Source organism: Salvelinus namaycush, chromosome 22 (assembly GCF_016432855.1).
Source record: "Salvelinus namaycush isolate Seneca chromosome 22, SaNama_1.0, whole genome shotgun sequence".
NCBI classification, from domain to species: domain Eukaryota; kingdom Metazoa; phylum Chordata; class Actinopteri; order Salmoniformes; family Salmonidae; genus Salvelinus; species Salvelinus namaycush.
In genome coordinates this window covers 12,160,204-12,277,867 of record NC_052328.1, presented here as the reverse complement: position 1 = coordinate 12,277,867, position 117,664 = coordinate 12,160,204, and the positions used below count along the sequence as shown (strand labels likewise).

Sequence of the window (117,664 nt, the reverse complement as noted above, 5' to 3'; positions counted from 1 at the left end):
ATTATTTTCTTTTGGAATGTAGTGAAGTAAAAGTAAAAGTTGTCAAAAATATAAATAGTAAAGTAAAGTACAGATACCATAGAAAACGACTTAAGTAGTACTTTCTCGTATTTTTTACTTAAGTACTTTACACCACTGCTAGGAAGAAGAAACTTCATTAGACCTTTGACTGTCAGTGAAAGAGACTGAGAAAGGTGACTTGAGGTAGAGAGATAGAGATTCTGTTACATTCTCAATGGTTCTTCAAATCCTCCTCAGCCGAAGAGTTTCCATCTTCCCCCTGCCTTGTGGTTCCTGTGGGACAGGGACAGAGACAGAGACAGGTGGCCAGTGGGAGACAGGAGAGCAGCCAAGCATAATAAATCGGGCTATCAGATACTCCCATCCACACTACCAACGCAATTAGCCCTGAGAATCCACAGTAAGCTGACAGCCACTGACTGCTGCACACCTGGTCACGTCTGTTATCACACATCAGAACCCACACACACTCACATGCACACACACACGTATGTTTATAAAAAACTATGAACTTCTGTTGATGAAAACTTCATTTCATGTGATGTTGGAGCTCCAGTCCGCCCACACTAGTCTCCGCTCAACTCCATCGTAAATCGTGGAGTTGAGTATAGTCAGCTAACTCAAACATGGCTGTTTAACCTCTGCACTCATGTCTGACCTATTATCTCATCTAGCGTATTTTATTTATTTTTATATTACCCTTATTTTACCAGGTAAGTTGACTGAGAAGACATTCTCATTTAGAGCAACGACCTGGGGAATAGTACAGGGGAGAGGAGGGGGGGGTGAATGAGTCAATTGTAAACTGGGGATGATTAGGTGACCATGATGGTGTATGAGGGCCAGATTGGGAATTTAACCAGGACACCACGGTTAACACCCCTACTCTTACGATAAGTGCCATGGGACCTTAAGTGACCACAGAGAGAGTCAGGACACCCATTTAACATCCCATCTGAAAGACGGCACCCTACACAGGGCAATGCCAATCATCACCCTGGGGCATTGGGATATTTTTTTAGACTTGAGGAAAAGGGTGGCCCTCCAACACCACTTCCAGCAGCATCTGGTCTCCCATCCAGGGACCGACCGGGACCAACTCTGCTTAGCTTCAGAAGCAAGCCAGCAGTGGGATGCTGCGTCTAGAATCCGCGGGGGGTTTGAGTAAAAAAACATTATAGCTTTATACAGTTCATTTGGAAAGTATTCAGACCCCTTGAGTTCTTCCACATTTTATTACGTTGCAGCATTATTCTCCTCGTCAATCTACACACAATACCCCATAATGACAAGGTGAAAACAGGTTTTTAGAAATGTTTGTAAATGTATTCAAAATAAAAAACAGAAATAGCTTATTTACATAAGTATTCAGACTCTTTGCTTGAGACTTTGAAATTGAGCTCAGGTGCATCCTGTTTCCATTGATCATCCTTGAGATGTTTCTACAACTTGATTGGAGTCCACCGGTGGTAAATTCAATTGATTGGACATTATTTGGAAAGGTATGCACTTGTCTATATAAGGTCCCATAGTTGACAGTGCATGTTAGAGCAATAATCTTCCAGAAGGACAACCACCTCTGCATCACTCCACCAATCACAATCAGGCCTTTATGGTAGCGTGGCAAGACGGAAGCCACTCCTCAGTAAAAGGCACATGACAGCCCGCTTGGAATTTGTTAAAAGGTTGGTAAAGGACTCTCAGACCATGAGAAACAAGATTCTCTGGTTTGATGAAACCAAGATTTGACTCTTTGGCCTGAATGCCAAGCGTCACGTCTGGAGGAAACCTGACACCATCCCTACGGTGAAGCATGGTGGTGGCAGCATCATGCTGTGGGGATGTTTTTTAGCGGCAGGGACTGGGAGACTAGTCAGGATCGAGGAATGATGAACGAAGCAAAGTACAGAGAGATCCTTGATGAAAACCTGCTCCAGAGCGGTCAGGACCTCAGACTGGGGCGAAGGTTCACCTTCCAACAGGACAACGACCCTAAGCACACAGCGTAAACATCGCATGAGTGGCTTCGAGACAAGTCTCTGAATGTCCTTGAGTGGCCCAGCCAGAGCCCGGACTTGAACCCGATCGAACATCTCTGGAGAGACCTGAAAATATATGTGCAGTGACACTCCCCATCCAACCTGAAAGCTTGAGAGGATCTGCAGAGAAGAATGGGAGAAACTTCCCAAATACAGGTGTGCCAAACTTTTAGTGTCTTACCCAAGAAGACTCGAGGCTGTAATCGCTGTCAAAGGTGCTTCAACAAAGTACTGAGTGATACTTCAGTTTTTTATTTGTATTAAATTTGCAAAAATGTCTAAAAACCTGTTTTTGCTTTGTCAATATGGGATATTGTGTGTAGATTGATGAGGGGGGAAAACATTTTAATACATTTTAGAATAAGGCTGTAACGTAACAAAATGTGTAATACTTTCCGAATGCACTGTGTGTATGTGTGTATATATACTGTATATATAAAAAAAATATTTGGGGGGGGCAAACTCAATATACTTTAAAATGACAAAAAAAAATCTAAATTGTGTAGAAATGATAATGGACCTACATTCATACAGTTTCCAGCTCGCTAATAATCACCGAAATGAAAGCTAGACAGTCAGGGAGCATAGAAAATTCAAAAAATGATGGATAGAGGACAATTTTTTGCCAATTTGGACATTTAAGACTAACTGGGCCTGATGGGATAGCAGAGCTGCTCTTTTCTGTTCATATATATGTAGTTCTCTTGGGTGGGAGAAGGATGCAAGGATCAAGGAGGGAGGGCGTGGTTAGATCAAGACATTTCTCTGCTTAAATGTGGCTTTAAATGTCATTTTAAATGTGCTCTAGGGCATTGGTTCCCAACCTTTTTCGGTTACTGTACCACCAACTGAATTTTGCTCTGCCCGGAGTACCCCTGAAGTACCCCCTCATGTGCATTTTACCCGTAGGCCCATGGTCTCATGAGTTTTCTCAAGTACCCCCTGTGGATAGGCCAAGTACCCCTAGGGGTCATAGTACCCCTGGTTGGGAACCACATGATTTTATTTTAAACAAACTTTAGAATGATAAAAGAGAACTAAGAAATTAGATAAGATAGTAGATGATTATAAAGTCAATAATATTAGACGAATAGGGAGGGGTGGGGGAGAGGACACGGACCGGATTAGGGTAACGGGCGGGGGTAGGTTTAGAGCAGGTATTCCCAAACTGGGGTACTCTCAGGGGTACGCGCAATGTCGTCGGAGGTACGTCAAATAAAAATGTGATTCACATTAAAACATGATTCACATATTATTCATATTTTTTGAATGTTTTTTTCTTCACATTTTCAAACGGTACATTTATATTTTCCAACGGGACTATACATTTGGCTGAGGTTTTTTTCTCGCCTGAGTATCCTCGTTTCACTGCCAAAAAATACAATTAAACCATCTAGTGTTCCGCAAAATAACAACACAATGTCCAATACAGGTAGCAAAGTCAAATAATTAACATCCAATCACATTAACCGTTACTCTCTCACGGGAAACCTTCACTCTTGCGCAGACATTTAGAAATGAAACATGACAATTAGAAAAATAAGCCACTGGATTTTTTTGAGTGAGAATAAAGACGACTTTCGAGTAGTAAAACATGTATAAAAGCAACAGATACCATTAATAAGAAGGGGCTAGAAGTGTCTTAAATGGTGAGCTACCGAGTGGCTAGGACAGGCAAGCCCCATACCATTGTGGAGGACATAATTCTTCCTGCTGCAGCGGATATGGCTGGGACAATGCTAGGGGAAAAGACCAAAAAACTATACAGACAATGCATTCATTAAACAACACTGTTTCAGGACGCATCCGTGACACAGCAGGAGATGTTTTGAAACAATTACTGCTTCGCATACAAGCCAGTGAATTCTATGCATTACAGCTGGATGAGTCAACATACGTGGCGGGCCTGGCACAGCTCCTGGTATATGTCCGTTATGTTTATGGGGGGTCAATTAAGGAAGACATCCTCTTCTGCAAACCACTGGAAAAGCAGGACAACATGAAAGGATATTTTGAAAGTATTGGACAGCTTTGTGACATCAAATGGACTTTGATGGTAAAATGTGTTGGTATCTGTACTGATGGCGCAAAAGCCATGACAGGGAGACGTTGTGGAGTGGTAACGCGCGTGCAAGCAGTTGCTCCCAATGCCACTTGGGTACACTGCAGCATCCACCGAGAGGCTCTTGCTGCCAAGGGAATGCCTGACAGCTTGAAAGACATTTTGGACACTACAGTGAAAATGGTTAACTTTGTTAAAGCAGGGCCCTTGAACGCTCGTGTATTTTCTGCATTATGCAGAAATGGGCAGAAACCATGTAACGCTTTTACAACTTACAGAAAGAAGTGAGCTGGTTATCAAGGGGCGAAGTATTGACACGTTTTTTTTAAATTGAGAGACGAGCTTAACGTTTTCTTTACTGACCATAATTTTCACTTGTCTGACCGCTTGCATAATGACGAGTTTCTCTCGCCTGAATGATCTGAATCTAGGATTACAGGGACTCTCCGCAACTATATTCAATGTGCGGGACAAAATTGAGGCTATGATTAAGAAGTTGGAGCTCTTTTCTGTCTGCATTAACAAGGACAACACACAGGTCTTTCCATCATTGTATGATTTTTTGTGTGCAAATGAACTCAAGCTTACGGACAATGTCAAATGTGATATAGCGAAGCACCTGAGTAAGCTGGGTGCGCAATTACGCAGGTACTTTCTCGAAACGGATGACACAAACAACTGGATTCGTTATCCCTTTCATGCCCTGCCTCCAGTCCACTTACCGATATCTGAACAAGAGAGCCTCATCGAAATTGCAACAAGCGGTTCTGTGAAAATTTAATTTAATCAGAAGTCACTGCCAGATTTCTGGATAGGGCTGCACTCAGAGTTTCTTGCCTTGGAAAATCGCGCTGTTAAGACACTAATTCCCTTTGCAAACACGTACCTATGTGAGAGTGGATTCTCGGCCCTCACTAGCATAAACTAAATACAGGCACAGACTGTGTGTGGAAAATGATTTAATACTGAGACTCTCTCCAATATAACCCAACATTGCAGAGGTATGTGCATCCTTTCAAGCACACCCTTCTCATTAACCTGTGGTGAGTTATTCACAATTTTTGATGAACAAATAAGGTTTTATATGTAAGATGGCTAAATAAAGAGAAACATTATCGATTATTATTATATTATTATTTGTGCCCTAGTCCTATAAGAGCTCTTTGTCACTTCCCACGAGCCAGGTTGTGAGAAAAATTCACAGTCATTCTTATGTTTAATAAATGTATCGTATAGTGTGTGTGTGGCAGGCTTACAATGATGGCAAAAAACAACATTTGAGAGTGTGCTGACTGGTGCTAGAGGGGGTACACAGCTGGAGGTTGAATGTTTGAAGGTGTACGGGACAATAAAAAGTTTGGGAACCACTGGTTTAGAGGATAAGAACCCGTATTAGGGTAAGGGTAGCAAATAGGGGGAATGGTTAGTTATATTAATTATCATACAGTTTAGTGCTAAAGGGATAAATAGCATGTTTAAGATATTTATAGTAGGTTGTAGGCCCTAAATACATGTAAAGTAGGGAAATTAAAGATAGGTAGTAGCCTATCTAAAATATAAGTTAAGTGAAAACTAAATATAAAGAGGAAAAGATGGTCATGTGTGGTTGGAGTCCGTTCTGTTTGGCTTGGTGGGGCTATATTAGAGATAAGGGTTTGTGTTGGTTGAAATTTTGAGTGAGGAAATATAACACATTTTCAGTGCGGCCCTCTAGACCTCGTTAAAGACCTAATGCGGCATCCTAGGGCAAAACGAGTTTGACACGCCTGATCTAGAATCTCTTTCCCAACATGTTTCACTGAATTGGAGATGTAATAAAATATAATACAATGTGTTGATTCTGAAAGCTGTGGCACTACCTTTTTTGAAAACGGTCCCACCAGAAAAAGTGGATAATGGAGTCTGTGCAATGTATACTATAATGAGCAGCTCTCTGAAACGGAATGCATGTCACTTCCATCTACAGCCATATGTATGATATTCAATCTACGAGATCATTCCTACACTACAGACTGCTACGTCTTCTATCCTGTGCCTGTGGCAATTCCATGTCTGTGTGGACTACAATGCAGCCGCAGCCCAAATCCAAGCAGTGACGCATTGCAGGTACAAACACACCAATCAGAGCTAGCTATTTCATCCAACTACGTCTTGTACTTTTTCACTGACTAGCAGAAAGTATACATGCGCACTTAGCTAGTTCAGTATGCTACAGGCACTTTTTTGTTTAGATATGGGATATAAATTAATGTCGGGAAAATATTTACAGAGTTTAGGTAATTTTACATTTCATATAATTTTTGAATGCTGATAAATGCGTGATTTTACTAATTGAGTAAATGGCGAGAAACGAAGTTGGCGGAGGGATAGCAAATGGGGGAGGAGTTAAAGAACAACCGTTAAAGGCGCGTCAAACTGTCTGCCAGACAGTGCGTTCGGTGAGGTTGCAAGTTTAGCGACTAAAAATCGTTTGCTATATCCTGCTGTTACTAGGTATATCGCAATGGTAAGTGAAGCAAATTCCGATTTTTCTCGTTTATGGTTCAGCATTTATCCTTACGTCTTTTTCTCGACAAATGAGTGGTTGCTTGACAGCCATACTGCGTTTGAATGGGCAAACCTTGTTTTGTCGACGCGGAAATTAATGAATTGTTGTCGGCACCTATTCAAAGAAATCTAATATCTTGCAGTATTATACAAACTGTTGTAGTCACTGTACACTTGATTGTTATATTAGCTAGCTAACTGGTTAGGGAAGTTTTCTGGCAAGACTTAACGGTAAACAAAAATTACCGCCAATTTGCGGTTAGTTTGGCAAATTACTGTACCTAGCTAATGCTGTCATTTACAATGTAATTTACCTTATGTATGCATCAAAACGAGAGCGACCTGGCTAAATGGGGGTACCTGGCTAACATGCGAACTAGAGATGTTAGCTACAGTAACTAGCTAACTTTAACAGTTACCGCAACTAGCTAGCTGACGTTATATGGATCACGGCCGATATAACAGCTATTGTTACGTAGCTAAAGTAACGTTAGCTAATGTTGCCGTGAACGTTAGTCTTGGCGATGCCCTCGCAAGTCAGCAAAGAAACTTGATTATTTTACCTAGTTTCCAGGATTGTTCATAGATAGTTGGCTAACTACTAACCCGGCCACTCAAGGGTTGAAGTATAGATCATACCAACGTTAATATATGGTTTAAGGTTGCTTCTGGCATTGGGTAGCAAGCTGGATGGGAAATTTTAGTTAGCTACGAGCTAGCTTCATAGCTAGCAGTAGCTATATGCATTTCTGAATGTTGGCTAATGTGACTATACATAGAACTGCAAGTTTTCGTAGATGGCCAGTTGATAATGGCTTCCCATAGAGCTAACGTTAAGGGTGACTCAGTAGTCAACTAGTCTTAGCTACTTCACATGTGGCCCAGTTTTAAATTCCCTCTCATTTCCCCCCCCCAGGCTGATCAGCTAACAGAGGAGCAGATTGCCGGTAAGACAGCATTGTATTCTTCTGGTCCCTACCCTGACACGTGGCCCACTGTGGCTCCCCCCACCTACCCTGGCATTGGATTTATATTTTTGCCTTTTAAGGCTTTCGTTGGACAAGCTGGTCATAAAACAAGAATTAGACAGGCCTTAAACCCCAGTCTACAGGACTCACTCATGGAACGTGACACACTTTGCATTTTTATGGTTACCGTGTCACAAATGATCTAATCAGAAAGTGATCGTAAGGTCCCATGCCTTGATCAACTGCCAGACTGATGGCGGCAGCCTTTGACATGGGTGTGTCCTCTCGCTGTTGAATGGAATGTGGTTAGCTAGTTAATGACAGGAATGCTGACATTCATGCCTATTTTGCCAGTAAAAATAAACTCCTACCATAAATGCCAGTATCGAGGAACTTAAACTTGTGTGTCTTCTGAGAGATTTCCCTGTAGTGGCTCCCCTCCAGGACAGTGATGAATCATGGGGATGTCATGCCTCAATTGTTGAGTAGTGGTTTTCACTTCACTAGCTGCTTAAGTTGACATGACACCTGTTTTGGGCTTCAGCTTTCAGAAAATGCTGACTGATTTATTTCATAGTGGTGTAAAGAGAAGCACATTTTTGGTAAATCTTACTGCTAACTGCTTAGACCCAAAATAAGGCTGTAGAAAATGAGTGTTTAGTCAACCTCTCCCTTTGCCTCTTCCCCTCCAGATACTATGCATGCATACAAGTACTGCACATTTTTCATTAACAGCTTAATGGAAACAGGCTGGTTATTGTTTTACAGTCACGGCTATAGTCTATTATTGAACATGCAATTTGTCAATTTCAAACACTGCCAAGATGCAACTTGTGGAGCCCTGGTGTAAACAGTGTGACTAATGCTAGCAGTTACAGATGAGTCTGCTGAAGAGGGGGAATCGCAATTATGATGGGTTTCTAATGACTAGGAAAGTTGCTATGAAAACCAATAACAGGACAGAAATGCTGGTTAGTGGCATGAGGAAGTCTGTATAAAATAGTTTCTATGGATGGATTTTCGCACGGTAAGATGCCTCATTATTTGAAGTAGAACATGTTCAGGTTTCAAATGATTCTACCGCCTCAGGCTGACACTGTAAAGTGGTGGGTGACGTGCTGATAGTTGACGGTAGGCAGGCTATAGCCTGTGCATTCGACTAGGAGGCGTGCTCTACGAGTTGACATTGAGAAGTAAAAATGGGTCCTTTATAATCGTGGCCACAAGTTAACACGTGATAGCATTTATAATTATTTGTTGTGCAATGACTGGGCTTACAAAAGCAGAGATCACCCCAGTAGGCTTTTTGAGGAGCTGCTGTCGGACAAATCAAACTAGGCTCTGTTTGCGTGTGGTAAATTAAAATGCATGACGACTAACAAATACACACGTGCCAATTTAATTCCACAATTCTGAAAAATAACCTATAGACTGATAAGCATGCCTGGTCAAATGTATTTTTCATCATTTGAAAACTGTCACTTGTAGGCAAGTGTCCCCTGAGATACTGTGTTGTACAGTGTATTTCAAAGGACTTCACTAATAACTTTTAGGCTCTGTTTCTTCTGTTTGGTGTAGTGGAGGCAATTAGGGTGTTTTTGTTTGTAGCCCCATAAGGGTTTCTTGACAGTGGCAGGAAGTATTTTTCTCACAGTACCCCTGCAACAAAGGAATTTCCTTTATTGCAAAGTACTTTCAACTGCAGGCCATGTCTTGGTTTTCAGGACTCTGACACGCTGCTGCATGCCACAACTGTTCAACAAGGCCCCTGGCTCTCCTGGCAAACAGCTTGTTATTCATTCTGCTTCCTACCCTGACTTTGCTGTTTTTTCATGCCGTCTGTCCTTTGTGTGTAAACAAACGGAGCAGTCGGTGTTGGAACACCCAAACGCTTATGGTAATGCAGCTAGCTGGTTTGTCATCTGCAATGTTTTGGGTGTTGAGCTGACAGGGGTCAGGGTGGGGTGTATTGATGCAGAGTATTGTCAAGGAGTTTATATTTATTCAGAACAAATTTTCTTCCTGGCAATATTGAGTTTAATAGTGGCACTTAAAAAAATTAAAAAATAATTGTATTTTTTTTGCAACTGGTCTTTGTGGGTTTCCTGTGTCACGTCTTCCTCTTGAACTGCCAACAGGGGATCTCACTTTTTCTTTCACTCTCTCTGCAGAGTTCAAAGAGGCTTTCTCGCTCTTTGATAAGGATGGTGACGGCACCATCACCACCAAAGAGCTGGGAACCGTGATGCGCTCTCTGGGCCAGAACCCCACAGAGGCTGAGCTGCAGGACATGATCAACGAGGTGGACGCTGATGGTGAGGAGCCAGCTCTGACGCAACACCTCTTATGGCACTACACACAAGATTCTTTAAGCCTGTTTGTTCTCTCTCCAGGTAATGGAACGATAGACTTCCCAGAGTTCCTGACCATGATGGCGAGAAAGATGAAGGACACAGACAGCGAGGAGGAGATCAGAGAAGCGTTCCGCGTCTTTGACAAGGTAACACTCCCATCTGCCTTCATCCTGATAAAGTTCGGGTGTGGGGTAATGCTCTTCAACCAACGTGTGCTCTGCTCTAGGATGGGAACGGTTACATCAGTGCTGCTGAGCTGCGCCATGTGATGACGAACCTTGGGGAGAAGCTGACCGATGAGGAAGTTGACGAGATGATCCGAGAAGCAGACATTGATGGAGATGGCCAGGTCAATTATGAAGGTTGGTACAAAATATGTATTTAACAGATTGAAGAACCTACTTTTGGACATTGGAAGAGTAACATTGGCTCTTTATTTCTCTCCCTTGCAGAGTTCGTACAAATGATGACGGCGAAGTGAAGGCCTTGTACAGATGTTGTATAAATAACTTGCCTTTTTTTTTCTGTGGAATTTATCTGTAAAATCTTAATATCCCCCCTCCCTGCTGTCCAAAGGAACTGCATGTAAACTGCATAGGCTCTTGAGTCCCCATGTCCCTTTCTTTTGCTGTCCTCGTGTTTTGGAGTGACGGGGTGGTTGTACAAACGGGTGCCTGTCGCAGCCCCAGGGGTTGGAGTGCGCTTAAGAATCGTCACGTCGGCTCCGTTCTGGATGCGTGGCAGCATTGGTGACCTGTCACTTGGGGCAGCTATGTTGCCATGGAAATGGCCTAGAGGAGTAACTCTGCATGGACTACGGACAAAGTGTATATGGAAATCTCTCAGCATTGCACTACTGCAAAGAAAATAAAAAAAACTACACAGGTGTATCTTCTAGGTACACTTAAACTCTTTTTGTATCTGCTGTTCTTTACCAGAAAACAACTTTGTTTTAATCTTACTATGCTTTTTAATGTTTTACTCACTACTTTTTTATGGCCTTTGGCCATGCTTCAAATAATCCATTCCAAGTTGTATATTTTTGTTTTCCAATAAAATTTACAATTTACCCAGATTTGAAAATTGTCTTTTCTCAACCGTAATGGATTGTTGCCTTTGTGTAATAGTTAACTTTTTGTATGAAGGAAAGCTGTTTGTTTTGATAAACATTAATTTTGCATAGGACTTGATATGAAAGATACCTGGTCATTTAAAGTGACCAGGTAAATTCCACGAGCACAGAATGTCTCAGCCAATGCCTCTTAACATTCAGCTATGCTCCGATCAAATTTGTAGTCCATTAAAAATAAATGGAGTTGGTGGCTCAAAGGATTATATTTTTAATATTACTCCATTAGATCACCAATTTACTGTCCAGGTCTTGCTAACTGGCTGCATTATCTGATCATATTGGCTTGGTACTAGGCAGAGGCTGACTGCCTCGTGTCTTTGGCACAAGTCTTCAACACGAGATGCCTGAATTAATTGCAGGTATGCATGTCGGCACACTAAGGCTGTAAATCGATCAGTGCTCATTTGTTAAATGTTGAATTTGTTAATTTGCAGAGATGCTAACTTTGAAGATGAAATAAAGCTCTTTATTGTGTAACTCACCTGTGCTTCTTGATCCTCTGTACCTGTCACCATGCATGGTGACTTACTGAAGTTCTAGCTATTAACGGTCAATCAGGAAGTACCATACAGCACTGAGTGGGCCTGGAAAGGTTGCTCTTTGCCAGTAAGGCAATAGGACTACTCACAATAACATACTTTTGAGAACCCCATGTATTATGACCAAATGGTGCACAAAAAAATGCATTTGACACGTGTTTCTCACCTTGAGAGGCTATTATATGGTGCGAATTGCTCTAACAATGATCATAAACTTGTTTTTCCTTCTCAGTAGAGTGTTGAATGTGACTTGTTATACACAGTTCAATGAGATGCAAATGGTCTTGTAACAGATTTGACAAGATCAAACATTGGATCGTGTGTTTTTTAGTCTCATATGACATTGTGCCGACCCAGAAGATTTGATCTTGCTCTCCGAGGCCAAAGTGACTTAAGTCCTAATCAGGTCAATACCCCCAAGGCCACGGACAAATGAAGGCTCCTCAGAGGAAGGAGAGGACCATCAGTGAATTTCATAAAAGAGAAACATTAAAATGAACCTTTTTAGATAATACTATACCAAATTAATCATGTCACCAAATAATTTAAACACTTTTGCAATAAAGGTCTACATTAGCCTCAGCAGCACTCTGTAGGGTAGCACCATGGTGTAGCCAGAGGACAGCTAGCTTCCTTCCTCCTCTGGTTACATTGACTTCAATACAAAACCTAGGAGGCTCATGGTTCTCACCCCCTTCCATAGACTTACATAGTAATTATGACAACTTCAGGAGGACGTTGCAGCATGAACTGACATGTTGTCCTTCTAATCAAAGGATCAGATAATTAATCTAGTACTGAAAGCATAAGCTACAGCTAGCTAGCACTACAGTGCATAAAGTGTGGTGAGTATTTAACTCAAAGAGGAAGACAGTATTTGAGCAGTTGTGAAAAATTCAAGAGAAGCTAGACAGAGCTTGGTTGTATTTTTTTTAAATCTTTCACTTAGCTAGTGAATGCAGCTATCTAGTTTAGCCTACTCAAACACCCGGCTCAAACATAATGGGATGCTGAGCTAGCTAGCTGGCTATGGATAGCCAACACTGGAACTCTTCTAAATCAAAGGAAGCTTTTGGTTTTATTAATTTATTGCCACCGGGGCCCAAAAAACTGATATACTGCTTTCTGACTGTACACCGTACTGCATGATTGTAGCGGGTTTACTAACGTGTTAGTTCTAGTTTGTTGACTATGACATGACAATCATGTAGGCTGTGTGTGGCTGTTAGCGGTCATGATATTAAAATACCAACTATTAAGGTTTGGAAAGGTTTTTTCGACTGGTTACAGACAGCTGATGTGTTGTGCACTGAAGTCCACAATCGAAGGGAAAAGGTGAGAGGAGATAGATAGTTGCATAGATAGTTGCGAATTATATATTCAACGAGCAGTGATCATGCTGTTTTTATGTGGCTCCTATGAAGGTGAACTGTGTTTGTGTGTGATCAGCGGTGTATTCACTATGCCGATTCTGTTGAAAAATGTAAATAGGATTAGGATTAATTGGGATTAATTGTTCAGCAGTCTTATGACTTGGGGGTAGAATCTGTTAAGGAGCCTTTTGGACCTAGACTTGGCACTCTGGTACCGCTTGCCGTGCGGTAGCAGAGAGAACAGTCTATGATTCATGTAGTAGCCTAAACCTATCGATTGACAGTCATCAAATATGCTGATATAGAAATAAGGCCATGCTCATAAAAAAATTAAAAATATCATCCTCCCTCATCTTAAACAGCACCGACCGCCACTGCCGCTTGCCCGATGATATTCCAGGGTGCGTTCCCAGAGCATGCGCAGAGCGGCTGGCAGGTATATTCACGAAAATGTTCAACCTCTCCTTGTCCCAGTCTGTAATCCCCACGTTTTAAGATCACCACCATCATTCCTGTCCCCAAGAACTCTAAGGCTTCATGCCACAATGACTACCGTCCTGTAGCATCCGTAAGTGCTTTGAGAGGCTGGTTATGGCACACACCAACTCCATCATTCCAGACACCCTAAACCCACTCCAAATAGCATACTGCCCCAACAGATCCATAGACAACGCCATCTCAATTGCACTCCACACTGCCCTCAACCACCTAGATAAGAGCAATACCTATATGACAATGCTGTTGCATTGGCTACATCTCAACACCATTGTCCCCTCCAAGCTCGTCGCCAAGCTTAGGACCTTGGGACTGAACACTTCCCTCTGCAAATGGATTGTGGACTTTCTGACGGGCCAACCCCAAGTGGTGAGGGTAGGCAACATCACCTCCGCCACACTGACCCTCAACACGGGGACCCCACAGGGGTGTGTACTTAGTGCCTTCCTGTACTCCCTGTTCACTCACGACTACAACACCATCATCCACATCGACGGGGCTGCAGTGGAGCTGGTCGAGAGCTTCAAGTTCCTCGGTGTCCAAATCACACACAAGTTCTGAAGTTCTACAGCTGTACCATTGAGAGCATTTTGACTGGCTGCATCGCTGTTTGGTATGGCAATAGCACCGCCCTCGATCGCATGGCGCTACAGAGGGTGGTGCGGACTGCCGAATAACATCCCTGGGGCCGAGCTCCCTGCCATCCAGGACCTCTATATCAGGTGTTGTGGAAGGAAGGCCTGGAAAATCATTAAAGACTCCAACCACCCAAGCCATAGACTGTTCTCGCTGCTACCGCACGGCAAGCGGTTACTGGCGTATCAAGTCTGACACCAACAAGCTCCTGAACAGCTTCTATCCCCATGCCATAAGACTGCTAAATAGCTAACTAAATAGCTACACGGACTATCTGAGTTGACCTTTGTATTTATTCTTGATTTTGCACTGTCTCTATGTATCAGTGTTGCTTGCGTCCCTCCCCTCGCCCCAGTGACAATAGTCACCTTCAAAGCATCGTTATCTTTCGCCCCACAAAAGCCGCGACCCTTGCAGAGCAAGGGAAACAGCTACGTCAAGGTCTCAGAGTGTGTGACACCACCGATTGAAACGCTATTAGCGCGAGTCGCTAAATAGCTAGCCATTTCACACCAATTACATCTATGCACTCACAGGGCCCTACACGCTATGCACACTGATACTCCAACACACATACAAACACTCACTCTATAATTTGCTGACACACACACATAAAACGCACATACATTTATACTGACTCTACACACACCCACTCACATACAATCATCATATAGGCTGCTGCTACTCTGTTTATCATATATCCTGATGCTTAGTCACCTTACCTCTATACATATCTACCTCTATCGATCCAGTATCCCTGCACATTGTAAATATGGTACTGGAACTGACCCTGTGTATAGTATGTTAACTTACTTTATCGTGTTCTTCTTATTTCTTATTTCTTATATTATTTCTTATTGTGTGCTTTTGTTCTACCTTGTTATTTTTAGTCTTACATTGTTATTGATTAATGCATCGTTGGGGTTAGAGCTTGCAATAAAGGCCTTTCACTGTACTTGTGCATGTGACATTAAAAACATGAAACTTGAAATGAGACTCCCTTGACAAGCAGTGTAAACATGAATTCCTGGCTACTTGAAATCATATGCTCCATGTAGCTTAGCAACGGGGCAGAACATTTTGCTACTGCTCCCACAAATATCTTAGCAGGCTCTCCAGTCAAGATTATGTTTTTTAGTTATAGTGTGTTGCACAGCACTTACACTGCATACCACTCAGCTGTATGTGCTATGAGGCGAAGAGAGTTTGGACTAGGCCACAAGTGCTTATAATATAGGGGCCCCTTACTTGAGTTATTCAACCTGGCCATAACCCTCTGAGAAGAAATCTGATATAATGTCTAATAAAAACGACTAACTTTATTTTATGAAGGGTTTTCATACATACGTGATGTGTCTATATGACCACACAAATTTGTTTGGTAGAAGTGTGCTATGCATCTAGTAATAGCTGCATACCATGTGGCTGCGTTTAGACAGGCAACCCAATTCTGATCTGTTTTTCACAAATTGGTATTTGGACCAATCACATCAGATCTTTTTCAGAGCTGATCTGATTGGTCAAAATACCGATTAGTGAAAAAAATATCAGATTTGGGCTGACTGTCTCAGCACAGCCATTCACACTTATTTAAAGATCCAGATGGGATTACAACTAACCTACCAAAAAGTAGCCTAAAGATGATTGTCGCACCATAATATATTATCCTATTGTGACATGCCACTAGAAAACCATTTATGACACATTTTTAACCTGGTCGTGCAGTAGGCCTGTGTGACGTTACAAAGGAAACACTGTCACAGTAACTATGACAATATTCATTTGTGTCATTATCAACATCTTAAACTTCGACCTGGGTCACACAGTGTCCGCTGCATCTCACAGTGTCAGCTTGTTGAAAAATGGATTGTTGGTGGGGCTGCTACTAGTAACAGTCACGGTCTGAGAAGCTGTAACTCTATCTCTGTTGAACAAACAGCAGACGGCAAAGTGCATACACACAGTACTGGGAAAACAATGACCGTAGGAAAAAATATTTCCAAAGTTAGTGACATATCCCGCGATGATGCATCATGCAGGACAGAGGAGAGGGTAAGCTTGAGACTAGTCAGTGTTATTTTGTATCTTTGTCATGAAAAAATAGGTTTGTTGAGAGCAGAAATAGGCTGTGAAAAGTGTTATCGTCTTTGCACTCAGGAGGAGTTGGCAGTCATAGGATATTATGACTGTACACTGAAGTTGGATTCAGTCTCTTGGCAAAGAAATACAGTAGCTATAGGTATTCATGACTAAAATGTCACTAAAATGTAGATGTAGAAATAAATTGAGTCGGTTATTTTGTCACGTATTCCTAAAAATACAGTCCATAAACAAGACTTTTGCCTGTATTACAAGCCTTTTTTTTACTGTGTGGCCTTTCTTGCATCTACAGGGCAATGAGAAAGGGGACCAGTGTGACAGAGGCAGATGGTGGATGGGTACTTTGAAAGTAGGTATTTTCAGTGAGGGGAAAAAAACAACAGTTGGTTTCAGTCAAGCATCTTCACACAGTTCTACTATTAAGAGTATGGAAATATGTAGAATTTATGTAATATTAAAAGATTAGATAAAACTCTCTATCCAGTGCATTTAAAGGTGATGCTGTCCAAAAAAATGCCTTCTCAATCTCCTTTTCCCGTATATGCGGGAAATCATGTGTGCAGGAGATATTTTTCAAAAAATATATTTTCCTCTCATTCGCATCCCTCCAGGATACGCCCATCCCTGGGAGTTACCACATCCGGGACTTCATTGAGGAGGCTGGCCTGAATCCGGTCCGTAGGACGTATGGCTTTAAGGGTACGGGGAGAGACACCAAGATGCAGATGCGTAAGGGGGACTTGCTGCTGCCGGGAGCCTATTGCTTCACTGACTCCACCCAGGAGGCCCTCAAATGCCAGGCCTCCTACTCCTTTAAGAGCTGCCCCCGCCCAAAAAACTACACTCTGGGTATCCGCGACAAGGTGGGGAGAGGATGGGAAGGGGACAAGAGGAGGGGGACCAGGGGAGGTGGTGTGGGGGAAAGGAGATGGGGAGGCGGGGAGAAGGGGATGTTATCAGCATTCATGTATCTTCTAATAATGCAGTTTTATTTGACATTTTAACCTGAATGTTTTATATTGTCCATCTTTGTCCAGGAAATAGACCTTTCACCATGCCACTACAATGTGACCCAGAAACCAGTGCCCAAGATACCCTGCAAGTAAGCACCTGTCCTGCACAATCTATCATTACCATTTTTACACTTTCAAATCATCCTTTGAATCACAGCAAGCAGACTGCCTCTGATTCATCTCCTTGATATATGAATCATCCCCTTGATATCTTTTTCCTGTACAAATAACCACCTGACCTCTCCTTTCCAGTACCACACAACAGGTCTGGCCTCTTCTCTACAGCACCTATTCTCCTCTCGAACCACTCTCTCTCTTCTTTCCTTGCAGACACGTGATGTTTCGTTCGGCAGTGCAGCGTGCCAGCTTTCTGCCTGTGAGTATCTAGTCTCCACTAGCTATGACTAAGCCCCTTACGTTGCCAACAAAGGCTTGCAGACCTACGTGTTTCAGTCGGTTTGGTTATGACACCCATAACAGAGTCTGTTAGAGACCTACAGTATGTTATGGAGGTTACGGTATATTATCTCTGACCGCATTCGATGCCTATTATGGCACTGTGTTGATCGATTTTACAAGTTCGGTTGCACTGTGTGTGCTGCAGTGTGCGTTAACAGAGAAGGAAATGTGTTGGGAAATCTCAAGGGTATCATTACTATGTAGTAGGGAGCTTTTCTCACCGCTAGTGGTGTGTCAGGGCTAGTCCAAAGCAACTTTATTGTCAAAGGTTAAACAGTTCAACAAGTCCCGTGGCAATCATATTTGTAGCCACAGCCATTCAGACAGCTGTCTGCTTGATGAATTGAAGCAGGTTCGCCATATATCAGGGGGTCAAGGGTCACAGAGTCTTAATGTTTTACACTGAAAATAGTCAGCCAGCGAATACCTATCAATCTCATTGAAATGAGCCACGGAGGATTTTTTATTGGATTTCTCTTTGCAGGCTCCAAATGTGAAATAGATTTTCACATATTCACAGAAATATCCCCAGGGTTTAAGGCATTGCAAACCCAACAAAGAGGGGGGTTGTTTTTTTCTCATGATTTGACTTAATTTCTTCATCCTCGGGCCTAAATGTGCCCCAGATTTGTTTGTGTGCACTGTGCAGTGTCTGTGCAGATGCAACTCCGAACAAACCATGTTTGGAGACTTTATTTCCGCTTTATTTTTATTTATTCCTATCTGGGATTATTTAAATAAAATCCTTATTGTTTGGCCATAGCCTGTGATAAAGTTTTGTGGTCGAAGAGAACAGCTCGGGGTATCTGCACTATGCACACGTGGCGTATCTATGGGAATAGAGGTGTCGAGGACCTTCGCTGCGGCATTGTCCTTCTTGACACACATAATTAATGAAAGGTCAAAGGTTCAGCAGACATTTGCGGCATGGGCCAGTTATCTGTGCCACACCGGGAGAATGTGGCGCTCGCTCCGACAGCAGCGAAAGTAGGCCAGGCGCCTTGCACAGAGGCAGATCACCAGGACAGCTCATCACGGGCAGGCAAGTGTGCTTTGGTCCTCTGTTTCCTTTCTAAAAGCTCCTGTGAAATACACCTGCCTTAACACCTTCACCGCAGATCAGCCCCCCTGAGGGCTGGCGGGCAGGCGGGGGTGAGGCAGATCAAGTGAACTTGCCCAGCGCAATCAAATGGCAAATAATGACTAGCTATAGCTAGCTAGTTTGAGCTCAGGGACATAGAAAGGCTTATTTTTCTCTTCTTTTTTCTTCTTCTCTCGTTCTTTGTGCTATGAATCACCGCATCAGGAGGGCTAGGGATGGATTACTGGCTCAGCGACATAAAAATGTTTTATGTCACGAACGGGAAAGGCTAGGATAGGCTGTGTGCTATTTTCTGCTTGTGGCCAACAGTGTGTGTTAGTGGGCAGCAGGGGAAAATGAGAGCTGGAAGCCATTGAAATAAAGTAGTTTGAAACTCACGTAATTCATATAATGTATATGCCGTGGATCAAGTATAAATAGCCATACAATATGAACTGCCTCACTGATCCAACTTCCAACTTTAGTCCTTGAATACTTATACAATCGTGATTCATGCCAGTAAATAATCTTCAAGACAACCATTCAACCTTGGTCCCTCTGAGCAGTTTTCTTTGCCTGTGTGAGTGAGTTAGCCTGTTGTAAATAGTGAATCAAATGGTTCCTGTTTGTGTTCAGAGAGAGGGCCCTGCTCCTGGACATTACAATATGAGGACGGGCCCGACCAAAGGAGTCACGTCCTGTTTCAGATCCACTGTGCCCCGTCTTCACAGTGTACGCTCGGTGAGTGACGCACGCACGCACGCACTTGCGCGCACACACACACACACACACACACACACACACACACACACACACACACACACACACACACACACACACACACACACACACACACACACACACACACACACACACACACACACACACACACACACACACAGAGTCACCTTCGCCACCATTGAGAGTAGTCGCACTCTCCTAAGCATAATGTCACTTCAGATAGTTATAAAAATGTAAACAGAAACTGTCATTTTTAAAGCTTGATATGGTATGTTATTCTCTCTCCCACAGTAATAATACGTGAAGACCTAGCTAGCTGTGCTTTTTTTAGTGACTGTTTGTTGACCTTGTTTGGCAGAGGACTCCAGGACCGGGGACCTATGAGCCGTCCTGGCAGATGGGTCACCGTCTGGGGACGGAGGCCAACATGGGCAGGGCCCACGGTCTCTTCTTCCGCAATGTCTTCTAGATCGTCCAACAAGTGTCATCCAGCCATCCCTTTTTATGACTCCCTAGTTCCCCCACTTCTACTGTCTGATAGAATGCACGTGACACTGGGTGATCATGTAGTTTATTTTCCCTCTGAGTAAAGAACCCTGATTTCGTTGTCAAATGCACTTGACTACATTTACCCACAAACGCATCTCTTATTATTACCAGACACATAGGCCTACCATTATCAAATGCATTTGTTTTGCCTTAGTCAATTTTAGAGACACTAACCAGGGAAACGAAACAATATTCATCTGCATTGCAACCCTGGTTGCCTGAGGGCTGGATTCAATCCGTAGAAGATCGGCGTTAGAGCGGGATTGAAATTTAAAGCCAGTGTTTTCACGGAGACTGTATTCACGTTAAACGATGCATATCTCGGCTCTATCGAACATTTCCTAAAAATGTCCGATCTTCGGCACTACGGATTGAATCCAGCCCTTTGTACTTCTGCCTACCCCAGTTTCTCTCCCTCTCTCTCTGCTGGCAGCCTGTCTGGCAGGCTGTTGTGCCTCCACACTATCTGCTGTGCTATGCACTCGTGAGTGAGGGGGGAAATGCAGTTCAGTCATCCATCACATGCACATAGCTGGCATGCTGCACATTCAACATTAGCGGAGCAGCCAGTGTCACACCACGAAAGGGCTATTCTTATCACTACCTATCCTTACTGTCAATGAAAAAAACTCACACGGGATCATGTTGGACTCAGGTTACACTGACATAGACCATAGCCTTGATAGGAATCAGGCCTGTGGAAGGTAGGCCAAGTAGTTGTGTTTTTAAATTATTATTTTTTTTACAATAGATCGTTTCGGTCCTGGATGCTCCGATTGTCTGAAACGACAAGAGAAAATACTCTTCTCTCTGTGCAGCTATGAGATACAAAAAAAAACGAAACAGGGAGTACTTGTTCTTGACGTCTTTTGAGACATGACTATGTATCTCACTCGTTCCATTGCCCTGTATAGATGTCAGTTCATAATGTCTGCATTCTCGCAATATTCCCAAACATATCCACAATGTCATTATCTTAGCACATCAGTTTAAACATTCCAACACTTCACGTCCTTGTCTTCAGCTAGCGACACATACGAGCGGCTCAAGTGTTTCAAGAGCAGGGCTCTTATTGACGTTGTCATTATGTAGGGGACTAAGGAGAACACTTTGAGGCTGACAGAAAGACATCCCTATTAACATGGGCTATAAGCCTGGTCCTGTAAGTGGGTAAATCCCTTTTGAATTCAATCACTTTTTGACAGAATCCCTTTGGATTTAAACAAAACTGTTGTTACATGTTTGCCAATGGAAGAAGTGCTCAGAAAGTTACTTTTTGGACATGAATGCCAAAACATTCAGGAAATAAAAGGTGCTCAAAATTGACCCATTTTGCAATCCCCACCATACCATGAGACATCCATGTCTTCATCACTGGAAAATATAAACAGTTGAGTTTGATATAATTTAAAAGCTTACAAACATTTCTGGTGGATGCATCATCGCTGTAGGCTGTGGTCAGGTGTACACTGTAGCCAGCCACTGGTAGCCTAGTGGTTAGAGAAGCGAGCCAGAGGGTTGCTGGCATTGTCCTAGTTACCATCACCCTTGTACAAGGCCCTAAACCCCCATAGTGAGGACTTAGCACGACCCCTCTTTTAGGTCCTGAGTCAATGAAAGACATTGGTTAGGCTGACCACAATGCCTAGGACCATTTATACCTGGTTCTAACATGTGTCCTGATCTTGTCCACATTCCCATTGTGCCCACATTTTCAAACATGTGTCACTTACATCATCCATCTGCTGTGTCTGCATTGTGACCAGATTTCCTGGTCCTTCCCTGTATGCACATTATTTTACAGATATTCTTTCAAAATAAGATTGATCCGGGTCAACAGCATCAATGTAACAGTATAACTTTAAACCGTCCCCTCGCCCCGACCCGGGCGCGAAACAAGGACCTTCTGCACACATCAACAACAGTCACCCACGAAGCGTCGTTACCCATCGCTCCACAAAAGCCGCGGCCCTTGCAGAGCAAGGGGAAACACTACTTCTAGGTTTCAGAGCAAGTGACGTAACTGATTGAAACGCTATTAGCGCGTACCCGCTAACTAGCTAGCCATTTCACATCCGTTACACAGGCAACCCAAACATGACCTGATTTCTGGAATAGCTAAATTAATTCAGGATAATATTGGGGTGACATGATAGTGGATGTTTTTAAAATCCTCCAATCCTTATAATTGGCACCTTTGAACAGGAAGTGACCCGACATCAAACCGAGCAGTTCAAAGAAATTGCCATACTATTTGTGTTTTCCAATGTTTGAGGTAAGGACGTCTGTCCTGAATTGGCTCATACTGTCTCTGGAGATACAACAACAAGCATCATCAGTCACTCCACGGTCCACATCACTCTAAAGATTGATGAACCCACGACGCCAAACGAGCGAAAACAGCCTTTGTTTACAATGCAATGAACCAAGATGGCCACCCCCACACAATCTACTGCTGCTTCCTCCCTTCCTTGTATTACATGACCACCGTGAAAAACTCCAGCCCTCTCACGTAGCCCAATGGTAAGACATGAAGACAGAGCTGTCATGGAGTATTGTTCACTTATGTCCTCTCCGGCAGGGTCACATCCATTCCCATCGCCACCACGGTGTTGACGGCTGGCTAAAGAATTCAGAAGGCAGCATGACACCAAGGCAGATGACCAGGTATCTCTTTACCATGTAATTGACAGGTGCGATAGGCCGGACATTACAGCTCTATTAAATGACATATTAAAGTTTAATAAGGTTGAATAGGCTGCTGTTAGTGAAACAAGGGGTCATTGTTTATCCCGTAATGACGCTGGCATGATGTTGGGCACATGGACACGGACCAAGGCTGTTTGAGGGCGATCAGGTGAGTCGGATTGGTGAAATAGAACCCGGGGGGCAAGGTTGGTGATAGCTCTGCTGCTGTACCTCATTTACACTAACTGGCTAACCTCAAAACATTATCAAGGAGAATACGTTTCAATTGGATACCTGCCGCTTCAATGGCTGCTGCCTCGTGTGTCAACATCGTTGAATGTATTGTTTGGTTGCCGGTTCCTTTACTGATTGTTAAAGAGATATAACCATGTAGGTTTATGTGAAAACCCACACCAATGACCTAACATAATTGCCCTCCAGGCCTGAAGTTCAGATTGCCACACATTACCTATTGTTAGCTTCCACTCTATTAAAGGTCCAATGCAGCCATTTTTATCCCAATATCAAATCCTTTCTGGGTAACAATTCAGTACCTTACTGTGATTGTTTTCAATTAAAATGGTCAAAAAGAAGAGAAAAAATGCTTCTTGGCAATGAACACTTTCTCAATCAATAATTTTGCTAGGACTGTCTGGAGTAGGGAGGGGAAAACTGAAAATCTGTTATTGGTCTATTAACAAATGTACAACATGATGATGTCACCAGGCAGGCCAAAACTACATCCCACCACAACAGGCTGAAATTTCAGGCAGTCATTTCAAATAGCTCCTACACTACAAGGGCATATTTTTGTTCAACCTCATAGTGTGGAAATACATATACACTACCGTTCAAAAGTTTGGGGTCACTTAGAAATTTCCCTGTTTTTGAAAGAAAAGCAAATGTTTTGTCTACACTATATTTCTGATCAATTTGATGTTATTTTAATGGACAGAAAATGTGCTTTTCTTTCAAAAACAAGGACATTTCTAAGTGACCCAAAACTTTTGAACGGTAGTGTATATATACAGTACCAGTCAAAAGTTTGGACACATCTACTCATTCAAGGGTTTTTCTTTATTTTTACTATTTTCTACATTGTAGAATAATAGTGAAGACATCAAAACTATGAAATAACACATATGGAAGCATGTAGTAACCAAAAAAGTGTTAAATAATTTATCATTGAAGTAATGATGTAATGATGGACTGTCATTTCTCTTTGCCTATTTGAGCTGTTCTTGCCATAATATGGACTTGGTCTTTTACCAAATATGGCTATGTTCTGTATACCAACCCTACCTTGTCACAACACAACTGATTGGCTTAGACGCAATAAGAAGGAAAGAAATTCCACAACTTAAATTTTAACATACAGTTGAAGTCAGAAGTTTACATACACCTTAGCCAAATACATTTCAACTCAGTTTTTCACAATTCCTGACATTTAATCCTAGTAAAAATTCCCTGTCTTAGGTCAGTTAGGATCACCACTTTATTTTAAGAATGTGAAATGTCAGAATAATAATAGAGAGAATGATTTATTTCAGCTTTTATTTCTTTCATCACATTCCCAGTGGGTCAGAAGTTTACATACACTCAATTAGTATTTGGTAGCATTGCCTTTAAAATGTTTAACTTGGATCAAACCAGACTTGCGGAGAACTACACTTTTTTTCTGAGGTCTTTGCTGATTTCTTTTGATTTTCCCATGATGTCAAGCAAAGAGGCACTGAGTTTGAAGGTAGGCCTTGAAATACATCCACAGGTACACCTCCAATTCACTAATATGATGTCAATTAGCCTATCAGAAGCTTCTAAAGCCATGACATCATTTTCTGGAATTTTCCAAGCTGTTTAAAGGCACAGTCAACTTAGTTTATGTAAACTTCTGACCCACTGGAATTGTGATACAGTGAATTATAAGTGAAATAATCTGTCTGTAAACAATTGTTGGAAAAATTACTTGTGTCATGCACAAAGTAGATGTCCTAACAAACTTGACAAAACTATAGTTTGTTAACAAGAAATGTATGGAGTGGTTGAAAAACGAGTTTTAATGACTCCAACCGAAGTGTATGTAAACTTCCAACTTCAACTGTATATACACTACCGGTCAAAAGTTTTAGAACACCTACTCATTCAAGGGTTTTTCTTTAGTTTGACTATTTTCTACATTGTAGAATAATAGTGAAGACATAAAAAAAACACCTGTTAATTGAAATGCATTCCAGGTGACTACCTTATGAAGCTGGTTGAGAGAATGCCAAGAGTGTGCAAAGCTGGCATCAAGGCAATGGGTGGCTACTATGAAGAATCTCAAATATAAAATATATTTTGATTTGTTTAACAGTTTTTTGGTTACTACATGATTCCCTATGTGTTATTTCATAGTTTTGATGTCTTCACTATTATTCTACAACCTAGAAAATAGTAAAAATAAAGAAAAACCCTTGAATGAGTAGGTGTTCAAAATTTTTGAACCGGTAGTATATATATATATATATATAAATAAAACACAGGGAAATCACATTTTTGACTGCACTGGGCCTTTAACTTCCCTCTGCCCTACAATAACCCCCTGGATGTTGGCAGTCTCATAAGGTTGCTCCCTTTTTCTCCTGAATACCACCCCACATACAGTACAGTAAAGGGCTAATCATAGAAATCGAATTACTAGAACATTGCCGTGTTCTGGCGGTCTTTAAACTTCCTAGTAATTCAATTTCTATAGGGACAAAACTCTTGGCATGCTTCATATGAAACAGTAGTACAGTTTTCTAAAATGTTGGTATCATACATTTTGGTACTGTGATACTGGTACAAAGTGCAACACTACTTTGAAATCCTGTTGTTTCCCACTGAAACAACAGGCAGGCTGTAATAGGGGTGTAACTGGGCCCGGACACCTGACCCCCCTCTCAGCCCCAACAGTGCACAAGTAGAGCGACCAGGGACCTGGCCGCCCAGCCACCCCTGAGGGTAACCAGAGTACCCTGCCAAGGCCACCTGACATCACATGAAGCTGCCACACAGCAGACACAGCCACTGGGACCCACCTATACATAGGGGAGAACAAAGACCTAGGGACAATCAGAGCTATTAAGAGACAATTACGTTGTCTCTGCAGACGTGCTGCTCACGTCTGCAGCACACATAGGTAAGTCACACACAAAACACACGTAGAATCAGATCTAAGGCTGGTATTATGCTCCAAACGGTCTCCGCAGCGAAGCATCACTGGAGCCGCGCGTTCATAAAGTTACAACCTACAACCTACAACATGCACAAAAACAATCTATGAACATAGGTGTGTGGTAAAGTCACAACGTGGTTTCGGGAGTACGTCTAGTTCAGTATAAATTGAGCCTAAGCGTCCTCTGAGGCTCCAACACAAATGACTGCTGGTGTGGGGGTTGTGCTTTGGCAAAGTGGGGTGGGGTTATATCCTTCCTGTTTGGCCCTGTCCGGGGGTATCGTCGGACGGGGCCACAGTGTCTCCCGACCCCTCCTGTCTCAGCCTCCAGTATTTATGCTGCAGTAGTTTATGTGTCGGGGGGCTAGGGTCAGTCTGTTATATCTGGTGTATTTCTCCTGTCTTATCCGGTGTCCTGTGTGAATTTAAGTATGCTCTCTCTAATTCTCTCTCTCTTTCTTTCTCTCTCTCGGAGGACCTGAGCCCTAGGACCATGCCTCAGGACTACCTGGCCTGATGACTCCTTGCTGTCCCCAGTCCACCTGGCCCGTGCTGCTGCTCCAGTTTCAACTGTTCTGCCTGCGGCTATGGAACCCTGTCCTGTTCAGCGGACGTGCTACCTGTCCCAGACCTGCCTTTTTCAACTCTGTAGAGACAGCAGGAGCGGTATAGATACTCTGAATGATCGGCTATGAAAAGCCAACTGACATTTACTCCTGAGGTGCTGACCTGTTGCACCCTCGACAACCACTGTGATTATTATTATTTGACCCTGCTGGTCATATATGAACATTTGAACATCTTGGCCATGTTCTGTTATAATCTCCATCCGGCACAGTCAAGAAGAGGACTGGCCACCCCTCATAGCCTGGTTCCTCTCTAGGTTTCTTCCTAGGTTCTGGCTTTCCTAGGGAGTTTTTCCTAGCCACCGTACTTCTACACCTGCATTGCTTGCTGTTTGGGGTTTTAGGCTGGGTTTCTGTACAGCACTTTGTGACATCAGCTGATGTAAGAAGGGCTTAATAAATACATTTGATTGATTGATTGACTGGAGAATACAGAACTCTTCTCTCTAATTGTTGCCTCCCCTAGCCTACTATACAGTACTGGGTGTGTGTAAAGTGTTTTAGAAGGCACGTAGGCTAATTATTCAGCCTGGCGATGAGCAAAACTGTCCGGAGCCCTTCGTCATCTGATGTCGTCCTGAGAGGCTTTGCGGCAGGCAGGCCTATTCATAAATACGTCTCCTTTTACCAGCCTTGTCATGGCTGTCCTGACCGCGCCACAATATAGAACATTCCACAACTGCATGGATTAGGCCAGCTGTCTCCTTGGGGATCCCCAGCCATTTCATGTGATCTATTCGAGCTAACACACCTGAATCAACTCGTCAACTAATTATCAAGTCCTTGACTGGTGAATCAGGTCCACTAGTTCAGGGCTACAACAAAATGTTGAAATATCTGGGGGTCTCCGAGGAGAGGTTAGAAAACCTCTGGATTAAGTCATTAATCTCCAACCCACCGGCCAGACGCAGTTGTCACACACGGGCTACTGAGGGGGAGGACAGAGGGAGAGAGTGGTGGAGGTCGTAGAGGCAGGGATCAGAAGAAAATGTGTCGATCGCCAACTTAAAACGGGGGCGTGCAGGTGGCTTTTGATGTGTGAGCGAAGTAGGCCTATGTGAAACAGACAGACTTAAATGCTCTTCAGTCATAACTCTATCCTGGTGCGTGAAAGGGTTAATAAATTGTGCTTGCAGAGAAGAGACTGGGATTCTTCTTCTCTAAACAGAAATCAATGTACAGAGAACAGAGAACAGCAGCCTCATACGCAGAGAGAGTTGACATCAATCAGACAGTCAGGCCCATAGAATAGCACACCAGTGGTATAATATGCCTCTGTGTATGTGTGTGTGTGTGTTGTCCAGCAGACTAGATATCTCTCCGCTTCCCCAGTTACTCAAACATGGGATGGCTGCTAGGCAACCAGGCCACATCACATCAGGCAGAGAGAGAGCGAGAACTGAGAGGGTGGATAGAAATGGAGAAAGAGGGAGGGAGAGGTAGAGACAGAGATGGTGAGGGAGAGCAGAGAGAGAGAGATGGAGATGGCGAGGGAGAGCAGAGAGAGAGCGAGAGAAAGAGAGAGAGAGGATAGAGAGGGTAGGGAGATAGCAGAGAGAGAGAGAAGAGGGAGGGGGTTGTGAGTTGAGGCAGAAACTGTGCTGGCAGCATTACAAAAGATAGCAACTCGAGTCCCACTGCCCATATTAATGTGGTTGAAGATTAGTCATAAGTGACGAGACAGATGAGGACACAATCCCACAGTGATTTTAAGTCATTGTTTATGATGACAATGATGTACAAATGAGTTTAAAACAAGACACACAATGAATCATATTATGATGAATACAGTTAGATACAATACACGCAAATCAGCGATTTCAACACCACATAATGGTGGTTTCAGTAAAACACACACACACACAGTCTGAAGGGTCTCGTTTAACAAGAAGAAAATGGAATGATACGTTAGAAAGGATCCCTGAGAGTGGATGTATATGGTCTGTATAACAGTGTCACCATAGACTTGTCTATGAATGTATCCGAGAGATTCTTATGAATGCATAGTCGTAGATGTACAGTGTGCTCCAAATGTATTGGGACAGTGACACGTTTGTTGTTGTTTTTGTCTCTGTACTCCAGCATTGATACAATGACTATGAGGTTAAAGATCAGACTGTCAGCTTTAATTTGAGGGTATTTTCATCCATTTCGGGTGAACTGTTTAGAAATTACAGCACTTCTTCTACATAGTCCCCCCAAATTCACTTACGCATTTATTAAAGTAGTCAAAAGTTGAGTATTTGGACCCATATTCCTAGCACGCAATGATTACATCAAGCTTGTGTCTCTACAAACTTGTTGGATGCATTTGCTTTTTGTTAGGGTTTCAGATTATTTTGTGCCCAATGGAAATGAATGGTAAATAATGTATTGTGTCATTTTGGAGTCACTTTTATTGTAAATAAGAATAGAATATGTTTCTAAACATTTCTACATTAATGTGGATGCTACCATGATTATGGATAATCCTGAATGAATTGTGAATAATGATGAGTGAGAAAGTTAGACGCACAAATATCATACCCCCAAGACATGATAACAATTGCAATAACAGGGAGGTTAGCATTTGTTTGGGGGGGTATGATATTTGTGCATCCGTAACTTTCTCACTCATCACATCATTATTCACGATTCCTTCAGGACTATCCGTAATCATGGTCACATCCATATTAATGTAGACGTGTTCAGAAACATATTCTATTCTTATTTACAAATAAAGTGACTCCAAAATGTCACAATACATTATTTTTCATTCATTTCTATTGGGCACAACATAATCCGAAGGACAACCAAAACAAAGTGCAAATACATTCAACAAATGTGTAGAGTCACAAGCTTGATGTATGGACCATATGGGACCAAATACTCAACTTTTGACTACTTTAATACACATATACAGTGGGGCAAAAAAGTATTTAGTCAGCCACCAATTGTGCAAGTTCTCCCACTTAAAAAGATGATAGAGGCCTGTAATTTTCATCATAGGTATACTTCAACTATGACAGACAAAATGAAGGAAAAAAATCCAGAAAATCACATTGTAGGATTTTTAATGAATTTATTTGCAAATTATGGTGGAAAATAAGTATTTGGTCAATAACAAAAGTTTATCTCAATACTTTGTTATATACCCTTTGTTGGCAATGACAGAGGTCAAACATTTTCTGTAAGTCTTCACAAGGTTTTCACACACTGTTGCTGGTATTTTAGCCCATTCCTCCATGCAGATCTCCTCTAGAGCAGTGATGTTTTGGGGCTGTTGCTGGGCAACACGGACTTTCAACTCCCTCCAAAGATTTTCTATGGGGTTGAGATCTGGAGACTGGCTAGGCCACTCCAGGACCTTGAAATGCTTCTTACGAAGCCACTCCTTCGTTGCCCGGGCGGTGTGTTTGGGATCATTGTCATGCTGAAAGACCCAGCCACGTTTCATCTTCAATGCCCTTGCTGATGGAAGGAGGTTTTCACTCAAAATCTCACGATACATGGCCCCATTCATTCTTTCCTTTACACGGATCAGTCGTCCTGGTCCCTTTGCAGAAAAACAGCCCCAAAGCATGATGTTTCCACCCCCATGCTTCACAGTAGGTATGGTGTTCTTTGGATGCAACTCAGCATTCTTTGTCCTCCAAACACGACGAGTTGAGTTTTTACCAAAAAGTTCTATTTTGGTTTCATCTGACCATATGACATTCTCCCAATCTTCTTCTGGATCATCCAAATGCTCTCTAGCAAACTTCAGACGGGCCTGGACATGTACTGGCTTAAGCAGGGGGACACGTCTGGCACTGCAGGATTTGAGTCCCTGGCGGCGTAGTGTGTCACTGATGGTAGGCTTTGTTTCTTTGGTCCCAGCTCTCTGCAGGTCATTCACTAGGTCCCCCTGTGTGGTTCTGGGATTTTTGCTCACCGTTCTTGTGATCATTTTGACCCCACGGGGTGAGATCTTGCGTGGAGCCCCAGATCGAGGGAGATTATCAGTGGTCTTGTATGTCTTCCATTTCCTAATAATTGCTCCCACAGTTGATTTCTTCAAACCAAGCTGCTTACCTATTGCAGATTCAGTCTTCCCAGCCTGGTGCAGGTCTACAATTTTGTTTCTGGTGTCTTTTGACAGCTCTTTGGTCTTGGCCATAGTTGAGTTTGGAGTGTGACTGTTTGAGGTTGTGGACAGGTGTCTTTTATACTGATAACAAGTTCAAACAGGTGCCATTAATACAGGTAACGAGTGGAGGACAGAGGAGCCTCTTAAAGAAGAAGTTACAGGTCTGTGAGAGCCAGAAATCTTGCTTGTTTGTAGGTGACCAAATACTTATTTTACACCATCATTTGCAAATAAATTCATTAAAAATCCTACAATGTGATTTTCTGGATTTTTTTTTCTCATTTTGTCTGTCATAGTTGAAGTGTACCTATGATGAAAATTACAGGCCTCTCTCATCTTTTTAAGTGGGAGAACATGCACAATTGGTGGCTGACTAAATACTTTTTTGCCCCACTGTAAGTTAACTTTTGGTCCCCTAAAACGGGGGGGGGGGGGGACTATGTACCAAAAGTTCTGTAATTTCTAAACGTTTCACCCGATATGGATGAAAATGTCCTCAAATTAAAGCTTATAGTCTGCACTTTAACCTCATGGTCATTTCATTTTATATCCAAAGTGCAGGAGTACAGAGCCAAAACAACAACAAAATGTGTCACTGTACCAATACTTTTGGAGCTCACTGTAGATATGAGGAGAGCAGAGAATGGAGGAGAGGGGCAAGAGAGAAGAGAGAGAGCAAAAAATAGTGAAAAAGGGCAAGAGAAGAAATATTGCACAAATTTGTACGTTTAAATGATCATACGTGTGTGTGTGCCTGTGCATATGTGTGTATTCATAAACATGTCATACAGTAGTAGCCTCTGTCTGCTCCTCACAGCTCGCGGGGTATGATGGTGAAGGGCCTGATGGGGCAGGAGGCCTCCAGCTCCAGGGCTGTGAGGAAGCAGTCTGGAGCCTGGCTGCTGCCCCGTGACTGCAGGGCCTCCCCCAGGCCGCTCCATGCCTCGTGTGACGTGCTCTGGGCCTGCACCGCGTCCCGCAGCACCTTCTCCCCCAGACCCAGACGCCCACACCGCACCAACAACTGGCCCTGAGGAGGGGAAAGCAAATGGAGGGGAGGGGGTGAAGAGACAAAAAGTGAGTCTGCGTGGGGGATAAGTCATTGAGAGATTCCAGAGAGAGCGATCTAGCTTTGACTTTGGATCTAGCTTTGGCAGTATCTAAACCAGATACTAGATATAGCATGTCAGAGGGACACTAAGGGGACACACCAAAACAGGGGAGGGGATGTCATGTCCAGCTTTCTGAGATGATGAGATGTTGCTAAGTTAAAGATCCTGTTTGTACCAACTCTATTTGTACTGGCGTGTTGGGTGATTGCAGCCAAAGGCACTCCCAGAAAGGATGAGGCGTGCGTGTGATGAGGATGTCTACTCCCGATGTGTGTTTGTATACTGTATGTGTGTGTGTGAGAGAGAGAAGAAGTGTATGTTTTTTGGTGTTTGGTTCAATGAGTGTATGTTTGTGTGTGTTTGTGGCCGTGTGAGAGGGCAGTAGTGGTCAGTGCAGCGTGACATGTCTCTTTGGAACTCTGTTGAGGCACTGTGTGTCTCGAGAGTCCAGCAAGCATAACAAGGCATCACGCAACCGACGTGTGTTCATGTCAACGGCATGAACACACAGAACTACACACCCACACACACAGCCTCCAGAGCAGGGCTTGCCTGAGGTCAAACAGACGAGTCTTGTTATGCAGGCTCTGCTCACAAGCCCCAGATTAATTGGGCTGAAACTCAGAGAGCTGTCTCGGGGCCCTGACGCAACCTCCAAAGAGGATGTTCTGCTCCCTCTGTCTCTCAGTCTCTCTGCTGTAACTCCATACTATCTTCACTCCTTTTCCCACATCATACCCCCCCCCCCCCCCCCCATATACTGTATATTTCCTCTCTCTGCTGCTGACAAGAACAGAAGAAAAGAGAGGAGATCTAAGATGGGGTGCAGACTCAGAGACACAGTGGAGGATATACAGTGAGGTCTGTAATTATTGGCACCATTGATAAAGATGAGCAAAAAACACTGTATAAAATAAAGAATACAAATACTGAGCTACAGTATATTGTAAAGATAGGGGTAAACATTATTGGTACCCCTGTTTTCATTACTCTTGCACCATCCCCTTGCGAGGAGACCATTCCTCTATACAGAATCTTCCCAGATCCTTGATATCCTTTGTCTACGGAAGAGTATAAGGGCCAAGCGAAGAAGAACGGTGATGTAGTGGGGTAAGTTGAGCCATTTTTACATTCAGCATCACTTCATAAAGGGTAATATAGTATTCTTTCTAACAAATATTTCTACATATATTTCAGGATGTTGTGTATCCCTGTAAATAATCAGAATGAATATAAACATTACAGTTTTGAAAACGTAGCTTGTCCAAAAAAAGTGGTCTATTGGCACAAATTACCCTGGCCATGGGGTAAGTTAAGCCGCCTACAAATGTCTGTACTGAATTAAATATTACCACTACCTTTTTAAAACCACGTCTATTTTTATTTCACAAACACAATCACTTTTTTTGTCTTTTAATAATTTAAGCATATTTTAACACAGGCTTAACATACTTTGTACTTTTTTAATACTTTTAACATAGGCCTGGCCCTGTTGTTACCTCACATCCCAGTGATTATGCCTTGCACTACACCTGGGAAGAAAACACTTACATTTGCTCAACTTGCCATTGGCTCAACCACAGAAGTGGTAAAGAGGTCAATGGAACTCGACCCAAACAATGGAAATGCCATGGAAACACGTGGGGGACAGATCCCGAATCTCTTCATTACTCTCCAGAAAATTTTACCAACATTTAGTCTATTGTATATATGTGTATTTCACACTATGTTGAGGTAAAAATCGGAGTATAATGCTGTATGGATGTCAACCCCAATACATGTTCCTGTCATCTTCACCAATAAACTGCATTACAGTTAAAAACAACTTAGACTACCACCACTGATTTCTGTATGCTAGCTATGCTACCAGCTTATACGAATGGGAGTTAGCATTTAGCAGTCACTTCTTCTAAACCTAAAAAGGAATAACTTCTAAATGTTATGCAGCAAAAATTGCCAGATATATAAAAAATTTACTTTAGCAACCAATCACATTGTGGGCCCGTTTACGATACATCAATCATGAAGGATTTGAAAAATATCCACTTTGCTCAACTTACTCCAAGTCAAACATTTTGACTATATGAGCCCACACAGCTACAAGGATGCACTTTCACGCTAGGTTCAGGACTTAATATTGACATATTTCTATAGAAATGTGTGGTATTTAGCAGATGCTCTTATCCAGAGCGACTTACAGTTGGTGCATTCATCTTAAGATTGCTAGGAGGGACAACCACATATCTAAGTCATAGAAAGTAAATATTTCCTCAATAAAGTAGTTATCAGCAAAGCCAGTGCTAGTGGTGGGTGGGGGGTGGCAAGTGTTAGTTGGGGGAGGGGTGCTGTGAGATTATTTAAAATACTCTTTGAAGAGGTAGGGTTTCAGATGTTTTTGGAAGATGGGCAGGGATTCTGCTGTCCTAGCTTCAGGGGAAAGCTGGTTCCACCATTGGGAAGAGAAGAGATATGACTGGGCTGAGTGTGAGCTGCCCTCCCATAGAGGTGGGAGGGCCAAGAGACCAGAGGTGGCAGGGCGGAGTACTAGGGTTGGGGTGTAGGGTTTGAGCATAGCCTGAAGAAAGGAGGGACAGTTCCTCTTGCTGCTTACAGTACTTGCAAAAGTATTCACCCCCCTTGCCGTTTTCCCTATTTTGTTGCATTGCAACCTGTCATTTAAATGGATTTTTCTTTGGATTTCATGTAATGGACATATACAAAATAGTCCAAATTGGTGAAGTGAAATCCCCAAAATAACTTGTTTTAAAAAAATTGCTAAAATTAAAAACGGAAAAGTGGTGCGTGCATATGTATTCACCCCCTTTACTATGAAGCCCCTAAATAAGATCTGGTGCAACCAATTTCCTTCAGAAGTCATATAATTAGTTAAATAAAGTCCACCTGCGTGCAATCTAAACGTGTCACATGATCTGTCACATGATCCCAGTATATATACACCTGCTCTGAAAGGCCCCAAAGTCTGCAACACCACTAAGCAAGGGGCACCACCAAGCAAGCGGCACTATGAAGACCAAGGAGCTCTCCAAACAGGTCAGGGACAAAAAGTTGTGGAGAAGTACAGATCAGGGTTGGGCTATAAAAAAATATCTAAAACTTTCAACATCCTATGGAGCACCATTAAATCCATTATAAAAAAAATTGAAAGAATATGGCACCACAGCAAACATGGCAAGATAGGGCCACCCAGCAAAACTCACGGACCAGGCAAGGAGGGCATTAACCAGAGAGGCAACAAAGAGACCAAAGATAACCCTGAAGGAGCTGCAAAGCTCCACAGTGGAGATTGGAGTATCTGTCTATAGGACAACGTTAAGCAGCACACTCCACAGAGCTGGGCTTTACGGAAGAGTGTCCAGAAAAAAAGCCATTGCTTAAAGAAAATAATAAGCAAACACATTTGGTGTTTGCCAAAAGGTATGTGGGAGACTCCCCTAAAATATGGAAGAAGGTACTCTGGTCATATGAGGCTAAAATTGAGCTTTCTGGCCATCAAGGCAAACAATATTTCTGGCGCAAACCCAACACCTCTCATCACCCCGAGAACACCATCCCCACAGTGAAGCATGGTGGTGGCAGCATCATGCTGTGGGGATGTTTTTCATCGGCAGGGACTGGGAAACTGGTCAGAATTTAAGGAATGATGAATGGCACTAAATACAGGGAAATTCTTGAGGGAGACCTGTTTCCGTCTTCCAGAGATTTGAGACTGGTTCAGAGGTTCCCCTTCCAGCAGGACAATGACCCTAAGCATACTGCTAAAGCAACACCCGAGTGGTTTAAGGGGAAACATTTAATGTCCTGGAATGGCCTAGTCAAAGCCCAGAACTCAATCCAATTGAGAATCTGTGGTATGACTTTTAAAGATTGCTGTAAACCAGCGGAACCCATCCAACTAGAAGGAGCTGGAGCAGTTTTGCCTTGAAGAATGGGCAAAAATCTTAGTGGCTAGATGTGCCAAGCTGATAGAGACATATCCCAAGATACTTGCAGCTGTAATTGCTGCAAAAGGTGGCTCTACAAAGTATTGACTTTGGGGGGTGAATAGTTCAGTTTTTTTGTCTTATTTCTTGTTTGTCTCACAAAAAAAAAATATTTTGCATCTCCAAAGTGGTAGGCATGTTGTGTAAATCGAATGATACAAACCCCCCAAAAATGTAATTTCATTCCAGGTTGTAAGGCAACAAAATAAGAAAAATGCCAAGGGGTGTGAATACTTTTGCAAGCCACTGTACCATGGTAGTGAACCCAAGCTTCGGCTGGAAGCCAGTGGAGTGTGTGGAGCAGCAGGGTGACATGGGAGAACTTTGGAAGGTTGAACACCAACCAGGTTGCGCCATCCTGAATACATTTCAGGGGTTTGATGGCACAAGCAGGGAGCCCAGACAACAGCGAATTGCAGTAATCCAGATGTGAAATGATGACAAGTGACTGGATTAGGACCTGCGCCGCTTCCTGTGTGAGGTAGGGTCGTACACTATGGATAATGTTAGATGTTGTTTTTTATTGTTGAACATAAAAGACTAAACACACCAGCAAATGAGCTCCATTTGATTTTAACTTTGGAAATCTATTCCAAAGTATTTCAACACATAATAGATAGATACACTACCGTTCAAAAGTTTAGGGTCACTTAGAAATGTCCTTGTTGTTGAAAGAAAAGCACATTTTTTGTCCATTATAATAACATCAAATTGATCAGAAATACAGTGTAGACATTGTTAATGTTGTAAATGACTATTGTTGCTGGAAACGGCTGATTTTTTAAATGGAATATCTACATAGGCGTACCGAGACCCGTTATCAGAAACCATCACTCCTGTGTTCCAATGGCATGTTGTGTTAGCTAATCCAAGTTCATCGTTTTAAAAAGGCTAATTGATCATTAGAAAACTCTTTTGCAATTATATTAGCACAGCTGAAAACTGTTGTCCTGATTTAAAGAAGCAATACAACTGGACTTCTTTAGACTAGTTGAGTATCTGGAGCATCAGCATTTGTGGGTTCGATTACAGGCCCAAAATGGCCAGAAACAAAGAACTATCTTCTGAAATTTGTCAGTCTATTCTTGTTCTGAGAAATGAAGGCTATTCCATGCGAGAAATTGCCAAGAAACTGAAGATCTTGTACAGCACTGTGTACTACTCCCTTCACAGAACAGCGCAAACTGTCTCTAACCAGAATAGAAAGAGGAGTGGGAGGCCCCGGTGCACAACTGAGCAAGAGGACAAGTACATTAGAGTGTCTAGTTTGAGAAACAGACGCCTCACAAGTCCTCAACTGGCAGCTTCATTATATAGTACCCGCAAAACACCAGTCTCAAAGTCAACAGTGAAGAGGCGACTTCGGGATGCTGGCCTTCTAGGCAAAGTTGCAAAGAAAAAGCCACATCTCTGACTGGCCAATAAAAATAAAATATTAAGATGGGCAAAAGAACACAGACATTGGACAGAGGAACTCTGCCTATAAGGCCATCATCACGGAGTCATAATCATTTCAAACCTTTCCCACATTTGTATACGATCACATATACACTACCGTTCAAAAGTTTGGGGTCACTTAGAAATGTCCTTGTTTTTGAAAGAAATTACAAATGATTTGTAATTATGTTCCGGCCCCTCAACCATCCGCTCAATGAAAAGTCGGACCGCGGCTGAATCTAGTTGATGACAGCTGTACTAGAGCATAAACCTCCAGGAGTGAGTCACTGCTTTAATGTTTGCGAGAATGACAGGATGTTGTCCAGGGTCATGCCAAGGTTCTTTGTACTCTGGGTGTACTCTGAGAGGGGGACACTGTTGAGTTGCCAACCATGATGGAGAGGTCTTGGAGCGGGCAGGCCTTCTCCGGGAGGAAGAGCAGCTCTGTCTTGTCAAGATTGAGCTTGAGCTGGTGGGCTGACATCCAAGCTGAGATATCTGCCAGGCATGGAGAGATGCGTGCCGCCAGCTGGGTGTCAGAAGGGGGGAAGATGAAAAGAAGTTGAGTATCATCCGCACAGCAATGATAAGAGAGACCATGTGAGGATATGACCGAGCCGAGTGACTTGGTGCATAGAGAAAAGAGGGCCTAGAACTGAGCCCTGGGGGACACCAGTAGTGAGAGCATGTGGTGCAGATACATCCTGTCCGCGTCACCTGGTAAGAGTGACCTGCCAGGTAGGATAAAATCCAAGAGTGTGCAGAGTACGAAACGCCAAGTCCCGAGAGGGTGGAGAGGAGGATCTGATGGTTCACGGTGTTGAAGGCTGCAGATAGATCTAGGAGGATGACAACCGAGGAGAAAGAGTCAGTCTTGGCAGTGTGGAGAGCCACTGTGACAGAGGAGAGCAGTCTCGGTTGAGTGACCAGTCTTGAAGCCTGACTGGTTAAGGTCAAGAAGATCGTTCTGAGAGAGACGGCGAGAGTTTGTCAGAGAGAGCACGCTCAAGTGTTTTGGAAAGAAAAGAAAGGGAAACCAGTCTGTAGTTTTTGATGCCAGAGTAGTCGAGTGTTGGTTTCTCGAAGAGGCGAGTGATTCTGGCCATTTTAAAGTCAGAGGGGACGCAGCCAGTGGTAAGGGATGAGTTGAGGGAAGTGAGAAGGTCTCCAGAGATGGTCTGGAGAAGGGAGGAGGGGATGGGGTCGAGCAGGCAGGTTGTCGGGCAGCCGGACATCACTAGTCGCAGGATTTCTTCTGGAGAGAGAGGAAAAAGAGCTCAAGGCATAGGGTAATGACATGTGAGTGGTACCAGTGGACACAATAGGCGGAGTGAATGAGAAGCGGATGTCGTCAACTTTCCTTTCAAAGTGGTTGACAAAGTCGCTCACAGAGAGGGAGGAGTGAAGGGGAGGGGGTGGAGGATTAAGGAGGGAAGGTAAGAAGGTAAGGTGGGAAATAGTTTCCTAGGGTTAGAGGCAGAAGCTTGAAATGTAGAGTGAAAGAAAGTGGCTTTAGCAGCAGGTACAGAGGAAGAGAAAGTAGAGGGGAGTGATTGAAAGAATGATAAGTCCTCCAGACGTTTAGTTTTCCTCCATTTTCAGATGCCCGCAGCCCTGTTCTGTTAGCAAGCAAGGTGTCACTCAGCCAGGAATCAAGAGGAGAGGGCTGAGCCGGCCAGGGGGAATGGGGACAGTGAGAGTCATAGGCAGGTTAGTAGGGTTGAAGAGGCACAATCAGGAGACTAGGGATTTAGCAGAAGGGAGAGATGATAGGCTAGAAGAGGGGAGAGTAGTGGGAGAGAGAGTGAAGATTGCGACGGCGCATGAACACCTGGACAGGGTCTGAGTGGGTAGAGTTGGAGGAGAGGGAGACAGAAACAAAGTAGTGATCAGACACCTGAAAGGGGGTTGCAGTGAGAATAGTAGCAGAGATGAGGTCAAGCACATTGCCCGCCTTGTGAGTGGGAGGGGACTGGGAAAGGGTTAGGTCAAAAGAGGTAAGGGGTGGAAAGAAATAGGTGGAAAGAAATTAATCGAAGGCAATAGTCGGGAGGTTGAAGTCTGGCTCACGATGGCAATAAGTGGTGATCCGTCATCAGGAAATGAGCTTATCGAGGTGTCAACCTCATTGAGGAACTCTCTAATGGCACCTGGTGGGCAATAGATAACAACAATGTTAAGCTTGAGTGGACAAGTGACAGTGATAGCTTGGAGTGCAAATGAGGAGATGGACAGGTGAGTGAGGGAGAAAAAAAGGATCTCCATTTAGGAGAAATGAGTAGCCCTGTGCCACCAGATGTATTCAAACTTTGAGTGAACACATAGTCAGATGAAGAGAGATTAGCTGGAGTAGCAGTGTTCTCTGGGTTAATCCATGTCTCCGTCAGGGACAACAGGTATAGGGACTGAAGGGCAGCATAGGCTGAGAGGAACTCTGCATTTTTAAACTTTAATACAATTAATTAATTTGACTTGGCGAAAATCCATATTTTGAGCCTAACTTGCTTACCACTTTTTCCATGGTTTCTACCTTCACAGACTTCATGAAATGATCACCTCTTCCTAAATATTTGTTCAAATTATACATTTTGTGTATGTTTGTCTAGAAACAAGGGTGGCTAAATTGACCCCTTTGGCTGAATCTCAAAATCTTGAAATTCCGAGAATAAAGTAACATTATTTCGAGAATAAAGTCTAAATTAAACTTTGAGAATAAACTTGAAATATTTTGATTTAAATTTAATTTCTAGAATAATGTCCTTTAAAAAAAAAAGAATAAAGCCAAAATTGTTGAGAATAAAGTCGCAGTTATATTTCATGAATTGCCTGACTTCCTGAAGAGCTTGAAGAGGACCTTGAAGAGGTTGTGCCACAGATTGCCTCTCTTTAGGAGGAACCACATGGACTTGGATGAGGTATTGACCTTTGTGAAATCAACAGTGTGCGGGATACATATTAGGAACTTAATCATTCCTCCTCATCAGACCTTACCCCTTACCTAGCCTAGTTTTAACCCTGCACTAGTCAAGTGTCACCCCTCCTCCTCAAGCCTCACCCCACCCCTCGTCAAGTACCCTGCAGTAGCCAAGTATCACGCCTCCTTTTCAACCCTCACTCATCCCTTAGTAAAGTATCAACCTTGCACGTGTCAAGCGTCACCCCTCCTTCTCAACCCTCACCCCTGCATTGGTCAGGCATCAAACCTCTGCCTCACCTCTCTCATCCGTGCATCAGTCAGTTCTCACCCTTGCATTACACCACTTTCTTTCTAAATCACAATGAGCATGTCTATCGGCCAAAAAGACATGTCAATTCAAAGAGCCAGCTAGCAATTATCATTTACCATCATAATGATTCAATTATTTTCAAAGATACTAGCAACAATAGCTTAGGGAAATTACATGTTTACATACACAAACTAGAGGACTTCACTTGCGAGCGAGCTATGTTATTTTATATACAGGCTAGCTAGCACCCCAACTAGATGGAGTAGGTCTAGTCACAAAGCAGGATCAATGAGTTATACCCAATTCATTTGCTTACATTTTGGAAATATGTTGAAATGGGCACGGATTGCTTTAACGGATTAAACCAACCCATGTTATTTAGCAATATTAAGCTTTGTTGGTGTACCATAATTCTAAGATTGCAATAGGTTAGCCCAGATCCAGGAAGTGGAGTGGTTGTGTTTACATGCGACCAGTGGAGTGCTAACAATATCCATATTAGCTAGCAACATTGTAATTGAGATTAATTGAATCCTAGCTAAGCTAGCTACATTTCCACAAATGTATACCTCCATGTGTTGTTGTTGTTGTCGGCTCTTAGCATGTATTTCGGCCAATGGAAAAGCTCATTGTGAATAAATGAGTGCAAGGGTGAGCTGGGAAAAAGAGAAGTGAGGCTTGACTTGAGCAGGGGTGATAATTGACCAATGCAGGGTTGAGGAGGATTGAAGAGAAGGAGTGATGGAGTTCCTAATATGTATTCGACACAATTGCTCCGCGGTGATCCCAGTGGTAGCATGTGATGATGGCTGAGACAAATATCAGGCTGTAGCCTACTCAAAATCTCAAAAGTGTTTGAATTTATTCTCCACATTTAATTTTGACTTCATCAGGGGGGTTTTCTTCACTTTTCCGTAGTCGTCCCAGTTTGCGCTGTTCTGCGAAGGGAGTAATACACAGCGTTGTACCAGATCTTCAGTTTCTTCGCAATTTCTCGCATGGAATAGCCTTCATTTCTCAGAACAAGAATAGACTGACGAGTTTCAGAAGAGAGTTCTTTGTTTCTGGCCATTTTGAGCCTGTAATCGAACCCACAAATGCTGATGCTCCAGATCCTCAACTAGTCTAAAGAAGGTCAGTTTTATTGCTTCTTTAATCAGAACAACAGTTTTCAGCTGTGCTAACATAATTGCAAAAGAGTTTTCTAATGATCAATTAGCCTTTTAAAATGATCAACTTGGATTAGCTAACACAACGTGCCACATTTACAACATTAACCATGTCTACACTGTATTTCTGATCAATTCGCCGTTATTTTAAATGGACAAAAAAATTGCTTTTCTTTCAAAAACAAGGACATTTCTAAGTGACCCTCAACTTTTGAACGGTAGTGTACAGCATATCTTTTTAAATAATACAATTTTTGATAACTAACAATCAAATAAAAGCTAGAATAAAAAATTCAAATTCAGGCCACATGTCCATTGATTTTGTTGTAATGTTTGAGGAGAGGAATTAGCCAAGCATTAGCCATGGCAAAATGCATAGAAGTGCAGGAAATTAGCTTCAAAACCTTTCTCTACTCTGCCAAGGTACCTATCTAGCTAATACTTTGTTAGAGCTTACACTCCCTCTTCCAATGAACTGTGGGGAAGTCAAGATAATGAATCTGTCGACCAAAAGTATTCATTTTAAAACGTTGATTACTTCTACTTGCCATTATCATTCACCAGATGATAAGAAAAGATGGGATTATATATTTTTTCCTAACATTTGATGGGGGTCCCTGGGTCGCCGGTTAACCTTGGCGGGGGTCCCTGGGTCGCCGGTTAACCTTGGCAGGGGTCCCTGGGTCGCCGGTTAACCTTGGCGGGGGTCCCTGGGTCGCCGGTTAACCTTGGCGGGGGTCCCTGGGTCGCCGGTTAACCTTGGCGGGGGTCCCTGGGTCGCCGGTTAACCTTGGCGGGGGTCCCTGGGTCGCCGGTTAACCTTGGCGGGGGTCCCTGGGTCGCCGGTTAACCTTGGCGGGGGTCCCTGGGTCGCCGGTTAACCTTGGCGGGGGTCCCTGGGTCGCCGGTTAACCTTGGCGGGGGTCCCTGGGTCGCCGGTTAACCTTTGCGGGGGTCCCTGGGCAAGAAAAGTTTGAAAACCCCTGCCCTATCCCTAAAAGCCCTATCCTTGGTAGCCTTAGTTATCCCTAGTAGCCCTGTCTCTATCACTGCTCTATATCTCCCCCTCCCTCTGCCTGCCCGCATGACCGTCGTCTCAATCGCCAGACTCAGAGTGCATCAGAAGGAGACTAACCTGCCCGTGACCTGACACACAGCCAGGGCGGGCCACGGATATGAGACGCCTTGTGTCAACAGTCAATAATACACAAGTGAATCCAATCTCTCAAATGCATACCCATTCAGATAAAGAGAGAGAAAGGGATGGGAGAGGGAAAGAGAGGGAGGGAAAACAAACAGAGAGAGAGAGAGAGAGAGAGAGAGAGAGAGAAAGGGGTGAACACATGCAAACAAGCCACCTCCCTTCCTCATATATTCATTTCGAGCTGGTTATCAGAGGTCTTGCTCAATAGAATATATTTCCCTGGTTGCTAGGAAATCCTATAAAGCGCCAAAGAAGGAGCGAAGTGTTATAAATAATGTATTTGCATTATCAAATCAGCTGCCAGCCACCCCCATAAAGAGAGAGAAGAGAGAGATAGAGAGGAAGAAAAGGAGGGAGGAAAGAGAGAGAGGGCCATTTGATCACTGGAACACAGTTAATTCTATTAGATTATGTCATTGTCCGTGACTGTGTGTTGGTACACGAGTGTCTGTATCTGTCTGTGAATATGTGTGTGTGTGTGTACGTGTGTGAGTAGAAGAATAGAGAAAGAGAGTGGCTGGTTCAGTGAGAAGAGGTCTATGTGTAACCAACTGACACACAGCAAAGCAGCAGGCCGAGCAGAGAAGAGGAGCAGAGGTGCTGGGATGTGGAGGATGTTGAGAGTGGTGGTGAGAATCATTTAACAGCAGAGTCAGGAAGAAGGCAGTGCAGGGAAGGCCACAGCTCAGCTCAGATCCACTGGCTTCCCAACCCAGCCATCACTACCCATCCGAAAATACACCCATCCAACTAGCCCTGGGGATGAGTCACACCACACTGCCTTTCATAATGTATCACACACACACGCACTGACACACACTTTACACGTCACATACATTACATACACACATCCTACACACATTTAGTCACACACGCACACCCACACACACACACATACACATACACAAGTGTGTGTGATAACATGAGAAAGTGTGATCCACTCTCATAACGCTATCGGGTTTCAAAGTATCTGTTCCTTGACTCATACTCCCCTTCTCATGTTCCTGTGGCTAGTTGTGTGAGCACAGATATAGGGCTGACAAACAATGTTCTTCTCATCACTGTAAGGTCCTGTGCTGGTTATAAATACTGCATAGACCTAGTGAATAGAATAAAATCACTGTCTGGTTAATCCTCGTCCTTGGTGTGAGACCGTAACCCGCTGGTTACGTTGAACACAGATTACATCATCACTGTATAACACGATTTTATGGGGGAGTTGAGGGAGTGTATTTTTGGGTACTAACATCCAGAAAGATGGAGGGAATGAGCTGTTGCTAGGCAGCGTGCGGAAGAGAAGAAGAGCGAGTCTGGAGAACATGCGTTAACGGTGTTGCGATAGCTACATCGCTAATTACCGTAGCTCGTTAAACCAAGTTATTATTAGCTTGCTTGTAAATGAAGCTCATAAAACAAAGAACAGGTCCATGTTAAAACGGCCTCCGGGCTTAAGGGATAGGAAGTTCGGACGAACACCAAAACCCTCATTACAGAAAATTGGTACAGGCAGAGAGAGGAGCAACCGCAGTATTGGTGCTGGATTGGTAATACTTGGATTGGGACAAGCATGATTGACCATACTCCACATAATATGCTGTTCTGCTGACACACAAGCACAGACGCACACATACACACACAGTGACACATCTGTCGTAGGAGAGATCCAGAGTGGGCCAGTGCCAGCTGGCTGTGTTTCAGCTCCTCATCACCCCAGGGATTGGTACTCCCACTGGCCAAATATGGAAGAGAGAAGCACCCTCTCTTACCCCATGGGGGCTGTGTACTCCCAACACGCACGCACGCACGCACACACACACACACACACACACACACACACACACACACACACACACACACACACACACACACACACACACACACACACACACACACACACACACACACACACACACACACACCAGAGCGAGAGAGAGCCCTTGTGTGGTCACACTGCAGCCACTGTTTTAAGTCAGAGAAGCATTTACGGCATCACAACCAATGTATGGTCACTATGGAGCCGGCACGTGGGGTAATGGGAGAGTTCACATTCTCTAGTTCTCTAGTCTTTCACCATGACAACAGAAAGGGGTCAGAGCTGCTTTGGTTAATCCACTGGGTCAGCACAGATGGGAGATGGAGAGAAAAGAGAAAGTAGAGGGGGGGGGGGGATCAGCAGAGAGTAGGAGTTAGAAAGAGATCAGGAGATGAGGTAGGTCTGGGATTCTTTACGATTGGACCATTTCTTACAGTGTGCTATGGCTCACAGGTAAGTTTGATGATGGTAATAGGTCTGTTGATGTGCCCCAGGCCTTTGTGTGTGTGACTCTCATCTGGACTGTATGTATGTGTGTGTGTGTCTCATCAAACCTGTGTGTGTATGCCTGTGTCTCTCTCACCAGGTGCAGCAGTATGCGGTGTCCGTTGGGGTGGATGGCCAGGGCTTCGTCATATAAGCTCTTGGCCTCGTCCTGGTTCCCTTTGAGCTCGGCCAGCCGGGCCCTCAGCAGCAGCACAGAATGGGAGTTGGGAAAGAGCACCGCTGCCTCCTGGACACAGAACTGGGCCTCCTTCACACGTCCCTCTGCCATGAACAACTCTCCTACGGGAGATAGATGAGGGGATGAGAGAGAGACAGAGAGAGAGGGGTTGGGGGGGAAGGGGAGAGCATGAGCACCGGATGGAACAGTAGCAATACATTACGTGCAGATAGTCAGGCTAACATGTCACATTACCAAATGCATGGCCACCGTTGTTTGACATAAATTATTCTTGTTTCATTTCTCTTTATTTTACCGGGTAAGTTGATTGAGAACTTATACTCATTTTCAATATTTACTACCGGAGCGGTTCCACACCAGCGAGAGCGGAAAATATTTTGGGTATCTCAGATTGTTCCGGCAATTCTTCCATAGGAACTTCATTGGGAGGAAGGATGTTTGACATTCTTTTAACATTCGTTTCACAAACAATTTTGGAGAAAATCATGATGAAAGTGGCCATTGTCGTCCCTTTTCAGACCTATACATGCCTCCTGTAAGACATTATGATCTGTTAATCATACATGATACAGACAACATCTTGGTGTCATTATACTACCTATAGTGTTCTCTCAAAAATTAAGTATGTCTAGATTCTGAAATACACATTAACATTAATTTATTCAATATAACAAGTATTAATATCTCAAAACTACTATTTTTTATTTAGTTTATTTTTTAACATATTGTTTGTGACAATATACTTTTTAAACACGTGACAGTTTCTGGTCCTGTAATGATATAACCCATATTATACATAGACATTTACATTATAGGTCATTAATCATTCACAGACCTCCTTTAGGATTTCACATTCAGCAAGTCAACAGCAGAGGGAGTTCCCTTTTGAGTCCATTTTCCCATTCAGTTTGTTGGTGGTGCTCATAAAATGTATCATACCTTCATAATTAGTAGAGACTCTGGAAATGTGATGTACTTGTACAGTATTAAAATGAACAACATCAACAAAACATTTTTTGGGATGTTAATATTTTTAACGTTGACTAAATGAACGTGAAACTGTACAGCGCCTTTATAAAGCATTCACACCACATTACTTTTTCCACATTTTGTTGTGTTACAAAGTGGCTGTCACGCCCTGGCCTTAGTATTCTTTGTTTTCTTTATGTTTTTTAGTTAGGTCAGGGTGTGACATGGGGAATGTATATGTTTTGTAGTGTCTAGGGGTGTTGTATGTGTATGGGGCAGAGAAGAGTGTAGTTGTCTAGTTATGTCTATGGCTGCCTAGATTGGTTCTCAATCAGAGACAGCTGTCATTCATTGTCTCTGATTGGGAGCCATATTTAAGGCAGCCATAGGCAGTAGGCTTTTGTGGGTAGTTGTCTATGTTCTATGTTGCATGTGTGCACTTAGTTCAGGTTTAGCTTCACGATCGTTTGTTTTGTTCATTTTGTAAGTGTTAGTTTTTTCCTTCATTAAAAGAAGATGTATTTTTCACGCGCTGCGCCTTGGTCCTCTCTCTCTTATCAAGACGATCGTGACAGTGGCATTGAAATGGATTTAATTGTCTTTTTTTTGTCAACGATCTACACAAAATACTCTGTTGTGGTCAAAGTGGAAGAAAAGTTCATTTAAAATTGTTTTAGAATTTAAGTTTACAAAAATAAAACTGTATTTTCTAAATTGTAGAAACAATGTGGAGACCAAAATATTTTTTACATTTCAACTTATTTTAGAAGAAATAGGGAATTATATACTGCGCCTTCAGAAAGTATTCATACCCCTTGACCTATTCCACATGTTGTTGTGTTACAGCCTGTTACAGCCCATTTTACATTTAAAATGGATTAATTATATATATATATTTTTTTACATACAATACACACCATAACATGTTTTAGAAATATTAGCTAATTGAAAATGAAATACAGAAATATCTTATTTACATAACTATTCACACCTGAGTCAATAGTCTGTAGAAGCACCTTTGGGAGCGATTACAGCGTTGAGTTGTCTTGGGTATGTCTGTATCAGCTTTGCACATCTGGATTTGGGGATTTTCTCCCATACGTCCTTGCAGATTTTCTCAAGCACTGCTAAATTAGATGGGGAGCGGCGGTGAACAGCAATCTTCAAGTCTTTCCACAGATTTTCAATGAGATTCAAGTCTGGGGTTTGCCTCGGCAACTTAAGGACTTATTGTTCTGAAGCCATTTCAGCGTTGCTTTGGCTGTATGCTTGGGGACATTGTCCTGTTGGAACGTAAATCTTCGCCCTAGTCTGAGGTCATTTGCACTCTGAAGCAGGTTCTCATCAAGGATTTTCCTGTATTTGGCTCCATTCATTGTTACCTCTATCCTTACCAGTCCCCCAGTCCCTGCCACTGAAAAGCATCACCATAGCATAATGCTGCAACGACCATGCTTCACAGTAGGGATTGTGTTAGACGGGTGATGAGCTGTGCCAGGTTTTCTCCAGACATAGCGCTTGCATTCAGGTCAAAGACTTCCATTTTTGTCTCATCAGACCACAGCATATTTTACCTTATGCTTTCAGAGTCTTTCATGTGCCTTTTTTTGCAACCTCTAGGCATGCTGTCATGTGCCTTTTTCTCAGGAGGGGCTTCCATCTGCCCACTCTCCCATAATGTCCAGATTGTTGAATTGGTGTAGAGACTGTTGTCCTTCTGGCAGGTTTACCCCATCTCATCGAAGGAACTCTGTAGTTCTGTCAGTGTGGTCATTGGATTCTTGGTCACCTCCCTGACCAAGTTCCTTCTTGCTCGGTTGTTCAGTTTGGTCAAATGGCCAGCTCCAGGCAGAGTCTGGGTAGTTCCATATTTTTTCAATTTCTCAATGATGAGACCACTGTTCTCTTGGAAACTTTCAACAGTTTGCAAATGGTTTTATACCCTTCCCCAGACATATGCCTCATCACAATTCTTTCTCTGAGATCTACGGACAGTTCCTTAGACTTCATGGTATAGTTTCTGCTCTGACATGTAATGTCAACTGTGGGACCTTACACTGCTTGCCATGACATAGACTGACCAGGTGAATCCAGGTGAAAGCTATGATCCATTACTGATGTCACTTGTTAAATCCACTTCAATCAGTGTAGATGAAGGGGAGGAGACAAGTCAAAGAAGGATTTTTAAGCCTTGAGACAATTGAGACATGTGTCAAGAACTGCAACTCTGCTGGGTTTTTCATGCTCAACAGTTTCCCATGTGTATCAAGAATGGTCCACCACCCAAAGGGCATCCAGTGAATGTGACACAACTGTAGAGAGATTGTGAAGTCAACGTGGGCCAGCATCCCTGTGGAACGCTTTTGACACATTGTAGAGTGCATGCCCCGATGAATTGAGGCTGTTCTGAGGGCAAAAGTGGGTGCGACTCAATATTAGGAAAGTGTTCCTAATGTTTTGTACACTCAGTGTAGACAGGTGTGTTTCTTTCTAAATCATGTCCAAAAACTGTTATTGGTCACAGGTGGACTCCAATCAAGTTGTAGTGACATCTCAAGGATGATCAAAGTAAATTGGATGCACCTGAGCTCAATTTGGAGTGTAATAGCAAAGGGGTGTGAATACTTATGTAAATTATATATTTCTGTATTTAATTTTCAATACATTTGCAAAAATCTCAAAAAACATGTTTTATGGAGTATTGTGTGTACATGGGTGAGAAGCATACAGGTGTAATTCCTAACTCAGTTGCCAGAGAGGATAGAAACAGCTCAGGGATTTCACCATGAGGCCAATGGTGATATTAAAACAGTTACTTAGTTCAATGGCTGTGATAGGAGAAAACTGAGGATGGTAAACAACATCATGGTTACTCCTTAATACTAACCTAATTGACACAGTGAAAAGATATTCCAAAGCATGCATCCTGTCTGCAACAAGACACTAAAGTAATACAGCAAAAAAATTGTCAAAGCAATTCACTTTTTGTCCTGAATACAACGTGTTATCAAAAAGAAAGGAGGACCAAGGCACTCTTCATATAATTAATTAAAATGCCTTTATTAGTATGGCATGTTCAATAGAAACAAAGTTGTTTAAAAACCGACGCGTTTCGGCTGCATGGCCTTCGTCAGGGAGTACACAACGTGTTATGTTTGGGGCAAATCCAATACAACACATTACTACGTACCACTCTCCATATTTTCAAGTGGAGGTTGCATAAACATGTTTTCACCATCATTATGGGCTATTGTGTGTAGATGGGCGACAAAAAAAATATATTTCATCCATTTTGAATTCAGGATGTAACACAACAAAATGTGGAATAAGTCGAGGGGTATGAATACTTTCCAAAGGCACTATATGTGCACTAGCCCAGTAAAGTGTGTGTGTCTGCGGATGCATACCCATGTGTGCATGTGTCTGTGTGTGTGAGAGACAGACTGAATAAATGTTTGTTTATCTGTTTTTTGAAGTGGGCACAGATGGGAGCTAGATGGGAGCTTTGTGTGCACGCTATTATACACTCATATAACATTAGTCAGAAAGATAAAAAAAGGCTATTTAGGATCCCTATTTTAATTTGGGGAAAGAATAGTTATTCGAAGCATTATCCCCTGTTATATAAACTATTTTTCATATTCCTCACCTGGACTCTCACCAAAATGAACAACACCAATAATATGAATGAATCATTCATAGTGGCTGTGTGTGTGCGCACACGCATACATGCGTGCCCGTGTGTGTGCCTGTGCGTGTGTGTGTGTGTATGGAGCCAGTATGGAGCCAGGTCATGCTGATTGTTTCCTGTGTCCTGCCCTGAGGAGAGGAGCAGTGCTGTGTGTGTGTTTGTGCTGCCTGACTATTTGACCAATCATGATGCGAGATTTTGGGCAGGAAGTTACAGTAAGTGGAGGCTCCTCATAGGAGGAAGACAAGGACTCTCCTACTCAGTAAATAAATAAATAAATAAATATATATTTGATCCTTTTTAGATAAAACTATCCTAAATATAGTCACGTCACCAAATAACTGATTAAAACACTGTTTTGCAATGAAGGTCTACAGTAGCCTCAACGGCACCCTTTAGGGTAGCACCATGGTTCTTACCCCCTTTCAAAGACTTACACAGCTATGACGACTTCCGGAGGACGTCCACCCACCTATCAGAGCTCTTGCAGTATGAACTAACATCTTGTCCATCCAATCAAAGGATCCGATAATGAATCTAGTACTGAAAGCAAAAGCTACAGCTAGCTAGCACTGCCGTGCATAACGTGTGGTGAGTAGTTGACTTGGAGGAAGACGAATTAATTTCTTCAAAATTAAGGAGAAGCAGCAGCAGCAGCGAGAGCTAGCTATATTTGTAGTATTTTTGTTCTTAGTTTACCTGTCACTTAGCTAATACAGAGAAGAATGCTATTTATGTTAGCTAGCTGGCTATGGCTATCTAACACGGCAACTCTTCCAGGTCTAGGTAAGCGTTCTGTTTTATTAGTTTATTGCTACTGGGGCCCGCCAGTGTAACTGCTAAACTGCTTACTGTACACTGTCTGTACTGCGTGATTGTACACATGGATTGGATTGTGGGTTTACAAATGCGTTAGGTCTATGTAGTTTGTTGACTATCACGTTAATATGTTAACAACGATGTAGGCTGTGTAGCGGTTAGCAGTTATGTATGTGGCTGCTTTGAAAGTGAACTGTGTACAGGGGGGGTGATCAGGGGGGTATTCATTCATTCTGCCGATTCTGTTGCAAAACGTTTCTTAAACGGAAGCAAACGGAACAAAAAACGGTGAGGGACCTACCTGAATATATCCAATAACTGTTTGGACTAATGATTACACACCGCAGATCAGCTAGAAGGAGGCAAGAGTGTGTAAGAATGTGTCACTGTGTCACCTCGATTCCTCCAATTCATCTCTCGACCTGTGTACCTACGTTACCTACGTTACCTACGACACCAACCGCCACTGGATACAGTATATGTGTATCTGATGTGATGTAATCTAGAGAGTTCAGTGGGTTTTGCAGTGAAAAAATGTAAAGGTTCAGTCTAAAGGTTAAAATCCTACACAGTGGACTCAACCCTAACTCATCCAATGTTATAATGGTGGCCTTTCTTTCTGCTCAGGTCCCAATTATAGGGTAGGATACCCTCTAGCTAACTCCAGTGGAGTGTACACTAGTACCTCCAGCACTAGAGTGTACACTCCGGTGGTAGAGTCTACACTCCCTCCTGTAGCTAATTTCAGTGGGTAAGAAGCACACACTTGTCCTAGCCGACTCCAGTGTACACTCGAGTGTAGTAGACTAGATAGTAGTGTAGTCCCCCTTCCTCCTGTACCTGCTTGCAGCCAGATGCGCTCCAGGGTGGTCCAGATGTAGGCGGGACCCTGTCTGTGGGCGGAGCTGATGGCTGACACCTCTGAAGTGGCCTGCTCCAGACGAGACGCAGCGAGGGACGGACCACTCTGAGAATCTGACACAGAGAGAGCTGACAATCAGCACACACACACAACATTATACACTATCATACACAGTAAACCTGATCCAGGAAGAACTGATACTCAGTCAGTACACATCCACACAGCGCCTGATCCAGGAAAAGTGGAGACTCAGCACACATACAGAAAATCCGAATGATGATATGATATATGTATCCTCATACACACTCAATCTGGTCCGGGAACAGTTCTCATTCTCAATCAGTACACATGCACGAAAACCCCTAATTTACAAAACTGCAGATCATATTTGGTAAAGATGCAAACTCTGGTATCTCTTGCAAAATAGCTTTTATTCTCAACGAGACAAGGTTAAATAAACATCCGTACACTCCCAAGAGGCTGTGTACAGTATACACACCAGTCTCAGGGTCCTGAAAGTCTGGCAGGGTGAGGTGGAGACCGCTGGGTTTGTGGCTGAGTGGAAGTGGCTCTGGTGGGTGGATACTGCTGCTGTCATCCCCCTCACTGCAACACCACATGACAGCTAATCAATACACAGCATCTTATAAAGCTCCCGCTGAGCACACAGCAGCAGCCATTATACAGACATGCACCCATAGTGCAGTAGACACATGCACACACAGTCACTCATGCACGCATGTACAAAACACACGCACGCACATGCATGCACACTCCCACACATGAAATACAAGCATGGTATACACTAGGCCTAGGAAAATACAAGTATCTGTCACGCCCTGGCGATAGAGGTTTTTATTCTCTATTTTGGTTAGGCCAGGGTGTGACTAGGGTGGGCATTTTAGTTTCTTTATTTCTATGTTTTGTATTTCTATGTTTTGGCCGGGTATGGTTCTCAATCAGGGACAGCTGTCTATCATTGTCTCTGATTGGGAATCATACTTAGGCAGCCTTTTTTCCTTTTGCATTCGTGGGTAGTTATCTTTGTTAGTGGCACTTTGCCCTGTTAAACTTCACGGTTATTTCTTTGTTTCTTGTTTTGTTGCCGACATTAAAATAAAAGTAAAATGTACGCTCACCACGCTGCACTTTGGTCCAGTCATTTCCAGGAGGAGGATCGTGACAGTATCACAATATTTTTTCCATGGAAATTATGAAAACAGGAAGCAGACCTAACTCAGACCTAAACTGCTGTATATAAAATATTGTGTGCTATTGTTTGGAAAATAAATAAATGTGACTCTGGATGACAACATAATAATGTTTGTTTCCAACATTAGGGCTGTTTTCCTAATGAAGTTAAATCAGCTTAGTGTTTTGTTTCCTTGCCACGATACTAAGGAGCGTTACGATACTGGTATCGTCCCTATTATACACACAGACACAGACACCCACACACATGCATGGACACACCCACATGTAACAAACACAATATTTACACAAACAGAGAGACAGACAGGCAGAAACATTCACGTACCTGGTGCGTATGAAGTCATAGCGCCTCTGCAATAGCTGCAGCATGTCTTGGCAGGTCTGGAGTGCTATACCTGGGCCATACAGAGCCTCCTCCAGCTTCACCTTAGTGAACAGCAGGCTGAGTGACAAGGAGGACAGAGGGCGCTGTTTTCACTTTGGGGGAAAATCGTGCCCAATTTAAACGGCCTCGTACTCAATTCGTGCTCGTACAATATGCATATTATTATTACTATTGGATAGAAAACACTCTCTAGTTTCTAAAACCGTTTGAATTATATCTGTGAGTAAAACAGAACTCCTTTTGCAGCAAACTTCCTGACAGGAAGTGGAAAATCTGAAATCGATGCTCTCTTCTAGGGGCTGCCTATTAAAGTCCTTGTTATTTATTAGTTTAGATGCACTTCATACGTCTTCCACTAGATGTCGACAAGGAGTGAGAGAAGAAATGGAGTGTGTAACTTGATCTGGACTCGAATCATAGCTCTTGGCATGACGTGTCACCAGTTTCCTGTTTTCTGGAGAGCGCGAGGAGGGACCTGGATTTGCCTTCTGATAAGCTGCCGTTATGGACGACTAATATCTCCGGCTTTGATTTTATTTGATACATGTGACAATATCATCGTAAAGTATGTTTTTTCAATATAGTTTAATCAGATTATTTAAATTTTTTCGGGAGTTTTGCCGTGTTCCGTTCTCTTCCGTTTGTTGACATGGAGAGATTCGCGCCACTTGGCAAGTGTGCTTGCTAAATCGAGAGGGAAAAAGGCCGTTCTAAATCCAAACAACGATTGTTCCCGACAAAGGACCCCTTGTACAACATTCTGATGAAAGATCAGCAAAAGTAGGACCCATTTTATGATGCTATTTCATATATCTGTCGAACATGTTGTGCTAGTCGTTTGCGCCCAGCTTTTGGGTACTCTCTCGCTATAACATAAGCTGGATGTCGTAATGAAGTTATTTTTAGAATTCTAACACGGCGATTGCATTAAGAACTAGTGTATCTATCATTTCCTATACAACATGTATTTTTTAGTTATGTTTATGAATAGTCATTTGGTCAGAATATGTGTGTCAGAAAAAGTGTCAGAAAAATATCCGGACGTTGTGGGAAAAAGATGCTACCTTAGCACAATGTATAACCACTGATTTCAGCTCTAAATATGCACATTTTCGAACAAAACATAAGTGTATGTATAACCTGATGTTATAGGACTGTCATCTGATTAAGCTTATCAAGGTTAGTCAAAAATTATATATCTTTTGCTGGTTTGTCACGATCGATAACTTTTACTACTGGGGAATGGCTTGTGTTTCTGGCTATTGTGGTAAGCTAATATAACGCTATATTGTGTTTTCGCTGTAAAACACTTAAGAAATCGGAAATATTGGCTGGAATCACAAGATGCCTGTCTTTCATTTGCTGTACACCATGTATTTTTCAGAAATGTTTTATGATGAGTATTTAGGTATTTGACGTTGGTGTCTGTAATTATTATGGCTGCTTTCGGTGCAATTTCTGATTGTAGCTGCAATGTAAACTATGATTTATACCTGAAATATGCACATTTTTCGAACAAAACATAGATTTATTGAATAACATGTTATAAGACTGTCATCTGATGAAGTTGTTTCTTGGTTAGTTTGGTTGGTTCTTGGTTAGTTAGGTTGGCTTTGTGCATGCTACCTGTGCTGTGAAAAATGTCTGTCCTTTTTTGTATTTGGTGGTGAGCTAACATAAATATACGTGCTGTTTTCGCTGTAAAAAAAATTAAAATCGGACATGTTGGCTGGATTCACAAGATGTGTACCTTTCATTTGCTGTATTGGACTTGTTAATGTGTGAAAGTTAAATATTTCAAAAAAATATATTTTGAATTTCGCGCTCTGCCTTTTCAGTGGAATGTGGGAGGAGTTCCGCTAGCGGAACGCCAGAGCAGTACAGGTTAACATAACAATACAGCATACATCAATTAGTACACCATTAGCACTTACCACATTGATACACACATTCGTGTGCTGTACCATACACTCAAACAGGGGTTGGAACCAAAATTATTTTCCAATCGTTTCGTTCTGAACAGGACCATTCTTTTTCCGTTCCGTTCCACTGTTCCGACTTGCAAAATAAAGCTCTGAACCGGTTGGAACCCCCAAAAAGTACAGGTTTATATCGTTCCTTTCTGTTCCTTTTTAAACTTCTGAAATCGATTATTTTTTAAATGTATTTTTTACATTAGCTCGACATTAAATTACTTCACCAATCAGTGCGGATAGAGCAACTTTCTATGGAACGAGGAAGCAATAGTTGTTTACATGCGCGATGAACAGACAAGGCTTGGCCGAAGCCCTGGGTATGTTGTTATGACATGCATTATCTGAATTAGACCCACAGAATTATATCTACGGAGGACCGGCTTCTATGGAGGAACTTCAAATCTCTTTGAACGTCAGAGATTTGGTCGGACCAGAGCTAGCTAGCTAACAAGCTTGTGTGTGCAGAGCGGCACCAGAATAAGAAATACGTCTTACTTTTTTGTAGTAAATAAATCCAATGTGAAACGTGATAACTATAGTATCTGCAGTGGTGTAAAGTACTTAGGTAAAAATACTTTAAAGTACTACTTAAGTAGTTTTTTGGGGTATCTGTACTTTATTATTTATATTTTTGACAACTTTTACGTCACTACATTCCTGAAGAAAATATTGTACTTTTTACATTTTTCCCTGACAACCACAAGTACTTGTTACAATTGTCAAATTCAAGCACTTATCAAGAGAACATGTGGTCATCCCTACTGCCTCTGGCCTGGCGGAATCACTAAATACATGCATCTTTTGTAAATAATGTCTGAGTGTTGGAGTGTGCCCCTGGCTATCCGTAAATAAAAAAATAACAAGTAAATGGTGACATCTGCTTTGCTTAATATAAGGAATTTTTAATGATTTATACTTTTACTTTTGATACTAAAGTATATTTTAGCAATTACATTTACTTTTAATACTGAAGTATATTTAAAACCAAATACTTTTAGACTTTTACTCAAGTAGTATTTTACTCGCTGCCTTTCACTTTTACTTGAGTAACTTTCTATTAAGGCATCTTTACTTTTACTCAAGTATGACAATTAGGTATTTTTTCCACCACTGAGTATCTGTAACGAGCGTTGAAAAAATGTATCCATGCATTCTTCTCTAATTAAAAATCTCTCCCTAATTTCTGAATCACGTTTGTACGTCAGTAGGCTACAGCGATGCTTCAGAGGGGGAGGGGCAGGTAGCCTGCACACACACTGGCAAATATTTTCAGCTGGCTGGCAGACACTGGAATACGTTTCTGAGTGACAGAGGGAGGGCTTGTTGCGTTTTTTGTGGGACTGAAAAAAATGCCCAGAACGTAAAATAACGTTATTAACCAGTTCGGTTGCTTTTAAAATAACAGTTCTGTTCCGAAACAGCATAGATCACTTTCATTCCCAGATCGGATTATTTTTTATATTTTCCAGTTTTCGGTTCTAATTCCTGAACCGGTTCGAACCCCCGCACTCAACACATCAGCAAACACACACAACCACCCCACAATAATAGGCTCAATGTTGACACAACATTGCTGTGTTTGCTAGGTCAGCACATACTGTTGACACATCAACCAGGACCTGACAATACTATCATATAGGATAATTATGTTTATCAATGTATGTTTATAGAGCTTTGGTCCTCTGTTCTCCAACAGATGGGTGAGGAGGAAGACCTGCTTCAATGGCCAATGTCCACCAATAGACAAATAGACTGGACAAATACAGATGCTCCCCCAGCTTTTCCAATGGCTCCACACACGTACAGTGGGGGCTAGTCATCTGCTCTGTGTGTGATAGAGGGAGAGAGGTTGAGTATGTAACGGGAAAAGAAAGAGAGAGAGAGAGTCAGGGCCCTCTTTCAACCGTGTGAGAGAGCGAGACACCTGTCTGCGTCTGCTTGCTGTCTTTCTGCATGCCTAACTGCCTGCCTGTCTCCCTGTCTGCCTCTCTGCTTGCCTGTATGCCTGTCTGTCTCCATTCCTGTCTATCTTCCTGTTCCCCTGCCTGCCTGACTGCTCCCTCAACTGAAGCCTCTTCCAATTATTCCTCCCTCTCCTCATCTCTGGCTGCCAGACAGCACTAGCGATCAATAGCGCAGCGAGACGGCCTTCGTCGGGGGAAAAACTACCGGTGAAATGTGGCTCGTTACTTTGTCACGGGTGGGCGGACGGGCTGGGGGGATGGAGGGAGGGATGGGGGGATGGAGGGAGGAGAGACGCATACTGGATCATCTGACATGAGGATGACAACTGCTGCTGAGGGACGTGATGTTAAGGATACGCCTGTCAGCGGGGCCAGTTGGGGCTGAGGGTTTCCTATTAGCCCCCGTGCCGAGCAGCGTTTAGTAGTGGAGTGATATGCCGTGTGTTAGTGGGCTTCCTCCTGTGTGTGTGTGTGTGTGTGTGTGTGTGTGTGTGTGTGTGTGTGTGTGTGTGTGTGTGTGTGTGTGTGTGTGTGTGTGTGTGTGTGTGTGTGTGTGTGTGTGTGTGTGCAAGCACTCACGCACACACACGCACGCACACACGCACACACACTGTAACATCCTGCAAGATGAATGCAGAATCAAAGGCTGGGATTAATCATTCTCTTTAGAACAAACTGTGAGACTACTCTCTCTCTCCTCCCTTCCCCCTCTCCCTTTCCACAGCTCTCTCACTGTGCTAGATAGAATTCCATTTAGATTGGAAATGCTCGCCTGTTTACTGGCTGATTAAAATTTCAAACAGACAGAAAGATTAAAAAAAGAATGCAACAGGCTAATACTGCATTTTAAGGTAAAAGCTCAATAAAATGTCTCAAATATAAGAAAAATGTCCACACATGTCAACTGTTTCACCCAATTACTGTCTGCTATTAATAAATGTACTGTGGCACCATGTGGCTTGAATAGACGTTTGTGTTTAGAGGCTACCTACGGACGTGGCGTACGAGACGTGAGAAAGTAATCGAGAGCTGCGTGTTTACACTACAGTAATAAGTGTATACGCGCATATTATTTTGAATGTACATGTATCGTAGTGTAAAAGCTGTCTGTTAGGAGAAAAAGAAAGACAGAAACTGAGAGAGAAACCACAAGGATTCAGTGTCTGTGCTACAGTGGTGCAGAGATTCTATGACTAGCGCCACCTCGCATTTTCACACGTGCACAAACCCTCACACAACCTGCTCAAACCAAATCATCTTCAGCATCATTTCTACACACATACAGCGCTTTGGGAAAGTATTCAGACTCCTTGACTTTTTTAAACATTTTGTTACGTTACAGCCTTATTCTAAAATGGATTACATTTGTCTTCACACAATACCCCATAATGACAAAGCGAAAACAGGTTTTTATAAATTTTAGCAAATTTATAAAAAATGAAAAACAAAAATACCTTATTTACATAAGTATTCAGACCCTTTACTATGAGACACGAAATTGAGCTCAGGTGCAGTCTGTTTCCATTTATCATCCTTGAGATGTTTCTACAACTTGATTGGAGTCTACTTGTGGTAAATTCAATTGATTGGACATGATTTGGATGCAGTCTATCACAGTGCCATCCGTTTCATCACCAAAGCCCCCTATACTACCCACCACTGCGTCCTGTATGCTCTCATTGGCTAGCCCTCGCTTCATATTTGTCACCAAACCCACTGGCTCCAGGTCATCTATAAGTCTTTGCTAGGTAAAGCCCTACCTTATCTCAGCTCACTGGTCACCATAGCAGCACCCCCCCCCCCCCCCCCCCCCCCCCGTAGCACGTGCTCCAGCAGGTATATTTCACTGGTCACCCAAAAGCCAATTCCTCTTTTGGCTGCCTTTCCTTCCAGTTCTCTGCTGCCAATGACTGGAACGAATTGCAAAAATCACTGAAGCTGGAGACTCATTTCTCCCTCACAAACTTTAAGCATCAGCTATCAGAGCAGCTTACAGATCGCTGCACCTGTACATAGCCCGTCTGTAAATAGCCCATCCAATCTACCTCATCCCCATACTGTATTTATTTATTTATCTTGCTCCTTTGCACCCCAGTATCTCTACTTGCACATTCATCTTCTGCACATCTATCACTCCAGTGTTTATTTGCTAAATTGTAATTATTTTGCCACTAAGGCCTATTTATTGCCTTACCTCCCTAATCTTACTTCATTTGCACACACTGTATATAGACTTTATTCCATGTGTAACTCTGTGTTGTTGTTTGTGTCGCACTGCTTTGCTTTATCTTGGCCAGGTCGCAGTTGTAAATGAGAACTTGTTCTCAACTGTCTTACCTGGTTAAATAAAGGTGAAATAAAAATAATTTTAATAATAATAATATTTATAAAACAAATTTGGGAAAGGCACGCTCCCACAGTTGACAGTGCATGTCAGAGCAAAAACCAAGCCATGAGGTCGAAGGAATTGTCTGTAGAGCTCCGAGAGAAGTTTAGAACCACCAAGACCCTTCCTAAAGCTGGCCGCCCGGCCAAACTGAGCAATCGGGGGAGAAGGGCCTTGGTCAGGGAGATGACCAAGAACCCGATGGTCATTCCGACAGAGCTCCAGAGTTCCTCTGTGGAGATGGGAGAACCATCCCTACGGTGAAGCACGGTGGTGGCAGCATCATGCTGTGGGGATGTTTTTCAGTGGCAGGGACTGGGAGACTAGTCAGGATTGAGGGAAAGATGAATGGAGCAAACTACAGAGATATCTTTGATGAAAACCTGCTCCAGAGTGCTCAGGACCTTGGACTGGGGCGAAGGTTCACCTTCCAACAGGACAACGACCCTAAGCACACAACCAAGACAACGCAGGAGTGGCTTCGGGACAAGTCTCTGAATGTCGTTGAGTGGCTCAGCCAGAGCCTGGACTTGAACCCGATCGTACATCTCTAGAGAGACCTGAAAATAGCCGTGCAGCAATGCTCCCCATCCAACCTGACAGAGTTTGAGAGGATCGGCAGAGAAGAATGGGAGAAACTCCCCAAATACAGGTGTACCAAGCTTGTAGCGTCATACCCAAGAAGAGTTGAGGCTGTAATCACTGCCAAAGGTGCTTCAACAAAGTACTGAGTAAAGGGTCTGAATACTTATGTAAATGTGATATTTCAGTTGAATTTTATTTAATCAATTTGCACCAAGAAAAAACACCTGTTTTTGCTTCGTCATTATGGGGTATTGAGGAAAAACAACAATTTAATCCATTTTATAATATGGCTGTAACGTAACAAAATGGAAAAAGTCAAGGGGTCAGAATACTTTCCGAATGCACTGTATGTGTCCCTGCCTGGGCTGAAAATACCCATTCTCTATTTCTCCATAACAACTGAGTGGAAAAACAACTGATGTTGACTGCTCCCTCCACCGATATGACCTCATGGTTACCGGGGTGATGGGCATTCCTGGCGCAGGGAGGGCTGTGATTGGCTGAGCCTGGCAAAGAGCTCTTAAATGGGTCAATGCAGTCAAGTGTCTCTATGGAGAAGAAGTGTGTGTGTGTGTGTGTGTGTGTGTGTGTGTGTGTGTGTGTGTGTGTGTGTGTGTGTGTGTGTGTGTGTGTGTGTGTGTGTGTGTGTGTGTGTGTGTGCGTGCGTGCGTGCGCATATGTATATGAGGTAGAGAGATCGCTACAATATACGCTTTAGATGATACATTATACAAGCCACAAATACAATATCAATGCATGTTTGATTTTCTCTGTCCTTCTTTGACTCCACTTCTCCCTTTAGTTCCCTTTCTCTATATCCCACTCATGCATCTCTTATCTATTTTCGCTGTATCCCTCTCTGCCTCTTCTTGAGATCATAGAGACCAACACTGACCCCAAATGGTTGTTCTGTGAAGAACACGTGTATTGGATGGTTATTGCAGACGCTCAGGTGAGGAGATACTGCAACATACTATAAATGGCACGTGGCTATCAAATATCCATATTCTTCTAATAGAAAGAGGCACTGAGGCACGGGTCAATTGCATGGTGACATATGGGTATAATGCAGTGCGTCAGTGTATGTTTACTACTGCATAATATTTTCTGCTTCTCAAACGGAGAGGGAGTACTGCAACACCAACCTACATGGGAAAGTCAGTGCGGCAGTGTGAAAAGGGTAAAGGTGTGTGAGGGTAGTCTCCGCAGCGCAGTGCAGATGCCCGGTCTGGCACGTCTAAATAAAGCCTTCAGTGTGTGTGTGTGTGTGTCCGTCCGTGGTAAGACACCCTATCCCCACAGAAAGGTCCAGAGCACCCGTATGGGTGACACACACGGGATCTAGTTTCACACACACACAGACAGACGGACAGACAGACAGACACACACATATAATACAGGAGAGAGTGGGGTCCTACTTGAAGTTCTCGGGGTGTTGACTGAGGGCTAGTGTGAGGGTTTCCAGGGCATGTTGGTGGTGTTTCTGGGCACTGAGCAGCAGGGTCAGCAGGTGGAGGGAGTGCAGGTCATCCCGATGCAGAGACAGAGCCACCTGCAGGGGATCCATGGCAGCTGCCACCTGCACACACACACCCACAGTGACGAACAGAAACCCAAGGACTAGAGAGGCATAAGATCCAAGGTGGAGAACCACTAAGACGAGCCCTAATGGTGAGTGCGTGTGTGGCCGTGCTGACCGACCTGCCGTACAAGAGCCAGCTGGAGCGACAGGTAGAGGGCGATCTTAGCATCATTGGGGTCCAGTGCATAGGCTCTGCAGAAGAGAGGTCACACTCACTGACAAAGCAGAACAAACACACAGGTTAAGACCAACCTAGACCGGCAGAGAGAGGTTGGCAGTTGGTACATACTTTTGCAGATTTTGCAGCGCTCGTCTGTTGAACCCATCCCGCTGAGCTTTCAGAGTGGCTGGAGAGAGATTGGGTACAGAGGGACAAATCCATTAGTGGAAAACAAGACATTTTAGTGGACATTTTCTAATAGTAGATTATAATGAGGTTCATGGTATTTTTTCGCACAGTTCTGTCTTTTGCATCATTGACTGTTCGTGAGTAACATCTCAGATTCATCCATACACAGTTTACCTCTGAATTAGATACGGCAAAGAGTGATGGGGATGGGGAATTAGGAAGAAAAACTATGGATCGTCAGGACAAGTGAGTTCAGTGGGTTCTGTAAGTGGCGGTTTCTCACTGTATCTGGACAAGGGACTCCGTTTGTTACAGGAAACCTATCCTGCCTCTACAGCAGCTCACAGTGATGTCTCTTACCGTCAGAGGCCTGCAGACTGCAGCACAGCCCCACAGTCAGGTACGCACGGGGCAGAAACTCTGCAGCCTCCTCTCCCATGGACACCACACTCTGAGACAGGGCCTCTGCCTCCTCCAGCTATCACACACACACACAGAGATAACAGTCAGATGCAGTATGGGTGTCTAGAAGCACAGTATCTAGTCTGCTGAAGTACTTACTATGGAACCAACTGTGAGCTCAAGGGTTTAAAGGCGTGTTCAGTTTGTCTCGTTTAGTGAGCTTTTCTCACTAGCAATTAATGCTTAACAAATGAGTCCCCCCTCAAACAGCGCCAGGCTGCAGAGTGTGGCTGAGCAGGGCTGAGCTGGGCTGAGCTAAAAGTGTGTCACTCAGTGTAAGGTATGAGGACGGGAGGACGGGGGGGTCAGTGACATGCCTTTGAAACGGTGCCATCAGAACAACAGGAAGCTGCTTAGACTATCCCCCCTCTCCTCTCTTACTCCTGTACCATAAGCCCTTCCCTCTCTCTTTCTAGCTCTCCTCTCCCTCCTCTTCATCCTCCTCCTCTCTCTCGATCCCTCTCTTTCTCAGAATACGGATGCTATCAACAAAGTTCCATGAAACATTTTAGAAAAAGGTTCAGTGCCATTATCCTCGCAGGCTGAGCTTCGGAAAGGTATCGAAAACAGGGGTGTAAAACAATTTTGAACCCTGTCTCTTTGTGGAAAAATTATAATAATACTTGTGAAACAAAATCTCTTTCTCTGAGCAATAATTATATGAGTATAAAAGGTATAACATTTCCCAATATTATTTATTTTATACAGTCCTTCTTGTTAGTCTTTATCGAGGGTGCCAATCATTTTGGACCCCACTGTATGTATGTATATATTGGTCACTCCCCTCCAACCAACTAGGAGTCAAAGGTCCTCGAATCACTACCAAAAGTCCCAGACTCCCAGACTTTCCAGTGCAAGTGTGTGGCTCCATGGTCGGTTATTGGGTCCAGATGTATTGTCATTCGTTGCTCTATGGTCCCATAGTGTCCTATTGTGATTAAGGCTGTAAGCGCCTTAGTCTCTCTAGACACCCCTGATCTCTAGCTCCTCTGTTGTACTGACAGATGTGACATGCCATCACGCGTCTCCTAATCCTACACTACCCCCCCCCCCCCTCCTGGATCAACGGGACAGCCAGTACTGGGCTGGCTACCACAGTGGAGGGAAGGGAGTGTCGCTGTGTAATAATGGGTCCAGCTATTCTGGATGGTGACAGACTTCCTGTATGGATGGTATGCATGGTATGTAGTGTAAATGTATCGTGAAATAGAAAGTGTGTGTGTGTGTGTGTGTGTCATTCACCCAGTGCAGCTGGCCGATGCAGACTTTGGCAGCCAACATGGGCAATGAGGGGTCCTCGGGTCTCATCCTGGCACACTCCTTGAGCACAGACACGGCGCCCACACCCTGTATAACACAGACACACACACTCACACTCACATATTCATGCTTAAACACACACACTCTCATACTGTAGTCTAGTGATATAACAGGAGTATAGATCACACACACATTTACTATCCATATAGAGTAACACGGATACGGACTCATATAGGCCATTCATCAATGCACTACAAACACTATCACACACACGGCTGGCCCTAAATAGAAGCGGATCTGACGACACTGAGCACCCCCCCCCCCCATCCTTATAGGGAGCAGCCTATTTCCAGAGTTCTCCATTGATCTCCAGAGTCACCTCGTCCTGCAGGCAGCCAGGCAAAGGAGAAGATCAATTCTCCTGTTTCACTCAGAGGATTCCAGAACTTTCTATCTGTGTCACACTACTCATCATCGCCCAACGAGCGCTCGCTCAGTCACGCTATCGCACACGCAACATCACAGCAACATTTAGAGGATGAGTGATCCTATATGATTGCGAGCACGTAGTGGTGCCAGATTACAGTAGGATAGAAAGTGTGTGTGTGTGTCTGTGCGTGTGCATGGTGGGGAATGTGTGAAAAGATATGAAGATGAGCTCACCTTCCCACACGCCATGAGTGACAAGCCCAACTGGTGCCAGAGGTGGAACTCATTAAACGAGAACTTCATGGCCCGCTCCAGGCACTGGAGAACACATACATACGTGCATGCACACAAGACACGCACGCACACATGCATTTCAGCTCGCAGGGCAGACGTATCAACACACGTTGTTGAAGGAGAGTGAGGTTGAAGGTTGAGGGTTTGGGGTTAATTTAAAGAGCTCTAACTAGCGGCCCACACTGCGACACCTATGAGAGGGAGGACGTTAGCCAGGCAGACAGACATAACCGGCGTCTATTGTTAGCTAGCCTAGTGGCGCCCTGCATGGCCCCACACGTGAGAGGGTTCACCTGTTTGCCAGTGCTCACTCTCATTCACCTGGAGAAAAATGGCTGCCAACCTGAATGCAAATAGAGAGAAGACTGGGTAAGCCAGAGAGACAGAGAGAATAAGAGAGAGAGAGAGAGAGAGAGAGAGAGAGAGAGAGAGAGAGAGAGGGGAGAAGGACAGAAAAGGATACAGAGAAAGACAAAACCCTGCTTGAAAGTATATGACACAACAGGGGGCATTACACAGTTGTCAGGCAAGGGCTTTCCCTTCACAGTGTAGAGCTAGTTCTGTTGAAGTATCTCCTATCCTCCCTTTAGCCTCCAGTGTTTTTCGAGGCAGGCTCACCTCAGACAGCATGGCATACTGCCCCCTCCTGGCCATGCCGATGCTCAGCAGGTCGTAGACAGAGGTGGCGTCCTGCAGACTGGTCTCCTGCGCCTCCTTATGGTCGGGCGCTCGGCTGATGACTGCGTCTCCGCTGGCCTATAGGGGGAAGAGTACAGATTCAGGATCAGATTCAACACAAGGCTGTTGCAATAGTAGGCCTATGAAGTGCCTTTAATCTGCTAGTGTCCTTTCCTTTACCTGTATTGACGGGACAAGTGAAAGCTAGCCTTACACCTGTCAAGCCTTTTTAAAAGCAATGTCTCACCATGGATTCTGTGATGAGCAGCAGGAGGACTGCCTCCTCGACCACGTCCTGGGGACAGAAGACACTGCGAGGAGACACAGGAAATAGGAGCAGGAAGTGACGAGTAACGCAACAGCCCCATTCTGTTGGCTAGACCACGGGGAGTGTCCCGTTTCCACTTCACCTGCTGGTGGTGTAACACAACCCTCTGACCACCCCTACAGTATCACAGCACGCCGCTCTCTCGGGTGTCTCTCACACACACGTGCACAAAATGTGTAAGCACCCGTGTACATGTTTGCCCCCTTTCCTTGGTCCCTCTCTTTTTTCTCTGGCACCTTCCCCAGTCCTCCCACCCATCAGTTTCACCATCTCACTCTCTCTCTCTCTCCTTCGATCTTGACTGCTGATCCTCTGATGTACCGACTAAAGATACAATTACAAGACACTATCAGGGCACTTCTAAAGAAGGAACCCGTGACAACAAATCAGGCATACAACAATAGCACTTGATTTCCCGGAGTGCATTCTCCATTCCTGCTCTTGTGTTCTCAGTCACGCATGTCATTTGGGGCGCAGCATTTGATATCCTCTTAGGATGGCGCATACCAATAAGATCTTACTATATGCAATACGCTGGAACAGCCAAAGGTAAGTCCCTGACAAAGCCTCTAAAACTCCACACAGGAAACATGAGTCCACAGAGTTCCTAGCCAATAGGAGTGAGACTGGTGAGATCAAGTCATGTTCCACATGTGGGTTTTGTATGACCGGAATAGTGGACGTCTGGGCCTCTAGGAAGGTCTGTCTTGTCGAAGCTCTGGGACTATTTAAGGTTCAACGGTTCAGCAGGGTCACACACAAACTCCCTGTATGGGAATGTGAGCTGATCTCTCAAGCCAGTGGTGAAGCTAAATGATCAAGGTGATTGAGCAATATCAGCGGAATAACGCAATTACACATGAACAGAAAAGAAAGAGGGGCGAGAGACGGAGGGAAAGAAAGAGAGGAAGGAAAAGAAGAAGAGAGGAGAGCTACAGACCTGTCAGTACTGTAGCGCTGAGGTGGTTTGGAGGAGGGGTAGATGGCATCCTTCGTGCCGGCGTTCCCTTCTCTCTGCAGCCAGGCGGAGGGTGGGAGGGACATGGGGGCCCAGTAGCTGTCCTCACTCACCGAGCTCAGCAGCACCTCAGCCAGCTTCCGCGCTGCAGCCTATGAGACACATTAATTAAACATGCCATATAACGCCGTAAAATATAACTAGGGCACAACTAGGGCCAGGACTGTTTCCTGACTTAGTCAAGTCGCGTTGTCAGGGAAACCTCCAGGCCGTAAAGATAAAATACATATAGACAGTCAGTGATTCATCCTGCTAACTAGGTGACAATGTGAGCCCTCCTCACCTTCCTGAAGCTCTGGGAGCCTCGAGACTCCACCACCCCGAGGACCCTGCGCAGCTGGTGGGCTCCCTGGGCCAGGTGACTGACAGACAGACAGACAAAACAGACAGAGACATGCAGACAGACAAAACAGATGGACAGACAGACAGGGTGTTCAGTGCCTAGGGCCTTGTTAGTCAGTCTATGTATAAATGAGTGGCGCACCGGAGCTCAATCGCGCCACTACAAACAATGACTCTGTCCTATCTGAGGTGCAATACTGAAACCTACTGGTCAAAAACAAAAGTGCCACTTGCTGTTGCTGAAATCACAACGCACTGCGCCAGACAGGAAGAGGCGAAGCTTCCACCATCTTTGACTGCTCTACCGGACCATTTACTCACCCCCTATGTAGCAGACACAGGTACGCACTCTGTAGCGCCGCCTGCTGGAAGAAGCCCAGGTCAATGTCTAGTGGTGGAGTGGCCAAACTGGTCTTACCTACTTTAGAACTAGGGGTGACCACCATCTGCCAACACAGTAACAACTTCAGTTGGTAAACACGTACACCAAGTAGTTTTGTGCTGCTTTGTATCATGAAATAACATGTATTATCTGCATTGGGGGTAAAAAAAAAACACACGGACACACGCACCTTATCGAGCTCTTGCAGGTAAACGAGAGCGGTGTCACAGGCCCTCAGGTAACAGGACAGACATTCCTCCTCTCGCTCAGACAGACGGACACGGGAGGCAGCTGACACTGCCTGGTGGTCCAGGGACAGCCCTGAGACAGGGGAGAGAGAAATACAGAGAGATACAGAGGGATAAAGAAAGAAAGAAAGAAAGAAAGAAAGAAAGAAAGAAAGAAAGAAAGAAAGAAAGAAAGAAAGAAAGAAAGAAATTTGACACAGAAAACAAATAGCACTGTTGCTTGTAGGAAGACGCCGGCTTGTTTTGTATGGATAATTTGTCAGTTCGAGACAATGAGTGTATGGGAGGATGAGTATGGTTATTAGTATAAATAAATAGAGTGAGACGAGACCTCTAGGATTGCAGGGAGGCAGGGAGGACACGGCCAGACAACAGCCTTAATCAAATAAGGAGCAGCTGCCAATAGACAAGACCTCATCTAACAAATATTCCTATCTCATAACATTCCCAAAACAATATAATGGAAACCTTGGAAGGATGTTGAGAAACTATGCAATGTCAAGCCCTGTACATAGCTGAGTGATTCCCATCAGATCTTCTCTCTAAGCATATTGGCTTGACTCTAGTATTATTCTACTAACATTACTTATAGTCCATTATGGTTTATTCAGTGAAAGACATCAACAAGGCTGCTTCATGAATTCTTCCCTTCAATCGAAGCAGCAGACACTGTGATGACGTTAACGTGTCATCGGCCAGGAAGCTATGACTGTTTGAATGTAATGCATCTCATGATGATGATGAGTGACGCTTCTCGAACACAATTATCCAGACATGGACAAGCAGTGTGTTGTGTGTGACAATGGACAACGCCCTCTGTTTCACTGTGTGTGTGTGCGCGTGTTCATGTGGAAACTCTGACTAACAGAACTCATAGTTCCAGTCCAACTATATATAGATGGTTCCCTAGAGACAACTTTACTGCATTACTTGGACTCAATTCTGAGTAAGTTCCCATTTGATTTGTAATCACTTCCAAGAGAAGTCTAAAACCAGGAAGTGTTTGGGATTGAAGAACGAACAGACACAAAGACACACACACATAACAATCAATGCATAGCAATGTGTCAAGTCACATTTCCTCCCTCATGTAAATGAACACATGGCCAATGCTTCCTTTCTTTCACAGCCTAAAGGAGAAAACTCACCAGACCGATTGTCGGCCTGTACAGTAGGGGGCCGTTCATTTGCCATTTGTTCGCTCGCTGACGGATCGGTCTGTTATAGGGTCCTCCTGCCGGCACTCTGTTCAGAGGTGCTAAGTACTCTCGGCCGGTAGACACTCGACAATCTTACTGGTCTGTTCTTGCCTTTGGAGTAAAGATTTCACTACATTCATATCAACATACCTGAGATACTGATCTCTCTAATCAAGCAAAGGCTCTAATCAAGCAAAGGTTTTCCAGGAATATTTCATTCTAATGATTGTATTCAGACATCCTAGAAAGGGCGACTTCTAAACCCATACACGGTTATAGTCATCACAGGCCTATATATAACTCATACCATGGGGATTAGGAAATAGATCATTAAGTACATTTATGCACAGTGCTGTTCAACTTGAGTGTTTTTCAGGGAAACGTGCTAGTCTGCAGGCTTTGGCTGTCTCTTTGTCTAAATCGTCGGAGAGAGAGTAATGCCAGTATGCAAATCATATTTGAGATCCATGTAATCATTACACTGTACAGACGGAGACTAAAACCAGAGGATACCTGATTGAAATCATCATCATTTGTAGCTCTGGGGTTGTAACTTTAAAGCGCCTCATAGTAGGTGTGTTGATCTAGGATCAGTTTTGCTATTTAGATTATAATGAATGGACAGAGGGGGGACCTGATCCTAGATCAGCACTCCTACTCAGATGCTTTATGAAAATGGGCCCTGGTCCTTCCTTTAGTTTGTGCATTGAGTGTTCATCTTAGTATAGGTCATGGATGGGCAACTGGCAGCCTGTAGGCCGCACAATTTTGAAGGCCCTCGGATCAATTGGCTGACAGCCGTGGTATATCATACCGTATACCACGGGTATGACAAAACATTTACTCTTACTGATCTAATTTAAGTTGGTAACCAGCTTATAATAGCAATAAGGCACCTCAGGGTTTGGTATATGGCCAATATACCATGGCTAAGGGCTGTATCCAGGCACTCCTTAAGAACAGCCCTTACCTGTGGTATATTGGCCATATACCACACCCCCTTGGGCATTACTGCTTAAGTAATAATGATGAGTTCAGCTTTTTGTGGCCCCCACCCTCATCAAAGTTGCCCATCCCTGATATAGGTCATATTCAGGTCATCATTTCAGGTAACACAGAATGTTTAGTCTGTCTTCTAAAAAATTTCCATAACTAAATACCACACAGGTTAAACATTATGTGTTTTCCATATATCATACCACCCAGTATTTGCTTATGAAAGGATTGGTACCTTTGATGACAAAGGCCTCTGCGAGCAGACGCAGGTGGTAGACGGGCTGCTCGTCCCCAGTCAGCTCGTCTATGCCCACCCTTGCACACATGCCCTGGGCGTCACGGTAATCGCCCTGGACATAGTGTATTTTGGCCATCAGGAGAAGAGCCTCGTTCAGGTGCCTGGGCTGTGTGCGGACATACAGAAAGAGAGACACACTGTTACGAGAGGCTAAGTGAAGGGAGACACAGAGAAAACAGTTACATACTGTATACAATGCATTCGGAAAGTATTCAGAACCGTTCCCTTTTCCCACTGTCACGTTCCTGACCTGTTTTCTGTTGTTTTGTATGTGTTTAGTTGGTCAGGGCGTGAGTTGGGGTGGGTATTCTATGTTGTGTGTCTAGTTCATCTGTTTCTGTGTTCAGCCTAATATGGTTCTCAATCAGAGACAGCTGTCTATCGTTGTCCCTGATTGAGAATCATATATAGGTGGCTTGTTTTGTGTTGGGGATTGTGGGTGGTTGTTTCCTGTCTCTGTGTTTGTGTTCTGCACCAGATAGGACTGTCTCGGCTTTCACGTTTGTTATTTTGTTATTTGTTAATGTTCATTGTTTATTGTTTAATTAAACATGTTGAACACTAACTGCGCTGCATTTTGGTCCTCTCCTTCATCCCAGGAAGAAAGCCGTAACACCCACATTTTGTTACATTACAGCCTTATACTAAAACTGATAAAAAAAGAAAAAAGAATCCTTGTCAATCTACAACCAATACCCTATAATGACAGAGCAAAAACAGTTTTTTTTTGTTTTTTTGTCATTTATAAAAGATACAAATTAGAAATAACTTATTTACATAAGTATTCAGACCTTTTGCTATGAGACTTGAAATTGAGCTCAAGTGCATCCTGTTTCCATTGATCATCTTTACCTGTGGTAAGTTCAATTGATTGGACATGATTTGGAAAGGCACACACCTGTCTATATAAGGTCCCACAGTTGACGGAGCATGTCAGAGCAAAAATCAAGCCATGAGGTCGAAGGAATTGTCCCTAGTGCTCCGAGACAGAATTGTGTCGAGACGCAGATCTGGGGAAGGGTACCAAAACAATTCTGTAGCATTGAAGGTCCCCAAGGACACAGTGGCCTCCATCTTTCTTAAATGGAAGAAGTTTGGAACCACCAAGACTCCTCCTAGAGCTGGCTGCCCAGCCAAACTGAGCAATCAGGGGAGAAGGGCCTTGGTCAGGGAGGTGACCAAGAACCCGATGGTCACTCTGAGGGCGCTCCAGAGTTCCTCTGTGGAGATGGGAGAACCTTCCAGAAGGACAACCATCTCTGCAGCACTCCACCAACCAGGCCTTTATGGTTCAGTGGCCAGACGGTAGCCACTCCTAGGTAAAAGGCACATGACAGCCCGCTTGGAGTTTGTCAAAAGGCACCTAAAGGACTGTCAGACCATGAGAAACAAGATTCTCTGGTCTGATGAAACCAACATTGATCTCTTTGGCCTGAATGCCAAGCGTCACGTATGGAGGAAACCTGGCACCATCCCTACGGTGAAGCATGGTGGTGGCAGCATCATGTTGTGGGGATGTTTTTCAGTGACAGGGACTGGGGGACTAGTCAGGATCAGGGGAAAGATGAACGAAGCAAAGTATAGAGAGATCCTTGATGAAAACCTGCTCCAGAGCGCAAAGGACCTCAGACTGGGGCCAAGGTTCACCTTCCAACAGGATAACGACACTAAGCACACAGCCAAGACAAAGAAAGGAGTGGCCTTGGAACAAGTCTCTAAATGTCCTTGGTTGGCCCAGCCAGAGCCCGATCGAACATCTCTGGAGAAACCTGAAAATAGCTGTGCAGCATCGCTCCCCATCCAACCTGACAGAGGTTGAGAGGATCTGCAGAGTCCCGAAATACAGGTGTGCCAAGCTTGTAGTGTCATACCCAAGAAGACACAAGGCTGTAAACGCTGTCAAAGGTGCTTCAATAAAGTACTGAGTAAAGGGTCTGAATACTTATGTAAATGTAATATTTCAGTATTTCTAAACAACCTGTTTATGCTTTGTCATTATGGGCTATTGTGTGTAAATTGATGAGGAAAAAAACAATATGATCCATTTTAGAATAAGATTGTAACGTATCAAAATGTGGAAAAAGTCAAGGAGTCTGAATACTTCCCTAATGCACTGTATAAAGAATAGACTGATTGGAAACTTGGTGAAACAAGTTAACAAGATAGAAAGCTAAGTAGAATAGGAGGAAGTAAGATGTAGAGGGAGGTGACACAGAGGGGAGATGCTCAGACTGACCCCCAGGAGCCCCCTGCTCAGGATGGAGTTGAGGTAGCCCTTTGACCGGGACAGTTTGGGCTGGTTGATGTCCGTCAAAGGTGTAGCATTGCGTAACAGACTCAGGTTGTCCTGTAGACACTCCTCCAGCAGGGCCTCTGCCAATAACAGCGTCCCGTAGTCATCTGGAGGAGGGCACAGGGAAATAGGACAGAATTCAGAGTAGTGAAGGGGTTGGTGGGCTGAGTGCAGAGTGGGAGTCCAGGGTCAGGGGTCAGCTGCTTTGGGACACAAAATAAACCCAGCCCAATCCATCATAGCATAATTTCCCACAAGCCCCTGAGAGAAGGGAGAAAAATACACCAGGGGAGCCTAAAACTGAAGTCACTGGATGGCAATAAAAGTCACTTGCATACACATTCTGTATTAGAGCCTTCCTGTTTGGTCCAGCTCTCACTCCTCTCCTGTCTCTGGTGGTGTGTTCTGACGCCAAGTCTGTGACTGGAGTTTATGTCCTGGCATCTCTGACATACTGTAGCACCTCATGCTTATGAGACTGGCCCAGTCAAGGTTTGTCACTGAAAGGGAGGATAGGGGCTGGAGAATGTTTAATGTGATGTACAGGGTTTGGGATGAACTGATTACATGTAAATCAGTTACATATAATCCGATTACAAAAAACGGTAACTGTAATCAGTTACGTTACCAGCAAGCATATTGTAATCAGATGACAGATACTTTTGAAAAAATGTATGATTACTTCTTGGATTACTTTTATATTCACAAATGATGTTTGTGAAAAAATACATTGACACCTTTTTGTTTTTTCAATGATATTCAATTCAGCATTGAAAAAAGGTACAATTTTAAGTTGTTCCACCTGAGCGAATCTGACCACAAGTCAGAGACCACTATGATGACACACCAAAAGTGTTTGATGGATAATTTTTGTCTTCTAATGCCTCTTAAGGGGAAAGTAATCCAAAAGTAATGGAAAGTTATCAGATTACTTTACTGTGAAAAGTTATATTACTGATTACAATTTTGGACAGGTAACTAGTAACAGATTACATTTAGAAAGTAACCTACCCAACTCTCGTGATGTACAGTATTTATTTTGTATTTGTATTTAAACTTTATTTAACTAGGCAAGTCAGTTAAGAACAAATTCTTATTTTCAATGACAGCCTACTAAGTTAAGAATATGGTGTCATAATTCATAAAACAAATTATTCTGCTCTATAAAACATTAACTACAATATAGCAGCAATGTGGAATGTTCATGTGGTGAATAAATTCTTCAGGAGAATAACAAATCCTCTACAGGGCATCTGAATAAAGCTACATTATCTTCAACACACTGTTCTGATCTCAAAACGTCCTGGTCAGAGACTGATCGTGATTTCCCCCTTGTCTTGAATTGCAACTTGTAGTCGGCGCCGACAGATATGGCAGCTCTGCTTCTAGCTTCTAAGCAACTTTGCAGTATTTTTTTTTTTTTTTGTGTTATTTCTTACATTATTAGACCAGATTTTTGGTGGGGCCATCACTAGCCGCCTTCCACCCGGTTACGCAACCCTGCACCTTAGAGGCTGCTGCCCTATATACATAGACTTGGAATCACTGGCCACTTTAATAATGGAACACTAGTCACTTTAATAATATTTAAATAATGTTTACATACTGCTTTACTCATCTCAAATGTATATACTGTATTCTATTCTACTGTATTTTAGTCAATGCCACTCCGACATTGCTCGATCAAATATTTATATATTTCTAAATTCCATTCTATTACTTTTAGGTGTTGTGTATTGTTGTGAATTGTTAGATATTACTGCACTGTTGGAGCTAGGAACACAAGCATTTCGCTACACCAGCAATAACATCTGCTAAGGACGTGAACACATTTTTTTGATTTGATTTGAACAACTAGGGACAGTGTTGTTACAAAATCAAGAATGGCAAAACTACGGGCAAACTGTCAACATCAAGACAGACTTTAACAGCAGACCAGCTAGGGATGACTTGAATTCTACACACTCTAGCATAACACATTTAGCAGTTCTGTACACCTGCAGGCATGGTGAAAACAGTCTCAGGTGGGCAGTGGGAATTCCATCCGGCTGATCAAATGACATATACGATTTGGTTATTAACACAATAACAGTGACACGCAAGCAAGGTCGTGAGCCATGTCACCTTACCCCATGTTTACTTTAAAACTACATGAGGTGAGGGGAGTAGCTACATTTGGCGACTCACTTCAGACTGAGTACACAGTAGATTTGAGTATATAGACTGCACTCCTGGTGAATGTGCTTGAGTGGTGTGTTATAATACATGGAAAATAATAGAACAAATGACAGTGATAGTGACAATCAGTTAATACATGTTCACTACAATATGTTCTATGTTTTAAACATTGTCCATTAGGAGGTGTAAGGTGATTATGTAGTTGTTCGAATTGTAAGCTACTGCAGTTTGGGCATACCTAAAGCTGTTCGTTTTCATTGTTTGCAGAGTAGGCGCATGACATTGCGCTTACTTGCAGAGTACAAAGTCCAACTCATGCGGAACTATTGCCATCCCTGTCTGGACATGTGACAAAAACTTACTCAGAAAAAAGAAACCTATTCCAGAATCCAACAGGTAGTTATCACTCACCGTCTTCGTGAAATCGGACGGCCACGAGTTGCTCTACGATAGTGGGTATTTTGTCCCACTGGCACTCTGCTCTGTAGCGGTCGATCTCCGCTTCCAGACGGTATTGCGAGAAAGAGACCCTGTTGGATGCCATGCCCGCTCTAGATCCCGATCTGTCTCGGTGACCGTACTCCCCTGATACCCGGGGAGTAACTGCGGACTGACAAAACAAATCATGAATAAAGTGTAATGCCATCTATGAGCATGTGCGGCTGCCCGAACGTCCCTCCTCATTAACATTTTGGGTGGACATATCAAAATATGATGTAATCACCATTTATTCTTAAATACCAATCAGTCAATGCACACACAATGAAAAAAGCAATGCTGTTAAAGAGTTGTATACACACTCAGAGGCCACTGTAGGACAGGTGCTTCAGTTTGAGGATGAGATTGGGAGATGTGTGTGTACCCGTTGTGTGTACCTTTGTAGATTCAGATTTGTTTATTTTTCATAATAACTATTTAATGAAGTAGCTTATGATTGCTTTATAGCCAGTCAATTTATAATAACTCCTTGTAGTCGACTCTACCCTATTACGCTTGTATTTAGTTTGCATACAATAGGTCTACACACCTCAAATATTTTAGGAAAAAATCAATGCTTGTAGAAGTATTATTTTCTTTACGCTACATTGTAATACGGTAGAGGCAACACATTAGCTAGCCTATAGGCTGCTGAAAACGGTTTGCTTTGAAGTGCCTTTTGTCCTAGATAACCGTCCTAGATTTCCCTTCAAAAGCTTTCCCTAACTAGATCAATTCCTGGGATCAGCGCTAATAGCCTACTAGAGTGCAGAGGGTATAGACAAAACAGTAAAGTTCAAACTGTGGATCTAAGAGACACACAGAGGTGGCAAGTTATTATTCAGGATTTTACCGCAGTGTATGTCCAATCACTCAATAAATCCTAAATAGGCTACTGTATTTAAAAGGTCAATTGTCAACTATTTTCATTGCCCGACTTTCAGGTTTTGTGGCTAAAGGTAGCTAGGCCTACACCTGCCATATGGTCTGCTCAGACATTTCAGCGTTGTATGGTAACGCGTGACTATGAGGGTCTCAGCTGTTGAAAAACTATTGGTAAAGAACGTAACACTTTACATGTTACAAACTGAATACAAAAATGTATACATTTAATTGGCGAGTGCCTTATTTGGGATAAAGGGGCGGGGCAAACAATTATCTTAACGACCATTTGTCAATAATACAATACAGTATTTAATATACCTTGACATGATGGTAGAACACATTTTTGCTGACATAGCTGCTAAATCGATCTTTCACAAAAACATTGGAAAACGACAGCTCGAAAACTTGACTAGCTACACAGCAAACTAATGTTTAGGTCAAGTGACCTACGACTACAAGCGACTAGTTTTCTATAGCTAATCCAACCTCAAATCTTCGGAAAATAGATTTGGTGGCTTCATTTTCCCTATGACAGGTTGACATTTGCTTGTCAGATGTGTTTACTTATCAAATTCAACCAAATACCCAGTTAACAACTGCATTCACATTCCTGTTTTGCACAGGTGTCTGGGTTTTGCAACTGCACGCCTTCAAATCTCTGACGCAAAATGCCGATATCCAATCAGAATTTAGCTGTCGTGTCCGTGAGTTGAAAGGTGACTACGGCTCACAGCAATGCCCAAAAAGGTTGAAGAAAATACAAATAGTTAATCTACAAACGAACTATTCCAAGTCTGTTTGTCAACTGGTGAGTATGCATTTTAATCATTCATATCGCTGCAGATCCATTACGGTGTGCTTGTTATCACCATATTAATGATCTTGCTAAACTAACTGCTGTCCTTAAACCAACTAGGTGCAAGTATAATTAACTTTAGCCAGCTATGTGTCTATCAACAACATCACTAGCTAGATTGTATTCTGAACTGTACATATAATAACATATCATTGAAAACAATGAAGCTATGATTGCCTGAAAATAATTCAATTCCATTTGATCAATCTTCTGATTCTTCTGTCATGTATGTGTTTCCAAAAGTTAACATATGGGTTCATAGATGGATCACCTATTTCTAGTGAAAGCTCTTGCCATTCAGTGACGAGTGACACTGGCTGTTCTGTGCCTTCACCTTGCTTGCAACCATTGTTCATATTATTCAGCTTTGTTTAACTTTGTTGTTAAAATTATGTCCCTTGCTCACGCTCTCTGTCTGTGTCTGTATCTGTGTAGTTACTGTACAGCCCAGAATGGTGTTAAGAGTGAGTAGCAGGAGGAGCGTGGTGTCGGGCTGGCTACTCCTGGTCTCCTGCTTTCTGCTGTCTGTTCGTTCACATGAGCAGGCAGCCCACGAACACCCACCGGAGAGTCACCGTCCTAACATGCACCTGGACAAGAACATGGTCCATGACAGAGAGTGAGTAAAGGGTTGTGTTCATTAGGATACTCCGCTCTTAAATGCTTTGCAACAGAAGAAGAAGCAAACGTTTCTTATTGGACAAGTACAGATAGATAGATAGATAGATAGATAGTATATCTATCTATCTATCCATCTATCCATCTATCCATCTATCTATCTATCTAAATAGTTTGCTCTATTCCAAGCTGTACCTATCATTTGGCTGACAGTGTGTACATGGTTAATGCACTGAGCAGTGTCTCTCCTATGTCCTCTAAGACACATCATGGAGCATCTGGAAGGTGTGATTGACAAGCCGGAGGCGGATATGTCGCCGCAGGAGCTGCAGTTGCACTACTTTAAGATGCACGACTATGATGGCAACAACTTACTGGATGGGCTGGAGTTGGCCACAGCCATCACTCATGTACACAAAGAGGTATGTGTGAAAGGAAAAACATAATATATAAAAAATGATATTATCAGCCAATGATGCCACATACTGTATGTACTTTATTCACCTATTCACACGTGCACTTCCATGTTTCCACATTTTCTGCAGGAAAAAGGAGAGGATAGCCAGCCTATGAAAGAGGAGGACCTCACAAGCCTTATAGATGATGTTCTGAGGGACAATGACAAAAATAACGACGGATACATAGACTACGCTGAGTTTGCCAGGTCCCTGGAGTAGAGGAGAGACGGTGCCTAACTACTGGGGTCTGGCTCCGTGCACTGCACACAACCACACCACTTTCTCCACCACACCACTTTAATTTACCTGAGCCAGTGTGCATGTCTCACGCTCTCTGTGGGGCTATCACTATCCTTCATCCGTCCAGACAGCATGTATACCAGAGGTGGGCAAACTTCTTGGCTTGAGGGCCACATTGGGATTTTCGAAATTCAACGGAGGGTCGCACAGATTTGTTTTGACCGATTTTTTTTGTTTGTCAAAACCTATTTGCGGGTCAGAAAAAGGGCAGTAATTTGAAACTATTTAGGTCCGTTATCATTTCTACATACTTTCTATCTAGTTTTAGACGTTCAAGTGTGACCTGGAGTTTTTAACCCCCGTCCCCCAAAACAAAAATAAAAGGGTTTTACTCAAAACTCCTGTGGGCTGGATTGAAAGGTTTGCCCAGCCCTGATATATACAGTAGATTATTCAATTATTACTGTAATTATTAAACTGCCAAATTTGTCTGCTGTATGGTAGCAACTAAACTAGTTCAGTCATGTTAGAATGAAATTCTTGAGCAGGTATTTACCTAAGCGCTGCTTTGCTGTATAAAATCTAGGATTATGGACCAAAGGTTTTGATATTTATGCATCCAATCAAGTTAGGCCATTAATGACAACTGCCTGTGGTCCTTAACTTTAAGAGTGGCCTTTACTATTACTGCACCATTCTTGTACTATTACTCATAGTGGGAATGTTACAGCTCGGATGCAGTATACTGTACCACAGAGTATGTGGGAGTGTGGGAATGTTACAGCCCGGATGCAGTATACTGTACCACAGAGTATGTGGGAGTGTGGGAATGTTACAGCCCGGATGCAGTATACTGTACCACAGAGTATGTGGGAGTGTGGGAATGGCAAAGCAGGTTTGGAGGATTTGTCTGATGCTCAGAAACAAGCCATGAACAGGGCTGCTTTCAGTTGGAACAAAATAGAAGACAGTGTTTAGAAACGGAGGCGGTAATACCTGGGCTAGTCCTACAAGTATGCTCATTCTTGTTTTCAAAAACGCTTTCTCTCATTTGTTCATATTGAATGTGACTCGGGTAACATAAAAGCCACACTTGGTACGGGTTTGGTTCTGGTCAAACAGTCAATCACAAATAATTGTTCTGCTGATCCACACATACTTTACATCCCTTACATAGTCTGTTACCCACCTACCTGAATGCACAATTTCGCTTACAGCAGGGCTGATACTTGAGATGAACAGAATTTGAATGTAATACAGAAGAGGTGCTGTGCATTGTGATTTCTTCATCACTGGATTCACTTTGACTTCTAGCCCAGTGAGACCTCTGGGTGACAGCAATACTGAAGGGTTAACTTCATTTTACAGATGTGCTATAAGTAGAATGCAGGGTTATGTTGCTATAAATGTTAGTGGCCTATTGAAGTAATGATGTTACATTATGTGTAGTTACACCACACTTGATTCTTTCCAAATGAGCTCCATCGCTGTCAAACAGTTACAGATCATTAGGTTACCAGGTCTTTATGCTATAAGGCCCAGGTCTATATTCAACCCATTTATAATACTTCTAAATTAATACTGAAACTTTATTTGTTACAAAAGAGTTCTAATTTCGTCATTCAGTGACGGTTGTTGAATACAGGTTATTAGAATAGAAATGTGTTAATAAAATCTATAAAATGACAAGATTAGTAGACACATGCAACTGTGTTGTCTTTGTAATTTGCTGCAATAAACAAATATATGAATGTCTTCTCTGATGTCGTTTTATGTTGAATAGGTCTCAAAGTGGCATTCACATACTGTTGCCTTTTTGAGTGCATGTTAGTGCAGATCTGTCTGAGGTGTAGGTTATGATAATTAGCAGATACCCATAGACTTCCAGTCATTGCGCTAACGCTAGTTAGCAATTCCGCTAGCACCTTCCTTCAAACCTCGCGCAGAGATAAAAATGGTTAATTTGACTCTGGGGAAGTAGGTAAAGGGCATCATTGCCAAAATCCTGAAGTATCCCTTTAAGTCAAAACTAACTCGGCCACTCAAGAACATACTCTGTCTCCTTGGTAAGCAACTCAGGTGTAGATTTGGCCTTGTGTATTAGGTTATTGTCTTGCTGAAAGGGGAATGCATCTCTCATTGTCTGGAAACCAGATTTCCCTCTAGGATTTGGCCTGTGCTTAGCTCCATTCCATTTATTTTTTATCCTGAAAAACTCCCCAGTCCTTAACGATTACAAGCATACCCATAATATGATGCAGCCACCACTATGCTTGAAAATATGGAGAGTGGTACTCAGTAATGTGTTGTATATGCCCCAAGCATAACACTTAGTATTCCGGACAAAGAGTCCATGCAACTCATTATGTGACTTGTTAAGCACATTCTTACTCCTGAACTTATTTAGGCTTGCCATAACAGAGGTTGAATGCTTATTGACTCAAAACTTTTCAGCTTTTCACTTTGAACAAATTTGTCAGAATATCTTAAAACATAATTCCACTATGACATTGTGGTATTGCGTGTAGGCCAGTGACAAAAATAAATGTACATTTAATCCATTTTAAATTCAGGCTGTAACACAGCAAAATTTGAAAAAGTCAAGGGGTGTGAATACTTTCTGAAGGCACTGTATGAAATGGATGACGTTGTACACAATTGTGGGGACCCATTCTGACTTGTGATAGCTACTTTCAAATCTACTGGCTGAAATTATACAAAACCTTTCCAGCATCACTTTAACATTTAAACAAACAAATCACTCCCAATACACACTACTTTATTTACTGTGAAAATACAAAAGGCATTGTTAGGAGAAAGATGTATAGTATATATTTCAGACAATCCGTATGGATAATTCAAGATTACCCACAGATGTCTTTCTCTCAGTTAGGCTACCCTGAACTTTAATCTGCTAGTCACAGAAAACATGCAATGTCAGGTATTCAATGGGAGAAGGAGTTAAGTCATTCTCACTATTCTCTAAATTCTTCCTGTTCTTTAGTTACTAGCTATCACTGCATAGATACAAACAACTGTATTTTGTAATCTAATCTAAGGTGCAATGAATAACTGTTAGTTCTTCGAGACACAGCCTATAAGAGCTTGTCTACTTCCCAATGTAGAAGTTACTCTTTCTTTAGTTCCAGTGAGAGCCAGGGTCTAGAGCAGGCATGGAGGTCAGGGAGAACACAGGCGTGGCCAGGTTGCTGGGTGGGGCTCCAATGTTCCGTAGTGGGCTGTACCACTCCTCGTGCTGGCGGGGGGGTTGTGGCTCTGGTGGCACTGTGGGGCAGGAACACTGGCTGGCTGAGCCTGGGTGGTGGGAGTAACCACCTGAGGGCAGCATAGAGGGGAACCGGGGGATATGGTGAGCCAGGGAGTGAGGGTAGTACTGACGGGTCAACCCTGTGGACTGAACACACATGCTGCCCAACAGTGCCCCGTGCCCTGGCATCATGGCCATTGGCAAGAGCTTCTGAGACGCACGCTCCTGCCTGCGGTATTTGGCACGGCGATTTTGGAACCATACCTGTGAAATACAATAAGAAATCAGTCTTAACTGGGTTGAATTTGAGATTTAACCATTTTATAAGACAATGGATAATAAGTATGTCACAGCCTTTCCTTTGTAAATGAAAACTGTTTGAGTTAGACATCGCAAGTATTATCAACTTTCCCACCCAGGATTTAAAAAAAAAGAAGAAATCCCTGTGGACTGATAAATAGGCCCGAGCCCACTGACCTGTATGCGTGCCTCATTGAGTTTAGTGAGCCGCGCTAGTTCCTCACGGCAGTAGATGTCGGGGTAGTGGTTCTGTCCAAACGCCATCTCCAGCTGGTCCAGCTGCTTGCGACTGAAGGTGGTGCGATGGCGCCTGCGCGCTGGGGATGGGTAGGCTCTCCCACGTCTGCTGAGCCCTAGGGCCATACTGTCAAATGGGCCTTTTCTGGCTGGGCTGCCCACATCTGTAGGCGAGATAAGAATAGGTTGAGTGGGTGAGGACTTTGAATTGAACAGTAAATTGTGGCTGAGTTTCTTGATTACTCTCTAGTTCACGTTTCATGAGGTAGGCTGGCCAGGCCTATAGACCTACTTGTGTTTCACTTTCAACACATAGGAAGTCGCCCACATTTGTAAGGACACATTTCACTGATGAATGTCCTTTAAAAAAATAGGGATTACATGACTTTATCTTTCCCATCAACCTCGAGCAACCTAATAGCCACGAGGCTTTGCTGACCAAATTCAATCTCGTGAGAAAGAGATACCAGAGACATGGGGATTTGACCAAGATTAAGTTAACAATAGCTAACAGTGACTAATTTGTAAAATTGGTTGACATAGTTGACTGGCTGTTCACATTACGCTGGATGGCGAACAGACATAAGGAACAGGGAACTGGCCAAAATAGTATTTTATATTTTACATTTTTGTTTGTTTGTTATTCTTTCAATAATTTCCCTCAAAGTCTAGAAATATAAAGGACTTACATTTTTCAGTCCATTTTCATATAAATATTTGAATGAAAACATTTAACTAATAATACAGCATTGACACATGATATTTACACTTAAATCATGCAGATATAAATGAAAGGCCTACAACCGTGAATAATTTGTTATTAATAACGTAACTTCAGCATACAATTTTGACTGATACAATAGAATTTTGACAGAAAATAGAATTTTGACTAACCTGCGCTGGAGCTGACGATGGTAATATCAGAGTACATCTCTGCACGCTGCTGCTGACTCTTGACACCATCCACTGGTGACTTAACCTGGGCCATCTTCACAGGTGTGGTCTGTGATGCTACAGTCAGGAACGCTAGCATACATTGAGCTACCTGTTGCTTTTCCCACCGTGTCTAGCCGTGACATCACATGCCATTCCCACCCACCTCTACATTTACCTGGCTATGGCTTTCCTCAAGTATCTTCTCAGGTCACGTAAGGTCACAAAAGGTCACGGGCTACAAGATTTACTCAAGGCAGACGGAAAGTGACAAAGTGCTCACTGAGTCACAAGAATTCAAGCATTATGCGTGTCTGTGGGATTGATTCCATTGAAAATGATGTTCATTGAAAATGTCTATCCTGTATTCTAATTTATCATGTTTATTCTTGATATGAAATCAAGCATAATACCATAATCTACCTTGGATTTAAAAAAAGATGTGTGCATTCATCCACTTTTTTTAATAATATTACTGAAGTGCAAGTAGGACATATAAAACAAACTGAGTGACATTTGCTGAGTGAAATTCCAATTGTCCACTAGGTGGCAACACGACCTTTGAGCTGGTATGACAGTGTTGGCAGTCATTCCCATGATGCTAAACTCAGCGCAGGCCAGTGCAGAAGAATGGCCTTTTCACATGAGTGGACACTGGGCAGAGTACCAAATATACCCAAGTCATGACAGGAGAGCATGTAGGCCGATTCAGCAACTTTTAGTGGGCAAGCAATGTCAATTTATACTCAGTGAAAAAATATATACTTTACTACTATATGGTATGGGCCATCAGAAGAGCTGTACAGGTGTGTGTGTGTGTCTGTGTGTACACGTACAAGAGAGTCTTCAAGTAGCACATCCCCATTTAACCTGCTTGTGTAATGGTGCCATCATTGGACATTTGATCTCACCTCCATGTGATGTAGTCATCCTCGTCAAAGCACTTATTAATAAGTGTCAGGAACATTACATCTGAGTAGGCAACATGTAAGAGTGTAGTAGGGACTAGGGATTGTTTGTATTCCCAGAAAAAAGGGTAACACTTCATAGCCTGCAGGAATAATGCATTATGCTGCAGTTATAATGGATTGTACAACTTGCAATAAGCGTACATGACCACCTGTGAGGTTTTATACACTGCTCATGATACCTGGATTATGAAACCCACTGCATACCTGATCAGCTTTCGCATGGAAAAGCTCTTGTTGAATTGCCCATAAAATACATGTTAGAATGAATAAACTTCAAGATATTGTCTTGACAAAGTCCCTTTCCTTGTTCAAATGTCTCTTTATGTAAAAAGGCCTAATTTGATTCCTTGTGATATATTGTCTCTGAGGGCATAGTGATGCCTGAGCCTCCTCTCAACATCATGTCTGTCGGTGCCAACTCCTCTACAGATCCCACATTGATCTTTCCTGTTCCCAACCACTGGCCTAAACAACTGACTCAATTTGTCTATGTATCCGCCCGCCCTCCTGCCCGTCAATCCGTCTGTCTCTCTCTCTCTCTCTCTCCCAGTGCATGCTGGGAGTTTTTGGAGTTTGAGCGTTTGCTGTGGAGGGTTCTGTCCTAACTAACTTTCTTGATTCTGTCCTTGGTCTTTTCTTTCAATTTTATTTTCTATGGTGGAGGGTTAATGCATTATTAGTTTTAGCGGTATCCACAGGTTTTTTCAAAGTTAGGGTGGAAGAGGACAGAGTTAGTTTCCTGGGGTATGGAAGGTGTGGTGTGCGCGATGGCTTCTCAGCCTAGCGCGGAGGAGACGCTGTCGATACGGCATGGATTCAGGTGTGTTCCTGAGAATGGAGTTAAAGTGGAGGAGGTTCTGCTTGCAGTCGGTGAACAGGTAGGAGCTGAATTTATACATTCCGCTTCTAGAATGAACAATGCTGTGGTTGTGTTCATGAAAAGAGCAAATTTGGTTGGTAGGCTAATTGCTAGTGGAATATTTGTAAGGGGTGTGTTGGTGCCAATTTCACCTCTTTCTACCCCTTCGACAAGGGTGGTAGTTGAAAATTTGCCTCCGTTTATTACGGATGATCAAATCAGGAAAGAGCTGAGTGGTTTTGGGTAGTTTGCTAGTGGGTTTCGTGTACTGTCTGCAGGCTTTCAGGCAGATGCCGTTAAGCACGTTGTTTCATTCTGGAGGCAAGTGTTTATGTTTCTGAATAACAATGAGCAACAACTAAATGTGCGTTTAAAGTGAAGCATGGGGAGGGGCTCTACGCAGGGTTTGCTAGCACAGATAGTCTATGGGGTTTTGAGTGTGGGGATTTGGGGCATAAGAGCTTTGCGTGCCCACATAAAGGCCGTAGACAAGGTGAGGGCACAAGCGCCAGTGGGGGAAATCGAGGTCAACGTGCAGGGGGCAATGAGATGCAGACAGCAGAGGCTGGGCCTAGTCATGCCAGGGATGGTGGTGTAGACGAGGCTGGGTCTAGTCATTCTATGGATGGTGGTGTAGCTGAGGCTGGGTCTAGTCATTCTATGGATGGTGGTGTAGTGGAGGCTGGGTCTAGTCAGGCTAGAGATGGTGGGGTAGCTGAGGCTGGGTCTAGTCATGCTATGGGTGGTGGTGTAGCTGAGGCTGGGTCTAGTCATTCTATGGATGGTGGTGTAGTGGAGGCTGGGTCTAGTCAGGCTAGAGATGGTGGGGTAGCTGAGGCTGGGCCAAGTCATGCTATGGATGGTGGTGTAGATGAGGCTGGGCCTAGTCACGCTATGGAGGGTGGTATAGATGAAGGCTGGGTCTAGTCAGGTTATGTTAGTGGATGAGGAGAGTATAGTGGGGAAGTGTAAGAGATTAGGGAGGAGGAGGAGGGTGTCAAGCAGAAAAGGAAAAGGGTGTGGTCAAAGGCACCATGGAACCTTTGCCTGGTGCTGGGGGAGAGGCCCTTACCAGAGAGGAAGGGCAGGTGGTCAGGATGGGAGATGGAGATGAGGAGGAAAGTGAGTCTGAGGAAGAGGACGATGAGGAGTTATTTTTTTCAGACTCCTCTTCAATGGGTCCGGAGCTGACAGCCAGTCAAGCAGAAGGGTCAAAGTACACGTTGAGGGAACTGACAAGGTTCCCGAATGAGACCAAGGGGAAAAAAGCTCATCTTGAGGCTTTTTTTTCTGATCCGAGAAAGATTGTAAGATCAGCACAACATGCTATGAAAAATGAGGGGCATGGTGTCCTCTCACCCAGGAAACGGTTTAGGTTGAGGAAGTGGGTCACAACAGTGCATAAGGGTCGACCTTCAGACATTGTTTAGATGTATAGTTTCTTTCTGGCACTGGGGCTTTTTGAGCTTTGCTATTGGTCTCTTTCTTTGCTGGCTTTTCTCCCACTTCTTATGGAGACTCTTCGGGTAGGCTCGCTCAATATAAATGGCGCCAGAGATGCGGGAAAGAGGAGTGTGTTGGGTGAATATGTAAAACCAAAAAAAGTACAGGTGTTGTTTCTGCAGGAGACACATAGTGATGTGGTGAATGAAGTTGATTGGGGGCTCAGTTGCAAAGGGGCAAGTGTGTTGAGCCATGGGACAAATTTTAGTGCAGGGGTGGCAGTTCTTTTTGTACCGGGTCTGTCTGTAAAAATTTGCTCCTCAAAGGAGGTGTGTAGGGGTAGGCTGCTTGTTGTAGAAGCTGAAATTAACAACATGGGTTTTCTCTTTATAAATGTTTATGCGCCTACCACAGGGAGAGAGGGGAGTTCTATTTGGGTGTCTTAGACAGGAACTCTCACAGGTAGCGCCTGAGGAGACGCTGGTGGTCGGTGGGGTTGGAACTGTACAATGGATTTTACGAAAGACAAATGGGGAAGAGCCTCATTCAGTGGGAGTGTTAAGGGACATCATTAATCAGTTCGACCTAGTGAATGTTTGGAGAACTAAACATCCCAACACAAGACAGTACACATGGGTGAATGTTTTTGGGGCTAGGGTGAGTGCAGCCCGACTTGATCGGTTTCACTGATCCAGGAATCGGAGCAATAGGCTGTTGGGCGCTACCATTCTCCCGGTGGGGTTTTCAGATCACCACATAACCATGGCTCGGCTGTCTATTTTACCAGGGCCCCGGCAGGCATCCTATTGGAAGTTTAATGTAAAGCTCTTACAAGATGCCACTTTTTGCTCAGGTTTCCAGACCTTTTGGGAAAGGTGGGGGCAGCGAAGAGAGGAGTATGAGTCTCTGAGTCAATGGTGGGATGTGGGGAAAGTCCAACTTCGGCTTTTCTGTCAACAGTATACAGCTCTCATCCTCAGAGGCTAGGAGAATATTGGGGGAACTAGAGCGTTGTATTAGTGAGATGGAGGTAGAGATGGTAGTGCAAGGCAATGTAGGCCTCCAGGCTAATTTAGCTGAATTATGTAGGGACCTGGGTAGTTTTTTCCAGGTTAAAGGAAAGGGAGCACTTGTAAGAGCTAGGTTCTCCATGCTCAAGGAGATGGATGCTCCCAGCTCCTTCTTCTTTGGTTTGGAAAGACAGAGTGGTGAAGCCAAGGGTGTGCATTGTCTACGGCTGTCTGATGGGCGGGTGACCTCTGTGGTGGGGGAGATGCGGGAGCGGACTGTGGAGTTTTATACTGCGTTGTATAGGGCAGAAATGTGTGATCCTATGTATGCTCAGGTCTTGTTCGCAGGACTCCCTCAGCGCTTTCTAGCACAGAGGGATGTAATGGACATTCCTCTGTTGTCCCATGAACTGGCAGAGGCCTTAACCCAGATGTCCCCCAATCGTGCACCGGGGGTCGATGGACTCCCAGTGGAGTTTTATAAAAAATTCTGGGAAATAATTGGACAGGACTTCTTTTGTGTGTTGCGTGAATGCGTCGGGGTAGGAGAGTTGCCGATGAGCTGCCGTCGGGCGGCTCTGACTCTCCTGCCCAAAAAAAGGGACTTAAGAACTGGAGGCCTGTGGCATTACTCTGTGCGGACTACAAGATATTTGCCAAGGTCCTCTCTAACAGACTGAAGTCCCATCTGGACTCGATAGTACATAAGGACCAAACATATTGTGTACCGGGACGCTCAATCACAGACAACTTGTTCTTAATCAGGGACATGTTGGACTTGTCGTGAGGTTCTAATGTGAACTTTGGACTGGTCTCTTTAGATCAAGAGAAGGCTTTTGATAGAGTGGACCATGAGTATCTGTTTAATGTGATGTCTGTGTTTGGGAGGAGTTTTTTGACCTGTGTGAAGCTGTTGTATGCTGGGGCGTCATGTATGGTCAAGGTGGGAGGGGGGCTCAGTAGGCCAGTCTTGGTGAGACGGGGAATTAGACAAGGATGCCCTCTATCGGGGCAATTATATGCACTAGCCATTGAGCCTTTTGGGCCTGCTACGCAGGAGACTGCAGGGAGTGTGCTGGACAGGCATGGGTGTTGTGCTTAGTTTATCCCCAGTGGATAAACTAAACACACTGTAGGTATCAGAAAAAAAGAGAAAGGACAGGATATTCTGTTATTTCCGGTATTTTTTCACCAGGTACTGGGTATGGTTTTTATTGACTTAAATTTGTTTTATCACATCACTGTTGGGAAAAGGAGTGAATATAAAAGTATCTGGGGGGTGTCTTTCTGTCTGAAACAGATATGGTCTAAATTAATTTTATGGGGAAATACTGGTATTTTTGTAACATTATCTGTTTGTCTTTGTGATGCTTATTTAAAGATTGTAAGATGGTCATGCTAAATAGGTTGTGACTGGGTGCACAGGTCAGCTGATGTGATGTGTCTTGTGATGCCTCTCAGGGTCTGGGCAGCTGAACTGTCTTCACCCATAGCGCAAAGTGGCTACAATATCTCAAGAAATTTCCAATAAGTTGTGGAATCCTGAGTTGGACCCAGATACCACTGGGACGAGGAGATGAAGCTCTGGACCAAACCGACAAACCCTCTACCTGCCTGTTTTGTTTTTGTCCAGTATGGACTCACAGAGGAAATTCTTCCCTCACAGTTTCCTGGGACTGAACTGGGGGTGACCTGGCTGGTAGAATCGCAGCCCTGATGGAAGGAATGTAACCCAACTCCCTACTATCCTGCCTGCTCTTGTGTGCGTGCGTGCGTTTACCCATATGTGTGTGCATGCCTGTGTGGGTGTGTGTGTGTGTGTGTGTGCACGTCCGGGCCCTAGCCTTTTGGGGACCCTAAGCGAGATTTAGTTGGGGAGCCCCTCCACCTCGCGGGCAAAATATTTTAGTGGCCCCCCTCTTGACGGTGGAGAGAACATTTTAAGTTATAAAGTTAATTTCTTGAAATACTACACATTTACTAGTTAGGAAATGTTGCAGTTTTAAAGCAAGCTTCCTGCAATTCTACACATTTCGCTACAGGGCAGAGAGAAGTTTAGCAATTTTATAAAAAATGTCATGCAATTCTACTCATTTTGCCATGGGGCAGAGAGAAAAACTGTGCAGTTTTTAAAGCGAATTTCCTGCAATTCTACCCATTTTGCCAAGACTTACACCTTGTTAAGTGGAATACCTCACTCAAAACTCCACTCAAAAATCTTTTGGTATTTTTTTCATTAGTCCACTGTTGATACAGTCCCAAAATGTTTTGCATGTCAGCAGTCACATTTTAAAGATAATGGACTGTCAAGAAGCAAAGGTTCACTTGCCACATCATCATGACGATGCAAAAAATATATATTTTTTGTGTGGATTTGTCATTTAATGATATCTGAGTGAAAGTGACTTACAAAATAAAGGGGGGGCCCCCTGGAGGTCAGGGCCCCTGGGCACATGCCCTGTGTGCCCGGTCGATATTCGGCCATGATTACTACAGGTTTAGATAGCTGGCTAGACTAACTTACCAATCTAAAAATTGTTAGCTGACATGACTAATTGAGTGACTGTCAGTACTGCATATATGAGGGAGAAGAGAAAGAGAAATCAAAGGAAAGAGAGAGAAAACTCCACTACAGTGCTATGCATATTCATCTTTTAACAGTCAGTCACTCGTGTGCTGTTTTTAACATTCATTCAATAGTTTATAAAGCCATCTTTGTCTTTTCTCACCCATGGTGTCAATGGGGAAGACTCAAAGTCTTCTGGGGCTCTCTGGTTGGTCACAGGTCACGTACTGACATTGTTGAGGGAACATTCTTAACCCAGATCCCCAGGGGTGGTTTACTTTACACATCCCCACTGGGCACAGACGTTAGTTCAATGTCTAGTTTGGATTTACATTTTGTTGAGGTGTCAACTAATGTGAATAAAACAATATTTAAAAATATAGGTTAAAAGTTGGATGATAAAAATACTAAATACTTCTATGTTGAGGACTTTTTGCAAATCCAATTCATTTCCCAGGTTGATTCAACGTCATCACATAGATTTTTAGGGGGTTGAAATGACATGTAGCAATGTTGATTCAGCCAGTTTTTGCCCAGTGGGATAGGCCTACTAGGCTAGGAGTTTTCAAACGTTCTTTCCCAGGGACCCACGCCCAGGCAAACTGGCAACCCATCATATGTTAGCAACAAAACAAAAAAAATCACATCTTGTCTTATCATCAGGTGAATTCTAATGGAAAGTAGAAGTAACCAACATTTTAAAATGAATAGAATTAGTAGGCAATTTCATTATTTTGTACACATTTTGCCATTTTGAAGATAATTTCCAACAATTCTACACAGTTTGCCAATGAGCTGAGAGACAATTTTGCAGTTTTATAGCTAATTTCCTGCAATTCTATGTATTTTTTTATGGATAATGCTGTGTTCCTCTGCTCAAACGTTATAACACAATCACTGGACATGTGGCCTGAAAGCCCGTTTATTTATTTGTTCTTCTATTCTCCCTGACTGTCTAGATTTTATTAGATTGTTACTTCTCAAAGATGGTATTATTTAAATATATATAGTTCAATATCTTTTATGCAAGCTTTCTATTTGATTTTGGTCATTTAAGTTAACACTGAAACAGATTTTCCATCCCGAAAATTACCACTTAGATGGCCCACATAAGAATTTTCTATAGCCTACAGAAAAAACCCAGTAATTAGCTCCAAATGACTGTAATTTCCTCCATATTAAAGGGATAGTTCGACATTTTTGCAATGAAGCCCTTTATCTACTTCCCCAGAGTTGGATGAACATGCTAACTGTTCCTGTAGACTTCCAGTCATTGTGCTAACGCTAGTTAGCATTGATGCAGAGACAAAATGCAGACATTTTGTGGACCCCCTGCAGTACCTCTAGAGGCAACGGACCCACGTTTGAAAACCCCTGTACTAGGCCTAACTAGCAGATACCATGGTTATGAACTCAAACAATTAGTGCTCTCTCTGTTAAAGGGGAACTTGACCCAAAACACTTCTGGGCCCTTTATAACACTTGCATGGCTGTTTGTCAGTGCCCCAGACAGATTTTAGGCACATTGTTTGATTATTTATATTCCTGTATTTTTATATAAAAATGCTGAATTTCCTAAATGACCTAAAATGCATTAAAAACGTTGTATTTATTGTTACATAAACAACGATTGGTGTCTCGGAATTAAATGGCCAAATAAATGTGTTGTTTAATGTCAAAAGTATAAAAAAACAAAGACCTACTTCGTGCTAGTGCATAGGTCTTCCACATAATCTGTAATCCGGTAGATACTCTTCTTCGTGGTTCTAAAATGGATAATTACAAAAGGCGGGACGGAGGTTCTTACTATTGGCCTTCAAGAAAGGAAATCAGAACGAAAGGAAGTTGTGCTTTCTTCACCACGCTGTCTGTATGGGTGGACCATTTCAGTTTGTCCGTGATGTGTACGCCAAGGAACTTAAAACTTTCCACCTTCCCCACTACTGTCCCGTCGATGTGTATAGCGGGGTGCTCCCTCTGCTCTTTCCTGAAGTCCACGATCATATCCTTTGTTTTGTTGACGTTGAGTGTGAGGTTATTTTCCTGACACCACACTCCGAGGGCCCTCACCTCCTCCTTGTAGACCGTCTCGTCGTTGTTGGTAATCAAGCCTATCACTGTAGTGTCGTCTGCAAACTTGATGATTGAGTTGGAGGTGTGCATGGCCACGCAGTCATGGGTGAACAGGGAGTACAGGAGAGGGCTGAGAACGCACCTATGTGGGGCCCCAGTGTTGAGGATCAGCGGGGTGGAGATGTTGTTTCCTACCCTCACCACCTGGGGGCGGCCAGTCAGAAAGTCCAGGACCCAGTTGCACAGGGCGGGGTCGAGACCCAGGGTTTGGAGGGTACTATGGTGTGAAATGCTGAGCTGTAATCAATGAACAGCATTCTTACATAGGTATTCCTCTTGTCCAGATGGGTTAGGGCAGTGTGTAGTGTGATTGCGATTGTGTCGTCTGTGGACCTATTGGGGCGGTAAGCAAATTGGAGTGGGTCTAGGGTGTCAGGTAGGGTGGAGGTGATATGATCCTTGACTAGTCTCTCAAAGCACTTCATGATGACAGAAGTGAGTGCTACGGGGGGCGATAGTCATTTAGCTCAGTTACCTTAGCTTTATTGGGAACAGGAACCTTGCTGAGCCTCTTGAAGCATGTGGGAACAGCAGACTGGGATAGGGATTGATTGAATATGTCCGTAAACACATCACCTGCGCATGCTCTGAGGTCGCGGCTAGGGATGCCTTCTGGGCCGGGCAGCCTTGCGAGGGTTAACACGTTTAAATGCTTTACTCACGTTGGCTGCGGTGAAGGAGAGCCCGCAGGTTTTGGTAGCGGGCCGTGTCGGTGGCACTGTATTGTCCTCAAAGCGAGCAAAGAAGTTGTTTAGTTTGTCTTGGGAGCAAGACGTCGGTGTCCGCGACGGGGCTGGTTTTCTTCTTGTAATCTGTGATTGACTGTAGACCTTGCCACATACGTATCGTGTCTGAGCCGTTGAATTGCTACTCTACTTTGTCTGTATACTGACGCTTAGCTTGTTTGATTGCCTTGCGGAGGGAATAGCTACACTGTTTGTATTCGGTTTCCGGTTGCCTTGCCATGATTAAAAGCAGTGGTTCGCGCTTTCAGTTTTGTGCGAATGCTGCCATCAATCTACGGTTTCTTGTTGGGGAAGGTTTTAATAGTCACCTTGGGTACATCACCACCGATGCACTTGCTAATAAACTCACTCACCGAATCAGCGTATACATCAATGTTGTTGTCTGAGGCTATCCGGAACATATCCCAGTCCACGTGATCGAAGCAATCTTGAAGCGTGGAATCAGATTGGTCGGACCAGCGTTGAACAGACCTGAGCACGGGTGTTTCCTGTTTTAGTTTCTGTCTATAGGCTGGAAGCAACAAAATGGAGTCATGGTCAGATTTACCGAAAGGAGGGCGAGGAAGGGCTTTGTATGCGTCGCGGAAGTTAGAGTAGCAATGAGTAGCAATGATCTGCCAGCCCGGGTCGCGCATTCGATATGCTGATAAAATTTAGGGAGCCTTATTTTCCGATTAGCTTTGTTAAAATCCCCAGCTACAATAATTGCAGCCTCAGGATATGTGATTTCCAGTTTACATAGAGTCCAATGAAGTTCTTTCAGGGCCGTCGAGGTGTCTGCTTGGGGGGGATATACATGCCTGTGATTATAATCGAAGAGAATTCTCTTGGTAGATAATGCGGTCGGCACTCCTGTCTCTCTCTAGGTCGCAAATGGAACAACTCAGCCTCAGTATAATCTGGCTCAAACCAAAATGGCACAACCCTAACATTCCGAAAATAAGGCAGGTCCCCAATTTCCTCTTCGATCTGACATTCTTTACTCAAATTATTATGGTTTACATCCTTCAACCACGCCCACCTCGGAAGTCCCGACCTATGTCCCTACTCGCGACACGCATTCCTCTGCTTCCTGGATTTCATTACGAAAATAACAAAATATATTGGTAAAAATGTGCCTACTGAAATAAGTTAGCTGGAAAATTGTGCAGAGAAAGTCATTAGAAGGACTATTGCGGTCATGGGAGGTCAGAGAGGTGTGTTTGGGAGGTATTTATGATGGATTTTAACGTTGCATGGCGTTTCTATGGGGAAGGCGGGGGTAGAATCAGCATATTACCTATGTCTAAATACTCAAGCAATGGACCTAAAAACTGCCTGGGGTACTGACAAACGACCAGGAAAGTGTTATAAAGGGCCCAGACGTGTTTTTGGGTGAACTTCCCCTTTAAGTTTGCATGAACATTTGATATACTGTGTGGCATGGCCCAGTGAAAATGACCCCCCAGTAGAGAACATATGACTATTATTGGGCTGTCTGGTGTACTGGTGTATTACGGCCACATAACTTTTAACTGGGGACAGTAAGGGCCATGTGTACAGACAGACAGGCAGGCAGGCAGACAGACAGAGCTCTACACTATGGTCTGGTTCAGAAACATCCCATATCCCATACTGCCTAGGCATTTCATGTATAGATATGACATTATTGGATAGGTCTATGCAATAGCCTATGGAAACAATTTAAATTCATCTCAGAAGCCAGGTAACCATATTGCTTATTCCTATCCAATCGTTTCAGAACTACACAAGTGCTTAAGGTGAGGAGCCTGTAGGGGTTGTTTCTGGCTGGGGCCTGTCTCCCTCAGAGAGGGGTATCAGAGTGCCTTCAGTGAGTGACTGTGAGGAATGCAGGTGGCCCTGGGAGCCAATAAACCAGGCTGCAGGAAAGAGGACACCACCAGGGGAGTCTGGACAGGAGACGCATCCAGACAACAGCCCTGGAGCCCTGTCCTGCCAACAGCTGAGCCTCAAAACCCCAGCACCGGCAGGCCGCCACACGCCACTCTCCCGTAGCGCCTTTCATTTCCTTCCCTTTTTTTTTGTTCTCCATCTTTTTCTCATTTACCTCCATTCCTCACTAACACTATCCAGCTAATTCTCATTGAAAATAACGAGAACGAGATTCTAAGTAGTTATTTTAACAGCTCAGAGGTGGTCTGTGTCTCAACACCTCAGCGCCGGTAGCCATGGTTACAGAAGCCTGTTCTAACGGAAACAGTTTAGAGCAGCTTTCCTTTTCCTGTCTCCTGTTCTCCATACCGTGCCCAGTCATCCAATGGCCACCAAGCATCCAGAGTATTGATGCTTTATCCAAATCTCCCACCATGGTATGACCCAATGGCCTATGTGACAAGACCCCCATTTACATTGACAATCGAGATGGAGCACACATGTACACTCATTCACATAAGCACACATTTGCACATGTATCTGCAAGCATGCATGACCACTCATATTCTATTTCACAACCATTACAATGCAGATTATACCGTTTGCCTTCTATACACACATCATGGCAGTGTCGGCAGGTGTTTCTCTTCATTCAGATGTTTTATTCCCTCAACACGGACACAAATGTTTCACACGAATCAAGCCTGTACTGTATGGACTGTCTAAACATGGTTCTGTCCTGAATTGTGAAGATATCTGTAATATCTGGGTAGGTTTGTTGGGTTTGAACGAAGTCATTTGACAAGAATGGGCAATGTCTATTCCTTAATAGCTGACGCATTGGGATCTATAACTAAGTTATTACTTTCAAAATGTAACCTTAAGCATGCATGCTACTCCTCCCACCACACAGGCAGAGTAACACATCACACACAGCATTGACTATATCATGTTAGATACCGTATATAATATGATGTTGTGCAATGTTTTATCTCGCTGTGAGTTGTTTGAAGGAAGGGCAGAGACAGTCATACATTTTAGAAAATGCCGATATCTCACCATGAGGATAAATTGAGTATTCCGGCTGTGCATTATATCACAAGTGTTTAACTATTTTAACTGACAAGCAAACCTCCTATAGTGAGAGAATGTGTGTGTGTGTGTGTGTGTGTGCACGTGTGTGTATGTGTATGTCAGCGTGCATGCGTATGCTCGCATGCGTGCACGTGAGTCCATCTGGAGCCAGACTCTCCTCTCGTGGCCTCGTGTCAGTCAGTCGATTAATGGGCAAAAGCTACAGGTAACTGACAAAATAAAGGAAACACTTGAGTAAATGAGGAAAACAAAGTATATTAAAAACAGGTGCTTCCACACAGGTGTGGTTCAAGAGTTAATTAAGCAATTAACATCCCATCATGCTTAGAGTTATGTAGAAAAATACCCAGTTGCCCACTATTTTGGCTACCATGGCAAGAAGAATAGATCTCAGTGACTTTGAAAGAGGGGTCTCAAAAGGAGAACAGGTTAAAGTGTGTGTGTGTGTGTGTCTCAGTCACCAGATCTCAACCCAATTGAATACTTATGGGAGATTCTGGAGCGGCGCCTGAGACAGCGTTTTCCACCACCATCAACAAAACACCAAATGATGGAATTTCTTGTGCAAGAATGAGTTCAAGAAAATAGTTCAAGACACTTGTAGAACTTTATGGTGGTGTTTCCTTTATTTTGGCAGTTACATGTAGCAGAGTTTGTGGAGATTTCCCACCATGCCAACCCCCACACCCTAACAGCTGGACTGGGGACAATAACTCACAGCTGGGAGGGGAAGAGTAATGTGTCAACACAGCTTAAAACCAGACAAAACATAGAGACCAGGGAACATAAAAAAAAAAACAGAATGAAAATGAAAATGTATAGGCCTACAGTTCATGCCCTGGAGTGGCGAGTATTGTATTGAGCTTGACAGGAAATTTGTAGGCATGTTATGGTTATTCAGAGGGGTTATGGTAAAAAAGCTGTACTGTATGTGAATGGGAACATTGCAGCCATTTATAGACTGTATGCAACCATCTGTAACAAGGACTGTTAATATATCAGCCATGTGACCCACTTGAGCCCAGAAAAGCAGCCACCCTGTCATACACTTTTATTTAAAAAAAAAGTGCTATCTAGAACTTAAAAGGAGAACCCTTTGAAGAAACCTTTTTGGTTCCAGGTAGAACCCTTTAGGTTCCAAGTAGAACCCTTTTGAGTTCCATATAGAACAATTTCCACAGAGGGTTCTACATGGAACCCCAAAGAGTTCTACCTGGAACCAAAAACAGTTATCCTATGGGGACAGCAGAAGAACTCTTTTGGAACCCTTTTTTCTAATAGTGTGCACAGATGACCAGAGAGCTCAGAGTGTAAGTACATGTCCATATTTCATACTATGAGCTTTTTCGTAATATTTAAAAATGTTCACATTAGGTGTTGCCAGAGCAGACTTCTCTCAGAGCTGCCTGGGATGTGTGTCCTCCACGGAGTTTATTACCTTCTCGTCTCTCTCATTCTCTATCTGGCTCAGTCTCAGTTTCTTAGTCCCCCTCCACTCGCTCTTTCTCTTGCTGTCTCCCCCTGACTCCTTGCCTGGCTACCCAACCACATTGATCCGGCCAAACGCCATGCCACGCCCTGTGTAGCGAACGATAGAGCAGGGAAGAGTTCCATTTGAGTTGTCGGCAACCAGTTCCTCTCCTCTCTCTTTGTCTCCAACTCTTTCTCTCTCTCCCCCTGCCCCCAGTCTCTCTCCCCTCTCTCTCCTGACTCTCTATCTCTCTCCCCCTGACCCCCAGTCTCTCTCCTCTCTCTCCCCTGACTCTCTGTCTCCCGCTGACCCCCAGTCTCTCTCCTCTCTCTCCCCTGACTCTCTGTCTCCCGCTGACCCGCAGTCTCTCTCCTCTCTCTCCCCTGACTCTCTCTCTCTCTCCCCGACCCCCAGTCTCTCTCCTCTCTCTCCCATGACTCTCTCTGTCTCCACCTGACTCCCAGTCCCAGTCCCTCTCCCCCTGATTCCTATTCCCCCCTCTCTTTCTCTCTCTTTCCTTCTCTCCCTGACTCTCAGTCCCTCTCCTCTCTCTATCCCTGACTTTCTCTCTGTCCGCCCCTGACTCCCAGGTGACCCTGGACCTGCAGGTCTGGTGCCAGGCCGCCGTGCACCTGGGCCCCACTGAGGCCATGATGTCACCCCAAATGGAGAACAGGCAGTGCTGGAAAAGTTATGTAAAAAAAGCAGTCCAGTGGAATAATTATATGAGAGAGTGAATCAGTAAATAGCTTTTGGTTTGGGAAACTCAGCAAGAGAGCGAGCTTTGCCATATGCTAAATGAAAACAGTACTAGGAAAAAAAACTATTGTGGGGACTAGATGTTTTATTTTTTTGAAGAGCAAAGCCTATCACCCTATGTCATGGTCAACTGGGAAAATATCCATCCATTTCCTTCCTCTTTTCTTTAACTTCTCCATCCCCCTTCATCAACCACCCCACATCTCCTCTCTCTCTCTCTCTCTCTCTCTCCTTCATGAGAGCAGTTGGCTGGCATGCTCGCAGCTCTTTCCTCACACTTTTTAATGGATATCTTCCCAATCAGGTTTTTATTGCAGGAAATGTCAGCACACCACATTGCGTGAGCCTGGAGGAGTGCGCCGTTCTTAGCTCCATGCCGTTGAGTGCCAGGGTGCCTTGGCTTGCTAAGGGGCAAGGGGAGGAGGAGTGGGATGGGATATGTGCCAACATTACATTTCTGAAGGATTTGTTTAATTTATTTTCTTCTCAACAATATTGAAGTCAGAGAGAACACTTGCTGAACCATTGAGAAAAAGAAAACACATAAAGCCAGTCACAATAACAGACGGATTAAGTATTTTATTTCCCCTGCCAGAGGATTGGTAATCTCTCGTGGACAGACACACACATCATAAATGGTATCGTAGACTATGGGATGCCACAGCTAACAACAATGTTTTTTTCCCGGTGCCCAGACTTTTCGCTACTGATCACTTAGACGAATCACGATTTTGCAGGGGTTCGCATCTTTCAAATTTTGGAAGGGGAAATTTGGCCCCTAGATTTACTCGTAATTTACAAAGAGAGGGAGTGGAACTACCGCCCTGCTTCTGCTCCTCTTTCGAGAGGTCGCGTTCCACTGCTTAGACGCTGTGTCACGCCCTGGCCATAGAGACGCTTTTATTCTCTATTTTGGTTAGGCCAGGGTGTGACTAGGGTGGGCATTCTAGTTTCTTTATTTCTATGTTTTCTATTTCTTTGTGTTTGGCCGGGTGTGGTTCTCAATCAGAGGCAGCTGTCTATCGTTGTCTCTGATTGAGAACATACTTAGGTAGCCCTTTTTTCCACCTGTCTTTGTGGGAAGTTGACTTTTGTTTAGGGCACAGAGCCTTTAGCTTCACGGTTTGTTTTTGTAGTGTTTGTTGTTTTGTTCGGTGTCTTTTTCCCAAATAAAGAGAAAATGTACGCTGACTACGCTCCACCTTGGTCCTCTTCTTTAAACAGCCGTGACACGTTGCCAGATCTTACAAAACATGGATGGGTATTTTACCCATCAGTTTACCACATCATATGTTATAGCAATCTGTCAGTCGATGACACAGTTGATGACGTGAAACACACCCATTGGTTGATGCATGTAACATCTAAGCAGTGGAACACGACCAGAATCTTTTCGTACACGTCTCCCCCAGAATTGAATCGAGCATCTGACGCAATTATGTTCGATTTTAGTTCTGGGTTTTGGAGATAAGGTGATTGGTAGCACCATGGCTTCCTTTAATGGGATTCCTCACGACGATATTCCCCACACTCTGGTTTTCTTTGTATGCAATCCAGCTGTTCTACGTGAAGGCTTCCTTCTCACCTCTCTCCCTTTTCACCAACCTCCTGGCCAGGCTTTTCTCTGAAATAAGGCCAGTGGGAGGTGTGTGGTTCAATTGCAATAATATTTGCTGTACTCCGCAGCCTCCCCAGTCCTATTCTCGGGCATTATTTTTAGCTTGTGCACAGACTTCTGTCATTTCCTGTTTGAGGTTCAGGCCCTTGCACACTTGGTTCAGCCCACAAGTATACACACAGCCTCTGAGCTGAGGCTTTGACGCTAACACCATTCTCGACATCAAACATTATGTGTTAAACACATTTTTTTGTATTGTCACATACACTGGATAGTTGTAGTGAAACGTGTTGTTTTACCGGGTCAGCCATAGCAGTACAGCGCCCCTGGAGCAAATTAGGGTTAAATGCCTTGCTCAAGGGCTACATCAACACATTTTTCACCTTGTTGGCTCGGGTATTCAAACCAGCAACCTTTCGGTTACTGGCCCAACTCTCTAACCACCAAAACACCATATTTCACCAGGAAAACATTAGCACGACACCACCTATCACATTCCATTTAATTAGCAATGATCCATCATTGGTTCAAGCACAGGGAATGTGTCTCTTCTTTCTGTCTCTTCTCATTTTCTGGCTCTTCTTTCCCAATTCCAGTAACAGAGGAATCTTTACGGACAGAGCAATTCCTCAACTTCTGGCTCTGTTCCATGTAAAGACATAAGCCCAACTCCCTGTGTGATAAATCATTGGGCAACATGAACATTGTGGCCCTAAATAACAACAGCACAACACATTTACTAGCGTTTTGGAACAGCTTATTTAGTACTAGACAAACAAGCATGGAGCCTAATATAAGGTTATGTCGACAAGCCAAGGTGACATGGGGCATGACGACTTAATGGATGTTTAAGTGGTTAGGGTGTGTTCTGCTTTGCTTATGAATGTGTTTTTATGTCCTTATTTACTGGTGGACCTCGTAAGGGGTTCATACTCAAACCAACACATTTGATCGGAGCTGAAACTCCCATGAAAAGTGTTGAAATGGTGGCAAGTCCTGTAATGACAGCTGCGTGAGTCACAGGAGTCCCCTGGGGAGAGGAGGAGAGACGCTGTGGTCAGGCCCCGGCCCCCCTCACTGCACTGGGCTGGAGAACAGAGGATGGAAAGGCTCATGGCCACTCTGTGGTTTCCCTCTCTGATTCATCCTTCTGGGAACAGGCTGTGGGAAAGGAAACTGCAGAGAGCCTTTTCTCTCTCTCCTTCGTCTCATTCAGACTCTACCTGCCATCCCTGTCTGCCTGCAGTGAATGCAGGAAACTACACCCCCTGGCTTCATCTTATGGTTTCCGTTATTCTTTTGAGTTTGTAGAATGAAATGTGTTGTTTGAGTGTTCACACAGCCAATCATCCACAAATCTGGGCATCTCCACCACACAGCGCATGCAGCTCCACCACAAGGCTCACACTGCTCCACCACACAGCCCATGTGGTAGTTCCACCACACAACCCACTGCTCCACCACAAAGCCCATTTAGCTCCAGCTCAGGGCCCACACTGCTCCACCGCAGGGCCTGAGCTTTCTCAGGAAGGAGAGATGAAATATAATGGTGGTATGTCTGCAACACAAGAGAGGAAACGAGGAGGATCGAATTTGTCTGAAGTCCATAAACACATGTATAGAGTGAGATCCTGATACCAGTATTCTAAGTGAGAACACACCGGGGCCTTCAAGAGGCAGGGAAGCTTGAGGTGAGAGTTAGCAGAGCTCCTGGGCTTAGAGTTTACAGGAAGGCCAGCCAAGCAACAATGATACATTAGGCTACACTTGGAGAGAGGGAGAGGCAGAAAAAAAAGACGGTGAGAGAGAGGACAAAACATGTAAAAGAGAGCAAAAAAAGAGAGCTGGAGAGTTGCAGTTTGTGGTGGGGCAACTGAACCCTGCAATTAGTATGCATTTGAAATCAAATCAAATCGTTATTTGTCACATGCGCCAAATACAACAGGTGTAGACCTTACAATGAAACACTTACTTACAAGCCCTTAACCAACAATGCAGTTAAGAAAACACCCAAAAATTCAAAAAAAAAATTAAAATGAAGAGATAAGAATAACAAATAATTAAAGAGCAGCAGTAAATAACAATAGCGGGCCATATACAGAGGGCACCGGTGTCGAGGTAAGTGAGGTAATATGTACATGTAGGTAGAGTTATAACAGTGACTATGCATAGATAATAACAGAGAGTAGCAGCAGCGTTCCAGAGGGGGGGGGGGGGGGGGGGGACAATGCAAATAGTCTGGGTAATCATTTGATTATCTGTTCAGGAGTCTTATGGCTTGGTTGGGGGTAGAAGCTATTTAGGAGCCTCTTGGACCTAGACTTGGCGCTCATGTACCGCTTGCTGTGCGGCAGCAGAGAGAACAGTCTATGACTAGGGTGGCTGGAGTCTTTGACAATTTTTAGGGCCTTCCTCTGACACCGCATGGTATAGAGGTCCTGGATGGCAGGAAGCTTGGCCCCAGTGATGTACTGGGCCGTACGCACTACCCTCTGTAGTGCCTTTCGGTCGAAGGCCAAGCAGTTGCCATACCAGGCAGTGATGCAACCCGTCAGATTGCTCTTGATGGTACAGCTGTAAAACCTTTTGAGGATCTGAGGACCCATGCCAAATCTTTTCAGTCTCCTGAGGGGGAATAGATTTTGTCGTGCCCTCTTCACGACTGTCTTGGTGCGCTTGGACCATGTTAGTTTGTTGGTGATGTGGACGCCAAGGAACTTGAAGCTCTCAACCTGCTCCACTACAGTCCCGTCGATGAGAATGGGGGCGTGCTCAGTCCTCCTTTTCCTGTAGTCCTCAGTCATCTCCTTTGTCTTGATCACGTTGAGGGAGATTTTGTTGTTCTTGCACCACACGGTCAGGTCTCTGACCTCCCTATAGGCTGTCTCATCGTTGTCGGTGATCAGGCCTACCACTGTTGTGTCATCAGCAAACTTAATGATGGTGTTGGAGTCGTGCCTGGCCGTGCAGTCATGAGTGAACAGGGAGTACAGGAGGGGACTGAGAATGCGCCCCCGAGGGGCCTCCGTGTTGAGGATCAGCGTGGCGGATGTGTTGTTACCTACCCTTACCACCTGGGGACAACCCTTCAGTTAGTCCAGGATCCAGTTGCAGAGGGAGGTGTTTAGTCCCAGGGCACTATGGTGTTGAATGCTGAGCTGTAGTCAATGAATAGCATTCTCACATAGGTGTTCCTTTTCTCCATGTGTGAAAGGGCAGTGTGAAGTGCAATAGAGATTGCATCATCTGTGGATCTGTTGGTGCGGTATGCAAATTGGAGTGGGTCTAGGGTTTCTGGGATAATGGTGTTGATGTGAGCCATGACCAGCCTGACTACAGAAGTGAGTGCTACGGGTCAGTAGTCATTTAGGCAGGTTACCTTAGTATTCTTGGGCACAGGGACTATGGTGGTCTGCTTGAAACATGTTGGTATTAGACTCAGACAGGGAGAGGTTGAAAATGTCAATGAAGACACTTACCATTTGGTCAGCACATGCTCAGAGTACACTTCTTGGTAATCTGTCTGGCCCTACGGCCTTGTGAATGTTGACCTGTTTGTAGGTCTTACTCACATCGGCTGCGGAGAGCGTGATCACACAGTCGTCCAGAACAGCCGATGCTCTCATGCATGTTTCAGTGCTACTTGCCTCAAAGCGAGCATAGAAGTAATTTAGCTCGTCTGGTCACTGGGCAGCTGCCTCCCCTTGTAGTCTGCAACAGTTTGCAAGCCCTGCCACATCCGACGAGCGTCGGAGCCGGTGTAGTACGATTCGATCTTAGTCCTGTATTGACGCTTTGCCTGTTTGATGATTCGTCGGAGGGCATAGCGGGATTTCTTGTAAGCTTCTGGGTTAGAGTCCCACTCCTTGAAAGCGGCAGCTCTACCCTTTAGCTCAGTGCGAATTGCCTGCAATCAATGGCTTCTGGTCAGGGTATGTACGTACAGTCACTGTGGGGACGACGTCCTCGATGCACTTATTGATCAAGCCAGTGAGTGATGTGGTGTACTCCTCAATGCCATCGGAAGAATCCTGGAACATATTCCAGTCTGTGCTAGCAAAACAGTTAGGTAGCTTAGCATCTGCTTCATCTGACCACTTTTTTATTGACCGAGTCACTGGTGCTTCCTGCTTTAATTTTTGCCTGTAAGCAGGAATCAGCAGGATAGAATTATGGTCAGATTTGCCAAATGGAGGGCGAGGGAGAGCTTTGTACGCGTCTCTGTGTGTGGAGTAAAGGTGGTCTGTAGCCGGTGGTGGTATGTAGACGGCTACGGAAAACACAGATGAAAACCCTCTAGGTAGATAGAGTATCTCATGATAAGCTGTAGACCACATTATCTCAGGTGAGGAAAACCTTGAGACTTCCTTAGATGTCGTGCACCAGCTGTTGTTTACATATATGCATAGGCCCCCGCCCCGTGTCTTACCAGAGGCTGCTGTTCTGTCATGCCGATGGAGTGTATAACCTACCAGCTATATGCTCTTAATGTTGTCGTTCAGCCACGACTCTGTGAAACACAAGATATTACCGTTTTTAATGTCCCGGTAGGATATACGTGCTTTCAGTTCGTCCCATTTATTTTCCAGCGATTGAACGTTAGCTAGCAGGACAGAGGGCAAGGGCAGATTAGCCACTCGTCCGTCGCCTGATTTTATCTAACCTTTATTTAACTAGGCAAGTCAGTTAACAACAAATTCTTATTTTACAATGACGGCCTACCCCGAGGAATTAACAGAAGGACATGCCCACTAACATTTTCCAGTGTATCTGCCAGAAGGGGAGGTCAATCCAGATGCTCACTGTTAACATGTGGTCTGTCTTTTCTTGGGAAGACAGGGGAGGGAGAGGGGGAGGGGTGTTGGTGATGAAGATGGAAGGGGGAAATGTGGGAAAGAGGTGAGGAAGGAGCTAGCTGGGTGTTCACTCACTGACTTGGCAGGGTGAGTGAGGGGGAGAGAATCAGATTTTGGTTTCCAGATATTGGACAGGTGGGAACTTTTTAACTGGGGCGGGTGTGAGGAGGTTGGGGATCACTTTGCTCTCAAGAACCCAAGGTGGCATTCTGCCTTATCCCTAGGGTCTTCAGCCATAAGTATCACCCACACCTGGGACCATGTGAACTATAATCTTGATGCTCGGTTTTAACGATTAGAAACGTTAATAATGCTTGCTTGCGATACGGTTTTGGAAACATATAGCATTCTACTTTCACATCGCATAAAAATAATTCCACAAATGCAAAATATACACTTACTGTACACTGTTTTAAAACACTTTTACAACACTTTTATGGCATCAATCAATCAAATGTATTTATAAAGCCCTTTATACATCAGCAGATGTAGCAACCCAGCCTAAAACGCCAAAGAGAAAGCAATGCAGATGTAGAAGCATGGCGGCTATGAAAAACTCCCTAGAAAGGCAGGAACCTAGGAAAGAAACCTAGAGAAGAACCAGGCTTTGAGGAGTGGCCAGTCCTCTTCTGGCTGTGCCACGTGGAGATCATAAGAGTAATTTCATCCGGTACACATGGTTCTTCGGAGTGCGCTACATAGCTAATTAGCAAAGGTGGTCGCCTCTGTCTGCAGCCTGTCTTCTGTAAACAAGCGCTGGAACATGGAAATACTGTATGGCCGTGTGGGAACCCTAACCCTAACCTTATAATGATGTGTGTAGTAATTGAACCTTTTGTTTTTTGAAAATAATTTCTCGATGATACGAAAGCTAAGGTCCTTATGTTTCCAAAACTGTACTGCAATCGATGTGTTAAAATGTTCAGACCGAGCGTCAGGGCTCTTAACAAACCCCCCTGTGAATAGCTAGCATCTATGAATAGGCTAGGGATCACTAAGCGAAGTTAGTACATACAGTAGCTCGATTTACTAAAGAATGGTTAAAAAGATAAAGAGCATTAGGATTCAATTACGGGAAAATCAAGATAGTACTCAAATCTAAGTACCAAAAAAAGACAAAGTTGTTGAATATCTTTCACCACTAACACTTTTCGAATTACATTTGGATGTGTAGGCTACTATCCCTGTAGTCCCTGCACAGTCTTCTTTCTCCAGATGACGGTGCCGATTCAATAGGTCTGTTGTTCTTGGCTCAGGCTTACAGGGCTTTAGGTTGGCTCAGAGAGGAGAGGCACAGCTTCTGGCCCTGCCCCCTCAGCCCAGCCACTGGGAGGTGATCATCTCTGGAGGAGGTCTAAAATACTGTCTGGGGATTTATTTCTGGTATGAAATATGGATGGGAGCCTATGTGCATGTGTGTGTGTGCGGCTGGATGAAGTCAGCGGGAGGTCACAGCTCACTTTGCCGCCACAGACTTGGCGGCAGTCCAACGCTGGAGAGACAGGCACGCAGCAGCTTTCTCCCTCTTCCCTACTGTTCTTTCCTTCCTAGTACTGTAGGCCCGCCTGCGTGCAGATGACATGTGAGAGCCACGTGGTGTGTATCTCTGTCGAGTGCTGGACTTGTGAAGAAATGTGGAGCTGTGAGCTTGACAAGTGAAATACATTTTAAAACGGAAGTGGTTCAGGAGCGAGGGAGGAGTCAGATCAACAAGCAGGCGTTTGATTATGACATCTGTTTGGCATTAATGGAAGCACAGTCCATCTCTCAGAATCAGATGTCTCAGTGCCATTCTACAAAGTTGATAGGAATGTGTACTTAGAAAGGCACTAGAGCATGGCTCTTTTAACACTGTTTTCTGGAGAGCTACCCTCCTGTAAATTGGGAGTAAAAACCTACAAGTCATATGCTACGTAAAAACTTATGGGTTCTTTTCTAACAGTGAAATGCTTACTTATGGGTCTTTTTTCCAACAATTCAGAGTTAAATATATATATTTTTTGATATATACAGTACCAGTTTGGACACACCTACTTATTCAAAGGTTTTACTTTATTTTCACTATTTTCTACATTGTAGAATAATAATGAAGACAACAAAACTATGAAATAACACATATGGAATCATGTAGTAACCAAAACAGTGGGATACAAATCAAAATATATTTTTTATTTGAGATTCTTCAAAGTAGCCACCCTTTGCTTAGCACACTCTTGGCATTATCTCAACCAGCTTCATTGGGTAGTCACCTGGAATGCATTTCAATTAACAGATGTGCCTTGTTAAAAGTTAATTTGTGACCAAGTTACAGTTACAGTTTTGACTTAAATTGGTTTGCAAATCTTTGGCAAGACTTGAACATGGATGTCTAGCAATGATCAACAACTGACTTGACAGAGCTCGAATAATTTTTTAAAGAATAATGTGCAAATATTGTACAATCCAGGTGTGCAATGCTCTTAGAGACTTACAGCTGTAATCGCTGCCAAAGGCAATTCTAGCATGTATTGACTCAGGGGTGTTATGTGAATACTTATGTAAATGAGATATTTATTGATTTTCATTTTCAATAAATGCGCTAACATTTCTAAAAACATGTTTTCACTTTGTCATCGTTGGGTATTGTGTGTAAATAAATAAATATTTGAAATCCATTTTGAATTCAGGCTGTAATAAAATGTGAAATAAGTCAAGGGGTATGATTATTTTCTGAAGGCACTGTAGGTAGGGGTAAAGTGACTAGGCAACAGGATAGATAGACAGTAGCAGCAGCATATGGGGTGAGTGTGTGTTTGTGAGTTTATTTGGCATCAGTAGGCATGTGTGCACATATTATGTGTGTGTGGGCGTATGAAGTGTGTGTGTTTGTTTGTTGGTTGGGGTGTCAATGTCAGTATGTGTGAGTGTGTGTGTAGAGTCCAGTGTGTGTGCATAGAGTCAGTGCAAGAGAGTTAGTGACAAAAAGGGTCAATGCAGATAGTCCAGGTATAAATTTGATTAGCTATTTAGCAGTCTTGTTTAGCAGTCTTATGGCTTGGGGGTAGAAGCTGCTCAGGGTTTTGTTGGTTCTAGACTTGGTGTACTGGTACCGCTTGCCATGCAATAGCAGAGAGAACAGTCTATGGCTTGGGTGGCTGCAGTGGTGGGGCAACACTAAACAATACACAAATTGTACTATAACTTTGCCAACAAACTGTTAGGGCCTACATAAAGCTGTCTCAACAGCGGACCTTTCCTTTCAGCACCATGGATTGAATCCTTACCACTGCTAGGGTTGTTACGGAGACCGTATAACCGCCACACCGGCAGTCACGAGTCATGAGTTTAGTCACGGTAACTAGGCTTCTCCAAGCTCTGATGCTGCTAATGGTCATTTGTAGCCTACCAAACTTGCTAACTGCCGGGTACTCAGCACTCTATTGTCCCTCTAATCACTCTGACATCAATGCAAATGTCATGGAAAATCTAATCAAACACTTCATGAGAGCCCATGAGCTCATGTTGTGCAACAATTCTATAGGCTACGCAATTGCGTGAGAAAACAGAGTGATGGCCTCTATTAAAAAGAGGATCCTATCAGCTTTCTATAGGCTAGGCCTACTATATTTATCTCTCAACTTTCCTAATATTAAGCACGTTGCTTCGCTTTACAACAGTATAGCCTACCTGGCTGGCATGAAAATTTACCACAGGGAAAAGCATCCTCCTTTCACTATTTAAGTGCATAGATGACATGTATTTTTCCCCCCTGCTCCTGTTCCGAGACAGGTGCATGATAATGGTCCATTCTAAATCAAAACTAATTTCACACATATATTATTTAGTGTATGTAAAGGCAAGATTAAATCAAGAATAATCTGATGGGTAACAATATTAGCATATCACTTGTGCATGATATATTATCACTTATGAATGATGTATTATCACTTGTGAATGATATATTATCACTTATGAATGATGTATTATCACTTGTGAATGATGCCCAGCTTGTGTGTAGAAAGGCAAGAAACAGCTCATTCATTTGTTTTTGCTACTTTTTCAAATCATAGTCCCTCACCTCATAGGCCTATATGTTTTGATAAGGTTTGCATCACAACTAAAGTGGCCAAATCATTTAAGATTAAGCACATGAATCTGCTTTACAACCGGTGTAGAACATAACTGGCATACATAGGCAGTGCTTGAGTTTCAAGTTTGGGGAAGATCATTTTCACCATAAAAATTAACCTTTATAATAAAGCATTACATGCATAATCACATATGTGGTCACTTTTGAGAATGGTGTTTTCAAGCTAATTGATAGAATTTTGGAACATTCACACTTATAGCCTATAGCCGTGTGCACATTGCTGCGCTTATTTGAAGAAATAGCTTAATAGTTTATCAATATTTTAAGATAAACGTTCTGATCTGTTGTATCAGCCTCAAAAAATTTTGATGCGAGTAGTGGTATTCATTTGGGATCTATCGCATCCCACAACTGTCCCAGACTGTTTGGAATATTTACTTCTCGCACAGAAGGACAAGGTGACCAATAGAATAGGTCAACTTTTGTACTATGGGGGATAGTAGATTGACATAGGCTAGTGCTTTTGCTGTTCGTTATGCCTACTCATCTTGTTGGCTGACAGTTAAAAAAAATTGTAATTTAGCAGACGCTCTTATCCAGAACGACTTCCAGGAGCAATTCGGGGTAAGCACCTTGCCCAAGGGCACATCAGCAGATTCTTCACCTAGTCGGCTTGGGGATTTGAACCAGCGACCTTTTGATTACTGGCCCAACGCTCTAACCGCTAGGCTACCTGCCACCCCAGTTCTTCTAACATCTTCAATATGTACCTTGGAATTTGATAAGAAGGTTGAGCGCAGTTCCGTCCCCGATGTGTCTGTCTTCATTTGTAGCCGACTTCGGAGCTGAGATAGATGTCTGTGAGAAGAACCAGATCACGTGACGAGCATTGGCTAACAAGAATTTAAATATCTGAGAGAGCCATGTGAGTGAGAGGTGCTTCGGAACACGCAGCCAGGAGAAGGGAATTATAATTATTATATCTAACCCAAAGAGCACAAGGGCCACTGGCCGCAAAAGGTGTGGATTTTTTTAGGGGGCATTATAGCCAGACATGAATCTGGCGGGATACCGCCGGGAAATTCGAGGTATTATCAAGTGCTTGTCAAATTGTGAATGAGAGACTGATGAAGTGTGTGCAGCCTGTGCAAGAAAAAAAGCAGAGCTCATGCCTTTCATGTTACTTCAAATCATCATTAGAGTCGCATCATGCAGCCTTAGAATGTATTAAAAATCAAAACATATAGCCAAACGTTTGTATCACAACTAAAGTTACATAAATAACTCTAAATGAAGCATATAGGAGGACCTGTTTCTTTGTTAACAGCTCAACACAGAATAGCCACATCGTTTGGAGAAAACATCCTTTCTATTTTATTCTGCTATGCTCAATTGTATTCTTCATACTATAAAATAAATGCCACGGAAGTCCAAGCAAATCTTGTCTGCTAAATGAACTAGTGTAGCCCACTGCCATATGGCATAGCCAGATCAGGGCCTAACATAAGGACAACTCAGAGTATGTTATTCTGTTCTTCTGTAATATACCACATTTTCTTCATATCATGTTTCTTTAGACCTGTCTAAAATAAATCATGGATTTATTGTGATGGTGTAGGATATATTAAATGGATTTATTAGACTTTTTCAAATGTATATGTACCAAAGGTCTGCATCAGTGGCTTGTAGGCTGTGTGGAAGCCAGGAGATGCTAAATGTGTTTATGTTAATTAACGGTCAATTACCGTGAGACCGGCAGTTTGCTTGACAATCACCGGCTGAAAAATGTGACTCGTTTCAGGAAACTAGGCGTATGTCGCGCATCACTACTTCACAGGAGAGGCATTTTAACTTTTATTTTTTATCAAAATGCGTTTTTTTGGCAGAAATGCCTTCTGGAACTTTCATGTACCTCAATAACAAACTTGTATGCCATCCATAAATAAGAATAAAATTGTTAAATTACGAGCCAAGTTGGTTTAGCCATGGAAAAAGACTGGAACTTTCCCGCTAGCCATGATTGGCTATGATAACGGATGGCTGGACATGCCGAGAGATGAGTTTGAATTGGTCTGCCATGTACAGTAGCATGCTTCTGGTCAGTATAACATGAGCTGGTCAGTATGTGTAGGTAATCCTTTGTAATGCTGCATTTATAAAGATATCCCGTAGTAGAACTGCAAAAGTGTTGCTCTCCGATGCAGTTTTTTTTCTTATTTTTTTATTTTTTATTTAACAAGGCAAGTCAGTTAAGAACAAATTATTTTTTACAATGACGGCCTACCCCGGCCAAACCCTAACCCAGACGATGCTGGGCCAATTGTATGCCGCCCTATGGGACTCACAATCACGGCCGGTTGTGATACAGCCTGGGTCTGTAGTGACGCCTCTAGCACTGAGATGCAGTGCTTTAGACCGCTGTCATTTAATTTTCATTTCTCTACCATAAGCCGCTTCCAACGTTGTTTTAGAGAATGTGGCAGTACGTGTGGCAGTACGTTCAACCAGCCTCACAACCGCAGACCACGTATAACCACACCAGCCCAGGACCTCCGGCTTCTTCACCTGCGGGATCGACTGAGACCAGCCACTCGGACAGCTGGTGAAACTGTGGGTTTGCACAACCGAAGAATTTCTGCACACGCTGCCTCGACATTACACAGCTTTTTGTGTCACCTGCTGGTGTCTTCCGAAAGATGGGCACTGCAGACAGTGTGCAGAAATTGCAGAGGAGGCTCATTGGTACTGTTCCAGACCCCTGCTGAAGTGTGGTGGGCTTTCTGTGCTGTTCCAGCTGCAAGGGCAATCACCCAGGTGGGTCCAACACTTTCAGCAGTGGAGGACGAGCAACCTATGGCCGAAGGAGCGACTGCAGAGGAACCTAAAAAGTCGGACACAATGTGCCCTGATAAAGAGCTCCTGAACTGTCTAGAAAGATGTTACTTTTTCTCTCTGCCCTACACCATCGATGCTCCCTCCCTTCGTCCAAGCTATGCTGCGCTATGCTGCCTGTCTGAACTGCCTCAACTCATATCTGACTACAGACTTCATCACTCTCCATCTTATTATTATCATCTGAAGTTGTGGAAGCCATCGCCCAAGAATGTGTACGAGTACGTTGCATTTAGTTTTTTAGTTTTAAAGAGACTTTGAGACTCTGTGTGTAATGAAAAGATCTATATAAAATACATATATTATTATAGTGCAGCTCGATTAGATTAGAAGCTACTAGCTAATTGGGAAATAGACCACCTCTGGCAGTGTCTACACTTGACACTTCTGCTATCAGAATACAATGCATTCGGAAATTATTCATCACCCTTGACTTTTTCCCACATTTTGTTATGTTACAGCCTTATTCTAAAATTGATTAAATAAAACAATTTCCTCATCAATCTATACACAATACCCCATAATGACCAAGTGAAAACAGGTTTTTAGATTTTTTTTGTAAATTTATAAAATAAAAAAAACAAGTATTCAGAACCCTTTACTAGGAGCATATAAATTGAGCTCAGTTGCATGCCGTTTCCATTGATCATCCTTGAGATGTTTCTACAACTTGATTGGAGTCCACCTGTGGTAAATTCAATTCATTGGACATGATTTGGAAAGGCACACATCTGTCTATATAAGGTCCCACAGTTGACAGTTCATGTCAGAGCAAAAACCAAGCCAAGAGGTCGAAGGAATTGTCCTTAGAGCTCCGAGAGAGGATTGTGTCGAGGCACAGATCTGGGGAAGGGTACCAAAATATCTATTCAGCATTTAAGGTCCCCAAGAACACAGTGGCCTCCATTATTCAGCAGTGTGGATCACCTCAAGATAAAAACGTAATATTCAATATCGGTAAGTTAGACTAAATATTAGCACTTCACAAACTGGTGAGTAATAACACAAAACAAATCATAAGACTAGAGAAATGTATCGACAAATATTACGAAACATCACCCAAACATGATAGAGAGCAAAACAGGGTAAACTATCTCAAAACGGAAACGTGACTCTTCTATAGACACAGACAATATAATCTTTTCACCACCGGGAATGGTAAAGATCAAAACGGATCTGTTAAAATCAATAAATGACAAACTGGGCATTCTAGTCAGTAAGGATATAAAAGAGTTGAAGGCAATTCTCGAGATGAGTGACGAAAAAGCTGCGACATTGGAGAAAGACACAAACAAGCTAAAAGACAGTCAATGAGATTGAAACCGATGTTAATGAACATAAAAAGGAGGACATCTTTCTGAGAAAAGCCTTACTTGACATACAGACTAGATCCATGAGAGAGAATCTGGTACTTACAGGTATCCAAGAGAAAAAAGGAGAAGTTCCTGAATGTGTAGTTAGAGAGTTCCTCCTTACAGCGCATCAGATCCCACGCGAAGCTGTCGACAAATTCCAACTCGTAACTCGGACGTGTACACCGTTTCGGACAGAGGGTAGAGGTATGAACGCCCAATCGTTGCCAAATGTACTTTTAAAAAAAGATAAAATAATGGTTAAAAGTCTGGGTAAAAGACTTGCTGGCACAAAAATAGGCACGAATGATCAGTTTCCGAAGGAAATTGCAGAACGGCGCAAAGTTCTGTATCCAATCTTCAAGGAAAATAGATTGAAAGGGAAACGCATAGCTTTCGTAGTCGATAAACTGTATTTTGATAACCAAATGTTCAGAGACACAAAGACTACTCCATGGGCTATTCAGAAAATTACAAAGTTCTCAGAGGGGGGAAATAATGGAACACACAATAATAGCCATGGTAGGGATTGTAATAAATCCCCAAAATAGATAGAAAAGCAATCTTCTAATGTAACTAATTGGAACACAAAAGTACTAATTCAACATGGTGGAGATAAAAACTCAGCAGACAGAAGGCACAGTATGTGGGTATGTGTGGATGAATTGTGATGGATGGTGTGGTGTGTGTTTTTGGTGTTTGGGAAAGTTTGACGTTAAGTGAGTGAGAAAGGAAATGGTTGCATATCCCAGAACCAATGTATGTCTGTGAGCAGGGGTTGTGAGGGAGCTTTAAAATTTGTGCAGATGAGGGATATACACTTTATAATGAATTTTACATCTAATTTATTTATTTTCCTATCATGGTGGAACTGCATTTTAAAACAAATTATAAATCTTGTTTATTTATTTATGGTCCTATCTTGATGGAACGGTCCACAACCCTATACACCCACCTGAACAACCCAGATACTAAAGAGAAGTCCCTATCTGTTTTAATGGCCTGCTGTAAGCTGCCTATATGTGGTCAGAGACCTACTAGAGAAGCACCGCCCCCTAAAGATTCTGAGCCTGCCTGGCAGAGTTGGTCCTGCAGAGCCAGAGTCCTCTGATGGGAGAACATAATACACAAGGAAACTCTCAAAGCTGCTAATGAGAACCTTGATGACCTTGTACCTAGCCGGTGGGGATTCCATTGGGGTGCCCCCACCCAGGCAGTGGCAGTTCTGGCAACACTAGCTGCAGTAACCCATGGGGGGGGTCACACTCGGATATTCAGAGAGGGGGCATATTAATGTGGCCCTGGTGGCACAAAATCATCAAATGTCTGACTGCACGGAGATGCTTGGGAAAATGGTCACAACAGGGGACCACGTGTGGGTGTTTCAGGAGAAGGGGGTATATCTGATCTCCATCACCTAGGATGTGACAATGATTAATCAAATCTCCCCATTTTTGCCAATTTTTGCAGTCCTTCTCATACAGCTGCAACAGTATATGCATTCGTATATCAAGACCTTTCTTGAGTTGGGCTCTGGGATGGTGCAACTGTTGAGCATCTGAGTGTATGGTTGTTTGTGGGTGAAAAGGGTTGAGTGTGTATTAGTATATGAGTGTTTGTGTGTGTGTGTGTGTGTTGCGAGGGAGTAAAAGATGTTAGGGACAATAATTGTTTGCTAAAATAATAATTGCTTGCCAAAATGTAATTTTTGTAATGGCAATACTGGTAAGAGGTAACACTCCTTTGCATAAACTGCCTACATTACTACAAATATGAATAGCTAATTCTGGAAATTAAGACAAACAGGATTTAAAAAATATATATATATTTTAATAGCTATATATATAATACAAATCGAGGTTAGGGCGATGGAAATGCTTTTGACGGGTGATCTGCTTCTGTTCTGTGGGTGGCACTGTGTGTTCTTTTCGAAGGGTGGGTCCCGGTCTCTCCGGCGCCATGGGATACGGTGGGTTCGGGGGTGGTCTGCCGGTCATTGGCATGACAACCCAACTCGGGATGAGGAAGGGTTTTAGCAGGTGGAGATTGGGGACCAATTGGAGGTTTACTTAGTAGCAATGCAAATATCATGGTACAGCAATATAGACACTCAATCATCATGTTATTTTTTAATGGTACGTTTACAAACATATATTATGATAAATATAATTGAAACTTGTGTCTCATTATGGTAAGTGGTGAAATAAGTTTAGCCAGTTATAATTGTAATGGCTTAGCAGATAAGAAAATACGATCAGTATTTACCTGGCTAAAAGACAAGGAATATAATATCTACTGTTTACAGGAAACTCATTCATCTAAAATTGTTGAGGTTTTGTGGAAGAAGGACGGGGGGGGGGGCAAAATATATTTCTCCCATGAGCAAAGAAATTCAAAAGGGGTGATGATATTAATTAACAGTAATTTTGATCCAAATGTGCAAATTGTCCAAACAGATCATCAAGGTAAGTGGATTATTTGAAATATGTTATTGGACAATAAACAGATATGGCTTATTAACCTATACGGTCCGAATAATGATGAGCCACGCTTCTTTGCAAATATATATAATAATCTATCAACCCTACAAGCAACATAAGACTATATTATTATGGTGGGAGATTATATAACGGTTTTAAATACCTCTATGGACCGTAAAGGAAATCACAATACAAACTATCACCCTCAGGCACTGAAGGAAATCTGGAATGTCATGGATATATTGGTATTAGTGGATATATGGAGGCTTAAATACTCTGACCTAGTGAGATATACTGTACATGGCAGAGGCTTAATCAAGCTAGTCGTCTTGATTACTTTCTTTTGTCACTCTCTCTGGCACCAAAAGTTTAAAAAGTGTTGATAGGGGATAGAATGCGGTCGGACCATCACATAATTGGCATATATATTACTCTTACAGAATTTCCACGTGGGCGAGGATATTGGAAATTTAATCAAAGCCTATTGGATGATAAAAACAAGTTAACTAGAACAGAAGAATTTATAACTGACTTTTTCCGACATAACATAGGTACAGCAGATTCCCTTATTGTATGGGACACTTTTAAATGTGCCTTTAGGAGGCCGTGCAATTCAGTACTCATCTATAAAACAAAAGCAATTTAGGTCAAAATAGTCGATATTAACAAAGGAAATTGAAGGACTAACAGTACAGATAGATAGCAATAGAAACTGTGCCATAGAGGCTAAGTAGAGGTAAGTTAGAGGAAAAACAAAAGGAAATGTAGGAACTTATTCAAGAAAGATCCAGTGTAATATATAATCAAAATAAAGTGAACTGGATGGAATATTGGGAAAAATGCAGCAAATTATTTTTCAATCTTCAATATAGAAATGCTACCAAACATTTTTTACTGAAACTTGTTACAAATGATGGAGTCTCTCATGATTCACCAAACAATATTTTGAAAGAGGAAGTACTTTAAGCATATGTTTTCGTTTCAGTCTCCTCCATCTCCACTAACCGAAGCTAATTGTGTGGATTTTTTCCCCTATTAATAAAGTAAAATCAACATCTGTACAGAAAGACTCACGTGAAGGCCAAATTACAGAGGAGGAACTTCTTGATACAAATAAAGCCTTTAAGTCCGGGAAAACTCCAGGGCTGGATGGCATACCAGTGGAGGTATACCAAACTTTTTTGGATATACTCAGAGGACCATTATTAGCATGTTTTAACCACTCCTATTAAATGGTAGATTATCAGACACTCAACAAGAAGGTCTGATTTCATTATTACTGAAACAGGATCCAAGTGATATAAAGATCCAGTCCATTTAAAAAAGGAGGCCTCATACACTTCAGTGTTGTCATGCAAAAATTCTAGCTAAATGCTTAGCGCATAGAATTAAAAAGGTTTTGTCAGATATTATTAATCCTAATCAGACAGGTTTTTTTTTACATGGACGATACATTGGAGATAATAAGACAAGTACTGGAAACAATATAACACTCTTAAATATCTGGGAAACCAGGCCTGTTTTTCACAGCTGACTTTGAAAAGGCTTTTAATAAAGTACGACTGGAGTTTATATATAAATGCCTCATATTTCAATTTTGGAGAATCTCTTATAAAATGGATTAAAGTTATGTATAGTAACCAAATAATGGCTACATCTCAAAGTTTTAAACTGTTAAGAGGATTAAAACAAGGTTGTCCACTATCAACATATCTATTTATTATTGCCATCGAAATGTTAGCTGTTAAAATTAGATCCAACAATCATATTAAGGGATTATAAATCCATGGCTTAAAAACAAAAGGTGTCATTGTACGCTGATGATTCATGTTTACTTTTAAATCCACAATTAGAATCCCTCCACAGCCTTATGGAGGATCTAGATACTTTTTATAACCTCTCTGGATTAAAACCAAATTATGATAAATGCACTATAATACCTATTGGATCACAAAAAAATTATACTTTTACGTTACCATGTAGTTTACCAATAAAATGGTCTGACGGGTATGTGGACATACTCGGTATACATATCCCGAAAGAAAGAAATGATCTCACTCCAATAAATGTTAATAGAAAGTTAGCAAAAATAGATAAGATATTGCTACCATGGAAAGGAAAAAACCTGTCAATTTGTGGAAAAATCACCCTGATTAACTCTTTAGTCATATCACAGTTGACCTATTTGCTTATGGTTTTGCCTACACATAGCGACCTGCTTTTTAAATTATATGAGCAAAAAATATTCAATTTTATTTGGAATGGCAAGCCAGACAAAATTAAAAATATGTCAATTGCAAGCCAGATGGAATGGCAAGCCAGACAAAATCTCCAAAATATCGTTATTTTTTAAACAAGCCATAGAAAGTTGGTTGCAATTTCAGTTTAATCCACCTGAAAAGACAGAACAAATAATACAACAAATAGTGTGGTTAAACTCAAATATACTAATTGATAAAAAAAAACGTATATCTTTTATAACATTTAAAAAATATATAATCTTTGTAAATTATATCATAAATAGGACTGGTGGAGTTGTCACACATGCAGCTAACACAGACATATGGAAATGTATGCTCTAACCAAAATTACAACCAACTAATTGCAGTAATACCACAA

General features: G+C 43.2%; 5 protein-coding genes across 5 annotated transcripts; 3 read left to right on the top strand and 2 right to left on the bottom strand.

Moving 5' to 3' along the window:
• Positions 1 to 6,525: 6,525 nt before the first annotated feature.
• Positions 6,526 to 11,596, top strand: calm2a (calmodulin 2a (phosphorylase kinase, delta)). Its single transcript, XM_038960395.1, has 6 exons — positions 6,526 to 6,628; positions 7,586 to 7,616; positions 9,809 to 9,952; positions 10,031 to 10,137; positions 10,218 to 10,353; positions 10,444 to 11,596. Exons 1-6 carry the CDS (start codon positions 6,626 to 6,628, stop codon positions 10,470 to 10,472), a joined length of 450 nt encoding a protein of 149 aa, XP_038816323.1. The 5' UTR covers positions 6,526 to 6,625; the 3' UTR covers positions 10,473 to 11,596.
• Positions 11,597 to 16,140: 4,544 nt separating this feature from the next.
• Positions 16,141 to 20,153, top strand: stpg4 (sperm-tail PG-rich repeat containing 4). The gene is made up of 7 exons (XM_038960942.1): positions 16,141 to 16,218; positions 16,559 to 16,615; positions 16,878 to 17,129; positions 17,304 to 17,368; positions 17,610 to 17,655; positions 19,456 to 19,560; positions 19,919 to 20,153. The coding sequence occupies exons 1-7, from the start codon at positions 16,144 to 16,146 to the stop codon at positions 20,027 to 20,029; spliced, it is 711 nt and encodes a 236-aa protein (XP_038816870.1). The 5' UTR covers positions 16,141 to 16,143; the 3' UTR covers positions 20,030 to 20,153.
• Positions 20,154 to 31,228: 11,075 nt separating this feature from the next.
• On the bottom strand, positions 31,229 to 75,179 carry ttc7a (tetratricopeptide repeat domain 7A). The gene is made up of 20 exons (XM_038960394.1): positions 74,972 to 75,179; positions 72,326 to 72,489; positions 70,027 to 70,195; positions 67,539 to 67,669; positions 67,288 to 67,412; positions 66,908 to 66,986; positions 66,547 to 66,716; positions 65,526 to 65,589; positions 65,219 to 65,356; positions 64,541 to 64,624; positions 63,860 to 63,964; positions 62,516 to 62,633; positions 62,096 to 62,153; positions 61,926 to 61,998; positions 61,643 to 61,803; positions 53,254 to 53,370; positions 52,216 to 52,322; positions 51,695 to 51,829; positions 45,274 to 45,476; positions 31,229 to 31,757 (listed from the first exon to the last, which is right to left on the bottom strand). The coding sequence occupies exons 1-20, from the start codon at positions 75,102 to 75,104 to the stop codon at positions 31,539 to 31,541; spliced, it is 2,553 nt and encodes an 850-aa protein (XP_038816322.1). The 5' UTR covers positions 75,105 to 75,179; the 3' UTR covers positions 31,229 to 31,538.
• A 1,436-nt stretch (positions 75,180 to 76,615) lies between these two features.
• On the top strand, positions 76,616 to 79,849 carry mcfd2 (multiple coagulation factor deficiency 2, ER cargo receptor complex subunit). The gene is made up of 4 exons (XM_038960393.1): positions 76,616 to 76,730; positions 77,214 to 77,397; positions 77,659 to 77,818; positions 77,942 to 79,849. Exons 2-4 carry the CDS (start codon positions 77,231 to 77,233, stop codon positions 78,071 to 78,073), a joined length of 459 nt encoding a protein of 152 aa, XP_038816321.1. The 5' UTR covers positions 76,616 to 76,730; positions 77,214 to 77,230; the 3' UTR covers positions 78,074 to 79,849.
• A 1,007-nt stretch (positions 79,850 to 80,856) lies between these two features.
• Positions 80,857 to 82,888, bottom strand: LOC120066955 (paired mesoderm homeobox protein 2-like). Its single transcript, XM_039018292.1, has 3 exons — positions 82,794 to 82,888; positions 81,840 to 82,063; positions 80,857 to 81,626 (listed from the first exon to the last, which is right to left on the bottom strand). Exons 1-3 carry the CDS (start codon positions 82,885 to 82,887, stop codon positions 81,234 to 81,236), a joined length of 711 nt encoding a protein of 236 aa, XP_038874220.1. The 5' UTR covers position 82,888; the 3' UTR covers positions 80,857 to 81,233.
• Positions 82,889 to 117,664: the final 34,776 nt, after the last annotated feature.

Coding starts and splice junctions, on each gene's coding strand:
- LOC120066955 (XM_039018292.1), bottom strand. CDS start 82,887: ATGGCCCAGGTTAAGTCACCAGTGGATGGTGTCAAGAGTCAGCAGCAG. Junction 82,064..82,793: donor CATCGTCAGCTCCAGCGCAG/GTTAGTCAAAAT, acceptor TCTCGCCTACAG/ATGTGGGCAGCCCAGCCAGA. Junction 81,627..81,839: donor TCAATGAGGCACGCATACAG/GTCAGTGGGCTC, acceptor TGTATTTCACAG/GTATGGTTCCAAAATCGCCG.
- stpg4 (XM_038960942.1), top strand. CDS start 16,144: ATGACCGTAGGAAAAAATATTTCCAAAGTTAGTGACATATCCCGCGAT. Junction 16,616..16,877: donor GGTGGATGGGTACTTTGAAA/GTAGGTATTTTC, acceptor GCATCCCTCCAG/GATACGCCCATCCCTGGGAG. Junction 17,656..19,455: donor AGCGTGCCAGCTTTCTGCCT/GTGAGTATCTAG, acceptor GTTTGTGTTCAG/AGAGAGGGCCCTGCTCCTGG.
- mcfd2 (XM_038960393.1), top strand. CDS start 77,231: ATGGTGTTAAGAGTGAGTAGCAGGAGGAGCGTGGTGTCGGGCTGGCTA. Junction 77,398..77,658: donor AACATGGTCCATGACAGAGA/GTGAGTAAAGGG, acceptor ATGTCCTCTAAG/ACACATCATGGAGCATCTGG. Junction 77,819..77,941: donor TCACTCATGTACACAAAGAG/GTATGTGTGAAA, acceptor CATTTTCTGCAG/GAAAAAGGAGAGGATAGCCA.
- ttc7a (XM_038960394.1), bottom strand. CDS start 75,104: ATGGCATCCAACAGGGTCTCTTTCTCGCAATACCGTCTGGAAGCGGAG. Junction 72,490..74,971: donor CGTCCGATTTCACGAAGACG/GTGAGTGATAAC, acceptor GCCCTCCTCCAG/ATGACTACGGGACGCTGTTA. Junction 61,999..62,095: donor GCGCTGCAAAATCTGCAAAA/GTATGTACCAAC, acceptor TCTCTTCTGCAG/AGCCTATGCACTGGACCCCA.
- calm2a (XM_038960395.1), top strand. Junction 7,617..9,808: donor AACAGAGGAGCAGATTGCCG/GTAAGACAGCAT, acceptor CTCTCTCTGCAG/AGTTCAAAGAGGCTTTCTCG. Junction 9,953..10,030: donor CAACGAGGTGGACGCTGATG/GTGAGGAGCCAG, acceptor TTCTCTCTCCAG/GTAATGGAACGATAGACTTC.